Source organism: Phocoena sinus, chromosome 1 (genome assembly GCF_008692025.1).
Source record: "Phocoena sinus isolate mPhoSin1 chromosome 1, mPhoSin1.pri, whole genome shotgun sequence".
Taxonomy (NCBI): Eukaryota; Metazoa; Chordata; class Mammalia; order Artiodactyla; family Phocoenidae; genus Phocoena; species Phocoena sinus.
The window spans coordinates 92,425,480-92,569,658 of NC_045763.1; the positions used below are offsets into that span (position 1 = coordinate 92,425,480).

Consider the following 144,179-nt stretch of genomic DNA (forward strand, 5'->3'; position numbering starts at 1 on the left):
CTTTCTAGTGATTGGGACAAACAGATTTTAACTTTTAACTATTATTAACCTGTAATTCTAAAAGGCTTTTCATTTATCTGTTAATAGTGACCTCTACAGGTCAACCATAGCAACAACATAACATCCCAAGGTAGCTGCTCTGGAGTCCAAGGTTTATTCAATGAAGAACAGTGGTATAATTGCAATAATAAATTTAATATATCTTAGACCCTCAATGCCAATTTATATTTTAAATCTTTCAACCCCACAAAAATCAACTGGTCTCATACATATCTGTGGACTCTAATTAAAAACAAAGTAACACTGACAAAGTCTTAGCTGATTATTCAAAGAAAAATAAACTTTGCTTAGAAGCAGAAAAACTTAAAATGTATGTTAATGTAAATCTTCTCGTTATGAAAAATTAAGAAGAAAGCATTACATTATGGCTCTTTTCTCTAAAAGTGTGTGAACATGAAAGGTGTTATAAAAGAATAAATCCATCTTACCTCAGAACATTGACATTATGTTTTTCCTCATTCACCATGGACTTTTTTTTTAAACCAATAGTGCAAATGAGCACTTTTGAAACTTTATTTTCAGAAATAGATTGTATATTTTTATTTTATTAAAATGTTATTAATTTATTGGTTTTTACATGACACTATACTCTAAGTCTATAACAGAGAGAATATCCCTGTTTGCAGTTTCAAATTTGGGAATTCTATACAAATAAACAGGGAAGTATTTTAATATTGCTTAATTTACATTTACCATTTTGAACTTTCAAGGAAAAACTCTCTCTGACTCAAGTCAGCCAAAACTGTAATCAATCCAAACTTCTTAGTTTTAGTTATTTTTCTCTAGTTAAACTAGTTGTTCTAAGGAATTCCCTGGCAGTCCAGTGGTTAGGACTCTGTGCTTCCACTGTACGGGGCAAAGGTTTAATCCCTGGTCAGGGAACTAAAATCCCACAAGCCACGCTGCATAGCCAAAAAATAAATAAATAAATAAAAGAATTAGATGTTCTAGTGAACACCTGAAAACTATAAATTAATATATTGCAACTTTCTGACTCCAACCTCTTACCTTCCATCTACTTCCACTATCCCACTATCTCTTACTTCGCTGGGCCCTCAACTTTAAAGACATCTGTTTATTTTCCCTACCTACATCCCAACACTTCAAACACTCTCTTACCAACATCCTACACTCATTGCTCTATGCCATTTCAAGGCTAACATACACTAACCCTGTGTATGAATGACACCTATCTGTCTGCCTTCTGTAGGCCTTCTCTCAAGCAGCTTCGCAATTTAAGAACATGTTTATGATCTATAAATAGTCCCCAATAAAACTAGGCAGAATTTCTTGAAAATAATAAGATACGGTTTGTTGACAAAGAACTATTCCTTTGAAAAATAAGCTTCTGAAATCTAGGATAAAAAAGAATTATAAGAAAGTAGACTTTTTGTCCTAGCTGGAGATATCAGGCAATAAAATAAAGGCAAGGTTTCCAAATTGGAAAGGAAGAAGTAAAACTGTCACTATTTGCAGATGACATGATATCATATGCAGAAAACCCTAAAGACTCCACCAAAAAATACCTATTAGAACTAATAAACAAGTTCAGTAAAGCTGCAGAATACAAAATCAATATACAAAAATCAGCTGCATTTATATACCCTAATAATGTACTATCAAAAAGAGAAATTAAGAACACAATTCCAGGTACAATGTCTTCAAAAAGAATAAATGCCTAGGAATGAATTTAACCAAGGATATGAAAAACATATACACTGAAAACTATAAGACATTGATGAAAGAAATTGAAGAAGATACAAATAAATGAAAAGACATTCCATGTCTCATGGATTAGAAGAATTAATAGTGTTAAAATGCCCATAGTACCCAAAGCAATCCACAGATTCAGTGCAATCCCTATCAAAATTCCAGTGGTATTATTCACAGAAATAGAACAACAACAAAAAAAAAAACCCTAAAATTTGTATGAAACTAAAACAGACCCCAAAGAGCCAAAGCAATACGGAGAAAGAAGAACATAGCTGGAGGTATCACAGGTCCTGATTACAAACTATATTACAAAGCTATAGTAATCAAAACAGTATGGTATTGGCAAAAAATCAGACACATAGCTCAATGGAACCAAATAGAAAGCCCAGAAATAAACCTATGCATATATGCTCAATTAATTTATGACAAAGGAGCCAAGAATATACAGTGGAAAAGGACAGTCTCTTCAATAAATTGTGTTGAGAAAACTGGACGGTCACATGAAAAAAAAATAATGAAACTACACCACTGTCTACACCATGCACAAAAATTAACTCAAAATGGATTAAAGACTTAAATGCAAGACCTGAAACCATAAAACTACCAGAATAAAACATAAGAGATAAGTTCCTTGACATGGGTCTTGGCAATGATTTTTTTGGATCTGACCCCCCACCCCCACAAAAAAAAATGCAACAAAAGCAAAAATAAATAGGACATTCAAAAAGGTTTAACACCTATCCCTCTCAAACTATCCCAAAAAACTGAAGAAGATGAAATACTCCCAAATACATCCTGTGAGACCACCATTACCCTGAGACTAAAAACAGATAAAGAGACAACACAAAAAGAAAATTACAGGCCAATGTTTCTATGAATATTAGCAAGCCAAATCCAACAATATATAAAAAGGATCATACGCCATCATCAATTTGGATTTATTCCAGGGATGCAAGGATGGCTCAATATTTGCAAATCAATGTGTTACACCACATTAACAAAGGAAAGGATAATAGCTCATGCAACTCTATATCAAAAAAAACAACCCAATCAGAAAATGGGCAGAAGATCTAAATAGACATTTCTCTAAAGAAGACATACAGATGGCCAAAAGCACATGAAAAGATGCTCAACATCACTAATTATTAGAGAAATGCAAATCAAAACCATAATGAGGTATCACCTCACACTGGTCAGAATGGCCATCATCAAAAAGTCTACAAACAATAAATACTGGAGAGGGGGTGGAGAAAAGAGAACCCTCCTACACTACTGGTGGGAATGTAAATTGGTACAACCACTATGGAGAACAGTATGGAGGTTCCTTAAAAAACTAAAAATGGAACTACCATATGAGCCAGAAATCCACTCCTGGGCATATATCTGGAGAAAACCATAATTTGAAAAGATACATGCACCCACAATGTTCATTTCATTTACAATAACCACAACATGGAAGCACCCTAAATGTCCATCAACAGAGGAATGGATAAAAAAGATGTACTACATATATACAATGGAATATTATTTAGCCTTAAAAAATAATGAAATAATGCCATTCGCAACAACATGGATGGACTTAGAGTTTATCATATGAAGTGAAGTAAGTCAGACAGAGAAAGACAAATATCATATGATATCACTTATATGTGGAATCTAAAAAAAAATGATACAAATGAACTTATTTACAAAACAGAAAAAGATTCATAGACCTTGAAAACAAACTTATGGTTACCAAAGGGGAAACCTGTGGGGGAGGGATATGGAGGGATAAATTAGAAGATTGGGATTAACATTTACATACTACTATATATAAAATAGATGATCAGCAAGGACTTACTATATAGCACAGGGAACTCAATATTCTGTAATAACCTATATGGGAAAAGAATCTGAAAAATAATGGATATATGTATATGTTTGCTGTACACCTAAAACTAACATAACATTGTACATCAACTAGACTGCAATATAAAATAAAAATTAAATTTAAAAGGGAAGAATACAAATCACATGATCATCTCAATTGACACTGAAAAAACATTTGACAAAATTCAACACCCATTCATGATAAAAACTCTCATGAAAGTGGGTACAGAGGGAGCATATCTCCACATAATAAAGGTCATGTATGACAAACCCACAGCTAACATACCCACTGGTGAAAAGTTGTAAGCCTTTCCTCTAACTTCAGGAACAAGACAAGAATGCCCACTCTTCCCACTTCTATTTAACATAGTATTGGAAGTCCTAGCTACAGCAATCCTACAAGAAAAAGAAATAAAAGGTATTCAAATTGGAAGTGAAGAAGTAAAACTGTCACTATTGGCAGATGATATCATACTTTATATAGAAAACCCTAAAGTCTCCACCCAAAAACTTTTAGAACCAGTAAATGAATTCAGCAAAGTTGCAGGATACAAGATTAATATACAGAAATCTGTTGCTTTTCTACACACTAATAATGAACTATCACAAAGAGAAAGTTAAAAAAAAAACCTGTTTAAAATTGCATTAAAAATAATAAAACACCTAGGAATAAACTTAACCAAGGAGGTAAAAAACCTATACTCTGAAAACTATAAAACACTGATGAAGGAAATTGAAGATGATACAAAGAAGTGGAAAGATATCCCATGTTCTTGGACTGGAAGAATTAATATTGTTAAAATGGCCATATTACCCAAAGAAATATACATATTCAGTTTAATCCTTATCAAAATGCCCATGACATTTTTCACAGAACTAGAACAAATAATCCTGAAATTCATATGGAACCACAAAAGACACCAACTGGCCAAAGCAATCCTGATAAAAAAAGAACAAAGCTGGAGGTATGTCAGACTATACTACAAAACCACAGTAGTCAAAACAGCATGATGCACAGACATATAGATCAATGGAACAGAATAGAGAGCCCAGAAACAAACCACACACCTATGGTCAATTAATCTATGACAAAGGAGGCAAGAATATACATTGGAGAAAAGACAGTCTCTTCAATATGTGGTGCTAACATTTTGTTGAGAATTTTTGCATCTATATTCATCAACTCTCCACAACCAAATATCCAAATTCATCACTAACAGTTCTACTTTCCCTTCAATAGCAGAACACAATTTAGTCAAGTTTTCTGCCACTTTATAACAAAGATTTCCTTTCCTCTAATGTTCAATAACATGTTCATTATTTCTCTGAGTCCTCACCAAAATGGCCTTTAATGTCCATATTTCTACCAACACTCTCTTCAAGACAATCTAGATTTTTTTGATCATGCATTTCAAAACTCTTCCAGCTTCTACCTATTATCCAATTCCAAAACCACCCACAAATTTTTAGATATTTGTTAAAATAGCACCCTACTCTCAGTACCAAAATCTGCATTAGTCCCCTAGGGTTGTCATAACCAAGTATTATAAATAATTCCAGACATGATTTGGGGGGTGGGGGGTAACTATTCAACCAGGACAGTAAGTATTAAATTGCTAAGGCATTTCAGGTCTATTTTATAGACGCAAAACTGTGATCTAACTTTTTTAAAATGAAATGTTTATAATACAACAACAATTATATTATTTGCAATCCACTAAACTTTAAGCTTATAAAATATATAGAAGTCATCTTAAAAATATATACGATTAAATATAATTTTTCAAAATTATTTGGGAGTAGTAGCCCTTGGGATAAACACATTTCGTTTTTTATAGTGATAGAAGTTTCCAAAAAGAAAAGGTATTATTGAGCATTGGGTGATTTGACAATATTGAGATTTTTCTGTCTTCTATACAATTCAACACATATGAGTGGAATGGAATGGGGATAGAAACAGTCTAAAATAGACTTTGTTCACAATGTAATGAAACACAACCTACCTTCCATAACCAGTATTTTATTCTCAATCCATAGCACTACAGGGGACATTTGTTTGTTTATTTTAGCCATGGGGGCTTTCAGGGCTTATCATAAAGTTTGATTTAACCTAACTGTCCTATAAGGACACCTAGTATACCAGAAGATAGTTTTACTGCTGCTGGAGGAGCCATTTATGGAACACAAGAACGCATATCTGAGTCAGGTCTTAAAGGATGACTGAGTTTTCATGAAACAGTGGAAGTGGAGAAGGGTGTTGGAGGTATAGGAATGGAATAAGCAAAGGCATGGAGCCATGAGAAGGCAGAGTTTGTTGGAGAAAGATCAAATGGTATAGTATAGCTGAAATTTGGGATATTGTGGGAGAATATAGGGTCCAGATTGTAAAGATGAATTAGGGAGATGGCACAAGGGAGAGGGCAAAAGCAGACTGGGAGATCATTAGGAGGTCTGAAAATGGAAAATAGCTATTTAGAAAGATTTATTTTGAGTTATTAGGGAAGGATTTTGTGATGTGGAAATTAAATGAAAAAAGAGGTTCTAAAATGAACTCAAAGTGTATGTCTTGAGAAACCATTTGCCCCAATAACGATGAGGAAGGAAAAATTATCTTTAACATTTTCAGGTGATATGCTTGTGTGTGGGTGTGTGCATTTATGTTTATGTATATGAGGGAGACAGAAATGAGGTTGACCCATGTTTTGTATTATGAGCCAACAGGAATGTAGACATTCAGGGGAAAAGGTGGTTTGTAAGTGTCCCGATTTTTGACATTTATTATTAGAAATAAAAATCATCAAAACCCTTTTTATTGATAATCTTCAGAATAACAATAAAGTCATTAAGTAGGGTAAACATTTTAAAATGTGATACAAAGACACTGAAGCTTATTCATCTTCCTCCTTCCATACTTTGGTATTGAACAAAGAACACTGGGCTTAAAGTTATAAAATTTGACTTTCAATCAATAAATGACAGTTGTTAGTTTTCCAACCCTAAGTCCAAGACTCAGTTTTCATATGTATACTCTGAAGAATAGTCTAATCAATCTCTCTAAAAACTATATGATTTTAAGCTCTTTCCTTGTCTGTTTCCTGAACTAGAAAGTTTTGTCCACCCACATTTTTGTAATCTTACCCCATATTTTCCTGGATGAATTGGAACTAGCCATCTTTGACTATAATCCCTCACTTTACTCTTTCATTTTTCAACAGCTCAATAACTAGTAAAAAATAATGCATTATAATTTATTTTTGTACAATAATGTTCATAAAATCTTTTAAAGTTTTGTCGTCTATAAACTGTATTTGAACAGGTATATAAATTATATATACTTGGATTTTGCAATGCTGATAAAATTATAAATAAGTTAAATAATGCACATTTTTAACAAAATACAAAATTCTATAAAATATATTCATTATGCTCTAGCAGTAAACACATTTTTCTGACGGTTGTCATTCTTTAGAACTTCATTTTTTTAAGCCTCTAATGTAGTTCTTGTGCTAGGTTAAGGATTATAAATAGAGGATGACGAAGCTAGGGCTGTGAAAAACATTTAATTACCTGAATTAAGTTTGCAGTTTTGCCAAAAAACCCTGAAGGATTAATTCACGTTTAGTTCATCAGGATTTCCATTTATTTCTTGGTTTATGTAAAATTCTACTGAGGTTACATACTCAGGAGTTTCCATAAAAATCTTCATTTTTAATAAAACATTTCTTAAATCAAGTTGTCAAATGTTCTTATCAATTCCAATAGAGAACGTAAATTTTTGCAATAATAAAGGTAGAGACAAATGGAAAATAGAATCCATAAATAATTCAAAACCTTGTTTCAGCCAATGTTCTATTCTCTATCACACTACTTATGAGTACTAATAAGGAATATTAAAATTTCCTATATTAATAACTTTTTAAAGTTTTATGTCCTCTAACAAAGACTGGAAGAATTATAATGTCCAACATTCAGGAAAATTTATTTAAGGTGGTATAAGTTATTTCCAGCTATTATCAAAATTTGTGAACAAAATATTTAAATGTTGAGTGAATTTTTCAAGTTTTGTTCACAATGTTTGGACATCAGAGATAGAGAGCTGATTTAAATTCTTTGGACACTTTACTTGGTGTAGTAGATTTAAAAGATGGACAGTTCTTAAATCCTTTCCATCAAAAATTGGAGTGTACTTTTCCACCTCTTGAATCTGGGCATGTCTTATGACTTACTTTGACTAAAAGAACATGCCAAAAGTGCTGTTGAGCTGTTGAGTTCTAAGCATTGGCCTCAAGAAGCTTTGTATCTCCTTATCTTGCTCTTGAAATTCTGACACCAACATGTGATAAGCCTGACCTAGGTTGGTAAAGGATTGAGAGACTATATCAAAGGGATTCCAGTTTTCCTAGTCAATACCATTATAAGCAAACCAGCCCCAGCCAACCCACCAACTGATCATAGGCACATGAATGAATCTTGCCAAGATTAGTCAAGCCTGGTCCAGAACAGAACTGCCCAGTTGAGGCCAGCCCAGATTCATAAGCAAATAAATAGTTGCTGTCTTAAGCTGCTAACTTTAGGGTAGTTTACCAAGAAGTAAAAGCTAACTGATAAAGTTCAAAAAGCTTTCCTATATCCTAGAGATTTCACATAAACAAAATATCTGTTAGTACCTATAAATAGCACTTAAAGGACTCTTTCCTAATTGCATAATGAAGTGACTTTGGACATGATCTTTTAAATATATAGCTTTCATCCAATAACACTTATTTTCCTTTCTACCTTAAAAGACTCTATTGTCATTTGATCTTCAGGGATTTCCTAGACAGATTTTAGAATGCAGAACAATGCTACTTAATACTGTTAATATTTTTAAAAAAAAAACATGATTCACTAGCCTTATCTTCACCTTCTGTCAACAAAGGCAAATAAAAAAACAGTAAAGACTTGAAGACAGTACTTCAAAAGCAAATAGGTATAGAGAACACAGGTATGTATTATTAGCCACATTATGTCGGAAAGAGAAATGACATTCATCAACTTTAAGTAATGTATTCAAGGTTACCAGGGTATTGAAATCAAAGGTTAAACTCCAGCACCTGATTTATAAAATAAATGTTTTTCCCATTAAAAAACATAATAATACTATTCAAAACTAAGGGTCAGGAAAATTAGTCTTAAAATCACGTTTGTAAAGGGTCCCCCTCATTTTAAGGGGCCTTCTAAAATTCTCAGGATATTTATTTACTTATTTATTTAATATTTCTCTTATTTATTTTTTGGCTGCATTGGGTCTTAGTTGAGGCATACGGGATCTTCACTGAGGCATGCAGGATCTTCATTGAGGCATGCAGGATCTTCATTGAGGCATGCGGGATCTTTCACTGCAGCACGGTTCTTTGTCGTGGCCCGCTGGCTTCTCTCTAGTTGTGGCACGCAGGTTCCAGAGCACATGGGCTCTGTAGTTTGCAGCACGCAGGCTCTCTTGTTGAGGCATGCGAGCTCAGTAGTTGTGGCATGCAGGCTTAGTTGCCCCGCAGCATGTGGGATCTTAGTTCCCCGACTAGGGATCAAACCTGCATCCCCTGCATTGGAACACGGATTCTTTACCACTGGACCACCAGGGAAGTCCCAGGATACTTATTTAAATACGCTATTTTATAATATTAACAACCATACAATCTGCTTAGGAATATTGCAGGATCAAACTATCAATTGAACAATACAATTTCAAAAAGGGCTAGAAGAATGCCATCATAAAAAAAAAAAATCTGTAAATCTTTATCCATCCCCTACTTGTAGATATTGGCTGAATTCAATGTCAGTTATTGTGCTCTTGGAAATACAACATTTCCTTCTTGTATCCGTATGTACGCTTCCAGATATTGGGGGAAGATGTATAATGATAACCTTTAAAATATCCCAGAGTTGACACTGGTTTTCTTTCTCTGTAGAACGAAGTTAAGGACATAGATGTGTGGCGTGGAGGTCAGGAATGAATGTGGGAAAGCAGTTATATGGACTATAGACAAATTAAGCATATCTTTCCTAACTCTGTGATAATGGTCTCAAACCTCAGTTTTTCTTCTATTTCATGTGATGTGGATTATGAATCACGGGATGGAAATTCTCAAACTCTTTATCCAGGGCCAGAAAAAAAATTGCATATGCTGTGTGTAGTGTTTTTATAAGTCATTTCTAAGATGGTAGATTACTAAAAATCTTACAACATCTAGTGTAGTTAAAATTTTTTGATATTGAATTGTTCTCACAAACTGTTATGTGTTTAATACTACAGAAATTCCTTCAATAATTTCATCGGATAGTCTTTGGTGGGATAGGTACAACAGGGCCTTCAATGAGCATAACCTTTTATTTTTTATCTAAGTTAAATTTGCATACTTTGAATTATGAATGACTAATAATATATCTTCACATATATCTATTTCATATATCTTCACATACATACTTCATATATATCTATTATATAATAGTTTTGAAAATACTAAAATTAAATAAAATACTAAAAATTAAACAAAATAAAATTAAAATAATTTTAAAATACTAAAATTAAAATAATTAAAATACATTTAATTATCACAGAAATTCTGTTTTTCCCTTTAGAGATACCTTTCATTTTCTTTTGCCCATTAAAGGAAAAATGGTAAAGCACAGAGTCAAAATATTTAGTTTGTCAATTATACTAAATATGATGAAAATCAGCAGGAGATGCTGAAAGGTTGAAAACCAATTTGGAAAAAAATAAGGCAAATGTTAAACAAAGTAATGCTCACATAACTATAGTAATTATAAACTAAAAATTGCATTTAAGAATATAGATACAAAAAAAAAAAGAATATAGATACAGATATAGATATCTCCCTAGAGCTAAAGAAGGTCCATAAATGATGTTTTAATTTATCAAGATTACACAACACTTCTAAACTTTTATAGGTCCAAATATATATAAAAGTACTTTTAATAGAACTACATAAAATATCAAATTTATCATCATAGTGACAGATTTTATCACACATTGATGAAATACAACCATATACTGAGCCTTAAAGCTAGTCTTAAAAGTTCTGAAATATTAATAACATACATACCACACTACATGATCACAGTGAAATTAAGCTGAATAAATAACTAACCCACAAATAACTAAAAAATCATTATACGTTTGCAAATCAAGAAAAACTTCACATTGCTTCATGGGCCAAGGTAGAAATACTAATTATAATCAGAAAATATTTTTGAACTGATTAAAATTACTATATTAAAACTTGGATGCTATAGTCAAAGTCATATATAGAATAGTTACAGCCTTAAATGCATATAGTAAAAATGAGAAATCAATAATCATAATAATTTAGAAAAATAAAACAGCAAATTAGATACAAAAGTAGAAGGAAAGAAGTAATAAAGATAAAAACAAAAACTATGGAACAACAAAATAGAGAACAAATACAGAAAAAATCATTTTTCAAAAAAATTAATAGTCAATAAAATGTATAAAATTGATCAAGTGAAAAGAGGGAAGGCCCAAATAAAAAGGATTAGAAATGAAATGGGGACCTAACTGCACATACTGCTGGTGACCTTGCCTGAAACAATCCACTCCTTGCTAGAGCTTCCTTTTCCCACCCCTTATGCCTATAAAGATTTTCATTTTGTACAGCTCTTCAGAGCTCCTCTCTGTTTTCTAGATGGGATGCTGCCTGATACTTGAATTGTTGAATAAAGCCAATTAGATCTTTACTCAGTTGAATTTTGGAGGTTTTTTTGTTTGTTTGTTTTTTAACACCAGCATTAAATAAATAGTATTGGAAATGCAGAGGCAAAAAGACCAGTATTGTTCCAACAAAAATATGTTTTAAAGAGCCATGGCCTTGTGAAAAATAAGCATTGATATCTTATTCTTGTGGTGGGAGCTATGACGTTAGACAGGAATCACACCTTTGACAATAAAGAACGAAAAGAAATGGTTCCTAAACTTAAACAGGGGGGGATAGTGTCTGAATACTATGAAGAATCTTTATTTGCACTGATTGGCAATAAATAAATATGTATGTGCCTCTTCTTTAGCCGCTATTCTAAATCTTCATTAATATATCACTATGCGTCCTAAGGGCCCATGAATTTTGTAGTTTTTAAAGTCAATTTACTTATTTCTACAGTGAGACACATCAGAAGTATTTTCTTGGTGTCCCATACATCCTAGCAGTGGCCCTACTTTTTGAAAAAGCCTGGGGCAGAGGATGGGTGTAAGGAAACAGGAGAACAGTAAACAATTGTTTTCGAGTCTCTGTATTAGATATTTTATATTAATTTACTTTTTTAATCCTCACAACTGACCTATAAAATAGATATTTATTCAATGCTTACTAAGAAACAGAAACTCATAAAAGTTAAACAATTTCCTCAAAGTCATACAACTAGTAATTAACGGAACAAGGATTAAAATCCAGATCTGTGTCACTGTGTAATCTACCCTCTATGTTATAATATGATTCCCTAAAGCATGGGTAACTTTCAGGGCCAAAACAAATACTTGGTTCTATCAAGAAGAATTTATGACAACACAATTCTTGGAAAAAGAATACAACATTAAGTACATTTCAATAATAATCTCTATACCTATATGACCTGTTCTTGTGATTTTTCAGGTGTCCTTTTAAACTTTCTTAGCATTCTCACATTGGGGAAAAAAAAGCATTTAACAATATGAAGCAAACTTTAGAGTACTCATATCTAGTTCCAAAAGAGGGGAATATAACAATGACTTTAAATTTGTATTTGCTAACATCAATGAGAAAATACAAAGATCCACTGAGCACCAATTTAAAGAGTAGGGTTAATGTGGCTATAAGAAAACTCATTAAAAAAAATGCTGACCTTTAATCCTAATTTTTCAATTAAATAGAACAACTGGAAAAGAGCCATCTCACTTGGTATTCTGCTGACAATGAGTGTGTACAGATAGATTTTTCTGAGATCATCAGGCTGTTTCTTTCAGGGCAGATAATCCCCCTTCCGGCCAATCATAATATAAAGGAGATTGTATAATATTAGTTAACATTTAGATAATGCAAGTCATATACCAGACATTGTTCTAAATGCTTTACATATATTAACTTATTTATCCTTAAAACATCCTAATGAGGAAGATACTATTATTACTATTTTCATAACCATTTTGCAGAAGAGACAATTGAGACAGAGCGGTCAAGTCATTTTTCTAAAGTCACACAACTGGTTAGTGACAGAGTGGAATTTTAACCCAACCAATCAGTCTTCTGTGTCTATGCTTTAAACACTATGCAATATAACCTCCCTGCATAGGACAGAGGTGAAGAGCACAGACTCTGGAGCCAGATTGCCTGAATTTAAATACAGACTCCACTGCGTACTAAGTATTTGACGTTGAGCGTAATTTCTCTCAGCTTCAGTTTCCTCATTTGCATACTAGAATGGTGTATAGAATTATGTCTTGTTCAGATCTTTGTCAGGATTATATGAGGTAGCCCACAAAGAACACTCAGCTCAATAACTGGAGGTATTCAATCACTGTAAGCCATGATTATGATAATGTAGTCACTCTTCCTTTTCCTCTGTTATTAGACAAACAGGTGAGGAAGATTCAACAAGGGATAGCCTAATACTTCTGTAATACCAGATGGGCAAAAGGGATCAACCAATACATGGGCATTTTAATATTTAAATATTACATATCCTTAAATTTGGGCTTAAGACATTTTTAAAAAGTGCTTTAAAATACTATACTATTAGATCATGGAAGTTATAATAAATTATTGTATTAGAAGATGTCCCACTATCTTTTATGATACAGTATTAGCAAATGCTCCTAATGTAACCAAGCAGGACCCTATGAGGCCTTCCCCCATATCCTTTGCTTTAGCTCCTCTCTGAAGTATCTAGAGAACAGTATTTGATGCACATTTCCTGAATTGTTTTACAGATGTGAAAACCCCTGACCGAATGGAAGATGTTAACTACTTGATGATCATGAGCCTCCTGGAGCCTAAGGACTGATAACGTTAACCTTGTGACACCACCCTGTTCCCTCAACATCAGCCAGACAGAACATGCATGAGCAGATCACGTACCCTGCAACACACCCACACCCACCCAAGGCCCGCAACCTGGCTTTTAAAAATGCTTTGCCAAAACCCTTTGGGGAGCTCAGGGCTTTTTAGGATATGAGCCACCCATCTCCTTGCATGGCCCTGCAATAAACCTTTCTCTACTCCAAACTCCTGACGTTCCAATTTGTTTGGCCTCACTGTGCTTCGGGCACATGAACTTGCACTAACACTAGTTATAAATGCTCTTTCACTTCTAATTTTTATTGAAAACGTATCTATTTAGGTATAGATATTTAACATATATCACATGAGGAAAATGTTAGTTAAGGAAATTGGCTTGTTTATTCCTAAAAACTTCTTCATAAAATCTAACTCTACTATATTTTGTTTTTAATTTGGAGTCGTTGTTTTCCATGACTTTCAACACAATATTATTCTGTTTCATCAAATTTTGTGGGTGACGCAGCATTTCTTAAAAGACTCCTGTTTTGTTGTCTCCAAGATTTGTCTTTCAAGTTTCTGATATTCATTCTGAAAGTTGTGATGCTGATGCTTTTCTATTTGAAAGCTCATAGTTTTATTTTTTTCTCAGTTGAATTACATTTTGCTGGAAATTAAGCAGCTTCTGTTAAAAAACAACAAGGAGTTTTTAAACAAATTGATGTTTCAATACTTTATATCTTGTGTGATGCATGAATTTGGTCATTCTAGCCTGTCTTTACAATTTGTTTTATCTATTTCAACAGACTTGGTAATCTCTCCTGCTTCGGTTGCATAGTTTAAAGTGTAGTAACAATAGATATATTTCCAAAAACACACATAACTCAGTTAGGTGAATTAAATATAAATAGTTATGCCTAGTTTGCACATGTGCAGGCATTAACTAGTATACCACAACTGACACTTAGTTGACAGCCATTGTAAGATGCGTTCTAATTTTAGACATGCTAGTATTTGAAAAAAAAAATGCATCTTCAGTTGGATGAAATGTGATAACTTAATTTGCTACATTGCTCATCTAATCACATAAACATCTGTCACACTCTCACTGTCACTAACTTCACTATCCATAGCTTTCTCATCCTTCCTTTCTTTGCTTACCCAACAGGAACATTTTTAACTTCCCCTAAACTTCATGGTTTAGAATAGAGATAGCAATCCTCCAGGCACAGGCTTACCAACAGAAAGAGTCTAATAACTAGTCTGCAAAAACCAACCTACATCCCGCACCAAAGTTAATTATCCTGCATTTTGAAGAACTATAATGTACTACAAGAATGCCCCCAGTTCTGTCCAGATCTGTATGGCAAGTTAGACTCAAAGCAGAGGTTCAGGAATATTTTACAAATTTCAAAAGCTGTGATCATTTCATCATCAACCCTTTGCTCTTTTCTGTAAAAGCTGCTGAAAAGACTTGGGCAAAGTTTAGAATTAGATCTCAACTGCACCCTTGTATCTCCAGTGTAAAAGTAATTAACTATACTTTTGGGGGGAGAGACCACTAAGATCTTGACATTTATCCTTTTAAAATCTGTACTTTAATTTTTTTGCTCCAATTTTTAAAGTTCTACTTTAATACTATTTATTCTCTGAATAAACCACAGAGAAAGAACCAAAAGTCAATACAATTTTTTAAAGTAGCTAAACAACTTACAGATAATAGAGGCTAGAGATTAAAGAAAAGAACATTCTGATTAATACTTGAATCTCAAATTGAAATCTTTAACAATCTTCCTTAACAAACTAAGTCATCTCTGTTCTTAATAAACTAAAGGGGGGAAATATTCTACAGGAATATGGTCTCTAATTACATTTTTAAATACAATTGTTTTTAGTGATTTTATCTCTGGAATAATACTCTTCTGAGTATTTTACATATCAGAGATTCATGGTAAGTCCTCAATAAATGTCTATTATTATTATTTTCAATTCTTTTCCCACATACAAATTCTTCTCCTTTAACTCAGAATAACTAAGTCATACTAAAAGACTCTTAAAGAAAATAGTATTTATCCTATTTGCTTATGCCTCCCCTGAATAGGGTCTAGTACTGCTGATCTATAGTGGTTAATTTAAAAGATCTAATTGACCTAAATACAAATTTAGCTTTGTTTGAAATTTCTGCAATTCCATTGAACATATTATTGTCCATCTAGATGGTTAATTACTATAAATATAAAAAAAGATTATCTCACATTGCTATAACATATACATTTTATGACAAAGTAGGAGTTAAACATAATCTTTGATAGATAAAACATTGCATTTGTAAGGAGTACAAATATAAATATTATTTCATTTTCCACTCCCTGACATTTTGTAAGAATTAGGGGGAAAAAATGCCCAAACTAGCTTAAGTGGGTTAGATGAGATAGTGAAAAAAGAATTCATGAGAAAGTTTTCCCTATTAAATTGAATTTGCAATTGATAGCAGAGTATTAAAAATCTCCATTTACTTAAATGTTTATCTTGTTAAATATTATTGTCCTTGGAACTAGTGATTAAACAATTCTTCTAGGCAGTAGTTCAATATAAAAATTAGTGTAACTAACTATATCTTATTTTATTCTACTAAAAATACAGCATTATAAAGTTTTCACATTGTACTCTGCAATCACAACCATTGTCTCAGCATGCTACTAAATAGTGTATTCTAATTCAGAATGTGGCTCTAATTAGCTCTTAAATGAACTTACTTTAAAGAAACTGAATGCTATCCAAGAGTATTTGTTTGGTAAGCACAGCATTTGAGGGATATCATTAAATATAAGAGAACATGCATGGCAATCACTAAATGAAGAAACAGAATGGAATTTTTTTAAAAATTTGTATTGAGACATGTGATATATAACATTTTCAGGTGTACAAGATAATAATGCAATATATGTATATGTTGCAAAATGGTCACCACGATAAGACTAATTTAACATCTATCACCTTACAAAGTTTTTTTGTGTGTGTGTGATGAGAACTTTAAAGATCTACTCTCTTAGCAACTTTCAAATATACAATATAGTATTTTTATCTATAGTGACCACGCTCTACATTATATCCCCAAGACTTATGTTTTATAGCTGGAAGTTTGTACCTTTTGACCACCTTCACCCATTTCTCCCACCCTCACCCCTTGCCTCTGGCAACCACCAATTGGCAGAACTGAATTTTTTGAAGCTATAACAACTGTACAAAATTTTCAAACTTTAATGTTAAAGAACCAACTATGATACTTTAAAAGTGGCCTTACTATTCAACAAAATGGATAACAATTAATGTTGGGTAAAAGTAAAGAAAATCTGGGTATGTTGTCAACTTTTATGTTCTGTCATACCCTCTAGAAAAAGACCACAAGGAACATACCTATAGTTGAACAAGTTAGGTTTTACTGCTTGGTGCTATGAGAGAGAATGTATACTATGGAGAACTGTGGAAGTTTTCAGTAAGGGGATGTTAGAAATCACTTATAAGAGCTGGGCTATAGTTGGATGAGTTGGGGGAGGGTACAAGGGGTGAGGCCCTGAATTTGGTTCTGTCAGAAAATGGGACAATTTTACAATTGGGTATCTCAATAAATGTTATTTATAAGAAAGGTACACTAGAGTGAGGCTAAAGCTATAATTGGTAAAGAAGAAACAGTCACTTATATTAGCTAGAAGAGGGAAGTGTTTGCTACCTGTGGCTTCCACAATTATTGATGTTTTGTTTGCATTCAGACATGATTATTAAGTGGGCTTGTTTTTGTCTTGCTCTATCATGGTCACAGAGTGGCCCTCTCTGATGTTGGCATTCTATGAAATTATTCTATGTGCAAAAAGAGAACTCCATCATTTAGCTAGGAATGTCAGGGCAGTTAATAGGAACACTAAAGCCTGGTTGATAGTATCAGGCTAACTCCCAAATGTCAGGGGAGGCTTTTCTCTTTGTCATCATTCATTCATAAAGACAATTAGTTGATTTTTTTCTCTTCTTCGACAATTAGTTGATTTTAACTCAGTAAAAATGTACGTGGTGGCTTTGTTTTTACTCAATTCTGTACTATACCACCATGTGTATTTTTTTTAATGATTTTCTTCCAGTTTTACTGAGATATAATTGACATTCAGCACTGCGTAAGTTTAAGGTATACAGCATGATGATTTGACTTCCATACATCATGAAATGATTCCCATGATGTTTAATGAATATCCATCATCTCATATAGATATAAAATAAAAGAAAAAATTTTTCCTTGTGATAAGAATTCAGGATTTACTCTCTTAACAAGTTTTATATGTAATATACAGCTGTGTTAATTATATTAATCATGTATATTGTACATTACATCCCTAGTACTTATTTATCTTATAACTAGAAGATTGCAACTTTCGGCCACTTGTCATCATGTGTGGACACAAATGTGCTGCTGAATAAGCAATATGGGTGGAGTGACTCAATATTAATTTTACTAAGTTTAAGTTTTTACTATAACTAATGATGTGATCTTTTAAAAAATCCATTTTAATAATATTGGATGGACTTCCAATTTACATTATGGATTTACATAGGGGAAATTTTATCATTAAAACTAATAATCCAAAAAGATTTGAAAGTGAATATGGAGAAAATAAAGCTGAAGTAGGAAATGGATTGTTTTTGTTTACTTCAGAGAATAAAGGTTTACATAAAATAAAAATAATAAAGAGCAAATAGGATAGAAATAGTTAATGGCTAACATTTATTAGCTTATTAAATTGATAATATTAACTAACATTCTGAGTGCTTACTATGGGCCAAGTAACAGACATGCATTAATTCATTTACTCCTCGCAACAACGACATGAGATGAGTTCTAGCATTATTCCTATTTTACAGATGAGGAAAAAGAATTAGACAAGTTGCATAATTTACCTTAGGTCATCCAGGCTAATATGTAACAGAAACAGATATGTGGTATGAAACCATGTCTGTGTGACTTCAGAGCCAGCCCTCAATCTTTATGCTGTCACTTTATTTTCTGAGGAGTTTCCTCTAGAAAGGTCATCACTCATAGGGTTTAAGACTATGAGACATCAGAGTGGCCATCCAGTATGAGGACACAGAGAATATGATGCCAATCACTGATGAGGTCATTATTTTAGGCTAGATAACACAATTTAATACTAGTATAAAGATTGAGAAAGGTCATAAATAGTTTTCTGCTATAAAAAGCACAAGACCATTATCTATAGAGTGACCAACCTGAAACAATTCATCACATTATGCTCAGGCTATGTTAAGGCAATGATGTGAAGATAACTGATGCAAACAAATGTAATTATAACAGATATTTCACACAAAAAAAGATAGCTAGTACTTTTCATGACTCTGCCACTATTTCATAGAATGTATGTTTTTTAGTTGGATAAAGTACAATACTAGATCTCTCTCCTTGCAGCTGGAATTAAATTTTAACAAGACTCATATTCTCAGGACTATTATATTTCTTTAGTGCATCACTAGATCATGAGTACAAAGGATTAAAAGAAGCAGTGTTGTAAAATGATAAAATCCTTTCAGAAACTTGACAATAACTTGGCAAAATTCAAACGCATTAAAAGTTTTCATACCCAGCTTCCTTACTACATACCAAAAATCTACCAAAAAAAGGAAAAGAAAAAAAAAGATTAAAATCTAAAATGCAGAAAAAAAATTATGAACAAAGAATTTCATCAAAATATTTATAATGCTGGAAACATACTACATTTGCAATATCAGAGGAATATAGCTAAGTGAATCACATACCCAAATAATTTAATAAAATGCAGCCATTTATAATTTATCTTTTAATGTTTTTTAATGATGTAAGGAAATCTTTATGCTATATCCAGAATAACAAAACAAAAAAGTCTACACACATACATAAGGTCACAACTATATACATGCATAAACAGAGACTGGAGAGAAATATAGTATAATCTTCTTCATGAATATTTAAGAATAGTAATGATATATTATTTAAATATTCCTTAAAACTCTTCTTAACTTTCCAAATTTTTGACAAGTATAGTAGACATGTCTGTCACTTACTTTCCTAGACACTCATTTTCTAGAATCTACTGTAACCATAGACCCTTGAAAGGCAGACCTTACAACCTTTTCACTCACCTCCTCACGTCCAACCATGGATAATCATCTATCCCAAAGCCAGTCAAGGCACACTGGCAGCCCAACGCTAAATATTTCATGAAATGAACTGAGACAGAGAGATCAAAATCAATTACTAATAAGAATAGATGCTGAGCAGTCATAATTTAGAGTTGTCGCTGGTGGTTCTAATGGGCATTGAACAATAAGAGTAAGAAGGTGGTAAGAGATAAAGAGAAACTGAGTAGCACAACAGCAGATAGAAAGGTAGAAAGCAGATTTTAGAGTTCATAGGGCTTCTGAAAATAACAGAGTGGTCTCAGTTCCTGACATCCCAAATCCAAATTCCATGAAGCCCAACATTAATTATTTTCATTCTTTGGAATCCTGAGACATCTGTGGCTTTATAATAAACAACTTTTTACTTGACCTAGTTTAAGTTGGTTTCTGTACCTTGAAACCAAAAGAATTTGACAGAATAAATGAAAGAAAATGTAGCAGAACATCTTAATATACTTCCCTTCTTATGAAAAAATGGAATGGGAGTATCAACTGGAAAACTACAAGTTTCAATTGTGCCCCTGTGAATACAAAATTCAATTGTATTTTGCGTTCCAGAGTTAACATGTTTCCTTTTATATGACTAGTTGAAGTTTCATTTAAAAGCAGAAAAATGGGTAAGAGAGACTGACAGAAGGGGAAGTCCAAGAGATTCCAAGCATGAGAAGTATTCAAAACACTGATGCTGGTTCTGATATGTAGAAGAAAAAATTCCTCTACCTAATAGCTAATGTCAACCCCCAGCTGACAGGAAATGAAGACCTCTGCCCTGCAACCATAAGGAATTAGACTCTGCCAACAGCCTGAATGAGCTTGGAAGTGGATTCTCCCTAGAGCCTTCTCATAAGAACTCAGCTACCCAACACAGTGATTTTGTTCCTTATGAAATCCAGAGCAGAGAAACGAGCTGAGTAAATTTAGACTTCTGACCTATGGAATTGTGCGATAATAAATTTGTGTATTTTAGGCCTCTAAGTCTGTAGTAATTTATTATGGTAGCAATAGAAAACTAATATACTATCTTAGATCATCTGTACCCAGTTGAGCATTCAGATGACTACAGACACATAAGAATCACAGCTGAGCCTAGCTCAATTGCTGATCCACACAACTGTTTGATGTTTTAACCCACCAAATTTTCGGATGATTTGTTAGGTAGTAAATAATTGATATAGAAATAAGTACTGCTGTATTAAAAGTCAAAGCAAATGGCATTGACTTGGAGACTGGGTGAAGGGTGGAGCCTTGAAAAGTAGAGAGTAAATTGTTAGTAAAGGCTGAATATATGGTGATGAAACTGCAACAGGAAGCTAGAAGTAGAAATCAGGTGCCTGATAATATATTACAGTAAGAGTATGGATAGTGAGAAGAGCATAGTTAGATCCCTGGGAAACAGAAACACTTCAGGGATTCGGAGAAAAAGAGGCTATCAGTAAAGGAGATTGACAAGTAGTGTTTGAGGAAATAGGCAGAGGACCAGAAAAGAGTGATTCAAGCAAACTGATAATGATGGAGGGGCCAGAAAATTGTTTGTGTATATTAATGTGTGCGTGTGTATCAGAAAAAAAATCTATAAGTATATACAGTGAAATGGTAATGGTAATCATCTTTGAATAATAGAACTACTATTGATATTTTTCTCCTTTTAATTAACATTTTCTAATTTTCCTATTAAAAATATGTGTAAGCCAAGGGTTTTCTTTTTTTTCACTTTAACATTAATGAAGGTATCTTCCTCTACAAAGAGTGCTCAGAAATACTAAAATTCCACAGAGAAATAAATAAAAAGGAAAAAGAAGTGTTTACTTGATCTGGCTATTAATAGATTTTTCACAATTTAAAAACCATTTCATTTATCAACAGAGGAATGGATAAAGAAGATGTGGTACATATATACAATGGAACATTAGCCATAAAAAAGAATGAAATAATGCCATTTGCAGCAACATGGATGGACCTAGAGATTGTCACACTGAGTTAAGTCAGAATGATAAATATCATATGATATTGCTTATATGTGGAATCTAAAAAACAGGTACAAATGAACTTATCTACAAAAGAGCAATAGAGCTACAGATGTAGAAAACAATCTTATGGTTACCAGGGGGTAAGGGAGAGGAAGGACAAATTGCGAGATTGGGATTGACATATACACACTACTATATATAAAACAGATAACTAATAAGGACCTCCTGTATAGCACAGGGAACTCTACTCAATACTTTGTAATGGCCTATATGCGAAAAAAATCTGAAAAAGATTGGTTGTATACATATATGTATAACTGATTCACTTTGCTGAATCACCTGAAACTAATACAACATTGTAAATCCACTATACTTCAGTAAAAATTAAAAATAAAAATAGGAAGAAAAAAAAATTTTTTAAGTAAAAAAAACATTTCATTTGAATTTGGAAGATGAATGGAGGTTGAGGAATGAATGGGAGCATCCACTTCCCAGAGATATCATAAGCAATAAACAAGAAAAAGTGGGTAAAGAGCTTGCCCAGTGCCTTAAACATATTAACAGAGTAAGCACCCCATCAGTGAACACCAGTTAACAATTTTAGGGAAGGATGACAATACCTATATCATGGTGGACATGTTTTGGATATAGGTTACCTTCAGTAAATCCTTTGGCCTCTTTTAATCTCAGTTTCCTCATCTATAAATTGAAAATAGGGATATCTACATATATTTCCTCAGACAGTTAAGAATTTGATAACATGTGCAAAGTTCAAGCTCTAAGCTTTGGCTTAGAAATATTTCTGAATTACTGAATAAAGAGGTGGAGAGAGCAAGCCTGTAACAACCCTTGCAGGAAGTCTGGCTATGAAATAAAGGAGTGATTGTGATCAAGGTACACAGAGCTAAGGGAGAGTGTTTCAAGATAGGAGAAATTAAGTATATACATTTATTTTCAGAAGAGAAGGAAATAGTGAAGAGTGGTAAGATGAAGCTATGAAAAAAGAACTGATGATTAATTTGTAAAACAATATTTTTGAAGAAATGGGACTGGATGGGCTCTAAAGCATGGGAAAGGCATTTATCTCAGTGATCTTTTCTGTGACACAAAATGTAAGGATAGGTATCAATATGGAGAACCCAAATCTAGGAAAATATTTTTTTGGTGTGTCCCAGCATGAGTGGGCTTCCACCTGAAGCTTGGAGAATATTCATTTTTGACCCCACAAGTTTGAAAACAATAACAAAAATAATAATTTCCTTGTTTTCCTTGGTGTATTATAAAAGCATCCCTTCCCCCACAAAAAAAGGGAAATTTAGAAAGGTATTTTATTGAATAAAAAAATTGAGAGAAATATATTGACTTACTTGAGTAGTGCCTTATATAAACACCTTACCCAAAAATTATTGCTAGGTCCCAGATATCTTTATACAATTAAGCCTCAGTAATTTGAATTCCCACTTCATATACACACTGGTTAACACAAGGTACGTGCTTGTTCCCTTAGTACCCTGAATTAACAGCTTGAACACTTAATTTTGGGGGTTCTGTAAAAGGAATGTTTTTAAGGTATTTTTGGCAGGTGCTTTGGCTAGCTTCACTGAATCTATTCATTAGTACAAGGGAGCATTTTCCACTAGTTACAGACCAAACCTAAGGTAAAGCTTTACTGGGTAAACATTCCTGTTTACTTGTCATGGTAAATTATTTTATTTATGGTTGAACTAGTTTGCTATACACAATAGTTTTGTTTGATAAATTAATAAATAAAATATAGGGGCCAAGATAGATGGCTGGTAATATGTTAAGGACAATATAACACTGTGAGGTTTTAAATAAAGTGAATGATAATATAATTTGTATAGCTATATTGCAATTATCATCACCATCATCTTACTTTCATGTGGAGCTGAAGTTTCTCCTAGACAATGAATATGAACATAATTCATATTTAGTAACTATTTTGGTTATGCCTTTGTATTGTCCAGGGTTTTCCCTGAATATATGAAGAGATTTGTTTTAAGAAATCGGCTTACCTAATTATGGAGGTTAACAAGTCCAAAATATGCAGGGTGGGCCAGGAGGCTGGAGACTCAGGGAAGAGTCAATGCTGCAGTTCAAGTCGAAGGCAGAATTCCCTCTTACTTGGGGGAGGTCTGTCTTTTGTTCTATTCAAGCCTTCAGCTGACTGGATAAGACCCATCCACATTATGAAGGGTAATCTGTTTTACTCAAAGTTCACCAATTTAAATATTAATCTCATCTAAAAACACCCTCACAGAAACATCTAAAATAATATTTGACCACATATTTAGGCACCATAGCCCAGCCAAATTGACACATAAAATGAGTCACTTTGCCCATTCTTAATTGTAGTCAAGTTTAATGCAACTTTTAAAAATGAACTAGAAGGATACATGCCTGTCAGAAATAGAGTTGAGTGTAATAAATCACTACCAGGGAGAAAGCTGTCAGATGCCCATACTCACCTCAATCACTTCTGCTATTCCAGATAAATAAATTGTCCACAGTAAATTGACTGTCTTTGATCTCCACCCCTGCTTCCCAACCCCTACACCTACTGGAAGAGCCACCAATGTTAGTCTTACATCAGGCTTATTCAAAACGCAAGGAGGCAGTAAGTAGCCTGTTCTGTTTCTCCCCTCCTCTCACTCCCCGTCTCCTTTCCTCTGCTTCCCTCCTCTCCCCTCTTCTCTTTGGCAGCCTCTAAGCCCAGGGACTTGGGATCACTGGCTCTGGAGAGATATGTTTGACATGTAATACCTTACACAGAAAGGAATGCAGACATGACAACTGGCCCAGTCAGGCAAGGGCAATAATAGCACCAAACTCTTAAGATGGTCATTCCTAGACAGGAGAGTGCAGAGGGTAAAATTTCTGATTTCTTACTCAATGCACAAGCACATTAACATACATATATTTTGTAATTTTTAAAAATATGTAAAAATGTAGGCCATCTAATTGCAATAACTCAGATGAACAGGATATGCATATTTATGATACACATGTCAAATACAGTATTACCAATGGCACAAACAAGACAGAAATTTATTCTCACACAAGTTAAAGGCCCATGCTGGTATGGCAGTTGTACTATACAGATTAATCACAGGGTCAGCTTCCTTCTATCTTGTGGTTTGCCCACATATAGGTTCCTAGATGACTCACTACCACCTATACAAGAGTAAAGAGGAAAGAGGGAAGGAAAGATATTTCCCTTTTCTCTAAGGGTATTACTTACAGGAGGCAGAGATTATGTCTGTTTACATGCCATTGCCCAGTACACAAACATACCTTGCTTGAAGGGAGACTGGGAATCTTTAGTCTAGATGACCTTATCGGTACTATAAGAAGAAGGAAAATGGATAATAGGGCGTAAATAACCAGCAGTGTTGACCACATATCTAAACATTAGCTTAATTATATACATGTGTATATATATATATAATTATATATGTTATTTATATTATTTATATATAATTATATTATTTATATATATAATATATAATTATATATTTTATATTATATATAAATATATATAAATTATATATAAATATATAATATAAATTATATATATATATAATTAGGAGCTTTGCTTTAGCCTAATTATCCTTTTCACAATGGTCAAAAGATACAAGTAAAAAAATATATATATGCATGTGTGTATTTGTGCATATATACATATATACGTATCTAGAAGAAAAAATAGTATGATTCATAGCTTGATATTAATTAAAATTATAAATACTCATCTGCTATTATGGTGATATAATATAACTCTGTCAATAAGAATTTGCTTTATGTCATGAGGCATACTAGATTCATTTTGATTGATTTTGAAAATTTATAAGCACTAGAAAATTTCTCTGTGGGTATAAAATAAACTGTGAGGTTTATTCATTAACTATTCACATGAAAAAATCTCTTCATAAATAAGTACCAACCATTGCCACAATTGGGCTTGTAACAAACCATCCCACAACCCTGATCTACAAAATAACAATCATTTATTCTTGCTCACACATCTGTGTGCTGGCTGGAAGTTGGCTGACTTAAACTGAACTTGGCTCCAAGCTATAAGTTAGGTCCAAGTCCGCTCCATATGTCTTTCTTGGATCAGTGGGACTAGTGGGCTACCTGGGACATGTTCTTCATGTGACAATAACAGAAGCACAAGAGGGCAAACTCAACTGCTGCATTATTTTTTTAGGCCTCACTGTGTCATGTGTGCTTAACAGTTCATTGGCATTGCTAGTCAAGTGGTCATGACCAAAATTAAGGGCTGATGAAATACATTCTGCCCACCTTGAGACATGGCAAGGGTGTGGCTATATATTACTATTAATAGGAGGCAAAAATTGGGACCACTCAATCAATCTACCATAAGATGTTATTTTGTACCATTCCAAAGTGGATGTAATTTCACTTTGTGTATTAGACTTATTTCTATAAACTAATTTGTTTATTAAATCCTTACTTGACTGCTATTATATATGAGGCACAGACTTCTTTCAAAAACAATTGAAGATACATCTCCTGCTTTATAGAAAATCAGTCTGGTGAAATATTATAACAAAATCAACAGAATTATAGCATAATGTGGTAAGTTCAGTGATAAAGATATGGAGAGGATAATACACAAACATGAGGAGAGGCATCTCTTTCAGCCTAGAGAAAAGGGAAGAGTATTGAGAAGATTTCCTGGAAGAGATGTTTTAAAAAGCCCTGGGGAAAACAAGGGAATTAAATTCTATCAGTTATCTTTTGATGTATTAAAACTTCCCAGAAAACTCTCAGAGGAATTTTACTCACGTCTTTGGGTTTGCTGGGGTGGTTCTGCTTACGTATTCTCCATTCTCCGTTTGGAGCCAGTAGCTAGCCAGGGTATATTCTTCTCATGGTGATGGCAAAGAGCTAGAGAGACAGCATAAACACATGGTGTTCCACCTTCTAAAATTCCATTGTCGAAAGCAAGTCACATGAGTGAGCTCAACATCGAGGGGTAGGGAAGGAAGTGTACTCCTTTTTTGTGTGTGCTGGTAGAAATTGAGAGGTTGCAGGGCAAATGATTACAGGGAGGGGGGAAAGAACTGAAGCAAATAATTCAACCTACCAGACAAGTAAAAAACTCACCCCAAACCCAATTTCCTATAAATACTGACCTAGCTATCTAGCTATCTTACAATAAATAAGAAAATAAATATATAAAAGACATAAATACATAAAAATAGGTATTTAGTCCATATCATGTGATTTAGTCCATATGATGTGATAGGCACTATATGTTTGGACATTAATAAATATTTATTATTAATATGCACCACACTAATTCCTACAGCATTGGGAATTCTCATTGATTCCATGGTCCATGATGATAACAATGATAACATTGATTTAATATTTAGTTATAATTTTTATAACATTTTTCTATATTTTCACAGAATTAATTTGTAAGATAAATATATAGATACATCAATTAAAACTTTTATTAGGGCTTCCCAGATGGCGCAGTTGTTGAGAGTCCGCCTGCCGATGTAGGGGACACGGGTTCGTGCCCGGGTCCGGGAGGATCCCACATGACGCAGAGCATCTGGGCCCGTGAGCCACGGCTGCTGGGCCTGCGCGTCTGGAGCCTGTGCGGGAGAGGCCACAAGGGTGAGAGGCCTGCATACCGCGAAAAAAAAAATTATTAAATTCTCAGGACAAATTTTCATAGTGTTTTTTTTAAAATTTTGTTAAACATAGTATTCTAGGACTCAATTTTGTAAATTGGCTTTATTAAAGTGAAGTACAGTGACCATTAACAGCTAGCATGCATTGAGCTCTTACAGGCACTTTACATACATTAATTCATTAAATGCTCACAGAAATTCTTGAGCTTGATATTACAATTATTTTACAGATGAGGTTCAGAGAAGTGAAGTTCCTCACGATCACAAAACTAATAATAAAAGTTTTTCCTTACCCATTTATGCCTATCTGTAGTTTAATATCTTAAACATAAATCTGCTTTTCTTTAATTATCAAATATTTTTGGCAACAATAATCCAGATTTTTTCCTACTAAATTATAATGCCCTTAATTATTTTATTCATTTATTCATTAGATGTTAATTGAGCAGTTACAATGTGCAAGAAATTACCATAGGAATTGGGGACAAAGACATTAAAAGGATGATATAGTCCATTACCCTCATGAATCTTTTAGTCTAAAAGGTTTAACAAACATGCACTGACTGAATGGCTGACTAATGACAGTGGGCCTGCCCATCTTTCCCCTTCAAATTTTGGTTTCTCCACTATTTGCCTGAAAACCACAAAATGGAGATTTTTCAAATTGTTCATAAACTAAAGATATGTATCTGAAATAAGAACTAAATAAATCACCTATAAATAAACTAAATCAATCAGTTAGAATTCTTTTGATTGTGACAGGAAATGCAATAAAGTTGGAAGCTGCAAAAAAGGAGGGGATACTGGCTAACATACAGAAAAAACATACAGTGTTAGATCTATCTTCAGGTCAGAAACAAAACTGCACCAGGATCAATTCTCAGGCTTTACTCCCTTTGGAGGCCCTGATCTTATGCCATGCCCCTCCAATTAACAAAAATGCTTCGCTATTTCCAAGCCACTCATAATCATAACTAGTGTTGAAGAGAGGATCTGCTCTGGCATTCACAGCAAAAGTCTTGAAGTGTACTTTAATTGGACCAGTACTTCTGCTCACCCCTGAAATAAGCTCAGTGACTAGATCAGGATTGCTTCAAGCCAATAAGTTTAGCCCTGAAACAGAGAGGGGTAACTCAACTGAAACCTCATGTCTGAGAAATGCAAGTTCCCCATATGAGTGTTAAGAGACTTTTGCAAATATTTTTTGAGGGGTGGCTAAGCTTTATTTTACATAGAATAGGTTGCCAATTTGCTTCAGTTGAGGTATTACTGAATAATTCTACTGACCACAATCATTCATTTAGCAAATGTTGACTAAATGCCAGACTTCTATTAGTTAGGTATACCATAAAATTACCCAGAAGAGAATAAGATATTGGTTTTGATCTTAAAAAAAATATATTTTCTCTGACTTAATAAACTGTAATAAACAATCTAGATAAAACTATCTAAAAGTATCTATTGATAAAAATAAATAAATCTTTTTAAAACTTGATAGGATAGAAGCAGAAGAAATCTTTAAGTTAGCCTTTCCTTTTTTCTATAAGTGGAGAAAAATTACCTGGACTTTTGATTATAAAAATGTAAAGCAAAGGTTTTATTCCGGAATGAAAAGTTTAAAAAGAGGTGCTGTATTAATGTTTATTGTTTCCTTCATGAAAATGGACCTTTGCTAAACTTGGATTAAGACAATGTTTCTCTGAAAACTATTTGGGGAAGATGTGATATCCATGTGTCTGCCTATCCTTATTCAAACAGTTACTCATAAGGGATAGATAAAACCAAGACACTAGATAAAGGCAAGAAGGAAAAAATTGACCTCAAGCACATGGGGCAGGACCAGGAGTTCTGCAGTCCAACCTGGATAATTCACCTGTAACTTCCTCACATGTTATTATTCCACACTGGGAAACTTAACAATGTAGAATGATCATTGTCAGACAATGTTTTAGTTTGGGAGTGAGGCGTTAGGTTCATGGGTGTTCATTTTATTATTATTAGGCTGTAAAACATTTATGTCACATATATTCTTTCATATCCATCTAATACTGTATTTTAAGATACAATAAAGGCAAATAATAAAGAAATTGGTAAAATCAATGCATTGGGATCCTATAAAACATGATTTGAAGAACAATGTATAATCACACAAAAATAAGTCTGCAACACATTACTAAAAATTACAAACTCATATGAATCATAATATTCAAGTTTTACAAATACATGTGTATAATATAGGTAGATAAAGGAGTAGAGGGAATTATACAAAAATGCTAATATAAATTATTAATAGTTGGTGGGGTTACACGTTTTCTTTCTTTCATTTGCAAATCAGTATAGAGTTTCAACAATAAATATATACTACTTTTGGAAAATAGTAATATATTAATCTGAACTAAGTTATAGTTGTTTTTAAAATGTAAGTTCTTAGATTGACTAAATCTAAGATATTTATAAGACAATAATATATTTGGAAAATTTACTTGGAGGATGCCTTCTCACTAAAATAGGTCAACTCATAAATCCTCTCTTAAGTTGAATGTAAAACAGTTTTATGAGTCTGGTTTGCAAGAGAAGTTGGGAATGGGGTAGAGGGAATAGAGAGGAGGTCTAAGTCAACGCAAGACTTGGAATTTATACTGTTAAGTCTTCCCAAGGTATAGGAAATCACCATCACTGAATGTTTTTTTCCACTTTGAACCATTTAACCTGAGAAAGACTATCAGTATATCTGAACCTCTACCAACATTGCTAATTGTTGCTAACGAAGATCTGGGTTAACTTGGAAAAAAATGTTAACAATTAAATAATTTATATTCTTTTCATTTTAAGTCATTCTAGTCAAGTAGAGAATTAAGCAATAATTACCTTTCTTACTAAGTAGAGAGAAGGAAGGAAAAAATCTTTCCTTTAGCAGTTGAAAGAAAATTAACAAAATTTCTGTCTTTTGGCCAATAATATGTCACATAAAGGCACAAAGGGAAAATATTATAAAGAAATAAATTATTATTTATAATTATTATTTATAAGTTTTTACAAAAGTCAACTTTTTTCAGTAGTCAATTTTTTCAAAAAATAAACAAGAAAATAATATACTGTCTAAATATTACTATAATGAAAACTTTTTCTACTGTCTCAAAGTACTATTATTCATTTTTACATGTCCACATTTTTCATTTATTTTGGTAAATTTAATTTACCAAAGAATATGCATACATTTAATCAATTTAATTAATTGATATTTATAAAATTAATTTCCAGAATTCCCCCCAAAATTGATCGTTCAGAAGTTGACTATCTAATTTGTAGGCTTTCAATACTTTCTTTTCTACCAGGTCCTTATTGATAATTTTGCTTAACAAAGGTAAAGTTAGACAAGCATAATAGCATTGAACCTAACTTGTTCTTTCCCCAAGATGGTACACTAACTGGAAGAGATCAAAAATGGTATTGGGAAAACTAGACAGCTACATGCAAAAGAATCAAACTGGACTACTTTCTTGCACCATGTATAAAAAGAAACTCAAAATAGATTAAAGACTTAAACGTAAGACCAGAAATCATAAAACTCTTAGAAGAAAACATAGGTGGTATGTTCTTTGACATGTTTTAGCAATATTTTTTGGATATGTCTTCTCAGGCAAGGGCAACACAAGCAAAAATAAACAATGGAAATACATCAAACTAAAAATCTTTTGCACAGCGAAGGAAACTATCAACAAAATGAAAAGGTAACCTACTGAATGGGAGAAGATATTTGCAAACAATATATCTGATAAGAGGTTAATATACAAGATATAAAAAAAACTTATCAAAAAAAAAAACCCAATTAAAAAATGGGCAGAGGACCTGAGAAGACATGGAGATGACCAAGAGACATACGAAAAAATGTTCAACATCACTAATCATCAGGGAAATGCAAATCAAAGCCACAATGAGATATCACTTTGCACGTGTCAAAATGGTTATTACCAATAACAAGTGTTGGCCAGAATGTGGAGAAAAAGGAATCCTTGAAATTGATGGTGGGAATGCAAATTGGTGCAGGCACTATGGAAAACAGTATGAAGTTTCCTCAGAAAATTAAAAATAGAACTATTATACGATCCAGCAATTCTACTTCTGGGTATTTACCCAAAGAAAAAGAAAACACTAATGCAAAAAGATATATGCAAGCCTACGTTTACTGCATAATTATTCACAATAGCCAATATATGGCAGCAACCTAAGTCCCATCAACAGATGAAGGAAAAAAGAAGCTGTGATACACACACACACACACACACACACACACACACACAATGGAATATTACTGAGTCATAAAAGAATGAAATCTTGCCATTTGCAACACACGGATGTACCTAGAGGGCATTATGCTAAGTGAAATAAGCCAGACAGAGAAAGACAAACACTGTATAATTTTACTTACTGTGGATCCTAAAAAGCAAAACAAATAAACATAACAAAACAGAAACAGAGTCATAGATACAGAGGACAAATAGGTAGGTGCCAGAGGGGAGAGGGGTGGTGAGATGAATGAAATAGGTGAGGAAAATTAAGAGGTATAAAGTTCCAGTTACAAAATAAATGAGTCACAGGGATGAAAGGTAACATTGTGGGGAATATAGTCATAATAATATAACATCTTTGTATGGTGACAGATGGCAACTAGACTTATTGTGGTGATCATTTCGTAATGTATAGAAATATCGAATCACTGTGCTGTGCACCAGGAACTAACATGGTGTCGGATGTCAATTATACTTCAACAAAAGAACAAACTCATAGAAAAATGATCAGACTTTTGGTTACCAACAGCAGGGGGTTGAGGAAGGGGGAATTGAATGAAGGTGGTTAAAAGATACAAACTTCCAGTTATAAGATAAATAAGTGTACTAGGGATGTAACGTTCAACATGATGAATATAATTAACACTGATGTATGTTATATATGAAAGTTGCTAAGAGAGTAAATTCTAAGAGTTTTTATCACAAGAAAAAAAGTTTTTTTTCTTTTTCTTTTATTTTGTACCTATATGAGATGATGGATGGTCACTAAACTTATTGTGGTAATGATTTCATGAAGTATGTAATTCAATTCATTATGTTGTATACCTTAAACTTATACAGAACTGTACGTCAATTATATCTTAATAACACTCGGAGAAAAAAATAATAAATTTATATACTTAAAAAAGACATGTGCTTCCCATGAATGTTGAGTGACCAATAATCAGAAAAAAAATAAATAAATGAAAGACTTGTTCAAGAATGAGGACTAGAGGATATAAGATATAGAGAAACTTATGTCCCAGCCAAAATCATAAGATTTTGAAAACAGCAGGTAAAGGGTTTGAGGTTGAAAAAATTAGGGAACTCTTGTTAATAATGAATAGTATAAGAGACCTTTTTAAACATTGTTTTTAACAGAAATTATGACTATAATAAGAGGTCAGTGGAATGACAGAAATGCTAAAATGCATTATTATGCAAAAGATGAGCTAGTCAGAAGGGTTAGCTAGTCATGAAGCAGAATAAAAACAGGCAATTTTTATTTTATGCTTAAACTTTCATCTTCCTATATCATCTCACCAACCTAAGAAACACATATGTGACATTTCCCCCTACCTTGCACCCTCATTCTTCAGTTTGATGGTTTAACGCAAACACTTGCCTTGCCTAGGACAAGCTTGCCATCTAGTGACAATGACTTGTAACTACAGAATATGGGAACGCACTTAGTGCACACAAACATGCATGCTTTGCCTCAAAACTTCAACCATTCTTTTTTTCTCCCCAATAAACATTTATACAGCTCCTATTATGAGCTGGGATGTGGAGATACAATGATTGGAAAAAATTAATGTGGTTCCTAAAACTGTAGTGGGAAAGATAGAAATTATTCAAATAATCACCAATTAAATATAAAAATAACAAATATAACCACTTCTATAGCACCGACTCTGTGCAGAATAATTCATTTAATACTTATAACAATTCTATGATAAAGACATTATCTTCATTTTACATATCAGAAAACTGAAGAAGAGAGGTTAAGTAACTTCCCCTAGGTGTGAGAATAGAGCAGGATTATAAAACTTAAGACTGTTTCACTCCCAAATCTGTGCTTTTAATTGCCTCTGAATGTAAAACTGAAACTGTGATATATGCAAGCAAGATAATATTAGGACTGGACAACATTCAATCATTCAACAAATATTTACCAAACTCCTACAATGTACCAGATACTATGTTTGGCCTGTAGATAAAGAAGCAAATAAAACAAAGACAAGATAGACACTCTAATGTCATGGAGCTTATATTATTATTTTTTTTTTTTTTGGAGCTTATATTATAAACACATACAGGCATGCACACACAAACATAAGAATTAATATATAATTTCTAGGCTGTTATATGCCAAGAAATTAATAAGGCAAGTAAGTGATTAGTGATGGGTAGGTGAAGAGGCATGCTATTTCCAGAGCAGTGGCAAAGTCCTCTCTGAGGAAATCTGTAGTGAATCCACTACAGATTTCCTTAGAGAAGGGTATAAGCTTAGAAGTGAGATTAGTATTTTAATTGGACTGAATGATGATAAATAATGGTTTGTTTTTAAAATCAAAATGAGTAGGAAAGTTAAGGAACAGGTCAGGGAAGGGAGATCCAATAAAACATGTTTGAAGCTGTAAAATATACATATACTTGTTGCTGTGATTTATATTTTGAAGAAATTGAAGGTAAAATTTATTTAGAACTGTGTTATGTCACTGAACTGGGATTATGGTAGATTTACATGTTATGAGCAGATGTCAGTACCCACATATTCATAATACAAAGATAGATGATTATATCAGCCAAAGGTTTTGCAAAAATAGATCATTTTTTGTTTGTTTTTTGTTTTGCGGTACGCGGGCCTCTCACTGTTGTGGCCTCTCCCGTTGCGGAGCACAGGCTCCCGATGCGCAGGCTCAGCGGCCATGGCTCATGGACCAAGCCGCTCTGCGGCATGTGGGATCCTCCAGGACTGGGGCATGAACCCGTGTCCCCTGCATCGGCAGGTGGACTCTCAACCACTGCGCCACCAGGGAAGCCCTAAACAAATATTAAGGATTATTTTTCTGAAAGCTGATGACAAAAATTTCATGGCTATGTAAATTGTTTATTTTATACAGGGAGTAAATCTACAAATGACTATCCATGAGATCCACACATAATCATCACTCAATAAGTAACAGAGAATAATACTGACATTTTGCCTTTGACCAGTATGATAATTTTTCAGTGAACTCTTTAGCCTGGTTTCTTAAAGTCATCATGCAAATCACTGAGTATGCAATCGCTAGTTGCCAGCAGGATATATTTTAGTTTTTTGTGAGTAATATTAATTTACATGTTTTAACATTCAGTGACTACTAATCTACTTCTAAGGCACTATGTTAATCCTTGGAGGATACAGAGATGAATACAGCAATTCCTATCTCCAAGGAGCTTACCAGTAATAAGGAAACTATATACACACTCAAATTTATATATGATGATTTCTAGTATAAAAATAAATGTAACGAAGACATAAATTCTGCCTTGAGAAAAGGAAAAGTCTTTGATAGTGGTTGTATTAAACTACAAAGTTTTGGGGTGATTTGTTACACAGCAATAGACAACAAAAATAATGAAAAATCTAGTTTCCTATGTTTCAGCTGCTGCAACACAGAGAACAGAACAGAAGAGGCAGAGATGGTGTTGACTGACAACGAACAATTTAGTTAAAAGGTAACATTTGAGCACCTGAAGAAAGGGAGCCAGAACGCAGATATCTGTGGGAAAAGCATTTTTTCAAAGTTTTAGCAAGTACTACAAAGATCTGAGTCATGTGTCTGAAGAGTTCAAGAATAGCTAGATTAGTATGTCTATAGTGAAGTGTGAAGGAGGGGGAAAGAATAAATGAAGCCAAAAAAGTAATACATTGGCGGAGCCAGATCATATAAGCTCTTAGAAATCAAAGGAAGAATTTTAGCTTTTAGTCTAAGTGAGAGGAAAAGCCACTGGAGAGTTCTGAGGGTATAATAGAATCACTCTGGCTGTGATAATAAAAACATATTGAGGAATATATTATATATAGTATTACACATGTATAATAAACTAAAAATTTATAAATAAAAATAAATAACAATTACATTTTAATTTATGTATATAATTTTTATACATGAATAAATAAAAATAAAAGTATATTTAATATGTATTATATTTATATTTTATAAAAACAAAATATAAAATATTATATACTTATATGTTAAAATATCATATATTTATTTATACATGTATATATTATATTTATTTATATACTTATAAAGTATAAATATATATATATATAAATAAAAGGATATTTATCATGAGGAATTGGCTCATGTGATTATGGAGCCTGAAAAGTCCCATGACCTGCCATCTGCAAGCTGGAGATCCAGGAAAGCTGGTTGTGTAATTCAGCCTAAGTTTGAAAGCCTGAGAACCAAGGGGAATTCATGGTGTAGAACCCAGTCCGATTGTGGAAGATGAGATGAGATGTCTCAGCCTAATCAGTGAGGCAGGAAAAGAAGGGTGATTCTTCCTTTCTCTACCTTTTGTAGCATTCTGGCCCTCAATGGATATATGATGCCCACCCACATAGGAAAGGGCAATTTACTTTACTGAGTTCAACAGTTCAAATGCTAATCTCATCCAGAAACACTCTCAGAGACACACTCAGAAATAATGTTTAATCTGGGTACCTTGTGGCCAGTCAAATTGACACATAAAATGAACCATCAGAGTGTATTTTTACTGGTGAAAGAATGGGCTTTGCTATGGTAAAAAAATAAAATTAAAAAAATAAAAAGAATTAACCCTAAACTATCAGTGTATTTACATAATAGACGTTAATAAAAGTTATTTCTTACTTATGCAAGGTTTGGAGGGGGTCAAGCACTTTTGTAGGGAAGTTGTCATTGATGTGGTGACCAGGTATTCTATGCAGTGTTTACCTCACAGCTCTTTGACCTCAATATGTGGCCTCCAGGATCACTGCTTTCACACCCCCTCTTCTGTACTATAGTCTGGAATAGACACATGTTGTCTTCGTAACAGCCCACTGACCAGAATGAATCGCACGGTTGCACCTCACATGGGAGTTGGAAAAAGTAGAGGAATATATGGAATAATTGCTGAACCTTACTGAGTCAGCCCAGGTGGTAGTGCCTCTTAAAAATCAAGGGGTAACAGGAAACAAGGTGGCACCTAGGGATGCTATTAAAAAAATTACTGAGACAATAAGGGCACCAGGAGCTGAGAAAGTTTGGGAACCTCTGGGCTATACCAAGAAAAGGAAATGAGAAAAATGCAACTCAAAGCAGACCACACCCAATTCCACTTAAACATGGCAGAGATGAAAGCAAATTATGTCTTCTTCCTATCCCTCAGGTCAAGCCTTATATGAGGGGAGGGTAAAAAGCGTGACCTTATTAGAGTTTGAAGTTGACATTTCAAATCGACTTAGACTGTTAGTAACTGAAAATGACCAAGACATTATGAAATCTGCCTGAGCTATTGTCAAGAGAAGGATAAGGCGGATTTAATTGAGTACAACTAAAAGTAATTAAGAGAAAATAAAATTCTCTCATGTTCCTATTTCACTGAGCTGTGATATCTCAATTACAGTGAAGACCACTAAACTTATCTTGATGACCCATGTAGCAATTCTTGACCATAGGTGGCAGTGGTAATATTAAAGTTAATCCATTCATGCATTCATTCATTGAACAAATATTTATATATGTCTACTATATGCTAATCATACATAATAATAACTATAAGAGATGCAGGGAAAAGCCTGTAAAGGAGTGTTTAAAGTAGCATGCCCTCTCCAATCAGTTTATCCCTCTACCCTGGGTCTATTTTTGTCTTTTTTCCCTCAAAGCACTTATTTACTCTCCAAAAGGAACTCATTTACTTACTTATCTACATGTTTTAGTCTGTCTTTATTACTACAGTGTAAGTGCCAAGAGAAAAAGTATTACCTTGTTCTTCCTCCTCTCAATTTCTCAACACTGGCATGCCCCATGGATCAATACTGGTCCCCTCTCTCTCTACCTACACTCTTGTACCTTGGATATAAATATTATATGTGTTGATGTTACATATGTATCTAGTGTTGATGTTTCTCCAAAATGCCATAATTACACATCCAACTGCTTACTTGAAACATTGGATACTGAATAGATACTTTAAATTTAATGTGTTCCTTCCTCCCCTACAGTCTCTAATCTAGCTACACTTTAGTTAACTCTTCTCATGCTCAGTAAATAGCATCATCATCCACCTAGATGGTGGACAGTTGGGGTTCAAGCCAAAACCTCAAAATTTATCCTTAATTACTCTTCTTCATCTGCAAGTCTATCAATTCTACTTCCAAAATACATCTCAATTCCACTTCCAAAATACATCTCAATTCCACTTCCAAAATACATCTCAATTCCACTTCCAAAATACATCTCAATTCCTGTTCCTTTTCTCCATGTCTGCTGTTACCTAACTATTTCTAGCAGTGTCTTGCCTGGGCTACTGCAATAGCCCAACTGGTCTTCCTGCTTCTACTCCATTTTTCATACTGCAACCAGAGAAATTTTCATACCTAAAATTTAATCATTACATACATATACACATACACACAGACCTCTACTAAAAATTCTGTCAGTTTCCAATTGCTCTTTGGTTTAATCAAGACTTCAGACTAACCCACAGAGCCCTCATGGTCTGGCTCTGTATACATGACATTTTGTGGAGGGGTTCTCCATAGTTTTTCAAGTTTTTATTAATGTCTGTCCCTCCCTTGTTCCCCAACCCGTCTTCCATGGGAGCCAAACTTCGATATGTTGTTTACTGCGACACAGTTACCATCTAATCAAGTAGCAAATAAAAAGAGCAGTTAAGAGGTACCTTGGGCCTCCAGACTGTAGTAGCTGCACCTAAAATAATACCTCTATCCAGAATCCTCAATGCCCTCTTTGTATGGAATAAGGAAGACTTCTCTGCCTGGCTCCATTCAGAAACGAGTTAGAATAGTGTAAAGGCCAGTCACACTAGCAAGGTCAAATCCCAGTTCGGTCATTTAATAGCTGTGTGACTTACACCTCCCTGTATTGTACATCAGCGTGCTCAACTGTAAAATGGGGAGGAGTACCTACACCTTAGAGTTGTTGATGGGGTTTATATTAGGGCATCTCTTCCTAGAGGCCGCTAATTCCGTGAAAAGGAACCACGGCCAGACCGTTATCACGCTGCTGCTACGTGTCCGATGATTCAAGAAAACAAGTGTCTGTCTCAACTTTTTGTTCCTTAAAACTGAGCTCGCCTGCCTACGTGAAGGCTACTGAGCCAAAGAAAGAATGTGCAATCTTTAGGCATTATCATCCCGAATGTAGACACAGACCCGGTATTCCCACACCAAGTCCCAGCCAGCCAATCAGACGCACTTTGCAATCTGCCAGGATTAGAAACCCGGCTATAGCAACTCCAGACCTCCCTGGCGCCACGCCCAGACCCGCTCCCAGCTAGCACATGCGCAGCAGTGACTCCTTCTGTCCTTGGGGTTACTTCCTCTTTCGTGAACGCGGCTTAAGTCTCTCACGCGTTGACAGTTTTTTTTAAATCCTTACACCTATCTCGGGGGAATTTTTGTTTTTAATGCCGTCATCAACTACCTGGAATTTGAATCATTTTGCTTTCCCATCACCGTGGAACCTTGCCCTTCACTCTGAGGAACGTGTCTCCGAAGAGCTGGCCCCCGTCCGTGGTGCAGGTCTCGCGAGAAGGCGACATCTCTCGCGTTACTTCCTTGTTTCCAGAATCCTTAGCGCGAAGTGGGAAAACACTCATTTAGCTTAGCTTTTTATGATCACTGCGGTTTCTTCAGTGGCTTTTCTGTTGGTTCTCCGTGAGAAATGGCGGCTTCAGAACAGCCTCTGCCAATGTCGAGAGGATGTCAGAGCTCTGCTTCGCTTTCTCCGCCGCGGGGCGACCGAACCCTTCTAGTGAGGCACCTGCCAGCCGAGCTGACCGCTGAGGAGAAAGAGGACTTACTGAAGTATTTCGGGGCGCAGTCCGTGCGCGTCCTGTCCGATAAGGGGCGACTGGTAAGGGCGCGCCAGTCCCGAGCCTCCGGGGAAGGCCCTTGGCTGTTGACCTGGGGAGGGGAGTTCTGACAGAAGGAAGAAGACAGAAAAGAGTGAGGGAGATGCGCTTGTGTAGTGGGGGCTTACCAGTCTTTCCTCCTTCATATCAAAATAGTCCCAAGTCAGATTTTAATTGGCTCCAGCCTAGGTTAGTCGCCGCGCTGCGGAAAAGGGCAAGTGAGAAAGGCAAAGAAGAAAAAATGAAAAGAGAAGCTTAGTTATGTTCCATTTTCCCATCCTGGGAATCTCGAAATTCCGCTGAATTTGGAGGTATTTCTCTTAGGCTCAAGAGTACTCTCAGAAATATGTAACGAAGGACTGTTTAAAAATCTTGGTACTTATAAACCAGCGTTAAGACATTCATCAAAATAGAGGAGAAGCTACAGTAGTCGGTAACTTGAGTAAACTAGTTACAGGATTTCTAAGTTTTTGACGAGGATGTTATTCATAAAAAATTTCCAACGGAATCCTTCAGGGAGGAATATTTTAAGACTGTTCAAAGTCCAACACTGGGATGTACACAATTACTTTATTTTCCTTTATACCTGAAGATGTTTTAGATGAGTTCTCTCCATTAAAATAGCAGTGGTGATGTTAAGTTTCTGCCAGATGGCCTGTGATGGGGCAAACATCAGTGGTTAAAGTCTCCCCAGGTGTTTCTAATAATGCAGCCAGGGTTGAGAAGTAGTGAGTTAGGAGAAAGACCAATTTAAACTTTGCATTTGGCTATATAGATGCGTTATGCATGGAAGATATTTTATATTTTTGGATGGCTTAAGGGTGGTCCTCTGTGTATAGTAGGGGTTTTTAAACTTATGGACTGTCAAACTACTTGAAAATATATGTAAAACATGCTGTGTGTGTGTGCCCCTTTATATGAGAAAGTCTTTCATCTCAAAGAAGTTTGATCCTAAACTGATTCAAAAGCAGTGTACTGAATTTAGTAATCAGTTAAATGATCTGGATTTTCTGTCCTTTTCTGTGATTTTATTAATGTGTCAAATCACTGTCAGCTGGTAAAATATCAGACTTCCTTATGAGAAATTATATTTGAAATAATTTGTACCTTCTTTTTCAGAAACATACAGCTTTTGCTACTTTTCCTAATGAAAAAGCAGCTATAAAGGTATGACTTTTTCTTTTCTATTAACAATTTTCTGTTATCCAGTTTTAAAAAATGCAGCATAATGTTAAACTATAGTTTTTAAAAGCGAAAGGGTTTGTATTTTCAGAGTTTGCTCCATAGGCTACATTTGGTTTGTCATTTGGCAGATTTTGCCCAATCTTTGGACATAAGACTAGTAGATTAACTGGAACATGAATTAAAATTGAATTGTAATCTCATATGTAATTAAAAGTGACAAATTCAAAAGGATGCAAACATTGATAACTATCTCTGTAACTGTTGCAAGACAAGATGTTTTAAGCATTAAATGGAAAATATATATATTTAAAAAAATCCTAGGGGATCATTTGCAAAGGAGGTGACCTTTGAGGTAGACCTTTAATGATTAGTTAGATTTTGAGAAGAAAACAAAGGAAGTTGGACCTTCTAGGTTTAGAGAACACTAAATAAAGCTGTGGGGCATGGAAAGTTCTAAGTGGAGCAAAAACTAAGGGTTGAAATTGAAATAGGACTTGGAAGATAGGTTGAGTCTAAATTTGGGTGGAAGGGAGGGAGGGATTGAATTTTGTTTAGTAGTTATTCTTAAGGCACTTGATGTATTTGAGCTGACCAGTAATATGGTCAGATCTGTGAAAGACGTCCAGTAGAGTTCATGTAATGGATTGGATATGGAAAAAGATTAGAGTTAGAAAGACCAAATGGAAAGCAAAGACAAGAGAAATGTTACAATGGCTAAGGCAAGAGAAAGGATCTGAATAAGGCAGTAAGAAGACAAAGGAAGAAGTAGATACACATTTGGTAGAGATTGTGTTTTTTGGTCCTGTGATCCTTGTAGATGTAGTGGTTAAGAGAGAGGGAATACTTGGAAATTTTTGGACTGAGTTATTGGGTTATTAACATTAGTTGACAGGGGCAGGATTCAGAGGATGTTTGCAAAGGTAGGTAATGAATTCACATATTATCTATTAATTTTGTGGAGTCTGTGGGCTACTTCTGTGGAAATATTTTAAAAACAATTAAAAATATGGACCTAGAGCTGAGGCAGGGTTAAAAATGGAGTTTCCTCAACAAGGTAAATGGATATGGTTGCCCAAAGGGAGAAGAGCCAGCAAAGAAGACTGGGAGGGAGAAGTTAAAAAGCAAGTAGAACTAGAAAATAAATTCTCATGGATGCAAGAAGAGAGTTTTAAGAAGATAAGATCCTGTGATGACACAAGGTGAAGAACGAACACAGTCTATTAGTAAAGTATTTTTATTGTGAAACTATAGAAATGACCCAAATTCTTATCAATAAGAGGGAAGGATACTTTAAATTGTAGTATATCCATACACTGGACTACAACTCTCAGAGAATGAGCTCAAATGAATATGTATTAATAAGGAATGTAGCCCAGATAGAGTACATGAATAAAGTTGCAAAACATTATATAATATGTAACCTTGGAATTTTGGAAAACTAGTATCAATACTGTGTATGTTAGTTTATGCATAGAACAAAATGTAGCAGAGCTATACACCAAATTGAATAATAAATGTCTTTCTCCAAGGATGGGATTACAGAGGACTTTCACGTTATATGTATTAAAGTATAGGAAAAAATTTTTTCAGAAAAGACCTTTTGAAATATAGCATAAAAAGTGTTTAGTAAAATATGGTAATGAAAACCACCTTGTTTTAGAGTCAAGATTAACTTGGAGGAGAGGGCATGGAACCAGTCATTGTCTAACATTAAAACTTAAAAGCCATAACTTTGAAAAGAATGTGTGACATAGATTTTGAGAGGAAGAAACTTAAAGCAATTCAGCTGTATTTCAGATAATCAAAGGCTCATGGACAGTAAGAGGTCTAGGCTGATTTAAGGACTTGAAAATTATTGAAACGTATAGAAACTTGCTTTGTATAATGAAGTTGAATAAGGATGCATAAAGATGGTAGAATAAAATTATAGCCCCTGTTGGGCTTCCCTGGTGGAGCAGTGGTTGAGAGTCCGCCTGCCGATGCAGGGGACACGGATTCGTGCACCGGTCTGGGAAGGTCCCACATGCCGGGGAGCGGCTAGGCCTGTGAGCCATGTCCGCTGAGCCTGCGCGTCGGGAGCCTGTGCTCCACAACGGGAGAGGCCACAACAGTGAAACGCCTGCGTACCGCAAAAAAAAAAAAAAAAATTATAGTCCCTGTTAAGGCCTAACGTTCCATTTGTTCAAAAAATATTGAGTGCCTGCTATGTGCTAGATACTGCTTTAGGTCTTGGGATATATCAATGAATAAAACACAGATTTATGCCCTCATCGGAGCTCACATTCTCAAAGGGGAGACAGACCATAAATAATAAACTTAATGAGTTTAATATTTTAGAAAGTGATAAATACTATAAAAAAAGAACAGTAGGATCAGGAGTGCTGGGTTGGGAGGATTAAGCTACAGTTAAGGTAGTTATGGTCATATTTGAGCAACACTTTAAAGGAAGTGAAGGAAGTTAGCTAAGGGAATTTTGGGGAAGTGCATTCTAGTAAGAGGAATAGCTGGCATGCGCTAGCTTGTGGCTAAAGCAAAAAAAAAAATGAGGGGAGATATTGAATTTGAGATCAGAGAAGTAAGAGGTCCATATCATGTAGGTACTGTAAGGACCATAGATGTTACCCTGAGTAAAACTGGGAGCCATTGTAGTATTGTGAGCAAAGCAGTAACATAATTCACCTTATATTTAAAAGTATCACTTTGTGTTGAGAGTAGATGGAAGGCAGGGAAGAGTAGAAACAGGGAAATCTCTTAAAAGGTTACACTGTTAATTCGGTCCAGAGATGATGGTTGCTTGGACCATGATGGTAGCAATGGAAATGGTAGGAAATAGATTCTGGATATATTTTGTAGGTAGAAGCAAACACGATTTCTCAGTGGCTTGGATATGCAATGTGGGAAAGAGGTGTTAAGGATGGTTCCAAGATTTTTGACATGAGTAAATGAAAGAAGGGGCTTACCATCGGAAGGTTCCAGATGGAGACCATTTGAGGGGGGATGGGGAGAGAAGATTCAATTCCTGAAGTCTTAATTTTAAAATATTTAAAATTAAGAGAAGCTTTCCAGTAGTTTGGATATATGTTCCTGGATTTAAGGACAGAGGTTTGGGCTGAAATTATAAGTTGGGAAATCATCAGCATAGAGATGGTTTTTAAAATTAAGGTGCTGGATTAGATACAGAGGACCAATAATAGACCTCTGGAGCATGACAGCATTAAGAGTTTGAGACGGCATAAGCCACCGTGATTGAGGAGTAGAAACAAATGAGCTGGGAAGAAACCTGTAGGAAATTATAGTGTCTAGACACCAAGTGAAGAACATGTATGAAGGAGGGAGTGGAGCGATTGCGTTAAATGCAGTAAAATGAAGATTGAGAATTGACCATTGTTGTGGCAGTACAGAATTTGTTGTTTATGACAAGCAGTGTCAGTGGACTGATTAAGGCATGAACCTGATTGGAGTGAGTTTGAGACTGGATGGGCAGAGAGGAATTTTAGATAGAGGGCATAGATAATTCTTGAGTTTTACTGCAAGAGTAATTTAAAGCGGAGTGAGGGTGGGGGCGGGTGGGCAAGAGTGATAAGTTGGATCAACAGATGAAGAAAAAATATTTTTTAGGATGGGAGAAATCAGACTATGTTTGTATGCTGATGTCGATGATCCAGTAGAGGACAGAAAATTAGCAATGTAGGTAGGAACACACCCTGTACAGTTCCAGAGAGCAGAAGAGAGGCTGGGATTTAGTATACAAGTAAAACAACTAGATTTAAATAAAAACATGGATTGTTAACATGTGATAACAGATAGAAGATAGAATATGTGGATGCAGAAGCTGGTAGATGGGAACTTATGGTGGGAAATCTGAAGTTCTCATCTTGTTGGTTCAGTTTTCTCAAAGTAGGAAGCAGTATCCTAGGCTAAAAGAATGGGACAGGAGTATTGTGAGGTTGAGGAAGAAGGAAAGAGTACAAAATATTGTCTTAGAGATTAGTAGAAAAAATGAACTAATATATTTGACTGTTGCTTCTTTAAGGGTCACCCTCAGATTTGTGGTTGTGAATTTAAAGTGAGACTAGCCCAATTCATTATGTTTGTTTTTCTAACCATTTTCAGCTGCCTGGGTATAGGCAGCATTGTATTTAACCAGATCTTAGTTTTCCTAAGTGATTGGAAGCAGTTGCTTAATAAGTAATGAAGCCTTGGCAGCCTGAGATGAGAAATGGGTAAGAAATAGCCAAGGAAATGTTAAGAGCGTTAACAAAAAACATGTATAAATTATATATGGTCTCTAACAAATAATTTTGGTACAGTTATTAATTTTTTTTTACTCTTCCAACTGAAGGCATTGACAAGACTTCATCAGCTGAAGCTTTTAGGTCATACTTTAGTTGTTGAATTTGCAAAAGAGCAAGATCAGGTTCATTCACCATGTCCTTCTTCAAGCACTGAAAAAAAGAAAAGGTATGTAGATAGGTTTTCGTACATTTTAAAAGTGTTTTTTTTAACCCATTGTATTGCTCTTGGATTGTTTTCAGACTAGCAGGTAAATAATTTGAAACAGTAAATGGTTATATCTCTCTACTGAATCTAGTACATTAAAGCAATATATTTGTTCATTCCTAATTGTGCATTAGGAACCTGAGTATTGATTTAATATTAGGAATTAATCAATGTGAAGTGGGAAAAGAGTAGGGGGAAAAGCATTCAACTTTAAGTGGAGGGAAGGTAACTAGTATAAAGTCCTTGTGTTAGATATAGCAAGGTGTCATGAATAGGCGTGGCCTGGTATTCGGGTCCCAGCTGTAATTCTTTGTAGTTATATAACCTTTATAAATTTGCTTTACACCAGTGGCTCTCAAAGTATAATCCCTGTACCAGCTGCATCGTCTAGGATCTTGACTGAAAGAAAGATTCTTAGGCCTTAACCTAGTCCTACTGAATCAGAAATTTGGGGTATTGGGGGTGGGGAGGAGGATAGGCCCCAGCAGTCTGAGTTTTAACAGACCCTCATTGATGTACATTGAGGAAATTTGTGTGCCACTGATTTATACCATGTGAACTTCAGTTTTGGTGGGGCGGGTTTGTCAGTGAGATTTATCATACCTTCTTCATAGGGTTGCTGTGAAGAGTAAATGAAAATGTGCCATGCCTTCTATAATATCTGGAATAGATACTCTTTTTTATTGGTGTTTACTTAAGAAATAGTTGAAAGTTTTACTTATGGAACTGTTTTCATAATGCCCTGTTTGAAAAGATAATATGTCATTTTTGTATGCAATTTTTCATTCTATTTCTAAAGGTAAGATCAACTTTGATTCTGTATTTCTTAGGTCTGATGATACTGTGGAAGATGATAAAGAAAAGAAAGAACTTGATTGTTTAACCATAGAAAATGGAATTGCACCAAACCACGGGTTAGCATTTTTTGTTTGTATTTCATTGTTCTTTTGGTTTTGTTTTGGATAGGTGGTGTATGTGGTGGATGTGTGTCTATTGCAAATAAGATAATTTTTTAAAGAACATTTTATTATATATCGTGCATATTTTTAATGTGTTGATTAAACATACTGAGCTCTAAGAGTTTGTCACTGAATTTGGTTCCATTAAAATGTTCAAAGTTGTAAGATATTCTCTGATAAGAAATGCCGTATTCTTCTATAATGCAATCAGAAGGCAAGTTTCTTTTTAAATGTAATCAGTTGGATCTGTTAGGAACAGAGTACTCTTACTGAATCATTTGAGCAATTTGTATGTTATTAGGTTACCTAAAATGAGTTATTGATATGAAACTTACTAAAACACAATAAGCATTTTTAAATATGTTTTTTAGGCTGACTTTTCCTCTGAATTCATGCCTCAAGTATATGTACCCACCACCTTCAAGCACAATTCTAGCAAACATAGTAAATGCTTTGGCAAGTGTGCCTAAGTTCTACGTACAGGTAAGTAGAATAAAACGTTCCTCAAAGTAAGTACTTGTACAACCTTATATGTTACTTTTCATGCTAATTCTCAAACTTTTTTTTATAATAGTATTACACTAATTCCTGTAGGGACAATGATGTTTCAGTATTTTAAAGGTGTCTTAGTTTGTGCTGCTATAACTAAGTACCATAGCCTGGGTGGCTTTTAAATAATAAAAAATTATTTTTCACAGTCTAGAGGCTAGAAGTTGGAGATCAGTGTGCCAGCACGGTTAGGTTCTGGTGAGGGCCCTCTTCTGGGTTACAGACGGCCGTTTTCTCTTTGTATCCTCATGTAGCTGAAAGAGGGTGAGAGAGCTCTCTCTTGTGCTTTTTATAAGGGATGCTAATCCCATTTATGGGGGTTCTACCCTTATGACCTAATTACTTCCCAAAGGCCTTATGTCCTAATGCCATCCCATTGTGGATTAGGATTCAACATAAGAATTTTGGAGGGGGACACAAACATTCAGTCCATTGCAAAAGGTAATGAAAAATTACTACATTCAAGTAAAGGCTTTGATAAACTATAGCTTAAAAATACTAACATGTTTAGTATTAATAATACTAATAAACATAAGCTAATTTGGGAAATATAATTTCTGGTAATTCTTTGTTACTTTAGCATACACCTTTTCCTTTCTTAAAGGAAAGGACATAGAGGACCCCTCAGCAAATGCTTGAAAGTACTGACAATAAAACGTACTTTTAAGTACAAAATATAGATGATACTTATCTTCTTTGTTGTACTTCTCTGTGTTTCATGATTTCACAATAATCAAGGGAAAAAAACAGTTCAGTAAATTTTTACGTTGTAAGAACATGACATTTTTAATAATGAGAATAATTGTATTTGTAGAATTGACAAATATTTTAGGAAGGCCAGTCTTCTGAGATACACCAGTGCCTGAGATATACTAGTTTAGCCCTGTCCTGGGATTATAAAGGCAAGAGGTGGTCCTTCCTTTGCACTAAAGTAATGAATAGTGTTATTGCAAAGTTTTTAAGTACATAAAATATCAGATATGCGTTGAATCATCATTTTTCTATTTTATTTTAAATGTTTTACCACTTTCATTAAGGTGCTTCATCTTATGAATAAAATGAATTTGCCCACACCTTTTGGACCAATTACTGCAAGGCCTCCCATGGTAAGAAAGCTCTTAGAATTTTCAAGATTCAAAATTTCTCTTCTTGAGGTGAAATTATTGAGGCTAAATTTTACAAATGTTGTGCCAGTGACCTCTAATGTGTATTGAAAATGAACAAGTATAAAGTTAACATAATAATAGTCCAGTGGAGAATTGAAAGTGGGAGAAAGCCAGAACATTAAAGAGATGCTTTGGTAATAGAGGCCATCATTTCTGCCAGTGTTGTTGTTCAGGCCTTTGACCTAGGACGTTGTGCTATCCTATAGGATAGTTACATTTAACATACTGAATTGTCTAAAATTTCCATTTTTCTGGTTTTATTTAAAAGGTTGATAATTTTTTATTAGAATTTACTGTGCAGATCTATCAATAATTTCAATGGTAGGCTATGTCTGCTCTTGAATAATTTTAGTTATTATTGGGTTGGCCAAAAAGTGCCTTCAATTTTTAAGTAAAATAAAAGACACATTTTTCATTTTCACCAAGAACTTTATTGAACAGTGTATTTACCCTTTTGTTCCACTACCTTCTGCCATATTTCAGGCAACTTCATAATCCATCTTCCCAAAACTTTTTATCTTTTTGAGCAGAGAACTGTTTGTTCCAGATGCCTTTTACAGTCTTCCAGGGGATTGAAATTTTTTCCATTAAGAGAATTTTGTAAAGACCAAAATAAATGGAAATTGAAGGTGCAATGTCTGGTGAATACGGCAGATGAATCAGAACTTCCCAGCCAAGCTGTAATAGTTTTTGCCTGGTCATCAAAGAAACATGTGGTCTTGCGTTATCCTGATAGAAGGTTATGCATTTTCTGTTGACTAATTTCGGGTGCTTTTCGTCAAGTGCTGCTTTCAGTTGGTCTAACTGGGAGCAGTACTTGTTGGAATTAACCATTTGGTTTTCTGGAAGGAGCTCATGATAGAGGACTCCCTTCCAGTCCCACCATATATACAGCATCACCTTCTTTGGTTGAAAACCGGCCTTTGGTATGGTTGGTGGTGCTTCATTTTGCTTGCCCCACGATCTCTTTTGTTCCACATTATGGTACAGTATCCACTTTTCATTGCCCATCACAATTTGTTTTAAAAACGGAACGATTTCATTACGTTTAAGTAGAGAATCGCATGCGGAGATATGATCAAGAAGGATTTGGTCCACTGAACTTAGGTGGAACCCAAACATCAATGCGATTAACATAACCAAGCTGGTGCAGATGATTTTCATTGCTCGATTTGGATATTTGGGGTATGTCGGCTATTTCCCGCATGCTGTGACATTGATTGTTCTCAATTAATGTCTCGATTTGATTGCTGTCAACTTCAACTGGTCTATCCGACTATGGAGCATCGTCCAGCAAAACTTTGCGAACCACTTTTGACATGTTTGACCAGTCACAGCACCTTCTCCGTACATTGCACAAATCTTTTTTTGCATTTCAGTTGCGTTTTTACCTTTCTTGAAATAATAAAACATAATATGCTGAAAATGTTGCTGTTTTCTTCCATCGATATTAAAATGGCCACACAAAAAATTCACCAGTTTTGATAGTTTTTTTCTTTTAATGCACGTTGATATGACAAGCTGTCACAAACAAAATTGTTTCGAATGAAATTAAAGACAGCTAACCGCTAATAGAGCCATCTTATGGAAAAAAACGAACGAATCTTTTGGCCAACCCAATATTTTGCTATAGTGCTCTTAGTACTTTTTTATTTATTTATTTTTCTTTATTTATTTTTTATTAATTGGAATATATTTGATTTACAACGTTGTGTTAGTTTCAGGTGTATACAACAAAGTGAATCAGTTATACATACGCATATATCCACTCTTCTTTAGATTCTTTTCCCATATAGGCCATTACAGAGTATTAAGTTTCCTGTGCTATACAGTAGGTTCTTATTAGTTATCAATTTTATATATAGTAGTGTGTATATGTCAACCCCAATCTCCCAACTTATCACTTCCCCCCGTTGGTGATCATAAATTTGTTTTCTACATCTGTGACTCTTTCTGTTTTGTAAATAAATTCATTTCTACCATTTTTTTAGATTCCACTTATAAGTGATACCATATGATATTTATCTTTCTCTGACTTACATTCACTCAGTATGACAGTCTCTGGGTCCATCCATGTTGCTGCAAATGGCATTACACCGTTCTTTTTTAACGGCTGAGTAATATTCCATTATATATATATGTACCCTTAGTACTTTTTTTTTTTTTTTTTGTGGTACGCAGGCCTCTCACTGCTGTGGCCTCTCCCGTTGCGGAGCACAGGCTCCGGACGTGCAGGCTCAGCGGCCATGGCTCACGGGCCCAGCCGCTCCGCAGCATGTGGGATCCTCCCGGACCGGGGCACGAACCCGTGTCCCCTACATCGGCAGGCGGACTCTCAACCACTGCGCCACCAGGGAAGCCCGAGAGCTAACATTTAAATAGAAAATTTGCTTTTGTATTGTGTATTGGTTGCTTTTCTAATGTGTATACTATTAACTGCATAATTTTTCTTTATAACCCCAACACCTCAATTCCTGGCACATTGCAAAGATTATGCTAGCTACTATTAACAAATAAAACTCAAATCTTAGTAATTTAACACAATACAAGTTATTTTTTGCTCATGCCAAGTTCATTCCAAAAGTAGGGCAGAATGGTGTTCTCCTTTACTGAGTCACTTAAAAGATAAGTTATCTTCATTATTTGCATTCCCAAGTTGGTGAGGACATCACCATGCAGCCTGCAGATCAAGAAGAGAGAATTATATGTGTGGGAGTTTTTTTTTTTTTTTTTTTTTTTTTTTTTTTTTTTTTTTTTTGGCGGTATGCGGGCCTCTCACTGTTGGGGCCTCTCCCGTTGCGGGGCACAGGCCCCGGACGCGCAGGCTCAGCGGCCATAGCTCGTGGGCCCAGCCGCTCCACGGCATGTGGTATCCTCCCGGACCGGGGCACGAACCCATGTCCCCTGCATCGGCAGGCGGGCTTCCAACCACTGCGCCACCAGGGAAGCCCCATGTGTGGGAGTTTTTTATGCTAACATTTCATTGACTAAAATTCAGGGGAAATCTAACTGCAAAGGAGGTTTGGAAATTTAGTCCAGCTAAGTGCCAAGAAAGAAGAAACAAGTTTTGTGATTAGCTAAAGGCTGCTAAGACAAGTGTTTCATCAATATATGTTGAATGTGTAGAAGAAAATCATGAGGTAGAGAGATGTGAGAATCATGTATCTGATTGGAAATGGTTTTCTAAACATCATAGATTACCATAGTATTTTTGCTTTGTTCTTTTAATTAGTATGAGGACTATATGCCACTACATGCTCCTCTTCCACCTGCATCTCCTCAGCCACCGGAGGAACCTCCTTTGCCAGATGAGGATGAGGAATTATCTAGTAAAGAATCAGAATATGAAAGCAGTGATGATGAAGACCGTCAAAGGTTTGCAATGTCAAATAATATTTGTTTAGATTCTAAGAAACATAGAATATGGGAGAGAGATTCTCTTGCTCTTCTTAAGTTTTGAATACACTTCTTCATAATTCGGGGTCTTTAGAATTTGTCCATCCCCAACTTCCCATCATGCTATAGATTAAGACCTGAAACTAGATATCAAGACTTAAGGGAACATTTTTGTATTGTGAGTAATTTTTTGGATTGATGATTATGGTATACGGTTGATCCTCATTATTTGTTGATTCTGTATTTGCAAATTTGCCTACTTGTTACAATTTATTTATGATTTCAGTGTCAATAATTACAGTGCTTTTATGGTCTTCTGAAGACAGCATGTGCAGAATGGTGAAAAATTTGAGTCTCTTGACATGCACATTCCTAGATAAGGTAGAACAAGGTGACATTCTGCCTTCTTGCTTCAGCTCTCATACCGTAAACAAGTGTCTTTTTCACTGTCTACTTGTACCATGTTTTGCACATTTTTGTGCTGTTTGTTGTTGATTTTGCTGTTTAAAATGGTCTCCAAGCATAGTGTTGACGTGCTGTCTAGTGTTTCCAAGATCGAGAAGGTTGTGATGTGCTTTATGGAGAAAATGCTGTGTGTTAGATAAACTTTGTTCAGGCCTGAGTTATAGCACTATTGACTGTGAGTTCAATGTTAATGAATCAACAATATATATTAAATAAGGTGTTCTTAAACAGAAACACGCATAAAACTAGATATGTATTGATCAACTGATTGAGCACGTGCTTGCAGGAACATCACTGCCCTAGGGGCAGTGATCCATTATTTATTATTTCAGTGTTTGTGGAGACTTTACAGAACAAAATTAAGTTGTATTTCTGTTTTTGTCAGCTTATTCCCCTGGACTTTATTCACCTCAGAATAATTTCTAGAGCAATTCTATAGGATTTTATACAAAAACATTCACAAAAATTACTGCAAAGGGATTATTCTTTTATTGGTTGTTCTTGATGATCTACATATATTTTGTTTAAAGCTTCTGGCAAAGAGCAGTAAATTGTTAATAATGTTCAGGTATATAATCCACAGCATAGCCTAAAACAGGAATTGCTAAACATTTTCTATATAGAGCCAAAGAGTTCTGTTATAGTGGAAAGCAGCCACAGATGATACCTAAATAATTGGATGTTGCTGTCTTCCAATAAAACTTTTTGTTTAAGAAAAACAGACACTGACTAGATTTGTTCCTTTGGCTGTAATTTGTCAACCCCTAGCCTAAAAGACCTGTGTAGGCCAATGATGGGAATCTTAGGCAGATATGCACAGAAGCAACCAGATACAGGAGTGGTTGACAGGAGTCAAAATCCAAGCAGAGAATCTAAGCAACATATACACGTAATCAGCAGCAATTTGACTATTACTGAGGCAACATCCACTTGAGTAGTGGCTCCATGTATTTTCTCTTTCTTAAGGAAGGAGTTATGTTGGAACTACTAAAATAGGAGTGAATAGAGTATCTGTCTTGAATAGAGACAATAAGGAAGGCTGGCAGTTCTTCATAGACTAACTTGTTAAATTAAGAATGTAGAACATTGCAGTGGGCTAATTACTTAACCTGTAAATTTTATTTTCTTTATAAAAATAATGATAGTAATGAGAAATGCTTTAATAGGCTAGCTAAAACCATTTTTGTTTTTGTTTATTTATGTTTCCATTTAGGGATGTAGTGAGGAATTCTGCTAATTCATCTTAAGTCATGAGAACAAAGCCTTTGCATGAACTAACCTCTGGTTTCATGCTTCTCTGTTATCTTCTGGAAATATAAAATATGCCACTATGTATTTGTCAGCAGATGTCTATTGATTACTTACTTAACATATGCCTTGCACTGTGTAGAGCCTTAGTATACTTTGGGTGACATATATTTTGTATAACTGGATTTATTCATAAAATTTTTGGTAAACTGTGATTGTTAAGAGGCTTTAAAAATTTATAACATGTTTTCATTTTTCCTCACTTAAGGAAAAATGTTTAAAATTTATTTTAACCAAATTCTTCTTTACTTCATTTTACTATGCTTGTTTTGCTTTCAAATTTCACAAACTTAACTCTGGAGAAGTAGAGCTGTGACTAGTGGTGTTTGAACTTGCTCTGTGGAAGCACTATATCTGATCCTGTGGAAGAGCCAAGAAAGCCTAGACAAGATCTATTCTAAATATTATTCATAATCATAATGGAGATAAGCTATGTATAAGGTATCAGTTGTCACCCCTTGATTGTTTAAGCTACTTCAGAGTATAGTATTTGAAAACTGTTCTCAAGTATCTTTTTTATATAATGATGCTTTCCAACAATCATGCACAAAATATTTTTAAGTAAAAGTACTTAAGTCCAGGTTCTCTTTAATAATTAGAATATGAATCAAAATAATTTTACTACATTCGTAAGGTCTTTTGAATATTAGTCAAGAAAAGAGCAATAAAGTTACAAAGATTATATTTAGTGTATTTTGTTTAACTTGGAATCAAAGTTCAGTCATTTGGGCAACTAATAATTTTTTTAGTAAAACATATCTTTAAAAATTGCAATTAAGTAAATTCCAAATTCCTTCAAACAAAGGTGAAAGTTGAGCAAGGAGATTTGTAACTTGAGCTTTTGTCAGATTGATTATATCTTATTTGATGGCTTAGAGATTATACTTATGCCATATAAATCATTTTATAATTTATAAGCTCAATACAAATTTGTTTAACAAAAGCAGTTGTAGATAGCTATGCTTCTACACAAAGAAATCTTTTCTACTTTTCTTTCCTCCAATGTAGAATGACCAAACTAATGGAACTAGCAAATCTTCACCCCAAAAGACCAAAAACAATAAAGCAGCACCATGTGAGAAAAAAGAGAAAAATAAAGGATATGTTGAATATACCATCATCTGCTTCACACGGGTAATTTTGTTTTGGATTATAAGATAAGGGTTTTGTATGTACTTTGTCTGATTGCTTAACTCAAATCATACCTCACTCTGACTTTTATTTCATCAGTCCACTGGTTTACCAGTGACTGATTATTTGCCAAATTCACAAGTATCCTTAATTCTCAAAGTTGACCAGCATTTGATACTATTGACTACCCCAGGTTTCAAAATTGTCCACCCTTAATTTTACATTCTCTTTTATTTCTCATCTTACTTTCTCTCTTCCTTCCTACTTTTTTCTTTTGTGACTTTCTCTGACTCACTTGCTTTTTTTTAAAATACTGGATTCCATATACTCCTGTCCATTGTCATTTTCTGTTCATATATTTATACTCCTTGTTAATATCATTAATTTTTTTATGGTTCACCTGTTGCAGCTAATAGATTCCAAATCTCCATCTCTAGATTTAACCTCCTGAGATCTAAAGTCTTCATTTCCAGCTTCCTATTTGCATACTCAGAGTGTCTTGTAGGCACTTAAGACATTATCCAACACAAAATTCATTTACTTTCCTTTCATTATCTCTTTCTCCTCCTGCATTCACAGTTTTGATGATGGCATCCATCACCAGTGTGTTTATATGAAATTTTGTTAATTTCTCCTAACTCCACTACCTGATACCAAACATTTTTTTACTGCGAAGTACCCTACCTGGTATAAGTTCACATGGCTTAGCACACAGGACCCACCTTTAAATATTTATCAAATATGTGATAAGTTCTCTGCTAAATATTATGTGGTTTGGATCATTCTTCCAAAGCTCAATGCTATCTTTTCAAACAGTGAGTTAATAGTCTTATAGGTAAGTAAGCCATATGCACAGATGACTGTTGCATTAGCAGTTATAATAAATGACATAAGAAGAAGATGTAATTAAGAATGAAGTGTTATGAGGAAGGAGAGGTCACAGCCAGTCAAGAAATTGGAAAGACTTTAAGAGAGAGGAGACATTTGAGCTGGGCTTGAAGGATGAGAGGCAAAACTTAGGCAGGGAAGAGATATCCAGTGTGAATGAAAAAGTGAGTTTCCAGAGGTAGGAAAATTTGGTGCGTAGGAATAGAAATGATGAAAGGGAAAGCTGGAAGGATGTGGAGAGATCTGCCTTAAATGTTAAGTTATGGTGTTTGAATACATTGAGGGAGCCATTGTAACGCCACTGATATTAAAAACAATTAAGAATTTCTGTCAGACTTTGTCACCTTGTAATAAACTTTCCAGGAAAATTATGTAGATGTTGGGTGATGGTCAGGGCTATGGGTACGAAAGAATTTTATTAGGTATAAATTAACTTCCGACTATGTCTTAAACTTTCAGTTAGAGTAGAGAAATTGCCAGTGAAATAGTACTTATTACTGTGTATTTTTTTTGAAATATATTGTCCTTTTTTTCCTTTTTCACCGATTATCTGACATTTTGCTTAACAAATTTTCTTTGAAATTATGGCAGAAATTTTACTTGCCTTTTTGCCATGGAATTCTATGTATTTTAATATCTTAATCAGATGAAAATTACCATTAATTGCAATTTTAATTTTATTCAGCTTTTCTACAATGTAAATTTCCCTTGAACTTGTAAGTAACTTTATAAATAGAGGAAGAAGTTTGTTAAAATTATCTTTTTACATTTTTAAAGGAATGGGTCTTTGGGTTTTTTAAAATTATTATTTCATGTTAAGTATACATAATATGATGCATATTTCCCACCTATGTATGTTTTGACACCACAGTCCCATGCTTTTGATCTGTAGCAGCACCAAACAATTAAAAATTAATACAGTTGACCCTTCAACAGCACGGGTTTGAACTGTGTGGGTCCACTTATATGCAGACTTTTTCTCAATAAATACTACAGTACTACATGATTTGAGGTTGGTTGAATCCCTAGATATGGATCCACAGATATAGAGGAACCATGGATATGGAAGGCTGATGAAGTTATATACAGCTTTTCAACTGCTGCAGGGTTGGGGCCCTTAACCCCTAAGTTGTTCAAGGGTCAACTGTAATGTGAACCAATTAAATTTTCCAATAGCCACATTAAAAGATAAAATTAATTTTAATAATATATTTTATCCAACTGATTATATCTGAAATGTTAACATATAATTAATATAAAACATTATTAAAACGTTTTATATTTCTTTTTTCACACAAAGTTGTTAAACTCTGGTGTATATTTTGTACTTAGAGCATAAGTACAGCAACATTTCAAATGCTTATTAGCCACATGTGGCTTGTGGCTACTGCATTGACCTGCATAGGTTTATTATATATAGTATATAGAATACAGTGCATAAAATGCTTACATTAAACATAGAATGAACTTTTTTGCTTATTGGTAAATATCCTGAAGTTTAGAATCAATAGTCCTAAAGTCCTATTTCTGTCATTTACTGAGTGACTTTATGCAATTTCTTAACACCCTTTAGCCTCAAACTCCTTATCTGTCTAAACTAGGAATTTAATAATACCTATATGAGAACATTTGTTAGGATTTATTGAAGTTAAATGTAAGTTACTTTGTTCAATGCCTATAGTGTGTTTTATCAGTGTTAGCTTTTTAATTTTAAAGTAAATATGAAATGTTTTACTCAAAATTTTATTTGCAATTACAAAGTAATGCTGTGATTGTTTGTAAACAGCAGTTTACATCCAGTGTTGTTACCTTCGGATGTATTTGACCAACCACAACCTGTAGGTAATAAAAAAATTGAATTCCATATATCTACCGACATGTCAACTGCATTTAAGAAAGATTTAGAGAAAGAACAAAATTGTGAAGAACAAAATTGTGGTAAGCGTATTCTAGTTCTTTAACATGCTATGTAAAAATTCTTCTCAGTTTTTTTTGTATTAGAATTAAATTTTATATGTTTCTGTTTTTTTAGTATTTGTGAATATATTTAAAATATGCAATTAGGTCTTTGTTAGTGTCTTAGAATACAATCCATTTTAAACTTTTTTATATAACTAAAATTGGAGCTTAGTGGTAAGATTGTCACAGTTACCTTTTGCTAGTAATGAACTCTAGGGTGAGGTTTAGTTTCATTTTTGCTGATGTTTACACTAAAAATGTGATAAAAGAGTTTCTTGTATTGATCTGTTTTTTCATTGCTTGTTATATGTGATGCTCTGGTTTTATTAGTACAGTTGTATTATTGGTTAGGAAAACAAGCAGTGTGATTGTTTTTTGAGTTGTAGATTTCATGTAAAATTTTTTTTAATCCAAAAGACATGGAAGATTGTTTACAAGATACTATTTGTTAAGTTTGAAGATAATGTATTGAAATTACAGATTTTTTTCTGCTTATTTTAAACATTAATTTGATGTTATACTACAGTGGCATTTCCTTGTTCTTTAATTTTTAAATTTCAGGAATAATACCAGCTTATAGAAAATATAATCAAAACAGGAGCATATAAAGTTTTAAAAAGTTAACACCTCAAACCCCACTGTTCCCTATCCCAATACTTAGAGATAACCATTGTTAATAATTCGGTATGAAAATAGTCCTTCCAGATCTTATCCTATACTTGTGTATAAACATTTTATTTTCCCTTACTTCTTTTTTTAAGTAGCCATCATGGATTACTTTTTTATGGCTGCATAGCACTCCATAGTATAGTTATAACAATCTTTATTTAATTATACTCTATTGATAGAAGTTGAGGTTGTTTCCGTTTTCTTTATTATTACAGCAAATTCTGGAATATACATTCTTGTACATATATCTTTGAGCACTTGTGTGAATATAGGATAGAGTTCTAGTAAGTATTGCAAATGTACTGAGTGATAAACTGTAACTGGTTTTAATTCCTGTCTCTGATGGTTAGTGAGAATGCATTGCCTTTTCAGATAGCTCCTTTTTTGTTTGTTTCAGTATTTATATTTGTATTTTTGTAAGGTTTTCTATCTTATCTCATGACTAATCACCCCTTGACACAAAGTTTTATTTTATTTTTTTTTTTTATTTTTTTTTTTTTTTGCGGTACACAGGCCTCTCACCGCTGTGGCTTCGCCCGTTGCGGAGCACAGGCTCCGGACGCGCAGGCTCAGCGGCCATGGCTCACGGGCCCAGCCACTCTGCGGCATGTGGGATCTTCCCGTACCGGGGCACGAACCCGTGTCCCCTGCATCGGCAGGCGGACTCTCAACCACTGCGCCACCAGGGAAGCCCCAAAGTTTTATTTTTTTAAGTTTAATTTACTTAAGGACTTAGACCTTTGTGAGGGGGGGACAATTGTCCCATTCTGCATCAACGTAGAGTAATGCTGAATTAACAGTAAAAACAGTTTTAAAAGTTTTTTTTCTTACTAATGCCTTCAGGCCACAGGAGGTCTGTTGGTACGATGGCTTTCCTATGTTATGAGGAGACTTTTATAATCCTAAATATGGCATGTTATTTGCATCATTTTCACAGCTTTTTTAGGGTTTTGTTTGTTTTTTTAGGTAGTATAACTAGATTTTTTCTACTGAATGTTTAATCCTGTCCTTCCCAACCTTCTCCCCCAAGTCAGTTTAATTTTTGCTGACGCTAAGATTCATGTTTTCTGAATGCAATCCATTATGTTGCTGTGTTGTAAATTTAAAATGTATAATGGTTTTTAATTTTCCTAATTGAATAATTAGGTGTGCAAATATTCTTTTTCCTGACTTTGATTACGATTGGCTTTTTTTTTTTTTTTGGTGGGAAGTATAATGGATGTTTTTTAGTACCCTCAAATGGAAGTGTCTTCTTTTATGATTTTCATGTTCTAGTGGCAGAGTTGAGTAGTCATGATAGAAACCATATGGCCTGCAAAGCCTAAAGTATTTACTGTTTGAACCTTTATAGAAAAAGTTTGCTTATCCTTGTTTCAGAGTATTGAGAAAAACACCAAAGAGTTTTAGTGCTAGAATATATCTTAAAAATTAAAAATGGAAAAGAAAAACTGTTTTGAAGGGAGGGATTTTTAATGGCTGATGTCAATGTTAACTCTTAGACTTACCTGCTTCTGAAGTTGATGCATCCAATATAGGATTTGGAAAAATCTTCCCAAAACCAAATTTGAGCATCACAGAGGAGATTAAAGAAGACTCTGATGAAATGCCATCAGAATGTATTTCTAGAAGGGAGTTGGAAAAGGGCAGAATTTCTAGAGAAGGTAATTTTCATGAAATAAATGAGCATTTATTCCATTTTACATTTATTTGGCCCTTCAGAAGCAAAACAAATCTCTTCATGTTGTTTACTTTATTCAAAGCACATGCTTCAAAACATCTCTCCAGTTAATGATTTTTTTTTGTTTGTTTTTTTGTCTATACATGTATTTTTTATTTTTTTTTAACATCTTTATTGGGGTATAATTGCTTTACAATGGTGTGTTAGTTTCTGCTTTATAACAAAGTGCATCAGTTATACATATACATATGTTCCCATATCTCTTCCCTCTTGCATATTCCTCCCTCCCACCTTCCCTATCCCACCCCTCCAGATGGTCACAAAGCACCGAGCTGATATCACTGTGCTATGCGGCTGCTTCCCACTAGCCATCTACCTTATGTTTTGTAGTGTATATATGTCCATGCCTCTCTCTCGCTTTGTCACAGCTCACCCTTCCCCCTCCCCATATCCTCAAGTCCGTTCTCCAGTAGGTCTGTGTCTTTATTCCTGTTTTACCCTAGGTTCTTCATGACATTTTTTTTTCTTAAATTCCATATATATGTGTTAGCATACGGTATTTGTCTTTCTCTTTCTGACTTACTTCACTCTGTATGACAGACTCTAGGTCTATCCACCTCATTACAAATAGCTCAATTTCATTTCGTTTTATGGCTGAGTAATATTCCATTGTATATATGTGCCACATCTTCTTTATCCATTCATCCGATGATGGGCACTTAGGTTGTTTCCATCTCTGGGCTATTGTAAATAGAGCTGCAATGAACATTTTGGTACATGACTCTTTTTGAATTATGGTTTTCTCAGGGTATGTACCCAGTAGTGGGATTGCTGGGTCATATGGTAGTTCTATTTGTAGTATTTTAAGGAACCTCCATATTGTTCTCCATAGTGGCTGTACCAATTCACACTCCCACCAGCAGTGCAGGAGTGTTGCCTTTTCTCCACACCCTCTCCAGCATTTATTGTTTCTAGATTTTTTGATGATGGCCATTCTGACTGGTGTGAGATAATATCTCATGGTAGTTTTGATTTGCATTTCCCTAATGATTAATGATGTTGAGCATTGTTTCATGTGTTTGATGGAAGTCTGTATATCTTCTTTGGAGAAATGTCTATGTAGGTCTTCTGCCCATTTTTGCATTGGGTTGTTTGTTTGTTTGTTATTGAGCTGCATGAGCTGCTTGTAAATTTTGGAAATAAATCCTTTGTCAGTTGCTTCATTTGCAAATATTGTCTCCCATTCTGAGTGTTGTCTTTTGGTCTTGTTTATGGTTTCCTTTGCTGTGCAAAAGCTTTGAAGTTTCATTAGGTCCCATTTGTTTATTTTTGTTTTTATTTCCATTTCTCTAGGAGGTGGGTCAAAAAGGATCTTGCTGTGATTTATGTCATAGAGTGTTCTGCTTATGTTTTCCTCTAAGAGTTTGATAGTTTCTGGCCTTACATTTAGGTCTTTAATCCATTTTGAGCTTATTTTTGTGTATGGTGTTAGGGAGTGATCTAATCTCATACTTTTACATGTACCTGTCCAGTTTTCCCAGCACCACTAATTAAAGAGGCTGTCCTTTCTCCAGTGTACATTCCTGCCTCCTTTATCAAAGATAAGGTGACCATATGTACATGGGTTTATCTCTGGACTTTCTATCCTGTTCCATTGATCTATCTTTCTGTTTTTGTGCCAGTACCATACTGTCTTGATTATTGTATCTTTGTAGTATAGTCTGAAGTCAGGGACCCTGATTCCTCCAGCTCTGTTTTTCGTTCTCAAGATTCCTTTGGCTATTCGGGGTCTTTTGTGTTTCCATACAAATTGTGAAATTTTTTGTTCTACTTCTGTGGAAAATGCCAGTGGTAGTTTGATAGGGATTGCATTGAATCTGTAGATTGCTGTGGGTAGTAGAGTCATTTTCACAGTGTTGATTCTTCCAATCCAAGAACATGGTATATCTCTCCATCTATTTATATCATCTTTAATTTCTTTCATCAGTGTCGTATAATTTTCTGCATAGAGGTCTTTTGTCTCCTTAGGTAGGTTTATTCCTAGATATTTTATTCTTGTTGTTGCAATGGTAAATGGGACTGTTTTCTTGGTTTCACTTTCAGATTTTTCATCATTAGTGTATAGGAACGCAAGAGATTTCTATGCATTAATTTTGTATCCTGCAACTTTACCAAATTCATTGATTGGGTCTAGTAGTTTTCTGGTAGCATCTTTAGGATTCTCTATGTATACTGTCATGTCATCTGCAAACAGTGACAGCTTTACTTCTTCTTTTCTGATTTGGATTCCTTTTATTTCCTTTTCTTCTCTGATTGCTGTGGCTAAAACTTCCAAAACTATATTGAATAAGAGTGGTGAAACTGGGCAACATTGTCTTGTTCCTGATCTTAGTGGAAATGCTTTCAGTTTTTCACCATTGAGGATGATGTTGGCTGTGGGTTTGTCATATATGGCCTTTATTATGTTGAGGAAAGTTCCCTCTATGCCTACTTTCTGCAGGGTTTTTATCATAAATGGGTGTTGAATTTTGTCAAAAGCTTTCTCTGTATCTATTGAGATGATCATATGGTTTTTATTCTTCAGTTTGTTAATATGGTTTATCACATTGATTGATTTGCATATATTGAAGAATCCTTACATTCCTGGAATAAACCCCACTTGATCATGGTGTATGATCCTTTTAATGTGCTGTTGGATTCTGTTTGGTAGTATTTTGTTGAGGATTTTTGCATCTATGTTCATCAGTGATATTGGCCTGTAGTTTTCTTTCTTTGTGACATCAAGGTGATGGTGACCTCGTAGAATGAATTTGGGAGTGTCCCTCCCTCTGCTATATTTTGCAAGAGTTTGAGAAGGATAGGTGTTAGCTCTTCTCTAAATGTTTGATAGAATTCGCCTGTGAAGCCATCTGGTCGTGGGCTTTTGTTTGTTGGAAGATTTTTAACCACAGTTTCAATTTCAGTGCTTGTGATTGATCTGTTCATATTTTCTATTTCTTCCTGATTCAGTCTTGGCAGGTTGTGTATTTCTAAGAATTTGTCCATTTCTTCCAGGTTGTCCATTTTATTGGCATGGAGTTGCTTGTAGTAATCTCTCATGATCTTTTGTATTTCTGCAGTGTCTGTTGTTACTTCTCCTTTTTCATTTCTAATTCTATTGATTTGACTCTTCTCCCTTTTTTTCTTGATGAGTCTGGCTAATGATTTATCTATTTTGTTTACCTTCTCAAAGAACCAGCTTTTAGTTTTATTGATCTTTGCTATTGTTTCCTTCATTTCTTTTTCATTTATTTCTGATCTGATTTTTATGATTTCTCCTTCTGCTATCTTTGGGGTTTTTTTGTTCTTCTTTCTCTAATTGCTTTACTTGCAAGGCTAGGTTGTTTATTCGAGATGGTTCCTGTTTCTTAAGGTGGGCTTGTATTGCTATAAACTTCCCTCTTAGAACTGCTTTTGCTGCATCCCATAGGTTTTGGGTCATCGTGTCTCCATTGTCATTTGTTTCTAGGTACTTTTTATATAATATGAATATGAATATAATATGAATAATGAAGTGATCACTTCATTATTAAGTAGTGTATTGTTTAGCCTCCATGTGTTTGTATTTTTTACAGATCTTTTCCTGTAATTGATACCTAGTTTAGTGGCAGTGTGGTCGGGAAGGATACTTGATACAATTTCAGATTTCTTAAATTTGCCAAGGCTTGATTTGTGACCCAAGATATGATCTATCCTGGAGAATGTTCCATGAGCACTTGAGAAAAATGTGTATTCTGTTGTTTTTGGATGGAGTGTCCTATAAATATCAATTAAGTCCATCTTGTTTATTGTATCATTTAAAGCTTGTGTTTCCTTATTTATTTTCGTTTTGGATGATCTGTCCATTGGTGAAAGTGGGGTGTGAAAGTCCCCTACTGTGAATGTGTTACTGTCGATTTCCCCTTTTATGGCTGTTAGTATTTGCCTTATGTATTGAGGTGCTCCTATGTTGGGTGCATAAGTATTTACAATTGTTATATCTTCTTCTTGGATCGATCCCTTGATCATTATGTAGTGTCCTTCTTTGTCTCTTCTAATAATCTTTATTTTAAAGTCTGTTTTTTCTGGTATGAGAATTGCTACTCCAGCTTTCTTTTGGTTTCCATTTGCATGGAATATCTTTTTCCATCCCCTTACTTTCAGTCTGTATGTGTCTCTAGGTCTGAAGTGGGTCTCTTGTAGACAGCATATATATGGGTCTTGTTTTTGTATCCATTCAGCCAATCTGTGTCTTTTGGTGGGAGCATTTAGTCCCTTTACATTTAAGGTAATTATCGATATGTTTGTTTCTATTCCCATTTTCTAAATTGTTTTGAGTTCGTTATTGTAGGTGTTTTCCTTCTCTTGTGTTTCTTGTCTAGAGAAGTTCCTTTAGCATTTGTTGTAAATCTGGTTTGGTGGTGCTGAACTCTCTCAGCTTTTGCTTGTCTGTAAAGGTTTTAATTTCTCCATCAAATCTGAATGAGATCCTTGCTGGGTAGAGTAATCTTGGTCACAGGTTTTTCTCCTTCATCACTTTCAGTATGTCGTGCCACTCCCTTCTGGCTTGCAGTTTCTGCTGAGAGATCAGCTGTTAACCTTATGGGGATTCCCTTGTGTGTTATTTGTTGTTCTTCCCTTGCTGCTTTTAATATGCTTTCTTTATATTTAATTTTTGACAGTTTGATTAATATGTGTCTTGGCGTATTTCTCCTTGGATTTATCCTGTATGGGACTCTGTGTGCTTCCTGGACTTGACTAACTATTTCCTTTCCTATATTAGGGAAGTTTTCAACTATAATCTCTTCAAGTATTTTCTCAGTCCCTTTCTTTTTCTCTTCTTCTTCTGGAACCCCTATAATTCGAATGTTGGTGTGTTTAATGTTGTCCCAGAGGTCTCTGAGACTGTCCTCAGTTCTTTTCATTCTTTTTTCTGCTCTGCAGTAGTTATTTCCACTATTTTATCTTCCAGGTCACTTATCCGTTCTTCTGCCTCAGTTATTCTGCTATTGATCCCATCTAGAGTATTTTTCATTTCATTTATTGTGGTGTTCATCATTGTTTGTTTCATCTTTAGTTCTTCTAGGTCCTTGTTAAATGTTTCTTGCATTTTGTCTATTCTATTTCCAAGATTTTGGATCATCTTTACTATCATTTTTCTGAATTCTTTTTTTCAGGTAGACTGCCTATTGCCTCTTCATTTGTTAGGTCTGGTGCATTTTTAATCTTGTTCCTTCATCTGCTGTGTGTTCTTCTGACTTCTCATTTTGCTTATCTTACTGTGTTTGGGGTGTACTTTTTGCAGGCTGCATGTTCGTAGTTCCCGTTGTTTTTGATGTCTGTCCCCAGTGGCTAAGGTTGGTTCAGTGGGTTGTGTAGGCTTCCTGGAAGAGGGGACTAGTGCCTGTGTTCTGGTGGATGAGGCTGGATCATGTCTCTCTGGTGGGCAGGTCCATGTCTGGTGGTGTGTTTTGGGGTGTCTTTGGACTTATTATGATTTTAGGCAGCCTCTCTGCTAATGGGTGGGGTTGTGTTCCTGTTTTGCTAGTTGTTTGGCATAGGGTGTCCAGCACTGTAGCTTGCTGGTCGTTGAGTGAAGCTGGGTGCTGGTGTTGAGATGGAGATCTCTGGGAGATTTTCGCCTTTTGATATTATGTGGAGCTGGGAGGTCTCTTGTTGACCAGTGTCCTCAAGTTGGCTCTCCCACCTCAGAGGCACAGCACTGACTCCTGGCTGCAGCACCAAGAGCCTTTTATCCACACGGCTCAGAATAAAAGGGAGAAAAAGTAGAGAGAAAGAATTAGTAGTAGTAGGAAGAAAGAAAGAAAAAGAGAGAGAGAGAGAGAGAGGGAGGGAGGGAGGGAGGAAGGAAAGAAAGAGAGGGAGGGAGGGAGGAAGGAAAGAAAGAAAGGGAGGGAGGGAGGGACAGTGGGAGGAAGGAAGGAAGGAGGGAAGGAAGCAAAAAAGGAAGAAGATAAAGTAAAATTAAAGTAAAATATAATAAAGTTATTAAAGTAGAAAATAATTATTAAGTAAAAAAAAAAACGGACGGCTAGAACCTTAGGACAAATGGTGGAAGCAAAGCTATACAGACAAAATCTCACACAGAAGCATACACATACACACTCACAAAAAGAGGAAAAGGAAAGAATCATAAATCTTGCTCTTAAAGTCCACCTCCTCAATTTGGGATGATTCGTTGTCGGAAGGAAGGAAGGGAGGGAGGGAGGAAGGGAAAGAAAGAGGATAAAGTAAACTAAAATAAAGTTATAAAAATTAATTATTAAGAAAAAAATTAAAAAAAAAAAACAGATGGATAGAACCCTAGGACAAATGGTGGAAGCAAAGCTATACAGAAAAAATCTCACACAGAAGCATACAGATACACACTCACAAAAAGAGGAAAAGGGGAAAAAATCATAAATCTCAAAGTCCACCTCCTCAATTTGGGATGATTCGCTGTCTATTCATGTATCCCACAGATGCAGGGTACATCAAGTTGATTGTGGAGCTTTAATCCGCTGCTTCTGAGGCTGCTGGGAGAGATTTCCCTTTCTCTTCTTTGTTCTCACAGCTCCCAGGGGCTCAGCTTTGGATTTGGCCCCGCCTCTGCATGTAGGTCGCCGGAGGGCGTCTGTTCTTCGCTCAGACATGACGGGGTTAAAGGAGCCGCTGATTCGGGGGCTCTGGCTCACTCAGGCCAGGGGGAAGGAGGGGTGCGGATTGCGGGGTGAACCTGCGGCGCCAGAGGCCGGCATGACGTTGCACCAATCTGAGGCCTGCTGTGCATTCTTCCGGGGAAGTTGTCCCTGGATCCTGGGAACCTGGCCATGGCGGGCTGCACAGGCTCCCCGGAAGAGGGGTGTGGATAGACCTGTGCTCACACACAGGCCCCTTGGTGGCGGCAGCAGCAGCCTTAGCGTCTCCCGCCCGTCAGCCGTGGCTCTGTGGCGTTCCTTTAAGCAGCACTCGTAATCCCCTCTCCTCGTGCACCAGGAAACAAAGAAGGAAGAAAAAGTTTCTTGCCTCTTCGGCAGCTCCAGACCTTTTCCCGGACTCCCTCCCAGCTAGCCCCAGCTAGCCGTGGTGCACTAATTCCTTCAGGCTGTGTTCACACAGCCAACCCCAGTCCTCCCCTGGTGCTCTGACCAAAGCCCGAGCCTCAGCTCGCAGCCCCGCCCGCCCCGGCGGGTGAGCAGACAAGCCTCTCAGGCTGGTGAGTGCTGGTCGGCACCGATCCTCTGTGCGGGAATCTCCCCGCTTTGCCCTCCGCACCTCTGTTGCTGTGCTCTCCTCTCCCGTCCGCCACCCACAGTCTCCGCCCGTGAAGGGGCTTCCTAGTGTGTGGAAACCTTTCCTCCTTCACAGCTCCCTCCCACTGGTGCAGGTCCCGTCCCTATTCTTTTGTCTCTGTTTTTTCTTTTGCCCTACCCAGGTACGTGGGGAGTTTCTTGCCTTTTGGGAGGTCTGAGGTCTTCTGCCAGCATTCAGTAGGTGTTCTGTAGGAGTGTTCCACGTGTAGATGTATTTCTGGTGTATCTGTGGGGAGGAAGATGATCACCATGTCTTACTCTTCCACCATCTTCAGAACACCCTCCAGTTAATGTTTTTAATCACCACTTTTGGGTTTTAGTACTCATACTTTATAGGGAGGAAAAGTATCTCTCAGTATAATGTTTCCAGTCTATATTTGTTTGTAAGAATATTTTCATTCCTGAAACTTATATGACATGTTAAATCAGTGTGGCCCACAGTCTGGAATTCTGTATTCTGGTTACAGTTGACAGACCAACACAGTACTGTATCTGAGATGTATGCAGAGCAATTATTTGTCAAAAAAAAAAAAAATAGTTTTAATTATTTGGTGATTAAAAGCCTGTGTTTATGAATTTTATATCCTAATGTGATAGTTTTTTACTTCTTAACAGAGTTTTCTTGTTTTAGTATATTTTAGGAAAATATTTAGGGGTTTTAGATTGACATGTAACATATTATAATTTTTCCCATAATGGAAACAGGCTTCCAACTGACATATTTTTGCCTAGAACATCTAGTTGTCAGGAAAGATGGTTATTGTCACTAAATAGGAGTAGCTGTATAGAAATTCAGAAGCCACAGTTTCCCTGAAATACTTTATTATTACATTTGAGTACTTTATTTTTACATTTGAATATATTGGTGCTGGTAGTTTGGGAGATTGACTTTAAGCAAAATAATTACACAAATATTTGGTAGCATCTTTATTTGCTTTAATTTTTTTAATAAAGTAACTCATCTTAAAGTTAAGCTTTACAGAGTTTTAACAGAAATATCTTATTGGATAAATTTTAGTTATTCTAGATGCCTGAAAGTTTTAAACTTTTCTTCATATTACCACTTTAGATTTTCAATGGGTATTTTTATCCCATTAGTAACATTGCCATTAATTTGTATGGTTTTAACATTTTCTTAATGCTTATTTTGTCTACTTAACAGATATATTTGAATGTCATTTTACTTTTTCTTTGAAAAATTGATGAAACTGTCTTAATTTTATATCCTTGTTTTGTTTTTATATAAGAAATGGAAACACTTTCAGTTTTTAGAAGTTATGAACCTGGTGAACCAAACTGTAGAATTTATGTAAAGAATTTAGCTAAACAAGTTCAAGAAAAGGTAAGTTTAAATTTATAAATTGGTTTTATTATTTTACATGTGTTTCCCCTGGCTTTCCTTATTAGTCTTTTCCTTTTTGAAATTCTAGGACCTTAAATTTATTTTTGGAAGATACGTTGACTTTTCGTCAGAAACACAACGCATAATGTAAGTGTCATGTATATTCTCAAATTGTGTTTTGTTTTTAATCTGTTAGAAATTAGCCCTTTTTTAAACATCATTTCCCCTTTAGAGATTAAAATTATATGAAGAAATTGCTCTTATCTTTTAGACATCTAGAGCAAGAGTCAACAAACTTCTTTTTAAATTGACAGTAAAAATTTAATATTTTTATACTAAAATATTACGATGTCTGTTGCAACTACTCAGTTTTGTCTTTGTTGCATTAAAGCGGCTGTAAACAATACATAAATGAATATTAATGGCTGTGTTCCAGTAAAGCATTATTTATAGAAACAGGCCTCAATCCCTAGCTCTAAAGCAGTGGTTCTCAAACTTTAACCTGTGTAAGAGCTTATTAAAACCATGTCCTTGATCTATCCCTAGACAGTCTGATATTCCAGGTTGAGATAGGGCCCATGAATTTGTGTTTCTAAAATGTGTATGGATGATGACTAAGCTGCTGGTCCAAAGAATACATTTTGAAAACTAGCATTTTAATGACTCATCCAGGAATATATAGCAGTCAGGCAGAGTTTTTTAGATTCTTACCATGGCAATAACTTCTCTTCGTTCAGTTGGGAAGGCTTCCAGTTTTATGAGTGCAAAAGAGAGGATATGATTTGTAAATGATATAAAAGCTAATGTTTGGAGTTAGAATTTCATTCTTTAAAATTTTATAATTGGTTAACTCTAAAGTATGTAAGACCATGGCCATATAAATTAGAAGTAAAGAAAATTAGAAGAGGTAAGGAGAGAGACTTTTGAATGGAGGTAAATTAGAGAAATGACTAGTTAATTTTGCTTTAATCTTCATGTGAAACTAAATTTTTTTTTTTTTCTTGGCGGTACGTGGGCCTCTCACTGCCATGGCCTCTCCAATCGTGGAGCACAGGTTCCGGACGCACAGGCCCAGAGTCCATGGCTCACAGGCCCAGCTGCTCCGCGGCATGTGGGATCCTCCTGGACCGGGGCACGAACCCGTGTCCCCTGCATCAGCAGGCGGACTCCCAACCACTGCGCCACCAGGGAAGCCCGAAACTAATATTTTTAAAGTCTTATCTGGGCTATGTACCTTTTTATATAGGCATGCACAGTGAGCACCATGTCTTAAAAACCATGTCCATATTATATTCATTAGTGACAGATATATCTTATCAGGATACCAAAAGTTTATGTTGCTGGCCATGCAAAATACTGGCCCTTTTTCTTGTTGCCGCCTTTGAATCATGATTGTAAGGGGAAAAATTTTTTAAATAGATAATGTGTGTGTGTATATATATATATAAATATATGTATGTGTCACATAGATATATATATGTATCGTGTCTGTATATATATATATATATATATATATAAGTGCACACATATATATATATATATATATATATATCATGTATATACTTTCTATTTCCAGTATTGCCTGCCATTAGAATTTGAAGGGAAAAGAAAATTCTATATTGAGAAAGCTGTACACATCAAAATGATAAATTAATAATTGTCTCCTGTTGGACTAGTCATGTGAATTTGTTAAAAAAGAATTTACCTGCATTTTTTGATACTTTAAACATTCTTTATATGCTTTTGCTAGTCCCATAGACTAAATGGTAGGCAGTACTTTAGTTATAAGTTAGTCTGTTTTTTTAAGTAGTTTGAGTATAGTTTCCTCCCCCAAAATGTTGAAAAATGAATACAGTAGGAGAATAGAAGACTACACTTGGAATACGAATTCTGGTTTGTGTTTTTGGCTTTAACTTTAGCGATCGGTATGACCTTGAAGAAGTCACTCCGTCTCTACACATCATCTGTTAAATGGTGGGTTTTGACTACACGATCAGTGAAGTCCCTTCCTACTCTGAAATTCCGGGTTACTTTTCCATAGTTCCTGTCAGCCCTTTTATTCTTGGTCGTATAGTTGTTTTTTTTACTTGAGTAAATATCAGTAGCATTAAATTGGCTGAATAAAACTGTTTAAAAATAGAGATATGAAAGAAAAACTTTGCTTTTATAGTTGCTAGTAATACGATTTTTAAATCACATATATTTATAACAGCTAAAAAAAGATAAACACATCATCAAAATAATTCTGTAAGTATTACCTACTTACAGAATCAATTTTAGAACAGAATATAAAATATAATTTTAGAAAGCCTGAGTAATGTGCTAATCAGATAGTATAGTCATTTTTATTCTGAAAGCAAAATTTTAAATTGTTCAACGCATTCCCATTGACTTCATCAGAATTCTTTGACAATTCTTTGAGTCAAAACCATTTTTTCTTCTGTGACTTCTAGGTTTGATATACGCTTGATGAAAGAAGGTCGCATGAAAGGACAAGCTTTCATTGGACTTCCAAATGAAAAAGCAGCAACAAAAGCATTAAAGGAAGCTAATGGATACATTCTTTTTGGAAAACCTATGGTGGTTGTATCCTTCAAATCTGTCTGTTCCAAGACTTATGGATCAATAGTTTTTAGGAGTAAGGGTATAATTGAAACCAATTTTTATATTATCCTTCATCTCAACAGCTGGCATTCTAGCTTGAGAATACTCAGTTATAAATATACTTAGTTGAGTCAAATGACAATGTTATTTAAATTTTTATTGGAAAATAAGCATCGTGAGGTTATTAAAATCCAGCCAAGTCTAAACATTTTACTTAATACAGCTTAAAATATACATAATCATGCTAAGCCTAAGATACTATGGTATCCAGAAGTACATTTGGAATCGTTAAAGATATGATTTGTTGTAGTTTTATTATCTTATATTTTATTGTATTATAATTCATATTTATGTTTGAGAATTTTAACAACAAATTATATCATTGACTTACCATCCTGCTTTCAGTAGTTAATGCATTTTCAAACTAGAAATCAGTGGGATAAATGAAGGAGCAAAGGTCTAGGTGTAAAAAATGACTAAAAGAAAAGATACATTTTTTACTTCTTCCCCAGATCATGGACAGCTAGGAGGCAGTCAACAAATATTTGATGAATGACTGAGTAGGAAGACAAATATAGAGATAAATTAAAAACTGTACTCCTACCCTACATTAGGAAGTTCTTGACAATTCTTTAGAAAAGATTACTTTCATGTTTGTGAACAAAACCTTAATTTTTAAATATTAGCAGTTTGCTCGATCTGCTAGACCAAAACAAGATTCTAAAGAAGGAAAAAGAAAGTGTTAAAAATTATTAAAGGTAAGTGTGGAGATAACGTAATAAAAGGACAAGACTTTCTTGAGATTAAAATTAAGGAAGGATAAAAGCCTGAGAGAATAGTAATTTGTGTACCTTCTAACGTTTTTAAAGGATCCTCCCTCTGATTCTTTCTGTCTATGCAGTTAATTTCCATTAAACTTCACAATTAAAACTATGGAATAAAACTTATTTGTATGTAAAAATTAAATTTGGGGAATGAATTTCATAAGGGCATTGTATATTAGTCTTTATTTACTTTTTCTTCATAAAGTAAAGCAGTAGTTCTTAAATTTTAACATGTATTATAATCACCTAGAGGGCCTGATAAAACACAGATTACTGGGTTTCCCCTCACCCCCACCCAGAGTTTCTGATTCAGTCGGTCTGCAAGGGGTTTGGGCCTTAGGTAGTCAATCATCCCTAGTTTTCCTGTGAGTAAGGGGTTTTCCAGGATACTGGACTTTTTAATGCTAACACTGGGAAAGTGTCTGCCACACCAGGACAAGTTGGTTACCCTTGGTGGGACCTGACAATTTGCATTGCTAATTACTAATTGTACACCTCACAGAAATATGTACATATTTTTTTGGAATGAAGTATTTCATCTTTCAAATAAGTAATTTTAATTCATACTTAAGTAATTTAATGATTAAAAATGGTAGAATTAAGCATTTTATATTACATTGATTTAAGAAAGATGAGTAGAAATATATTCCTTTTGTTTTTTATTATTTTAAATCTTTCTGCCTTAGTATACTGGAAGAACATGAAGTAAGTGAGCCAGAATTACTGATGGTTACGCTGAAAAAATTATATAAAGAAAATTTTGCCTAATGTTTATTCCTTTTGGGAGGCACATTGAATATTTGAATTTTGTTGTAAAGTGTCTATACTAGTATAGCCAGAAGTCTTACAAATACCTTAGAAGAACAGATAAAAATAAACCATTTTCAGTGTATGTTTAAAAAAATCATTTTATTTGTAAATCTAACATGAAAAATAAGAAAAAAATTAAATTGCATTCTGCTGTTCTTCTTTAGAAGCATTCCTGCGTAAATACTGCTGTAATACTGTCATACAAAGTGTATCCTTTCTTGTCGTATCCTTTTTGGGGCAGTGTTTTTTTGATTTTCCTGCAAGTGTTTTGTCTCTCCCCAACCCATTGATCCAGTTTAAGCAGTAATTTTTTTACAATGTATTGAAATGAAGTATTTTAAAAATTACCTGTGTTGATTGAACAAATCTTTTATGTGGTTTTTAGATTTGTTGCTTAATTTTCTGTGCTGTCCTTTAGGTTATGTAGTTTTTCCAGGGAAAGTTAGTGAATCAGGTCAGCTTTTTACTTGGACAATGTATACATTTGCTTTAACACAAATTTTATTCTTGTTTCTTCTATTTTGTATTTTCTAAACCTAATTCAGTAACATATATGTTTTCTTTTTTATGATGTATCTGGTTTAGGTGTTCTGTATATATCATGTGTTGTAAAATTTGATTGAGTTTTTTTTCCTATTAAAAAGTACATTTGTTAAAAATTTAAATAACTGGATTTCAATGTAAATTCCAAATAAGAGTAGCAGACCTTACATCTGAGGTTTTATTATCGAGATAGCAAGTAGAAGTATCTTTTTTCCTCTTTATTTTTCTAAGCAAAGTAAAACAAAAGGAATAAGAAAAGGGTAACAGAGAGGAGAATACATAATGTTGACTCAGGGTAGCTCAATAAGTGGAAAGAAAAATTCTGGTAGGTATGTAAGAGCAGTGGTTTCCAGACTAGTTGATAACCAGAACCACCCGAACAGTGGTTCTCAGTTTTGGCTGCATACTGGAATGACTTGTGGAACTTTTTAAAAAAATACTGACAAAAGAAACTCTCCCCCAGAGTTTTGATTCAATGGTCTGGATTGCAGCATACATATTAGGATTTTCAGATTTCCCGAAGTATTGGTTCTAATGTGCAACCAAGGTTGAGAACTACTGAGGAAGGATTTTTACACATAAAGATTCCTGGACTCTGCCCTAGAGCTAATAAATCAGAATCTCTGGAATTGGGACCAAGAATCTAATTTAAAAAGGTCCCTTAGTAGTTCTAAGGACTGACCAGTTTGGATTCTACTTGTTAGATTAAAATGGCAAGGTGGATCCGAGATACCAACCTAACCATCTAAACTTTTATAAGTAGGAAAATAAAGCACTGGAGCCTTTACATTTCTTTCTTGCAAATCCTGCTATAAATAGTACTATGAAACCAATGAAAAATTCTGTTAATCATTGTCATTCTGAGTACAAAAAGAGATACTAAAATTGCTGTTACTTTTTTCTACTGGCACAGTTAAAATGTTTTATTTTTTAATGTTATAAATCAGTTTCTGTGTAAGCTGTTTATTTAGACAATTAAAATTTTGTACTGACATGATTCACTAATTTTCTAAATATAAATGTTTTAGCTTTTAGTTATTTTAAAACTAAACTGTTTTATAATCATGATTATTTTTAATGAATTTCTATGGTATTTTAGGTTCCATTTGAATTTTTCATATCTCTCAAGTGCTTTCCAACTTTGTGGAGATGAAATTGACCACCTGGACTATGGAACTGTGCGTAACAGCTTTTAAAGTGTATTTAAAAATTAAAACTATATACATTTAAATCAGTTTATTAGAGATATATCACATGTATTTTAATCATCTTCCTCATATATAATAAATTATTTTCTTTCCAATAAAATAATGATCTTAATTTTTCTTTATGTTTTATACATCAAAGAAAGTATAATTTGATAATTACATAAATTTTTTATTAAGTGGCTTTATATTAAATATAAATTTTCTTTTATGATTACAAATATTGCCCATTTTCATTCTTACCAGGATACTGATGCACTTAACATTTTTTTTATAGTAATCTTATTTCTTGTAATTATTCTAGGAGTGGTTTTGATTGGCTGTGAGTTTTGATGATTTTTTTTGTTGTTGTCGATTTTGTTTTTTTGTGTTTTTTTAGTTGTGGGGGATTTTTCAGTTTAGGGAATTTGTATCCTTGCCCTAACTTAGTCTTCCAGTTTTGTGTCCCCCAATCTATCAGAATGTCACTCAGTGGTGTAAATGTTTCTCATATAAAATTATTCTGTTCCCTTAGTGAAATTAATTTCAACTCTCTGTTAAGTATGAAACTTTGATATGTTTTATTTAATTTTCTCTGATTGATACTCTCCTGTGAGTATGTAATAACAGTTTTATCTTAGAGTCACGTCTTTGTTGGAATGATGTTGTGAATCATAGCTTCTTCCCTTTTACTCATAGCTTTGTGAAATAAGGCAAATGAGAAACTTAAAGGTAGGAATTAGAAGAATGAGAATGTGAACCCTGGAACATACTACTATTTAGATGTCAAGTGGTAAGAAAACATCAAAGAAGAATGACTAAGAATAGGTAGAGCCAAATGAAGAAAAAATCTCAACTAGGAAGGAATGATTAAACATGTCAGGTCTGTTAATGATGCAAGAAAGATGAGTTCTGAAGACAACTCTATTAAGTCTTGCTCTCTAGGGAAGTAGAGAAAGGGACTGTTAATATAGGGGGGTATGGTATCAAGGTTTTTGTTTTTATTTTATTTTATAAAGATTGAAGATATAGCAGATTTATGTGTTAATAGGACTAAGCTAGTAGAGAACATGATGGAAGAAGGAGAGGAATATTGCTGGAGCCATAGATATGGTGTACAAATAGAAGGGTTAGTTTTAAAGATGGGTGTGTAAACAGCTCATTAATAGTAGTAGAAGGAAGGACAGATTATATATGTCTAGGTATTTGCAGTTTAGTACATATAGTGGGAGCATATAAAAGTTTTGTTACATTTTGTCAGTGAAATAGGAAGCAAGGTCATGAAGTAGAGGGAAGAAGTGTTGGGGAAAAATGGATTGAGGAAAGAAAAGAAGATGTAAAATAGATGTTTAGGAAAGTGAGAGAATGAATAGACTGTTAGAAGAAGAAGAATTGCTAGACGTTACTTAAAATGCATACTTGAAGTCCATGGTTATTAATTTAAGTGAGATCAGTCAACATGGTTTTGTGTTTTTCTCCAGTTAAGTTTAGCCTTGGTCCTATCATTGAGTAGACACAGAGTCAAATGATTAAAGTTGGAATTTTCCCAGGTGAATACAACAAAAAGGGAGAAAGGGAAGGGTGTTGCTATAATCAAGAGAATGATGATGAAGGAGGGACATGGAAACTAATCTGGTAATGAGCAAATTAATAAAAGGAAGGAGTTTGAGGCACAGTGGAGAAATGGTATGATCCATTGAGATTGCAGTGTGGTTGAGGATGTGTTGTAGTTAATTTCTAGAGGTAGGAAATTTGGGAGTTTGAAATAAGAGAAAGGGACTGAAGTTGACAGTATTAGAGTACAGTAATTAGTGACTAAGTTCACATTCTAGAACGTGAACATGGTAGTTGAATGCAAGTGGGGTCATGGAAAGAGATGAAGAAATTGAGAAACTCAGGTATTGAAAGGATCACCTAAGTGGATTTTGAAATTATCAAAAATTACGACAGGAGTAGTGAATCAAAAGCTAAAAAAATTATTCCTTAGGACATTTAGATCTGTCAGGTATGCCAAAAAATATTTTTTAAAATCAACCTAAATAAAACTCTGGAGTCCCTATCCTTTCACAGTGACAGGAATTTCAGCCTAACTAATTTACTGAGAAATAGTTTTTACAGGTTTTACAGGTATAGGTTCTAAATTCAAATCTTGTGTGTATAGCTTAATTGCTTTATGCCGTTGGGCAAGTTCTGTACCTTTTTTTCAGTTTCCATGGGGATAGTAAAAATACCTACCTCAGGGTTGTTGTAAAGATGATCAGATGAATATAAAATACTTAAACCTGGTATATATATATATATATATTTATATATATATGTATTATATATATAATTTATATATATAATATATATATAAAATCTGGCATTTATATTTCATATATATATATATAAAATCTGGTATTTATATTTTATATATATATAATCAAGTTTTCAATAAACATTAACTGTCACGGCGGTGGTTGTGGTGGTTTTCAACTCACCTGGTCCTGAAGGTGATGTAAAAATTCCGAGGTCTTAGGTAAAACTTTAGTCATCTTTCCACCATGATTATCACTGAGATGCCCAGATTCTTCCTTGCCACACTTAGGGAGCATGAGACTATTTTGATAAGTTTAGGATCTTCGGCGTCTAGGAATTAACCTTTTTATGGATAACGCACATTCCAACCCCATGACTACTTCATAAACTGAGCATGTGCCTCAAATAAGTAAAATTAGAAAGATTTCTAGGACTTGTACAGAAACTGCCCCCAACCCATGAGTTTTTTAAAAAGTCGTCATGGAAATGGAAAATTACTAATAATTTGATCCCACAGCAAAAGCCCTAATAGCTAGTCTGTCATTGAATTTTTCAGTTACTTTAAACAATAAGTACCTTTTTCTTTTTGCTGGAGGGATTTGGCACACTGGCCAAGTGTGGGTCAAATATGTCACCTCTGAGGTGAGAAGTGAAGTTTCATATAAACCACATGAAAGGAGAGTTTGGGAATGGACTTGCTCTCTAAAGGAAAAGCAAAGCACTGTGAAATCAAAAGAGAAACTTAGGTATTAGGCAGGCAAAAGCAAATGTTTTACTACAATATACAGTATATAAAACTCTTATTGCCATGTGGTTGTTTTCCATTTATGCCTTTTACAAGGGCAGGGACTAGTGTATAGGGAGGGAGGCTCCTAGGGTGTAAAATTTAAGGAGGCATATGCTCTCAGAGTAACTTCACCCTAGTCATGAACAGAATCAGCATAATCCTGATTAGGTAAATCACCAAATAAAAAGTAGTAGCATACAAGTTGCTGTTTTAGATGATTTGGAACGTATTTGCTGTTCAAATGAGACTCCTTCAAAAATCAATGTCGAGAGATTAAGTCTTTGAAAGGAAGTAAGGGAAAGGAATCAATACCTATTAAGTATCCAAAATTCAAATAGCATAGTACTGAGTGCTTAGGTATAGTAATTTGATCTTTACTACCCTATAAGAAGAGAACACTTGCCTTTGTGAGTAATGGAGAAGTTTAATAAAATTAGTAAGATACTTTGTTACATTTAATTTCCTTTACTAATGCATGTAAAATGAAAAATAGAGACTTCAGTAGGACTCTTCGGTAGATGAGAGCTAACTACATGTGTTAGGCACATAAAAGATAGAATTGATGATTCTCAGAAATAGAATTCCCACCCCAAGAACTTAAACTACTATATATTCTACTCTGGCATTTCTTGAAAGCAAACTGTAGTAGAGATACAGCAGTCACACAAAGGCCAGTATAGGGAATCTAAAATAAACAACAAAGACTCACCGAATACGGAAAAAGTACCAGGAAAGAGAGATCCTTTACATACTAAGCATAAGCTTTAATGCCATGGGGAAAAACTGGGAGATCAAATGAGGTATCTATGATTTAATACACAAAGATTTAAAGCGATTATATTCTTTTAAAAATATATGTGTATATTTATACATATCAGAAATGAGTAAAAGGTATTTGACTACACAGGAAATTTTATTTTTTTAAGTTATGGTATAGTATCAATATACCACTTCTATACTGCTTATATATCAGGATCTTTGAAAATCTAAGAATTCCAGAAGAAAATCTGAGCAACTGATTAATTTCTTTATTGTTTAAACCTTTTCAGAGCTTAATAAGATACACAAAATATTATATATTATTTATGAAGACTATCTTGCTATGGAAGAAAAAGGTGGAAGGGAAAGAGATTGAAGTTTGGGTAGTTCTGTATATATTGGATTTTTCTTTAAAAAAGATATCTGAAGACTATTTTGTCTAAATGTTAACATCTGTTAAATCTGGGGCTTGGGCTATGGGGTCTGTTATATTTTTTTACTTTTCTGTATGACAAATACATCACATCTTAAATGAAAAATAAAATAGTCAAACACCTCTAATCTAGTGTTTCTTAGCCATTTTTTGCCCTCCCCCCATCCAGGAGGATTTTTAGACTTTTTTTTTTCCTAATCATCATTTATGAAATTGTAATACCACAATATGATGTTATGTCTCTTTTTGAGCTGTGTGTATCCATCCTTTTGTTTAAAAAAAGTAAGATTTTTCTTCCTACCCAACCCCAAGAACTAAACAACAGTGAATACTTTAGAAGACAAATGATTCAGTATAACAAAACATTAATAAGTTCAGAACTTTAAATCATACAATGTACATTCTCTAATTTTAGCTGAGTAAAACCAGATATTGGTAAAAGAAATATCTGAAAAAATGTTCAAGTTCCTAGATATTAAATAACATTTCTAAATTATATATGGATCAAAGCATACTTTTTTATAAGAGGAATTAGGAAATATTTGAATGTAAATGAAAATACAACAGAATTTGGGGGATACAGCTAAGAGGAGGGTTTAAAGAGAATTTGCCTATATTAGATATATTAGAAAAGAAGAAAAATAATAGGTTTAACCTTCTACCTTAAGGAACTAGAAAAAAGAGTAAGAACATAGCATGCAGAACAAGGAAATAATAAAAATAATCATAAATCAATGAACTTATAGACAGAAAACAGTTGAAAATATCATTGGAAACAGAACTAGTTCTTGAGAAGATGAATAAAGTGGAAAAAGTTCTAGCCTTACTGCCAAGGAAAACAACCCCTCCTCGCCCTCAAATTGTAAGAAGATGATATTGGAATATTTTTAACAAATTTATTTCCATAAATTTGACAACTTTGATGAAATGGGCCAATGAAAGTGTTAAACTACCAAACCTTTTTTAAGTAGGTAACCTGAACAATTCTATATCTAGTAAATTTACTTTGTAGTTAAAAATCTCCCTGGAGGGCTGAATAGCTTCACTGGTGAATTCTGCCAAACATTAAATGAAAAAGCCAACAATACTATACAACAGAACACTTCCAAATTCATATTAAGAGGCCTACATTATCCTGGTGGTAAAAAAAGTTACAGGAAAACTACATATTCCTATTTCTCATATAGATGCACAAGTCCTCAACAAAATATGAGCAAGTTGAATCAAGATATACATTAAAAGGATTTAAATCATGACCAAGAGAAGTTTATCTTAGAAAATGCAGGCTATTGAACCTTTGGAAATCAGTAAATGTAATTTATCCTATCAATAGACTAAAGAAGAAAAAGCATATGATCATCTTAATAAGTGAAAGAAAAGCATTTGACAAAATTAAATATCCATTCTTAATAAAAACTCAGTAAACTAGGAAAAGAGCTTCCTTAAGCTGAAAAGTGTTTGCACAGCCTCCAGCTATCCTGATACTCCATGGTTAAAGGCTAAATGTTTTTTCCCTAAGGAAAGGGGAAGCAAGGCAAGGAAGGGCACCCTCACTACTCCTATTCAAAATCTCACTGACAGCCAGTGCTTAAAATGAGAAAGAGAAGAGCTATGCAGACTGGAAATTAAATTATTCCTATACAGAGATGATATGATTGTTTATATAGAAAATCCCAAAGAATCAAAAAGCTCCTATAGTCAAGTTAAATAAGATTGTAAGATTAAAAGTAAATATGTAGAAATCAGTTATACTTCTGTACACTAGCAATGAGCAGTTAGACATTGAAATTTTTTTCTACAATTACCATTTGCAATAGTTTCAGAATGAAATAATTAGGTATAAATCTACCAAAATGTGTACAAGACCTGTATGCTGAAGACCCTCCACCAAATTTTGATAAAAAAATAAAGAAGACCTAAATAAACAGAGAGATACACTGTGTACATGTTTCGTAAGACTCACGATTATTTTGTCACCTCTTCTCAGATACATAGATTCATTTCAGATTGAAAATTCTAGCAGGATATTTGTGTTGATATGGCTAAGCTGACTTTCAAATTTCTTTGGAAAAGCAACAACTAGAATAGCCAGCACAATTTTGAAAAACAGTTGTATGACTTAGATTACATACTTCTAAGACTTATTATAAAGCTAGAATAAGTAACATAGTATTTGGCAGAAGGATAGACACATAGATCACTGGAACAGAAAAGTCCAGAAGTAGACCCACATGTATAGTAAATTAATTTTAGACAAAAATGAGAAGGCAGTTCAGTGGAGAAAGGTAGTCATTTAAATATAAGGTGCTAGAATAATTGGACACCTGTATGTGCCCCCACCCCGAAAAAAGTTGAACCTTAATACATTTCTTTCACAAAAATTTATTCAAAATAAATCATAGACCAAAATATAAAACTATAAAACTTCTAGCAAAATCATCTGTGTGACTTTGCTTACACAAGGAGTTCTTAAATACAACACCAGAAATTTGATCCATTAAAAAACTAAATAGGACTTTGTCCAATAAAAATCTTGTTTCTTTAGAAGACACTATGAAGAATGAAAAGGCAGGCACAAACTAGGAAAAGTCTTTGGGAAACACATATTTGACAAAGGAGTGTATCCAGAATATATAAAGAACTTTAAAAGCTCAGTAAGAACAAAACAAAAACAAAAATGAACAATAAATTTGAAGACACTTCACCAAAGATTTGCAGATGGCAAGCACATGAAATGATGCTAAACATGATTAGCCATTAGACAAATGCAAAATACAACCATAATAAGATGGGACCACGCACCTATTAGAAAGGCTTAAGATAAATTCTGATAGTACTAAGAGCAGTCAAGAATGTGGAGCAACTACAGCTCTCATACATTGCTGGTGGAAGTACAAAATGGTACACCTGCTTTGCAAAACAGTTTGGGGAAGTTTGTAATAAAGTTAACATACACTTACATGTGACATATCCACAACACTTCTAAGTATTTATCCAAGAAGAACAAAAAAAAAACCAAACCTATGTTCACATGAAAATCTATACCTAAGAGGTTTCTGGGAAGATGGTGGAGTGGGAAGTACCAGGATTCCATCTCCCCACGTAGACAGCTACACCAGCAGAATCTGCCTGATGTCACTATTTTGGAACTCTGGAGTCTATTAAAAGCTTGCAACTTCCAAGGGAAGCCTTGGACAATAAATTGTAGTTAATTTAGGTTAATTTCAGCCCATAGTAGCAGCTACCAATCCCCCAACCCCAACCATGTGGCAGGCAGCCATGTATGTATCCTGGAACACCTTGCATGCAGCTGGTAGGAGTCAGGGTAGGCAAAAGGACCCTGAACTCTAAATACTGGGGAATCTATGCTCTAATTGTTAATTGCTGCTTTTGATCACAGAGGTACAAAGAGGTTGGCAGCCATGGTTGTTGTACCTCCTCCCATTTTTGTAAGCTATCCCTTCTATCTGCTGCCCCATTGAAGTGACTTACAGGGGAATAGTAAGGCAGGCACCCCCTTTGCCCCTCCCTCTTTATTTTTCCTTTTCCCCTTTGGGGAGCCAGACATGCTTAAAGACTAGGATATTCAAAAACAGCTGCACATATGGGGAAAATTAGAAATTGCCCACTAATCCCAGGGAAAGGCTCAAAAGTCTGAGAAGACCTTGGGTTTTACACCTCAGGCTGGTCCTTAACACAGATACACCATACAATAATCAAAAAACCAAAAACAATAAAAAAAGAGCAAACCATGTGGAAGGGGGAGAATATGGATTTCAGTTACTGTAATGTTAAGTTCAAATGTCTAGTTTCTGGGCTTCCCTGGTGGTGCAGTGGTTGAGAGCCTGCCGATGCAGGGGACACGGGTTCATGCCCCAGTCCAAGAGGATCCCACATGCCGCGGAGCGGCTGGGCGCATGAGCCATGGCCGCTGAGCCTGCGTGTCCGGAGCCTGTGCTCCGCAACAGGAGAGGCCACAACAGTGAGAGGCCTGCATGCTGGGGAAAAAAAAAAAAAAAAAAAAGTCTAGTTTTCAACGAAAAAACTTACAAGACATACAAAGGAACAGGAAAATATGGGTGGTTCAAAGAGAAATAACTAAATGGACAGAAACTATCCCTGAAGAAGACCTGATGGAAGCTATACTTAGACAAAGACTAAAATAACTGTTCTAAAGATGCTCGAGGGACTAATAGAAGATGTGGAGAAAGTAAAAGCAAAACAACTTATGAATAAAATGGAAATATCAATTAATAGGAAATCTAAAATTAAACCAAAAATTTCTGGAGCTGGGAAAGTACAATAACTGAAATGAGAAATACACTAGAGGAATTCCAAGGAAGACTTGAGTATGCAGAAGGAATCAGTGGACATAGGACAATGAAAATAGGACAGTGGAAATTATCAAGTTTGAGGAACAGACAAAAGACTGAACAAAAATGAACATAGCATAAGAGTCCTATGGGAAACCATCAAGCAGACCAACATACACACTGTGGGAGTACCAGAAGAGAGGAGGAAAGAGAATATTTGAAGAAATAATAGCTGAGAACTTCCCATGTCTGATGAAAGTTGTGAATATAAATATCCAAGAAGTTCAACGAATTCCAAGTAAGATTGACTCAAAGATCCACATCAAGACATAATAAAACTTATTATAAAAACAAAGACAGAGAAGTGAATTTTCACATACAAGGGATTCTCAATAAGATTATGAGCAGATTTTTCATTAGGATCTTTGGAGGCCAGAAGGAGTGGACTGACATATACAAAGTGCTAAAGGAAGAAAAATTCAACCAGGAATCCTGTATCTGGCAAAACCGTTTTTCAACAGTGAGGGAGAAATTGACATTCCTAAATAAACAAAGCAGTAGAGTTTGTTACCACTAGACCTGCCTGTGAGAAATACTCAAGGGACTCTTTGAAGAGTCAAATGAAAGGACACTAGTCCATAACTAGAAGCCATATGGAGAAATACGGATCTTAACAAAGATCTTATACATGAACAATTATAAAAGCTAATATTATTGTAACAGTGGTTTGTTACTACACTGTTATCTACATGATTTAACAGACTAATACATTGAATAGACAATTGTTAGCCTATAAGCTAGTATTGATATTATTGTAACTGTGGTCTAATTCTACATGTTGTTTTCAACATAATTTAAGGGACAAATGCATTTAAAAATAGTTACGTTTAGGGGCATACAATGTATAAAGATGTAATTTGGGGGAGAAAGGGCTGGAGACAGAACTGTAAAGGCACTTCTTATATGTTACTGAAGTTAAGCTAGTATGAATTCAAATTAGACTGTTATAACTTTAGGATGGTAAATGTAAACCCCATGGTAACCACAAGGAAAAGAGCTACAGAATATACACAAAAGAAAGTGAGAAAGTATTTTAAACATTTTACCAAAAAAATCAACTAAACATAAAAGACAGTTAAGGTGGAAATGAGGGACCAAAAAAACAAAAACAAAAACCTATAAGGCATATAAAAAACAAGCAAAATGACAGAAGTAAGTCCCTCCTTTTCAGTAATTACTTTGAGTATAGATGAATTAAACCTCCAGGCCAAACACCAAGATTGAGAAAATGCATTAAAACACTTGATCCAACTGTATGCTATCTGCAAGAGTCACTTTGGATCCAAAGACCAAACAGATTGAAAGTGAAAGTGTTGAAAAAGATATTCAGTACAAATAATAACCAAAAGAGAGCAGGGGTGGCTATACTAATATCAGATAAAATAATACACTAAATCAAAAAAAGGTTAAAAGAGACAAAGAAAAATATATTAATGAAAGTTTCAATAGAGCAAAATGTTATAAAAGTTATAAACATTTACAAACCTAATGACACATCATCAAAATATATGAAGCAAAAACTGACAGAGTTCAAGGGAAAAATAGACAATTCTACAATAATAGTTGGAAACTTCAGGACCCTAATAACGATAATGGATAGTTCAGTCAAACAGAAGTAAGGAAATAGAGGACTTAATAACTATCTAACAGACATATACAGAGCACTGTAGCCAACAGTGGCATACATATTTATCTCAAGTGCACGAGAAACATTTTCCAGAATGGACCATATGTCAGGCCACAAATTAAGTTTCAGTGAAAAGAGATATACAAAGTATCTTCTCCAACCACAATGGGATTAAGTTAGAAATGAATAACAGAAGGAAAAGTGGAAAATTCACACTATTGTTGAAATTAAATGACACGCTTGAACAACCGGTGGGTCAAAGAAGTTACATGGGAAATTAGAAAAAAAAAATACTTAAAAAAAATAAAAACAAAAACACAACATACCAAAATGATGGGATGCATCAAATGTGGTCTAAGAGGAGAATTTATAGTTACAATCACTAACATTAACAAAGATTTCAAACCAGCAAGCTAGCTTTACAACTTTTAAAGAACTCAAAAAAGAAAAGCAAACTAAACCCAAAGCTAGCAGAGGAAGAAAATAACAAAGATTAGAGATAAATGAAATAGAGAATAAAAAATAGAGAAAATCAGTAAAATCAAAAGTTGATTGCGCAGAAAGACCAATAAAACTGACAAACCTATAGCTACAGGGACTAAGAAAAAGACTTAAATTACTAAAATCAGAAATAAAGGTGGGGACAAACTACAGACTCTACAGAAATAAAAAGGATTATAAGAGTACTGTAACAGTTCTCCATTAACAAATTGTATAACGAGATAAAATGGACAAATTCCTAGAAACACAAGCCTACTAAAGACTAAACTACAAAGAAATAGAAATTCTGAATAGACCTGTAACTAGTAAGGAGATTGAATCAGTGATCAGAATAGACAAGTCCTGAACCCAATAGCTTCACTATTGACTTCTAGCAAACATTTAAGGAAGAATTAAAACCAGTTTTTCTTAAACTTTTCACAGAAGTTGAAGAGGAAGGAAAACTTCCTGACTGATTCCTTGGGGCCAATATTACCCTCATATCAAAGCCAGACAAAGACACTGCAAGAAAAGAAGACTACAAGCCAATATCCCTTATGTTCAACACTGATACAAAACTCCTCAACAAAACACTAGCAAACCAAATTCAGGAGCATATTAAAAGGATTATACATCACGACCATGAGAGATCTATATTGGAATGCAACGATGGTTCAACATATGAAAATCTATCAAATCTAAATGAAGGACAAAGACTACACAATCATCTTAATTGACACAGAAAAGCACTTGACATAATTCAACATCCTTTCATGATGAAAACATTCAACAAACTGGGAACAGAAGGAAACTACATCAATATAATATTCTTATATGAAAAACTCACAGTGAACATCATACTCCATACTGAAAGGCTGAAAGCATTTCCTCTAAGATCAGCAACAACTCAGGGATGTCCACTTTTGCCACTTCTGTTCAACACAGTGCTGGAAGTTCTAACCAGAGCAATCAGGCAAGAAAAAAATAAAAAGCATTCAAATTGAAAAGGAAGAAGTAAAAGTATCTCTGTTCACAGATAATATGATTTTTTTCAGCTTTATTGAGATATAATTGACAAAATTCTAAGATAATGTATACAACATGGTGATTTGATATATATACACTGTGAAGGGAATTTCCACATTGATTTAATTAACACCCATCATATCACATTTTTTTGTTTTATCTTGTTTTGGTGAGAACATTTACATACTACTCTCTTAGCAAATTTCAATTATACAATACGATGTTACCAACTATAGTCATCATGTTATACATTATGTCCTCAGTCCTTATTCATTTTATAACTGAAAGTCTGTACTTTTTTTTACCAGTGTTTCTCTATTTCCCCCCCTCCATCCAGCCCCTGCAACCACTTTTCCTACTTTCTGCATATGAGTTCAACTTTTTTTTTTTTTTTGATATAGAAATTATATGGTGATACCATGCAGTATTTGGTCTTTTTCTGTCTGGTTTCTTTAATACCCCCAAGCTCATTCACACACCATGGAATATTATGTATGTGTATGTATGTGTGTGTGTGTGTTTATGCACATATATACATATATCACATTTTCTTGATCCATTAATTTTTTAATGGCCATTTTGGTTCTACTGCAATGAACATAGGAGTAGAGATACCTCTTCTAGATAATGGTTTTTTTTACTTTGAATACATAGCCAGAAGTGGGATTAGTAGACCATATAGTAGATGTATTTAATTTTTTGAGGAACTTTCATACTGTTCTTCATAGTGACTACCAGTTTACATTTCTACCTACAGTGTATGAGCCTTCTCTTTTCTTCACATTCTTGCTAGCATTTATTATCTTTTGCCTTTTTAATGATAGCCATTCTAACAGGTGTAAAGTGGGTGATCTCATTGAGGTTTTGATTTGCATTTTTCTGGTGATTAGTGATATTGAGCGCCTTTTCACGTACCTGTTGCCCATTTGTATGTCTTCTTTGAAAAAATGTCTCCTCAGGTCTTTTGCCTATTTTGAAATTGGGTTATCTGTTTTTTTCTATTAAGTTGTAGATATGATCTTACTTAGAAAACCCTAAAGATTTCACACACACACACACACACACACACACACACACACACAAAACTGTCAGAAGTAATAAATTTAGCAAAGTAGCAGGATAAAATAATCAACATACAAAAATCAGTTGCATTTTTTCTTACATCTTTATTGGAGTATAATTGCTTTACAATGTTGTGTTAGTTTCTGCTATACAACAAAGTGAACCAGCTCAGTTGCATTTCTATACACTAATAACGAACAATCTGAAAAGGAAATTATGAAAACAATTTAATTTAAAGTAGCATGAAAAGAATAAAATACTTAGGAATTAACAAAGGAGATGAGAGATTTGTACAATGATAACTACAAAACGTTGCTGAAAGAAATTAAAGAAGACATAAATAAATTGAAACACATCCCATGTTCATGGATTGGAAGATTTAATGGTGTTGAAATGTAAATTCTATGGAAAGTGATCTACAGACTCAATGCAATTCCTATCAAAATCCCAATTACTTTTTTTGAGAAATAGAAAAACCCATCCTAAAATTCATATGGAATCTTAAGGGACCTCAAATAGCCAAAACAATCTTTTGAAAGAAGAACAAAACTGGAGTACCCACACTTCCTGATTTCAAAACCTACTACAAACCTACAGTAATCAAAACAGTGTGGTAATGTCATACAAACAGACATATAAACCAATGAAATAAAATAGAGAGCCCAGAAATGAACGTGTTACATATATGGTGAAACGGTTTTTGACAAGGTTGCCAAGACCATTCAATGGGCAAATATTCTTTTTAACAAATGATGCTGGAAAATCTGGATAGCCACACATAAAAGAATGAATTTGGACACCTACCTAACACTATATACAAAAATTATATCAAAATGGATCAAAGACCTAAATTTAAGAGCTAAAACAATGAAACCTTAGAAGAAAATATAGGACAAAAACTTCACAATGTTTTTTTTTAGCAATGATTTCTTATATGTGACACCAAAGGCACAGGTAACAAAAAACAGGCAAATTGGACTTCATGAAAATGTTTGAAATTTGTACATCAAAAGATACTATCGATAGAGGAAAAATCCATCCACATAATGGGAGAAAATATTTGCAAGTCATGTATCTAATAAAGGATTAATATCCAAAATACATAGAGAACTACTAAAACTCAACAACAAACAGCAACCCAATTGAAAGATGGGTAAAGGATTAAATAGACTTTTCTCCAAAGAAGACAGCCCATAATTTATGCATGTGGAATGATGCTTAACATCACTAATCATTAGGAAAATGCAAATCAAAACAAGAATGAGATACCACCTCACACTAAGACGGCTACTATCAAAAAAACAGAAAACAGCAAGTGTCGATAAGGATGTGGAGAAATTGAACCTTGTGCTCTGCTGGTGGGAATCTAAAATGGTATAGCCATTGTGGAAAACAGTATGGCAGTTCCTAAAAAAAAATTTAAGTAGAATTATCATACCATCCAGCAATTCCATTTCTGTGTGAATATCCAAAAAATTGAAAGCAGGATCTCAAAGTGATATTTGTACACCCATGTTCATAGCAGCAATATAACTTCACAACAGCCAAAAGGTGGAAGAGGGCTTCCCTGGTGGCATAGTGGTTGAGAGTCCACCTGCCGATGCAGGGGAAACGGGTTCGTGCCCCGGTCCGGGAGGATCCCACATGCTGCAAAGCGGCTGGGCCTGTGAGCCATGGCCACTGAGCCTGCATGTCCAGAGCCTGTGCTCTGCAACGGGAGAGGCCACAACAGTGAGAGGCCTGCATATTGCAAAAAAAAAAAGGTGGAAGAAACACAATTGTCAATTGACAGATGAATGAATAAGAATCATATGGTATATACATGGAATATTATTCAGCCTTAAAAAGGGAGGAAATTCTGTGATATACTACAACAGAGATAAACCTTGCAGGGTAAACAATATGCTAAATGAAACAAGCCAGTCACAAAAAGGCAAGTGCCATATGATTCCATTTACATGAGGTGCCTGTAGTAATAAAAATCATAGAGACATAAAATAGAACAGTGATTGCCAGGGGCTGAGTGGAGAGAGGAATGGGGAGTTTAACTGGAACAGAATTTCACTTTTGCAAGACAAAAATAGCTATGGAGATCAATGGTGGTGATGGTTGTACAATATTATGTTTGTATTTAATACCATTGAACTGTATGCTTAGAAAATTAAGATGGTAAATTTTGATGTATGTGTAACAGTACAAAAATTTGAACAAAAAACCCTGCATGTAAACATTTACAGTGGCTTTATACATCATCCTCCAGAATGGAAACAACTCGAATGTTCTTCAACTTTTGTAGTACCTGTATACAAAATAGTGATGACTGATACATGGAACAGTATGGCTTTATCTCAGATGTATCATGTTCAATAAAAGAAGCCAGACTCAGAAAGTCACATACTTTGTGACTACATTTTTATAAAGTAATGTAAAAACAAAACTATAAGACAACTACCTGATGAATGAGGCCCAAGGGACCAGGTCTGGGTAGATGAATTGACTACAAAGAGATTCTGAGATGTGATAGAAATATTGCATATTGTAATCTTTTTTAAAATTCAATAAATCATTATTGAGCTCCCATGGGGTGTAACATAGGGGTATAATTTTATTGTTCTGAATGTGTTTATCCAGTTTTCCCAACACCAGTTATTGAAGAGACTCTCCTTTCCCCATGGGTGTTCTTTGCTCTCCTCTGGAATAGTAGTTGACTGTATATTCAGGGGGTTTAAATCTGGGCTTTCTATTCTGTTCCGTTGGTCCAAGTGTCTATTTTTGTTCCAGTCCCATACTGTTTTTATTACTATAGCTTTATAGTATAGTTTAAAATCAGGACGTGTGATATCTCTAGCTTTGTTCTATTTCCTCAGTATTGTTTTTGCTATTTAGGGTCTTTTGTGGTTCCACACAAATTTTAGGATTTTTTTTTTTTTCTATTTCTGTGAAGAATGCCATTGGTATTTGATGGGAATTGTGATGAATCTATAGATGGCTTTGGGTAGTATGGATATTTTAACAATATTAATTATTTTGATCCATGAACACAGGATATTTTCCATTTGTTTGTGTCTTCTTCAGTTTCTTTCAGCAAATTCTTATAGTTTTTGTTGTACAGATCTTTCACTTTCTTGGTTAAAATTACTCCTAAATATTTTGTTGTTTTTCATGCTATTTTGAATGGGATAGATTTCTTTCTTTGTTAGATGGTTCATCATTAGTGTATAGAAATACAGCTGATTTCTGTATGTTAATTTTGTATCCTGCAACTTTACTGAAATTGACTAGTTCCAATTTTTTTTTGGCTGAGTCTCTGGGATTTTCAATATACAAGGTCACATCACTTGCTAATCGCTACAGTTTCGCTTTTTCTTTTCAGATTTTATGTCTTTTATTTCTTTGTCTTATCTAATTGCTCTAGTTAGAACTTCTACTATTTGAATAAGAGTGATAAGAGTGGACATCTTTGTCTTGTTCTTGATCTTAAAGGAAAAGCTTTCAATTTTTCTCCATTGATTATGTTAGTTGTGTGTTTCTTCTGTATGACCTTTATTATGTTGAGGTATGTTCCTTCTGTGCCCAATCTGTAGAGTATTTTTATCGTGAAAGGATGTTGTATTTTGTCAAATGCTTTTTCTGCATCTATTGAGATGACTGTGATGTTTATCTTTCATTTTATTAGTGTGATATGTTACATTTATTGATTTGTATATGTTGAACCATTCTTGCATCCCAGGGATAAATCCCACTTGGTCATGAGGTATAATCATTTTAATGTGTTCTTGAATTCAGTTTGCTAATATTTTGTTGAGAATTTTTACATCTATATTCACCAGGGATATTGGCCTACAGTTTTCTTTTTTGTGTGTCCTTATCTGGCTTTGATGTCAGGATAATGCTGGCCTTATTATTTCCTTCCTTATGCTAACTTTGGGCTTACTTTGTTCTTTTTTCTTAGTTCCTTGAGATATTAAAGTTAGATTTTTTAATTTGTGATTTTTCTAATTTCTTAATATCTGCATTTATCACAATGAACTTTGCTCTCAGAACTGCTTTTGCTGCATACCATACATTTGGATATGTTGTATTTTCATTTTCATTTGTTTCAAGATAATTTTTTATTTCCCTTTTGATTTCTTCTTCAGCTCACTGGTTGTTCAGAAATGTGTTGTTTAGTTTCCACATATTTGTAGACTTTACAGCTTTTCTCTTGTTGATTTCTAGTTTCATACCATCGTGGTCAAAAAAGATAGTTGGTATGATTTCAGTGTTTTTAAATTTGCTAAGATTTGTTTTATGTCCTATTATATGATCTATCCTGGAGACTGTCCATGTACATTTGAGAAGAAAGTGTATTCTGCTGCTGTTGGGTGGAATGTTTTATAAATGTCTGTTAGGTCCATTTGTTCTAAAGTATGGTTCAATCCAATGTTTTCTTATTGGTTTTCTGTCTGGATGACCTATCCATTGCTGACAGTAGCATATTGAAGTCCCCTATTATTGTAGTGTTGTCTGTTTCTCACTTTAGATCTTTTAGTATTTGCTTAATATATTTTAGTGCTCTCATGTTGGGTGCACGTATATTTACAATTGTTATATCTTCTTGAAGTATTGACCCCTTTGTCATTATCTAATAACCTTCTTTGTCTCTTGTTACTGTTTTGGGCTTTAAGTCTATTTTGTCTGATATAAGTATAGCTAACCCCACTTTCTTTTGGTTTTCACTTATTTGGAATATTTTCTTCTATCCTTTGAGCCTATGTATGTCACTTTGACCCGAAATAAGTCTCCTGTAGGCAGCATATAGTTGTGTCTTGGTTTTCCCATCCCTCTCTGTGCCTTTTGATTGGTGAATTCAGTATGTTTACATTTACAATGATTATTGGTATGTAAGGACTTAACTACTGTCATCGTATTATTCATCTTCTGCTTGTTTTTCATCTCAATTTTTCTTTTTCTTCTGTTTCTGCCTACCTTTGTAAATTGGTGGTTTTCCCTAGTGATTTTTTCAATCCCTCCTTTTTATGTTTTGTGTCCCTATGGTAGATTTTTGCTTTTGGGTTACCATGAGGCTTACACAAAACATCTCATAGGAACAAAATAGTCCCTTTTATCCTGATAACAACTTCTCTTTTTTCATCTATAAAGTTTCCATCCTTTTACTTCTTTTATATTTTTGATGCCAAATTTTCCTATTGTTGTACTGTGAATTCATTACAAAATTGTAGTGGTTATAGTTATTTTAAATTATTCTTTCCTTTAACATTTGTACTATAATTAAATGGCTAACACACCATTCTAATATAGAGTTACAGTTTTCTAATTGTGATTGTCTATTTTTCACCTTTACTAAACTGTTGTGTATTTTCATACGTTTTTGTGTCACTAATTAGCATCCTTCCATGTCAGCTTGAAGAGTTTTTTTTAACATTTCTTATAAGTCAGGTCTAGTGGTGGTGAACTCCTTCACCTTTTGTTTGTATCTCCTTTATGTCTGAAGGATAACTTCGCCAGGTAAAGTATTCTTGGCTGGTAATTTTCAATCTTTCAACACTTTGAATATGTCATGTCACTCTCTCCTGCCCTGTAGAGTTTCTTCTGAGAAATCCCCTGATAGCCTAATGGGGATTCCTTTGTAGATTACTTTCATTTTTTTCCCTGGCTGCCTTTTGGATTCTTTCTTTGTCATTGATTTTTTTGACAGTTCCATTATAATGTGTCTTGTAAACAGACTTTTTGTATTGAGATAACATGGTGTTCTATTAGCTTCATGGACTTTTATGTCTAATTCCTTCCCCAGGTTTGGAAAGTTCTCAGCTATAATTTTTTAAATAAACTCCCCTTTTCCCTCTTTTCTCCATCTGGTACACCAGTTATTCTTATATTTGCTTTTCTGATCAAGTTCTTAGGGTTCACAGGGCTTCTTCATTTTTAAAAAATCTTAGTTCTTTTCTCCTAACTGAATCATTTCTAAATTCTTATCCTCCCAGTCACTTACTCTTTCTTCCATCTGATCTGTTCTGTTACCTTTGCTCTCTGATGAATTCTTTATTTCATTCATTGATTTATTCAGCTTCAGAATTTCTGTTTGGTTCCTAAAAAATTCAGTTTCTTTTGTAAAGAATCCTTTATGGTCATTAATTTTGTTCCTGAGTTCATTGACTTGCCTTTCTGAGTTTTCTTATAGTTTATTGAATTTCTTCATAACATCTACTTTGAATTCTTTATCAGATCTCAGTATACTGTGCCTTTGAGTTCCTGGGGAATTATCATTTTCTTTTTGTGATACCATATCCCTTGATTTTTCACAGTGTTTGACGATATGTGCCTCTACTTTCGCAGTTGAAGTAGCAAGCACTTTTCTTAGTTAAGGATTTGTTTGCTTTGGCTGTTACAGCTCATCAGGCTGGCAATTAGAAAACTTTCTTTTGTTTTCCAAAAGGTGGCACTGTAGCTCAAGTTTTAGGTTTCTCCTATAGAAGCTGGCTCTTGGGGCTGTGCTTGGGAGTTTTAAAAAGAGCTGGCATCAGAATGGGAGGAGGCTTGGGCTTAGGAACTGAAACTTTAGGGGTGCCATGGCCTGGTAGGGGGATCCTAGAGTGGGGTCTCCCAGAGTCCTGAAGCAGATAGCAGGAAACATGTTCCTTCAATGCCCTTTGATAGTCTTATCTGCCCCCTTTCCTTTCCTCTTCCTCCCCAACCCCCCAGTCATGGAGGTTCCCTCCTCAGAACTCCAGGTCTGCTGGAGAGAATTGGGACCCTCCAGCTGCAACTCACCTGCATCTGGGCAGTTTGACACTCACCACTTTTGCCTTCCTCCTCCTCTAACACAGAGGTAGCTACTTCCACTGCTAAAAGTCCAGTGTTGTTTAGGGTCACCTTGGAGAGGGGGGCTGCCTCAGCAGGTTCCTGCCTCTCCTCTGTCTCCAAACTTGTCTCAGTCCTGCTCTAGTGGCATGCTGGGTTCCCCCATCAGGCTGGCTGGACCTCCACAAATTCTCTGTCTCCTGTGAGGGTCCACCCAATTGTGTGTTCTCCAGGTTCCCTTTCTCCCAATTGGAGCAAGTGAGAGTAAAGCAGACTCATCCACTCCCTTGGATCTGCAGCCCCATCTGAGGTCCTATCTACCTACTTTGAATGCACAGGTGGGTAGAAATCTCCTAGTATCCTGGTATAAAATGCAGAGGACTTTTGTTTGGTTATGGATGTCCAATTAGTTGTAAATCAAAGGGGAGAGAAAAAAGGAACAATGCATACCACCATGATGCTGATGTCATGTTAGTTTTGTTACTTTTTAGAGTGGTTATTTCTCTAATGTAAATGCTAATTGTCTTGTTCTTTGGTCTTATTTTCTATATCAATAAAGCAAGATGATTATATTTAGATACGTGTTTTCAAATTACCAAAAAAAAGGGACATTACAATTAATCGCAGATTTTTTATAAAGCTACAATTTCATGACTATATATTAAAATATGTTTTTATACAATGTTTTGAAATTTTAGTTATTATTTTAAATCTGGAAACCACTGGACTAGTTTATTCCAATAGTCTCTCTCAAGGTTAACATTCTCTGATCTTACGGTTTATTCTTCCCTTGACTTCCTACATCCCAAGAGAAAGAAAATGTCATATAAGAATGTTTTATGAATCAAATATCTTAAGGGAACTTAATGGTTGTATCAATCAGGATAGAATAAGTTATGCTGCAGTAACAAAGAACTAAAAATTCTCAGTGCCTTACAATAGCAAAGTTTATTTCTCTTGTTCATCTCAGATCAACAAGGGATTATTCGTATCAGTCACTTTACATTCTGTCACAGAAAGATATTGACACATTTTTTACCATATAGAAGCCCCAAAGTAAAACATTACTTCTGTTTGCATCTCATTGCCAAAGCAAATCACAATAGCACTCCTGAATTCAATAGGACAGGGATATATATTTCACCTGCAGGGAGGAGCACTGAATATTTATAAACAACAATATATTCTGTGGGTGAATATGATATTAGGAATAAAAACTAACAGAAAAATGAATTTATTTAAAATGAAAATTAGAAAAACAGGAAATTTGAGAATAACTCTTACTACTTCTCCAATCTTCTGAGCATAGTGATATTAGCTAAACAGAAATTTCCAGATATCAGAATATCTTCACATACAATTTTTTTTTTTTATTTTTTAGAACAACCCAATGAGGGAGATTAAAAAGACTGAATTGTGGCTAAAGTCTCACTACAGAGTTAGATCGTTTGGTTTTGAATTTCAGTCTCAGCATTTACTAAAATATGTTCATGGACAAATTGCATTGCTTAATTTCTCAGTGCCTCAGTTTCCTTCTTTTAGGACTGAATATAATCGTAATTCTATCCTGAATTTATATATCTGTGAGGAGTCAAAAATAATAACACATGGAAATGGCACATAGTAACACTCAATGCATATTGCTAGTTGTTAATTATTTTTTGTATTTTTATCATTTATCAACAGTACTATGATTCCCATTTTCTAAATGAAAACCTAAATGCAATCTATAGACTTTAATGTTTCTCTAAGGTTCACATAGTAGATAGCAAAGCTTGGATTCAAAATTAGATTTTTGGTTTAGAGATTTTGTTTACATTCTAGTCACACTTATTTAACTAATTTGACACAATCATATTCTAATCTGTGTCTTTAAGGTTATTTTAGCAAAAGTGTGGTTTGTTTTTTTCCTATGGATTGATATAAATGGTTCAGGAAAAAAAGACTGGCTGAGATTGGGAGAGGATATTGAGAATAAGAAAGGAAGACAAAGAGAAAGCAAGCAACTGAGAAGGTACAGTGTAATTAGAGTAGGTGGCAGGGCAGCTGACTGAGCTGGCGGAGGGAAGTCAGTGGTTTGCTCAGGAAACAGGAGTGATAGTGGCCAATCTGGTGCTGTTGTGGAGCTCAGATTAGACTTTTTGTACAAATTGGATTTGGAGAATTAGAGCAGGATTGTAAGACCACCTACTGAAAGGAAGAGTATTATAGGAAATCTATAAAGTCCTAAATTCAGCATTTTTTTCCTAACTGAAGAGAAAGCAAAATCAGAACTGTGTGACTTTGTTGTTTTATAATTGAAATGACTGAACTGTGGATTTGAGAGACTGCTGACTTTAGGGAAGTCGATGTGGTAAGTTATTTTAATGGTTTTTGTGTATCATATAGTTCCCCCCTCCCTTTTTTCTTGAAATAGGTGGTTTCTGTCATATGCTTTGATATAGTTCAGAGTCTCACAATCTGTTTTAGGTTTGTTGACAACTCAAGTTTCAGTTTCCAGCAGCATATACTGTTTGTGTTTGAAATGCGTCTGAGGCTTGGCTCAAAATGTTTCTCTCATTTCAGAATGTGGTATGCAAACTTCATTATGTTTGCCTTCATTTCTCTAACCTTCACATGTGACTTATTATCCTGAGAATAAACCTTACGGGTAAGTCTGAGCTAACAATTTTTTTCTTCTTAACATTGGATATGTTTTATTGAAACTTCAAATATAAATTTTCAAATATAAATACTCCCTAAAAAGTACTGCTTTGTTGTTAAGCTATTACCAAATATCCTATTTAATATTATTTAGGAATTCCCAAGACATCTTATTTAGCACATTATAGTAACCATAAGAGCTTTAAAATAGAAAGAAATTTCCTCTATTTAGAGCAATCCAGAAAAAATGAGGTGTGGGCAACAGAGCATTGATATTAGTATCACTAATTATGAATAGCTTCTCTGAGGAGAACCATTTTAGGAAAACTATAATGGGAAGTAGACATAACAACTATTTCAAGTTCTTATTTTTTTGTTTTGTTTTGATGCCAAAGATGTCAAGAATTTGTTTGCATTGTTTACTTCCCATGATATAAATATACTTTAGTTGTTTTAATTCCTCTGCTGTGAAGTTTATAACTCTTTAGATTGACTGAGATGAAAATTAAGATTAAATGAGAAAACCTATGACAATGGCTGATCCTTGGTAGAAGCTTATTATATGTTTGCATATCTCCACCTATGCTAGGATGCTAATAAAGTCCCCCAAATTGTGTTTGCAAGTTGTCCTTTATTTTAATAATATTTTTAAATGCTTTATGAAAAACACTTATTTGTTACTTAAAGAACAGTTCAGAGATAACTAATGAGGCAATGAGGAAAAGTTGTTTCAAAACTAACATGTAGACTGCCAGAAGCTCTAAAGAGTTTTAAAAAAAGAGAAGAGAATGGGAAAAAAATTGCAGGTGGAAAACATTGCTCGTTCTTTCTTATCACCATCTGTTCCTCTGGGGGATAAAAATATGTCTGAGATGTAGAAAGTATTATTAGAATTTGGGAATAGTGGAATGGAAAGACAGAATGTCCAAGTAATGATAAGTGAAAGTGGGAAGAGAACATGAGTTTCTAGCAGTTTGAATAGTACCAGAAGTAAAAATAGCAATAAAATAATAACAATATTACAGCAACCAAATACATTGAGCTTTTACTGTATCCATCTACTGGGATAACAGCTTTATATGTGTTAATCCATTTAATCATCATAACAACTCTATGAGGTACATACTACTTTTTCTAGTTTACAGATAAATTTAGAGAGGTTACTTTCCAGGATCACACACCAGATAAATGGTAAGGTCAGGATTTAAACAATGCTTAGTCTAACTCCTAAGGTCCTAGTCTTAACCATTACATTTTAACATTTGGAACCTTGGGTCAAGTATGAAGTTCAAATGTTCTCTTCTCTAACTCTCAACTCTGTATCACCATCAGCCGTATGTCATCCACTATTTAGTCAGTCTTCTCTCCTATTCTGTTTCTAATATTCATGTACATTCAGTTAGTCTCTTGTCCTCCTTGCAAATTTTCCTTCCTATTTGTTTTTGAATACCTTTCTTTGGTAATTAAACTCCTCTCCCTATGTTGAAGGTAACTCTTTATATGTTCCCTACTACCTGCCCTATCATATAGACTGCAGAGTTATAACATTAGATTCAACATGTCTATTGGTACCTTGTCAACTTTTAAGGGTCCAGCTCTCTAGGCCTGATAATCCCACCAGAGTGAAATGGCCTACACATACTAGTTGCTTATGAATGGTATCTGTTCCGACTGGTTGGTGTCTGTGCTAAATTAGTTGTTAAATCTTTTGTGTGCCATTTCTGAAGCTATCATTTCTTTGTTGAAAGCTTCCAAGTCTCTCTTCTTCTTTCTTCATATCTAATTTTTTTTATAGCCCAAACTCAGTATATTCCATATTAGCTCTTCAGTTTCCCTAAATCAATCTGCCTCTAGGTTGCACTATGCATGATAATGCCATTGTCATTGTTCCACTCACTAAACTTTAAATCATAGAGTCCTCTTTGATTCTTCTTTTTCTCTATTCCCCTACATCTGATTAGCTACCATTTCTGTAGAATCATCTCCACCAAATCTATTGCATCTCTCCTCTCTATATCAATTCATTATTGCTGAATAACAATAATTTATTATGTCTCATATGTCTATGGTTCACTAAGTAGTTCTTCTGCTGATTTAGCTCTGGAACAATCATTCAACTAACAGTTAGCTGGTAGGTCAACTCACATGGTTAGAATGGCTAGGGCCAATTAGATCTCTCCATGTGGCCTTCCCAGTTATCATCACAACACAGTGGTCTCAGATTTTCAAGAGATGTGCAGATGCTAATCAAACTTCTGTTTGTGTTTGTGGCTTGTTTGCTGACATCCCTCTGGACAAAACAAATTATAAACCAATTCCATAATCTATTTAGGAAGAGATTCCACAAAAATATGGATACTGTCAAGTGTCATTCATTGGGTGGCACTTATTGTTACAGTTTACCACAGTCTCCTAATTTTCATTTTTACTGATGAAATCATAGTTCAGATTTTCATCACTACTCTGTTTTACTACTGCACAAGTTTTCGATTGTTTCTATCTCAGTTCTCTTTGCCTGCCAATCCATCTGCTATACTACAAAAGCTCCAGTCATGTTACTTTCCTTTTTAAAAATAAACAAATGAATAAAAACCTTCTATAACTTCTCATAGCTATCAGAAGAAAGTCTGCTTTCTTCTCTCTGACTTTGAGAGCCCCCCAATATAACTTTCCTAAGTCCTATGGCTCCCCCACTTCTAACTCAATGTTCTACAAAACTATATTAACTTCTTGCTATTGTCCTTGCCTAATTCCTACAATTGCTATATTTTTTTCTTGCTTAAAAGCCATTTCACCTTATCTCTTTTTTTTTTTTTTTTTTTTTTTTTTTTTTTTTGCGGTACGCGGGCCTCTCACTGTTGTGGCCTCTCCCGTTGCGGAGCACAGGCTCCGGACGCGCAGGCTCAGCCGCCATGGCTCACGGGCCCAGCGGCTCCGCGGCATGTGGGATCTTCCCGGACCAGGGCACGAACCCGTGTCCCCTGCATCGGCAGGCGGACTCTCAACGACTGCGCCACCAGGGAAGCCCCACCTTATCTCTTTTCATTAAAATCAAATCCATTCTTCAAGTCAATTTTACCTTCCCGTATTCCCATCAGTTACAAAGGATTTTCCTATTAGTGAAATCCTAAAGCACTTTACTCATCTCTCTCTTAAGATAGTGATCATATCCTTCATTTTATTATTGTTATTTGTATTTGTGCATGGACATGTCCTTTCTCAGACTTAGTATGAGAAAGGTGCTACAACAGTGTGGTCCAATAGAAATATAATGAAAACCACATATGTAATTTTAAAAAATTTAGTAGCCATATTAAAAGAGGTAAAAAGAAACTAGGAAATTTAATGTTAATAATAAACTTTATCTAGCCTAATGTATCACAAAATATTATCTCAGCATGTAAACAACATACTATTTAATTTTTTACATTGTTTTTCATGCTAACTTCAAAATCTGGAGTGTATTTTACATACATATCATATTTCTGTCCAGATAAATCATATTTCAAGGGTTCAATAGCAAAGTGTTGCTTTTGGCTACCATATTGGACATTACAACCTGAGAATTCTATGAGAAACATTGGTGTATTACAGAGAATGTTGACTCGTGGTAGGATGATTATCAGATTTTGGCCTTGTTACTTAGTATATGAGCCTGAACAATTTATTCAGTCTCTCTTAGCCTTAGTTCCTTTATGTATACAAAGTTTTTGCAAGGATTAGAGTTGACTGTATTACACAGTTTCTGACATGGTGTTCATTTACTTAAAAAAAACCAATGTGGACATGACCCAACCTACACCAATGTCTTGCAAAATACCTGGATTTTAGAGTCTGTATATTGTAACCATTTATTGATCACATAAGCCATTATGCTGTTTGTTTTGCAAGGAATATTAAATATGAAGTCTACCTTTAAGAAGATTGGTCCCAGAATGATGGCCATATAAATACTTATTTTTTACAATATAAATCAAATATCACTTAATAATACCATATAAGTTAAAAAGCTGTCTTACAGAGGAGTCATTAACTATTCCTGGGAATATCAAGGTAAGCTTCATACAGACGCTTTTTCAACTGCATCTGAAAGGAAGAAAAGTTACCAGATATTCAGGGGTGATGGAAGGGAACCATAGAAAGTTAAATAAAGTGCATGAAAGTCATGGAGGAATAAAATTCCTTGTAAAATATGAATAAATTTTAGTTTTGCAATGGATAAGTGTTAGGGACTTCATGTTTGTGTTCCACCCCACCAAAAATTCAAATGTTGATACCCCAACTCCCAATGGAATGGTATTAGTCTATGGGGCCTTTGAGAAGTAAATACGTTAAGGTGAAGTCATGGGAGTGAAGCCCCCCTGATGGGATTAGTGTCCTTGTAAGAAGGGAAAGAGACTGAGATTTTCTTTACTCTACACCATGTGAAGATGCAAGAAGAAGGTGGCCATCTGTGAACATGGAAGGGGGTTCTCACCAGACATTGGATCTTCTGATATTTTGGTCTTGGGTTTCCCAGACTCCAGAAATGTGAGAAATAAATATTTAATTATAAGCCATCCAGTCTATGGTATTCTTGTTATAGCAGCTTGAACTGAATAAGAAAATAGGACACAGAATATATTCATAAAGTAGGACACAGAGTATATTCATAAAGTGGGTGAATATGGACCCACTTTGGGTCCTAGAAAGGACCAAAGGAGAGCATTAGGATTCATAGAGTGCTCTTGGTACCCCCTCCAAAAAGCTAGTACTTCCTCATTTTTCATCATCTTAATAAATGGTATCACCAAATACCTATTTCTTTAATACTTCTCTTTCCCTCATTCTTCAGCTTGAATCTATGTATAAACCTATTGCCTTTCTACCTCTGAGATGTATTCTGTCAGTGCAGCACTCCAAGCCACTTACTACTTTCCAAGACCACTGAAAAAGCCTAACTGATCTCCTTGCCTTCACTGTTGTCTTCCTGTAATCCAGTTTCTTCACAGAAGAGGAAGAATGATTTTTTTTAAGTAAATCAGAATCTCTTACCTCCCCTTCTTTGAGCCCCAATGGCTTTCTCTTTCATTATGTTCCAAAGGGTGCTACATGATCTGGCCTACCTCTCTGACCTAATCTCGTTTTACTCTCCCCTTGATCACACATTATTTAGATGCACTGCCTTTATTTTATTTTAGTGTCACTGAGTATTCTAAGCTTTTTTCTACCTGGGCTTTTACTATTGCACTTTCTTCTATCTAGGTTGCTCTATCTTCAAATAACGGGCTCCTTCTAATCCTTCAAATTCTACCTAAAAATCACTTTCTCCGGGATACCTTCCCTGACTATTCTAGCTAAAATACCCTGATGGTGAAGTCATTTTCTATTTTATTACACTGTTATTTCATATTAGTTCTTACTGCCATCTTAAATTGTTTTATTATTATCATTATTTACTCATGTATTTTCTTTCCTTTCCATTAAAATATAAGCTGCTCGAGAATAAAATCTTGTCTGTCTTGTTCATCATTGTATCCTGAATATCATCCTTGTGCTTTAGCAAAAGGCAGACACTCAGTTAATGCTTGTTGAGTGAATGGATCTTTTTCCCCACATGTACTATATTCTCTCTAGTAGGATTTCATGTATTAAGAAGGAAAATGGATGTGAATATATTAATCTAGTGTTTTATCAGGTATAAGAGATATTTGGTTATAAGAGATAAGAGGGAAAAAAAGCCACACTCTATTGCTATAGCCAATGAATTAAGCAAAGGATTTGATAGAGGGGGCAGGGGGAAAGGTCTGTTTCCTCAATTCATGATCATTCATCTTCCAAATAGTTTCTTAAATCTTAATGTAGAAACTTCAGTAACTAAAAATATTGGTTGTGATACCAGAACTGAATTGAATATTGTTTCTTTTTGAAATCGAAACATTGCAAATGTTTGCAGTAGGTAGTTAAGGCAATATTTTGACTGTGAATTCAGTTGGCTCTAATTGTTATTTTCCTTCTATTAGTGTAGGACTTTAGAAATAAGATCTAATCCTGTTAAATAATAATTGCTTACAGACTTTTTATATGTATATATATAGATGTGTGTATATATATATATATATATATAATGCAAGATGTTTAAAAAGGTTAATATTCCCTCAATAAGGAAAACATTGTTATAAAATGTCATTTAGATCAGCTCTAATAAGTAACCAACTTGAAAAACTCAGAAATGCATAAAAAAACACGTATACTTAAATAATTATAATATCATTACAATCAACATTTTTTTATGTTTTAGAAGATTCTCATTAACCTTTTTGTCAAAGGCATTTCTAAGAACTCAGAAAAGCATATTGAAAAACATGTTTGTTGCCATTAACACCATTTGCCCAGCTATGCATCTCTAATATATGTCTGTATTTCTTACATATGGTGTTTCCAACAATTAGTTAGGGGTAGCTGATTTAATGATTATTCCCATACAAAGTCATAACACTTGGGTGCTTTTTACAATATAAAGGCCCTTTTATGTTTAATAAGTTAAAAACTAAAAGACATAAATTATGCAGTCTATAATAATTAATTATCTGGAGCTCACAGGAATCTTCTCCTACATTCCCTATATTCTTTTTTTCATTCTCTTTCCAATGGCTTTCACATGATGATGTTGTATGTCTTTGGTTTCCTCTCTTAACCCCTAATACAAATGGATGTTTATGTAGGGCTCTCATGACACCATTTACTCCGAGTTTTCTTCCTGATCCTCTAGCTATTCTCCTTCACCTTGACTGTAAATGTGGAATTTATTAACGCTTTCATCTAGGTCTTCTTATAAATTTCAGTTGTTTTATTTTAATGATTGAATAAGAAAATAGAAGCCATAACTTGGAAGCTCTCTCTTCTTTTCACCCACAAATCTATCTATACTTGCCCCTGTCATTTTCTTCTATCCTCCTGTTATGATGAACAAAGTGCACTTCATTTTACCAAAGTCCATTCCCTCCATTTTTACCTTTGTGAGGACTTTATTTCTTAAATTATCCTTTCTCTTCAGATTTAACAGTCTTTCTTTTTCTGACAGATTAGTCCCCTCAGATTACATATATCACATTAGAATCTTTCAACTAAAATATCCGTGACCCTCAGTTTTTCCCTACTTAGTCAAACTGCTGAGTTTTCATCACATAGTCTCAACATCCTCAACACTAGTCATTTTTCCTCTCCTTACTGTTCAGTTTCCATCATCACTTTATTTAATCTGTTCTTGTCAACATAAAATATTTGTTACTCATACAATGTACCTCTTTTATCCTCATCTTGCTCTACTTCACAATAGGATTCAATATGGAAAGACACTCTCACCTCCTCTCTTCCTTTGGCCTCTGTGATTGTACTCTCTCCTTGTTTTCCTTCTCTCTCACTAATTGCTCTTTTTCAGATTTTTTTTTATTGTTTTTGACCTAAGAACTCATTTGGATCTAATTCTCTTTCTTTTCAATCCTCTCTTTAAAGTGTTTGCCATCATTTCCACGGATTTAAAACACATACTTTGGCATGGAGGCCTGCATCTTGAAAGCAGATCTTATCATGGACTTCAGCCTCACATTTACTTTACAAGAGATGCTTCACATCTCTACTTCACTGTTTCACAGACATCTCCTACTTAACATATCCAAACTGTGACCTTCAATTTGTTTCTTCAGGAAGCTTTTTGGTATTCCCCACTGCTCTGTTTCACCACTTACTAAGATACCTGAGGTATTTCCTTGATTTTTTTCCCCCTTCTCTTAACAACTTGCCCTACTTCTTCATATAAACCTTAGCATGATCTATGAATATTTATCTTCAAACTATCTCTTAATTCCTTGCACTTTTTTCTTGTATCCTCTTCCACCTCTTCATCCAGGTCATCATTATGTCTTGCCTGTGTTCCAAAACAACTTTTCTCCTGGTTGTACTGTTTCACTTCCTCAATTGATTTTACTACAAACCACAAAATAATATTCATAGTATGTAAGTCAAATTACAAACTCACATGCCTTACACTACTACATTTTTATTGCATTTAGACTAAAATCTCAACTCCTCATGATAACCTACAATACTACACATTATCTGGCATGAACCTAGCCCTCAAACCTCAGCTTTGCTCTTTCCCTTAGCAATCCCATACCCTCAGTCATGATGGCCTTTCTTCATTTACTTGAATGGGCCATGTTATTTTTCACCTTGGAGATTTTTGGGGATGTTTACCCCCACTTATTTTGGAATGCTCCTAACCCAGGTTTTAGTATGGCTGGCTCCTATTCTTTATAAGTGGTCCCATAACTCAGTGACTGGCATCACCAGTCATTCAGTTCTGCAAGCAAGAAATCTGGTCTCATCGTTGAAACCCTCTTCTCATATGTCACTCAGACCATCATGCATTCAACATCACATTCCTAATTTCCCTTCTAAATATTTCTCGACTGAGTTCTTTTCTCTCTCCACTGCCACTATCTAGCCATGCTTTTGTTAAATGACTAAAATCTCTTATTTTGCCAACATTATTACAAAGAAAACACCACAGACTCACAATTTAAAACCAGACTTTACTGTTTGTAACAAATGCATTGCAGGATGGATGCAGGGAGTCCAAACACAAGCCATGGCCTGGGAACACCTCACAGCAGTTTTGTAACACATCAGAATTACATGCTTTCTTTTAGGTAAGATTGTATACAGAGAACCCTTTTAAGAATTTCCTGGTTGTTAACAGGGGAGTAGGGTAACCATGATAATCAGGTATGTACATCCGGGAAGGGAAGATGAACATTATGGACTTAAGGCTGCAAACTTCAAAAAGGATATTTGAAAGGGATTCAATGATGGGATAGCAGTATTTGTATAGGGAGCATATGTATATAGAGGTTAAAGAGCTTGCCCAGGAGAATAAAACATCAAGGACATCTATTGAAATTGTTACTATTAGCATATCAAACTGATAGAACTTCACATTCTGTTGACTATGGAGAGGCTCGCTTCAGCATCAGCATCTACCTTAGCCCTTCCTCTAATCATTCCATTGTCTACTGTGCATCCAGAATGGTCTTCTCAAATCAGAAAACCACCACCAGCACCACCACCTTTCCCAAACCCTGTCAATGGATTACCACTTACCTTAGAATAAAAGGCCAAAATTCTTAACAGGGCTATTAGAGTTTTCTGCATCTGAAGCCTCATCTCCCAAACTCTCCTCTTCAACTTTTTTTTTTTTTTTTCCTATAGCCATACTAATCTTTCAGTTACTCAGATTCACTGAACTCCTTTTATCTCCTCAAGTTCAACTCTGGGAAATTCTGCCTCTTCTTCTTGGAAGGATCTTTTCTCACCTCTTTCCCTAATTAACTGCTATTCATCATTCAATTCTTAGTTCAAAGGCCACTCCTATAAAGTCATTTATCCAGGATTAGGTCAAATTCCCCTACTATTGTCATGACTTTCTGTACTTTCCTTCTTACCACTCACCATAAATCTATAGGACAGTGTCTATTTTGGTCTTTATTGAATCCTCAGTCACAGGACAGGGTCTGGCAGATATTATTTAAGAACTCAATAATTATTTGTAAGATAAAGTGACATAATGAAAGAGAAGAAGAAAAGAAACATGTCAATTTTTGAGAAGTAGAAACTTAGTAAATATAAGGCCTTGGAATAGAGTTATTCCCCTCATCCTCAGTCTAATTCTTCCCACATTTCACCAGTTCCTGATTACCTTGATTTCTCAGGTCATAAATGTCCTGGGATCTCAATAGAAGCAGAAGAAGTATAGACATACCTCAGAGATATCGTAGGTTCAGTTCCAGATCACCATAATAATGTGAGTATCTTAATAAAGCCATTCACAGAATTTTTTTGGCTTCACCAGTGCATGTGGAAGTTATATTTATAGTGTAATCTGTTAAGTGTACAATAGCATTATATCTTTCAAAATGTACGTGCCTGTTTGAAAAAATACTTTATTGCTAAAAGAGGCTCTCATCTGAGGCTTTAGTGAGGCATAATAGTTTTACAGTAATAGCATCTAATATCACTGATCGCAGATCACTGTAATAAATATAATCATAATGAGAAAGTTTGAAATATTGCGAGAATTGCCAAATGTATGACAAAGTAACAAAGTGAGCAGATTCTGTTGGAAAATGATGGCTTTAAACTTCCTTTGTACATGGTTGCCACAGACCTTCAATTTGTAAAAAGTGCAATATCTGCAAAGCACAACAAAACAAGGAACGAGATATGCCTGTATTTGAAAAAAATTCAGCATTCTTCTGTCAACAAATGAAGTATAGAAGGAATGTACCTGAACATAATAAAAGTCGTACAGGACAAGCCCATGGACAACATCATACTGAAAGGTGAAAAGCTGAAAAATTTTCCTTTAATATCAGGAACCTCACCTCTCCTCATTTCTATTCAAAATAGTATGGGAACTTCTAGCCAGAACAATTGGGCAAGACAAAGACATAAAAGACATACAAATGAGAAAGGAAGAATAAACTTGTCTCTGTTTGCAGATGACATGATTTTATATATGGAAACTCTTGAAGGTTCCAGCAAAAATCTGTTAGAATTAGTCAAAAAATTCAGTAAATTTACAGAGGACAAGATCAACATGAAAAAATCAATACAATAACAACAAGCTATCAGAGAATGTAAGAAAGCAATCCCATTTACAACCGCACCAAAAATAATAAAATATTTAGGAATAATTTAACCAAGGGAGTGAAAGATCTGTATGCTGAAAACTGTAAGACATTGAGGAAAGAAATTGAAGAAGACATAAACCAGTGGAAAGATGTCCTATGTTCTTGGATTGGAAGAATTAGTATTGTTAAAATGTCCATACCACCCAAAGTGATCTATTATCAGCAGTGCAATCCCTGTCAATATTCCAATAGCATTTTTCACAGAAATAAAATTCAATCTTAAAATTCCCATATGGAATCACCAAAGACCTTGAATATCCAAAGTCATCTTGAGAACGACAAAGAAAGCTGGAGGCATCACACTTCCTTATTTCAAACTAAATTTCAAAACTACAATAATCAAAATAGTATGGTATTGGCCCAAAACTAGGCAACAGAACCCAGAAATAAACCCTCACATATGTGGTCAAAAGATGTCTGACAGGGGTGCCAATACCCATCAATGGGGAAAAGATAGACTCTTCAATAAATGGTGTTGGAAAATCTGGATATCCACATTCAAAATAATGAAACTGGTCACCTGTCTTACATCACTGAAACAATTTTATTTGAAATGAAAGATTAAATGTAGAACCTGACAGCATAAAACTAGAAGAGAACCGGAAAATGCTTCAGGATATTGGTCTCAGCAGTGATTTCATGTATATGACACCAAAAATCGCAGACAAAAGAACCCCAAAAATAAACAAGGAGAACAAGATCAAACTAAAGAGTGTCTGCATAGCAAAGAAAACAGTCAGTAAAATAAACAAGGCAATCTATGGAATGGGAGAAAATATTTGCACATGGTGTATCTGTTAAGGAGTTAATATTCAAAATAGATAAGGAACTCTTACAACTCAGTAGCAAAAAACCCAAATAACCCAATTTTAAAATAGGCAAAGGACTGAGTGGACATTTTTCAAAGAAGACATACAACTGGCCAGAGGTACATGAAAAGGTGCTCAACATCACTCATCATCAGGGAACTAGCAAATCAAAACCACAAGATATCACCTCACACGTGTTAGGATGTCTGTTATCAAAAAGACAAGAGATAACAAGTGTTGGCAAAGATGTGGAAAAAGGTAACCCAGGTATACTGTTGGTAGAAATGTAAATTGATACAACTATTATGGAAAACAGTATGAAGTTCCTCAAAAAATTAAACGTAGTACTACCATATGACCAAGCAATCCCACTCCTGCATATAGATTCGAAAGAAATGAAATCAATATCTCGAATTGTTATATGCACCCTCACGTTCAGTGCAGTATTACTCATAATAACCAAAACATGGAGACAACCTAAATGTCTATCAGCAGTGAATGGATAAAGATAATGTTATTTGTCAACTTGAAGGGCATTGTGCTGAGTGAAATAAGCCAGGCAGAGAAAGACAAATCTTGTATTGTATTACTTATGTGTGGTGCGTTAAAAAAAATTAGAATTGAACTCATAGAAAGAGAGTAGAAATGGTAGCTGTCAGGGCCTGGGGGCGGGGGAGGGGGCGGCAAATGGAGAGATATAGTCCACAGGGTACAAACCTTCAGTTATAAGGTGAATGAGGATCTACTGTACAGTGAGGTCACTATAGTTGATAATATGGGATTGTACACTTGAAATTCATTTAGAATAGATTTTAATAGTGCTTACCAAAAAATTTTTTTAAAAAAGGGAGTTAACTATGTGAGGTGATGGATGTGTGAATTAAATTGCTCTTGGCAATTACTTCATAGTGCTAATGTTATATCTAATCATCACATTGTACATTTTAAATATATAAAGTTTTATTTGTCAATTATTCTTCAATAAAGCTAGAAAAAAATCATGGGGAAGTCAAGTACCTTGAGAAAACCCCATCACGTTTCTAGGATTTTCAAACCATAAGAGCTGTCAACTCTTTGGTACGCTATACCCTTATTATGTCAACTAAATACTCCTAAACAGGCAAAATGATGCCACATGGTCTAGGTATAATACATTTGAAATCTGTTTTTTCTTTGTTCACAGTATTTTCTAATCCTTTTCTCATGTGTAATAACTTGTTAACAGTTTCTTCCTTTAGATATTTCATTTTATCTACAGAAGTAATTCTGCCTATGAATACTGAGTTATTTCTCTTCTCATGGAAGGGAAAGTAACTATTTGTGTTGAAGAATTATTATTTGTAATTAGACTTCCATTTGTAACTCAAAACTGAGCCAACAAACACCATCATAGAGTATGATGGATAACAGAATGATTGGAACATTAGCTCATGCCTTTGCAGAGTAATCTCAATATTATGATGATCAGGATCATTTTTTATTATCATTCAGCTTCCAAATAGAGTGCCTCTAGATGCTGAACCAATATGTGATATACGCTTCCAAAAAGACACTTATGTTCAATAAACCAAATCTCTAAAGAGATTACTTTCTGTGGTATGTAGAGATAAGTCAGATGGTTTTTGCAAAGGATAGAAAAGTCTTCACGTATTTAAACCAAAGTTTTTAGAACATTTGCATTTTGTTCTTATGGCTGTATCAAAGCAGTTTCCTTCCTTCCAATATGAAAGTGTGAAAAATATGAAAAAATTTCAGGGTCTTTATTCAGGGCTAGTTCAATTGACTTAATTTTTCTTCTCTTTTGTTTCCCACTGCAAGCCTCTTAAAAAAATAATAAGTCTAGAGATAAAGGGAAAAATATCTAGATCCCTCAGATGTAGCTTAGAATTTGTTGCAGAAAATTATAAAGTTTTAGAAGAAATCATTCAAGGGTTCCAATAAAAACAATACTTCAAAAAAAAAAAAAAACAGAATGGAAAGTGATAGATTAAAAGACCTTTAAAGGTCTTTCACAAGAAATTGAACAGATCAGATGGGCAGATGTGCAGTCTGTTTTCTCTTTTTGTCCTTGAACATAGACTCTGGGGAAAAAAAAGTGTGGGTAAGAGCCACTCACATAATTTGTTTTTAGGTAGAAATGGGTGTCTTGAAAGTGTTTAGGTACAAAGAGCACGATTTACACTAGAATAAAAGGTAAAATATGTATTATTTCCCTATAATAGCAAATCTGCAAAATACAACTGATATTTTGGAATACTTTTCAAGGTCTTATTTGTTATAAAATGATTATATGTGCATCAATTCAATGAATGGACATTTTGGAAACACTTCTTTGAAGCTCAGTTTCCTCACCTGTAAAATGAAAGGAATATCTATTGTTTTAGTCTGATGTATCAAATGAGAAATTGTATATAATATACTAATCATTATTTCTGCCTAAACGCATATTTCTTCATGTCCTCAATAAAGATGTGTTTCTTATTCTTTTTTTTAACTTTATTTATTTATTAAATTTATTTTTAAACTTATTTATTTATGGCTGTGTTGGGTCTTCGTTTCTGTGCGAGGGCTTTCTCTAGTTGTAGCAAGCGGGGGCCCCTCTTCATCGTGGTGTGCGGGCCTCTCACTATCGCTGCCTCTCTTGTTCTCTGCGGAGCACAGGCTCCAGACGCGCAGCCTCAGTAATTGTGGCTCACGGGCTCAGTTGCTCTGCGGCATGTGGGATCTTCCCAGACCAGGGCTCGAACCTGTGTCCCCTGCATTGGCAGGCAGATTCTCAACCACTGCACCACCAGGAAAGCCCTGTTTCTTATTCTTAGTGCTGAGGTCTGTCAGCCTAATACTCTCCTAAAATCTAACTCAAGGAAGAAAGAAAATCACAGAACATTGGAACTGGAGCAGAAAGTAACATTCAACTCTAACTTGAACTCTTGCCAGGGTCAGTCTGTGTGTGCTTACCTGTAAAAGTCAGTTGACAGAAAACCTCTCTGTCTTGAGTTTAGTACTTCTAATTCAGTTCTAGGTCATAGGATCTGTAGGAATGCCTCTATCAGAAATGTCAGCTTAGCTTTGTATATTATCTTCCATGTGTTCTAGGGCCGCAAGTAAAGATTAAGTAAATTCTGTAGCTTACAATGAAAGCACATATCAATCAATCCAACATACGTTTATTAAGTGCATAGGACTCTTTTAGGTACTTTGAAACATGTAACCCATGTTTAAGTAGGAGTCTAGTTGTGAGAGCAAAAGAAAACTATGTGATACATTAATAAAAATAGAGGAAAATATTGTAACAGTGTGCATAATGAAGTATGGGAGGAGGAAAATGATGCCTGAGAAAGCTTTGTGGAAAAGGAAGGGCTTGATATATAGATGAGGATTTGTAAGGAGGAGAAAAGAGGGAGGAGTATTCCAAGAAGAAAGGAAGTGACAGAGGCACAGAGGAATGAAAGAGACTGTGTGGTGGTACTAAATAGATTAGTTGATTAGTGAGGCTGGAGAGGGAGATTTATGGGATACGAGGGGAAAATAGATTGGATAGGTAGAAAGAGACTAATATCAGAAAAACACATTTCCTGTCAAGGCTTTCCTAATAGATTTGGTATATCAATACCAGCAATGGCATTACTGACTATGTAGAAGATTACTTTCTATGCAAGACCTTTAAATGTTTCTGTGGGGAAATTCTAGGAACTATCATTCCTTAAACTGATAGTAATACAGAGTTAGTTTATTAAGTTTTAGGTTACATTAATTTTGTGGTCTGCTTCACTCCTCCTACTAGCCCCAAGCTGTGTAGTTTAAATGAAACTGAATTCAACACTTGTAGTCCACTTGCACATAGGTCTGCCAATCTTTGAATCCTTTCAGATTTGTGTAAACCTACATCTGTCAATCCTCACTCCAGGCTACTATTGTCATGTGTTGAAATCACTGATTTTGAATGACAACCTACTTCCTGCTTACTATTTTTATATCACTGAGGATGGAAATAACAGAACTATCCCTTGATTTAACTGTCAGTCCAGTGACACCTCAAGCATACTATAACATTTTACAAAGCCCCTCAATCTGCCAGAAATGGATGGTTTTAGTAATATTGCTGGCTTTGTAGAAGATGAAAGTTTAGCTACGAAATGTTTTCCTGTACCAAAATGAGTATTAATACATTTTTAAAAATTAGAATAGAGACTTACATCCAGCAAAACCCTCCTCCAATGAGAATAAACTTAATTTTTTTTTTTCATTTGAGAAGGAAAGGCATTATTTGGTATAAGGATTTTCTGCTTTATAGTCTAACGATACCAAATTAAAGAAGAAATTGGTATTTATTTTTTGTTGTTAAAAAAAAACAAGGAAGAAAAATAAAAAGGACTAATATCTACACAGAAATTTTTCTGAGTAAAAGAAAATATTTTGTGTAAATACAGTTTCATGTTATAGAGGTTTAATTTTAGAGGTACTATATGGAAACATTTTCAGTGTGCAGGCTTAGAGGTGTTGCTACATAAGAGTCCGTCTTCCCAGATCCTGGGGTGAAACTTACTGAAAAAGCAAACAAAAATGTAAGGAAGACACAAATCAAAACGATTACCTTTATTTAAAAGCTAATAATGTAAGAGACTAGTTTTTATCAGCAGACGAGCATCATTCTTAATATTGAACCTAAGAATTAGATCAATGTTTACACTCAAGAGCCTGAACTGGAGCAGGGCTCCCCTGGACGGGGCAGAGCCTCCCTAGAAGAAAAAAGCAGAATACCTTTATCAACCGACAAGAGAAAGAGAAGGAGCCAGGCTACATGTGTGCAATATTTCCTTCCAAACTCATCAAAAAGACTTTACCCACTTCCTCTAGCGAGTGAAGTGGCAGAGAGACGCCAGAGTGTTCGGTACATGTAGCTATTCCTCAAAATAGAAAAAGAAGATGAATAGAGAAAAATAATCTCCTTCATACGTTTCGGTGTTTTGAAAGTACAATAAGTGTGTTGTGTTAAAGTCAATAGTTTTAAAGAAGGAAAAATAATATGAAAAAATAAAGAATCTCAATTATAGTTTCTATATCTTTTCACTGTTCCTTGCTAGTGACTCAGTAATAAATATTCAGAGCTCTCTCTAACAGTTCATTTGCTCTGGAATTCCTATCCATGCCCCATGATTGTCTTTGATTTTTCTCTCCGTTTTGGAGCCTTCCTACCCTTATGCAACATTTGGTCACGGAAAACTCACAAGAATAGCATCCCACAATTTTACAATTTTACTCTCACAAGTTCTTCCATTAAAACTTTTGTTGTTGTTGTTGTTGGGGCTTCCCTGGTGGCGCAGTGGTTGAGAGTCCACCTGCCGAGGCAGGGGACACGGGTTCGTGCCCTGGTCCAGGAAGATCCCACATGCCGCGGAGCAGCTAGGCTTGTGAACCATGGCCGCTGAGCCTGCGCGTCCGGAGCCTGTGCTCTGCAACAGGAGAGGCCACAACAGTGAAAGGCCCACGTACCGCAAATAAATAAATAAACTTTTTTTCTTTTTGTTAACTCATCTCAACTAGTAACATGTTTGTCTCTCGAAGGACATACTAACTTCATTACAGTAAACGTGAAAGAGGGTTTACTGGGGAATGTTACAAACACAACACATATAATGCTTCACAGTTTCATTAATCCACAAAGAGTGATGCTTTGGCTGGCACATCTGGACTGGGTGACCACAGAAAGTGCTCAGCAGACAGAGACCCCCACTTCCCCAATGCAATATAAATATGGGAGGGAGCAGCCAATAAGTGGCTTTGTTAGAAAATATGACTTCTGAGTCCAGCCTCTGGTATTCCCTGTTCTTCCATTGAGCTCACTTAGACCTGTGGAGTCAACCTTCTTAGTAAGCTATCAAAAGAAAAGAGGAAATGAGTCCTCAAAGAAAATAAAATTTATCCCTTCTTACTGCCTCAAAATCTTAGTAGGTGTTAATGGCTTAATATATTGATAGTTTATATTAACTGAATTAAATTTTAATGATTATTTTTAAAAATCTCCTGGAGATAATGTCTTAACTCAGAGGTGTGACTGCAGTGGTAGGAATATCTAACAGGGAGGATATGTAGGTAGACTCTGAGCAGTCTTCCAACTGCCAAATGTCAGTCACTGACTACCACGTCACTTCCCACTAGAGGGTAAAGAATACTCCGAGTGTCAGAATCTGCCATAATCTACTTACACGTCAGCTGAAAAGCTGCGTGGAAGTATGTTTGTTTTCTATTTAGCAGTAACATACATATTCCACAGATGTACTCATGAGTGCAAATGAGAGAATGTTTCATTTTCTCTCTCAAGGGTACACTTAACAAGGAGCTAAGATCTTTTCAATTGGCGACGTTTAACATGGGACATATTCTGGTAAAGGCATGGCTAAAGGAGTGATAAGAAGAATGCTTACTTTTTATAATGTGATTATTTAGGTTGTGGAGGAAAGGAATATTTCCTCTATGATGCATCATTTAGCATAATTATTGATTATTTTTTAGCTATTTATATGTGGATGTCATTTGGGTATACAGAAACAAATTACTTTTAGGAGTAAGGAGAAAATTTGTAATTTTCTACTAGGATGACTGTGTAGTCACATAGGTTACAAATGTGTTTTTTAACTTATCAGGACAATCCCCTCCCCCTGCCCCTTTTAAAATCAAAACCTCCTGTGGAAAATCAATGTATAAAACTCTAATAACGAGGCTCCTCTCTTTGGAATTGTGGTGGGATATTTGGGAGCTGGATTGCCCGCCCTCACCTCCTCCCTCCTTGTCCAGGAACACTTGAAAGCATCTATAGGGGCATGATATGTTGCTTTTAAACTTAAGTACAGGAAGAAATTTTGTAAATGCTATATTTTTGATTTTTAAATTCAATACCTTCTGTGGAAAATGTTTTTGAGACCTTTAAAAGTTACAGTGTTCGAAAGAATATTATGAAATAATCTGTAATATGTCAAAATGTTCTTACTATTTTTAACAGCAGCATTTTTATACAATATATTATGTTGAAAATAAGTGGAATGTAACTCACAGGGAGTGTGAAAAGCTGAATAGTTTTTAGCTGCAATAATGCTACATAATCAAGAAACTCAAAATCTTGGGAGCTTAAAACAACAAATGCTGAATTTTCCTGCTCCGAGGTCTGCAGGTTGTTTGAGACAGCTCAGCTTCATGATGTCGTTTACCTGGGCTTGACTTCAGGCTGTGAGTTAAAGTCATGTCTGATCCATTTTCTTCAGTCAGTGGCTGCTCAAGGTATGTTCTTTTCATGATGCAAACAGAAATACAGGGACCAAGTCTTGTCATGAAAGAACATTTAAAGCCTTTGCCTCAGTGTGAAAGTATTCCATTGATTAAAGCAAGACACATGGACAAGCCTAAGAGCTCTATTAGTGGCTTTGAGTAAGAAGTAATGCCATTTGAGTAAGCAGATATACTGTGTATACTTTAATAGGAAGAATTGCAAAGCCATATGGCAAAAGACATGCATGTATATTTCTTTAGCATTGACAAACTACAGAATTTGGAAGAATAACCCAGACCAAAATTATCAAAGGCAAGTACAGACAAAAACCAAACTCAACATTTATCATGGACACTTCAAGACAAATAGGGTATACTAAATCCACAATGTACTTATTAGACAACATACTTACAAGTACATGCACACTTTCCACTACCATAATTCTAAGATTATGTAGTTTCCTTTTATAGTTACTTATTATAGTTAGCAATAACTTTTAGTGATAATTCCTTCCAGGGTATTATCCACATGAGCCAGAAGATTCAAACATGTGCATGTGATGAGTATTTATTGTTCATCCCTGTCAAGCATCCCCTCCTCCTTTAGTGGTAACAGTACATAAGTTTTCTGGTAAGAAACCACACAGAGACCATGTTTCACCCATTCTGTTAAGGCACAGTTAGCCTTATTTCTCACCTGCAGGGGTAGGCATGTGATCTATGCTGGAACAATCAGGACATTCCATTCCCTTGTTGCATTGTTTGTTTCAGGGGTGGGTTTATATGCCGAGCCAGACCAATTAAGAGTCAGTCTTGACTCTTTGGCTTACATTGTTGGGAAAGAGGTGCTTACTTTTTTCTCTGAGTTTGCCACTCTGCTGGGATGTAAGCTTGACACTGCGTTTGACCAGTTTTGCCACTGTGTGGGAAAATCCTGCCTGAGAATGAAGCCAAGACACTGGAAAGCAGAGCCAAGAGATGGAGACAGAAAATGTCTTGAGGTTTCTTTGAGCTTTTAATTCCAGTCCGAAGCCATCTGTATCCCTTAACTTCCCAGTGACAAAGCTAACAAATTGTTCTTGATTGTTTTTGCCACTTGAAATCCAAAGCATTCATACTAAAACCTATGCTTCTTTTTGCTCTGTGGTCTCTCTCCAAAATTTTCTTTTTCTGGACTCACTTGTCATATCACTTTGCTAGCACACACATGACCCCTCATTTCAAGGGTCATGTACTCCATGTCATCTTAATGTTTCACTATATCCTGGACTCACACTTAATTCATTTGTTATTTCTCCTGAAAGTGCAGATTTGCTAAATAAAAGGGGTTCTTTAGCCAATAACTTTGTTTCCTCAGGTTTCATATCAACTCTCTGGTCTCAGTGAAGATGTGTCTGAAGATTCACGTTTCATTGTATGTCTCAAACTCTGACTCCACTCATTTCCTGTGGCACTGACAGCTTGCCCTCAAAGTCTTCCAGATTCTCTATCTGGAAGATGTGATGCCATATCTCAGACATGATTGTATTCTCCTGAACCGTGTGGCACCAGCCATCTTCCTCCTTTACATTGTGGCTTCCTTGATGCCTGCTAAGCTACCATGTGAAACTGTCTTTTGACTAATATAGACCACCAGCCCCTTCCATGCTGATGCAATTTCTCCTTGTGCAGAGACCATGCTGTTGAGGCCACACTTCCACGCCAAAGCCGCTATTAGAGCTCTTTAGTGCCAAAGTTTTTTTCTGTTTGGGAAGAATCTCTTTCCTGCAACACTATGTTGCATAAGTCTCAGATCAGTGTTGCCTTTTAATTCAAATGTATCACAAAGAATTTCAGTATATATGCATTTGTTCCTTCTCCAGACTTTAGCAATCAGTCTGTGGGAATTTGACCACAATCCATCTGAGAGACAGAGGCATTAGAGGACTCAGACTCCTCCCTCCTTTCCCTTAACCGTTTGATCAGGTTTTGCCTTTATTTCTTTATGAGTTCTTTCTTCAAGGTTTCCTGATTTCTTGGGAAAGAGAGAGGTCTTGTCTCTCTCAGTCCTTTTTTATTGGTTGAATTGTATCATTATTACAGCTTCTGATCATGTTGAGAATCCCTCCACTAAACATTTCTGACTGGATACACTGCGCTCATGGATTTTTATGTACATTAAATTTACAGTCTGAATTCTACGATACCACTCCATTATCTCTTCTTATCCTTAGAAAAACAACAAACAAATATATCACTGTAAATTAAGATCACAGAACCTCAACACTTAAATAGAATGGAGCATACCCTGTAGCCAGGCAGAAAAGCAGAAACACTTTAGAATTCTCAATGGTTCCATCATTCACTGTTAGAAATTAGAGCGCTGTTAGAATTATTTCAATCATCGGATGTATTCTTTGTTTCCTTTTTTGATTATAAGGAATTATCACTCTGGACTCACTTTGGCACCTAACCCTGCTGCAAACCTCCTGCCCAACCTACCTATAAATCATTCTACTGAGAATAGACTTGTTGCTTCGCTTAGTTAACCTAATGTATTTACAGGATTAGCAATACAACTTAAATGCATCAGTGCTTATATTTTGAAATATGCCTTATCTCAGTACTGTGATCATTAGCACTTAATACCTTACCGTATCATATCTGAACTCAAAGTCTTTCACAGTGACACTGCTTTTGATGGTAAAACCCAGTTTCCAAAACATCCAGGACATCAGGAAAGATGTTCTGGTACAACACCGTCACCTAGGGGTTTGCTCAGATGTTCTGTGGTGCAGTGGTGGACTGAATTAGTCTAAAGATCTTATGTCTGGTCAGATTTGGGTCCTGTGATTATGTCCTAATGGAAGAGAAGCCACAGAATTACCTTCTCTAAACTTAATGTCTTGATGTAGCTAATATTCTATGGTTGTACGTTTTATTAATATCTATCCACCTCAGAATAAAATGTCATACTGAAATTTCTTTTTTTATTTTTTCATTTTATTTATTTATTTGTTTGTTTGTTTACTTATTTATTTATTCATTGCTGCACCTGGGCTTTCTCTAGTTACGGCGAACAGGAGCTACTCTTTATTTATTTATCTATCTATTTATTTATTTATTTATTCATGTTTGGCTGCATTGGGTCTTCGTTGCTGTGCGTGAGCTTTCTCTAGTTGTTGCGAGCAGGGGCTACTCTTCCTTGATGTGCATGGGCTTCTCATTGCACTGGCTTCTCTGCTTGCAGAGCATGGGGTCTAGGCGCACGGGCTTCAGCAGTTGTGGCACGTGGACTCAGTAGTTGTAGCTCACGGGCTGTAGAACACAGGCTCAGTAGTTGTGGCTCATGGGCTTAGTTGCTCCGCGGCATGTGGGATCTTCCCAGACCAGGGCTCGAACCCGTGTCCTCTGCATTGGCAGGCGGATTCTTAACCACTGTGCCAGCAAGGAAGTCCTCATATTGAAATTTCTTAAGGGAGAAACTTAAATAACTAAAAACTTTGGTTGGGACTGAAACCAGAACTGAATTGAATATTCCGTTTCTGTTTGAAATCGAAACATTACAAATGCTTGCACTAGATAGTTAAGACAATATTTTGACTGTGAAATCAGTTGGCTCTAATTGTTATTTTCCTTCTATTAGTGAAGGACTTTAAAAAAAATCTAATCCTAGTTAAATAACACATGATTACAGACTTTGTAGATATATATAATGCCAGATGTTTAAAAAGGTTAATATTCCCTCAATAAGGAAAACATTGTTATAAAATGTCACTTAGATAGTATTGCTGGGAGATTTTATGGCTGTTCTTCACCTGTTTAACATTTTTACTGATAGTTCTTTTCAGATTACAAATAAACAGTTTGTGCTCTAAGTATGTATTCATTTTAAAATTTACTTTGTAAAATATGCTTCTTACAGGAATACAGTTTTACTTTACTCTCCCTTTTATCACACACTGTTTAGCTGTGCTGACTGTGTGTGTGTGTGTGTGTGTGTGTGTGTGTGTGTGTGTGAGAGAGAGAGAGAGAGAGAGAGAGAGAGAGAGAGAGAGAGAGAGAGAGACTTGAGTATTCTAAGCTTTTTCCTACCTTGGGCTTTTACTATTGCACTTTGTTCTGTCTAGATTTCTCTTTCTCTGATCTTCAAATAACTAGCTCCTTCTAGACCTCCAAATTCTAGTTGAAAATCACTTTCTTGAAGGTACCTTCCCAGATTATTCAGTCTAAAATACCGTGATGGTGAAGTCATTTTCTATTTCATTACACTGTTATTTCATATTAGTTCTTATTGCCATCTTATTATTATTATTAACTCATGTATTTTCTGTTTTTCCACTAGAATGTAAGCTGCTCAAGAATAAAATCTTGTCCATCTTCTACATCATTGTATCCTGAGTATCATCCATGTGCTTAGCAAAAAGCAGGCACTCAGTTAATGCTTGTTGAATGAATGGACTTCTTCCCGCCTGTACTATATTCTCTATATTAATGTACAGGATTTCGTGTACATTAAGAAGGAAAATGGATGCTAATTTATTAATGTAGTGTTTGATCAGGTAGAAGAGATATTTGGTTATAAGAAATAAGAGAGAGAGAGGAAAAAAAAAAGCCACACTCGACTGCTATAGCCAATGCATTAAGCACAGGATTTGATGGAGGGGGGAGGGGGGAGGGGAAAGGTCTGTTGCCTCAATGCATGGGCATCCATCTTCCAAATAGTTTCTTAAATCTTAATCCAGAAATTGAAATAACTACAAATTTTCTTTGAAGGTGAAACCAGAACTGAATTGAATATTCTGTTTCTTTTTGAAATTGAAACATTACAAATGTTTGCAATAGATAGTTGAGGCAAAATTTTCACTGTGAATTCAGTTGGCCCTAATTGTTAATCTCCTTCGTTTAGTGAAGGACTTCAGAAATATGATCGAATCCTAGTTAAATAATACATGATTACGGACGTTTTATATACATATAGATATATAGGAGCTTCCGGGAAGATATATAGGAGTAAGACGCGGAGATCACCTTCCTCCCCACAGATACACCAGAAATACATCTAAACGTGGAACAACTCCTACAGAACACCTACTGAACGCTGGCAGAAGACCTCAGACCCTCAAAAGGCAAGAAACCCCCCACGTACCTGGGTAGGGCAAAAGAAAAAAGAATAAACAGAGACAAAAGGATAGGGACGGGACCTGCACCAGTGAGAGGGAGCTGTGAAGGAGGAAAGGTTTCCATACACTAGGAAGCCCCTTCGCGGGCGGAGACTGCGGCTGGCGGAGGGGGAAAGCTTCGGAGCCGCGGAGTAGAGCGCAGCAACAGGGGTGCGGAGGGCAAAGTGGGGAGATTCCCGCACAGAGGATCAGGGCCGACAGCCACTCACCAGCCCGAGAGGCTTGTCTGCTCACCCGCCGGGGCGGGCGGGGCTGGGAGCTGAGGCTCGGGCTTCGTTCGGAGCGCAGGGAGAGGACTGGTGTTGGCGGCGTGAACACAGCCTGCAGGGGGTTAGTGGGCCACGGCTGGCCGGGAGGGAGTCCGGGTAAAAGTCTGGACCTGCCGAAGAGGCAAGAGACTTCTTCTTCCCTCTTTGTTTCCTGGTGCGCGAGGAGAGGGGATTAAGAGCGCTGCTTAAAGGAGCTCCAGAGACGGGCGCGAGCCGCGGCTAAAAGCGCGGACCCCAGAGACGAGCATGAGACGCTAAGGCTGCTGCTGCCGCCACCAAGAAGCCTGTGTGCGAGCACAGGTCACTATCCACACCCCCCTTCCGGGGAGCCTGTGCAGCCCGCCACTGCCAGGGTCCCGGGATCCAGGGACAACCCCCCCGGGAGAACACACGGCGCGCTTCAGGCTGGTGCAACGTCACGCCGGCCTCTGCCGCCGCAGGCTCGCCCCGCACTCCGTGCCCCTCCCTCACCCCGGCCTGAGTGAGCCAGAGCCCCCGAATCAGCGGCTCCTTTAACCCCATCCTGTCTGAGCGAAGAACAGACGCCCTCCGGTGACCTACACGCAGAGGCGGGGCCAAATCCAAAGCTGAGCCCCTGGGAGCTGTGAGAACAAAGAAGGGAAAGGGAAATCTCTCCCAGCAGCCTCAGAAGAGCGGATTAAAGCTCCACTATCAACTTGATGTACCCTGCATCTGTGGAATACATGAATAGACACCGAGTCATCCCAAATTGAGGACGTGGAATTTGAGAGCAAGATTTATGATTTTTTCCCCTTTTCCTCTTTTTGTGAGTGTGTATCTGTATGCTTCTGTGTGAGATATTTTCTGTATAGCTTTGCTTCCACCATTTGTCCTAGGGTTCTATCCGCCCTTTTTTTCTCTCTTAATTATTTTTTATTTTAATAACTTTATTATATTTTATCTTACTTTATTTTATTTTACTTTATCTTCTTTCTTTCATTTTTTCCTTACTTCCCTCCTTCCTTCCTTCCTTCCTTCTTCCCTCCCTCCCTCCTTTCTTTCCTTTCTTTCTTTCTTTCTTTCTACTTTTTCTCCCTTTTATTCTGAGCCGTGTGGATGAAAGGCTCTTGGTGCTGCAGCCAGGAGTCAGTGTTATGCCTCTGAGGTGGGAGAGCCAACTTCAGGACACTGGTCCACAAGAGACCTCCCAGCTCCACATAATATCAAAAGGTGAAAATCTCCCAGAGATCTCCATCTCAACACCAGCACCCAGCTTCACTCAACTCAACGACCAGCAAGCTACAGTGCTGGACATCCTATGCCAAACAACTAGCAAGACAGGAACACAACCCCACCCATTAGCAGAGAGGCTGCCTAAAATCATAATAAGTCCAAAGACACCCCAAAACACACCAACAGACGTGGACCTGCCCACCAGAAAGACAAGATCCAGCCTCATCCACCAGAACACAGGCACTAGTCCCCTCCCCCAGGAAGCCTACACAACCCACTGAACCAACCTTAGCCACTGTGGACAGACACCAAAAACAACGGGAACTACGAACGTGCAGCCTGCAAAAAGGAGACCCCAAACACAGTAAGATAAGCAAAATGAGAAGTCAGAAAAGCACACAGCAGATGAAGGAGCAAGATAAAAACCCACCAGACCTAACAAATCAAGAGGAAATAGGCAGTCTACCTGAAAAAGAATTCAGAATAATGATAGTAAAGATGATCCAAAATCTTGGAAATAGAATAGACAAAATGCAAGAAACATTTAACAAGGACCTAGAAGAACTAAAGATGAAACAAACAACGATGAACAACACAATAAATGAGATATATAAAATGCCAGATGTTTAAAAATGGTTAATATTCCCTCAAAAAGGAAAACATTGTTCTAAAAGGTCATTTAGGTGTTATTCCTGGGAGATTTTATGGCTGTTCTTCACCTGTTTAACATTATTATCGATAGTTCTTTTCAGATTATGAATAAATGGTTTGTGCTCTGTTTATTCATGTTAACATTTACATTGTAAAATATGCTTCTTACAGGAATATAAATAGTTGCTGGAAAGAACGCTGACAGCTTGAAAGCAAAATGAACCTCTTTCTATTGCTTTCAGCCATTGGATTCTGCTGGGCTCAGTATGTCCCAAATACTGAATCTGGACGGACATCTATTGTCCATCTGTTTGAGTGGCGCTGGGTTGATATTGCTCTTGAATGTGAGCGATACTTAGCTCCCAAAGGATTTGGAGGGGTTCAGGTGGGTATTGTTCACAGTATAAATTGCAGACTTCACTGTGCTTAGAGTAAATGGTATTATGCTCTGTGTCTGTGAAGCTGGGACAACATTTTACTTCACAAATAAGTACTCTAAGTAAAACAGTTTTCTGAGGAAGAAAAAAATGTGAAATTGTTGGCAACTTCATGTTTTATTTCTAATACAATATTTTTTTCAGCAGGACATTTCCAATGTGAAGTTAATATTTTCTAATGGTTGTTAAAGAATGTGGCTGCAAATACAAAGATTCATAAACAATTTTAAACTCTTGAGTCGTTTCTAGAACATTCAGTGATACAAAGTAAGCTGTAATTTGATACTTACTACTGTTGTTTTATTTGTAGGTTTCCCCACCCAATGAAAATGCGGTAATTAATAATCCTTCAAGACCTTGGTGGGAAAGGTACCAACCAGTTAGCTACAAGTTATGTACAAGATCAGGAAATGAGAATGAATTCAAAGACATGGTGACTAGATGTAACAACGTTGGTGTAAGTGAATTAAAGTTCCCTTTAAAAGTATTATATAGAAAAAGGATTTCTCTCTCTTGCCTCCTGTTCCTTTCAAGCAGAACAATTTTCATATATTTTAAAATTTTACTTCATGCTTTAGCCATAAATTAAAATGTAATTGTTGCCTTATGTTCAGCTTTTGTAAATATTTATTTATGCACTAAAGAAGATGTAAGAAAAAGTTTAAGGCCACGAACTTACTCATACACAAAATATCACCTTTTAACCCTCCTAGCTGCATATGTTTCTGAGGAACACTTTTCCAGTTAGGAATCGGAAATTCCAGTTACAGTATTGGCTGTTACTTTTATGTGACTTGTGTCTCCACCCCTAAGTCCCGGGTCTTTCTTCCCATAGGTTCTTTGATGGTAAATAATTATTTTCTCTTTGATGAGGAGCATAACAAGAGACAATACTTACTGATCCTAAATAGATAGTAGAGACTGGCTTTTTATTTCTTAGGATGACCCATGGAAATTACAAAAACTAATCATCTCTCCTGACTCATCTGATTCTTTTCTCCTGCCCCTCCCCATAAAAAAAAAAGGGTCTTTGCATTTTTTCACAGTTATGGTAGTTTTGGGTTCTCTTAATTTGTCATATATGTAAATATTCGACCAAGTGGCTAGAATGCATGTAGGGCTTTAGTTCCCAATTATTTCCTTTCACATTTGACTGTTGCTCTTCTAGGAAGGTAAGTTATAAAATAACAAAGAAATATTTTGGAGTGTTATTAATGTGCTGTAAACTCAAGTTAATACCATTATAAATTTCTACCTCTCTCTAAGTCTCATTGAAGTAGAAATTTGGCCTTTCAGGTCCGTATTTATGTGGATACTATAATTAATCATATGTGTGGAAATGGTGTGGCCGCAGGAACGAGCAGTACTTGTGGGAGTTACTTCAACCCTGGAACTGAGGATTTTCCAGCAGTCCCGTACTCTGGTTGGGATTTTAATGATGGTAAATGTAAAACTAGAAGTGGAGAAATTGAGACCTATAATGATGCTTCTCAGGTAATTAGCAAAAAGAGCTGTCTATGTCTTTTATTATCCACATGTAGCTTATTTATCTCATTTTAAATATTAGTTGAGATTCCTTAGAACAGGTTCTAAGCCTGACTGTTTAAACAAAGAATCTCAAATCGATATTTAAAACATTTTTCCCAATTAAATTTTTCACAATGAAAAAGCTCATCCACTATATTTCCGACATCCTCCATTTTTATACTAGAAAATGTTTCAAAGGTATGTCCATACTAGAATGTCAGTATCCCCAGAGACCAATGCAAAGAAGGCACTATAGAAATATCCAATAATGAATAAATGAATGAATAATCAAATGGATTCTCAGGCAAAGGTGATGCTTTACCTACCAATCACAACATTTTTTACCTCAATAGGTCCGAGATTGTCGTCTGGTTGGTCTTCTTGATCTTGCACTGGAGAAAGATTATGTGCGCTCCACAATTGCCGAATATCTGAACCGTCTCATTGACATTGGTGTAGCAGGGTTCAGAATTGATGCCGCTAAGCACATGTGGCCTGGAGACATGAAGGCAATTTTGGATAAACTGCATAACCTAAACACAAGATGGTTCCCTGAAGGAAGTAAACCTTTCATTTACCAGGAGGTACATCAATACATATATGTGCAGATAAAACAAAGATTCATCAGAAAATAAATGGCAGATTTCATTAAAAGTGCAATTTCTGTAGGTTAGTGGCTGACTCATGTATACGGAGGAATGTTCCTTAAACTCCTTTGATTCAGAGACAGCACGTCTGACTCTATCACAGGAGCTTTTTTATGCAAGTGCCGAGATTTTTTTAGGCTGCCAAAAGTCTCTGTGTCATGTATAATCTCCCCAGAGACTATTATAGAACACAGATAAGAATATAGTTGCTGTCTTGAGCCAGGCTATGTGACTTAAATTCTTGGCTGTAGTGCTGTTAGCTGTGTCTGTTTAGGCAAATTGATTAACCTCTCTGAGCAACAATTTTTTCAAAGTTTATCGAAAGGAATAATGATAATGGTTATGTCTTTGTTTTCTTTGGAGAACTAAAGAGGTAATATTTAGCAAGCACTTAGAAATATTGCCAGCTGGATATTAAGTGCTCTATAAGTGTGAGCTATTCTTATCATTTATGTGCAAGAGTAAATTAGGTCAGCATTCTCACAGGACAACAGGTTATTTTGTCATGTTACTTTTAATATTGTAGCATAGATTTTAACAAAGGAAAATAAGAATCTTAACATAAGCAAAAGGATTTGGGTCATTTCACATAACATAAATAGCATAAAGTTATTTTCTATATAATAGTAACTCGTTAGTTAAAATTCTTTTCAACTCTTATTTAAAATGATATTTTCTTCTTGATTTCTACTAGGTAATTGATCTGGGTGGTGAGCCAATTAAAAGCAGTGAGTACTTTGGAAATGGCCGTGTGACAGAATTTAAATATGGTGCAAAACTAGGCACAGTTCTGCGCAAGTGGAATGGAGAGAAGATGTCTTACTTAAGGTAAGTGAAATACAATTGATCTTTGAAGTATTTCACAGATTGATTTGTGATATTACCCAACATGAATTTTCCTCTTTAAGCCTTTTTATTTAGACAACATCCAAGGATTCATTTACTAATAGCAAGTGTCAGAGTTCCCCAAACGCCAATTGATCATCATTATTTAGAACATCAATCATGAGGAAGTAATTTTAGAGATCCAAAACATCACATAGAGATTTTAATCCTGGTATTATACATCTCTATTAGATTTGACTAATGTTTGCACATAATTTGTGCAGGCCAGGTTATTGTTAAAATGATTCTGTACTTTATGAAGTCCCTACAATGTGGCCATCCTGTAGAATTATTAATCAATTAATTAATTTCAAATATTAAAATATTTATATTATAACAATATAATACTGAAGCCTTATTTAAAAAGTTTGCCATTGTGTATAAAATGATAAGAATGTTGAAACTTCTACAGTCCATCTAAATTATAATTTAGTGAAACTTCTAAAATAACTTTTATAACAAAAATCTTATACCTGTAACATGAATGTAAGTCAAGTAATTCCTACATATATACATGCATGAAATGAATTTGTAGATAATATATCTATATAGTTTCTATTTTGAAAGCCCTACAGAATACTCATTTAATTAGAGAGAGAATTTCATTAGAGGGTGCTATTCTGAACGAAATACACATGTAGGTAACTCTAAAGCTATTGTAAAAGAATACATATAGGTGCTTTTAAGATTTTTTTTTTTCTTTTTAAATAGGAACTGGGGAGAAGGCTGGGGTTTCATGCCTTCTGACAGAGCACTTGTCTTTGTTGATAACCATGACAATCAGCGAGGGCATGGAGCTGGGGGAGCATCTATTCTTACATTCTGGGACCCTAGGTAAGAAACAAAGTTCCCCATTTTTTTTGTTGTTGTTGTTTTGTTTTTGTGGTATGCAGGCCCTCACTGTTGTGGCTTCTCCCGTTGCGGAGCACAGGCTCCGGACGCGCAGGCTCAGCGGACATGGCTCACGGGCCCAGCCGCTCCGCGGCATGTGGGATCTTCCCGGACCGGGACACGAACCCGTGTCCCCTGCATCGGCAGGCGGACTGTCAACCACTGTGCCACCAGGGAAGCCCAAGTTCCCTATTTTTAAACCTACATTTTAATGATATTAAAAAAATATTTTCTTCTATAATATTATAGACTGTACAAAATGGGAGTTGGATTTATGCTCGCTCATCCCTACGGATTTACACGAGTAATGTCAAGCTACCGTTGGCCAAGACATTTTGAAAACGGAAAAGTAAGTTTTGGTATTTTCCAAAATGTCTTTTCCTCAAGAAAAAGAGGTTAATTTTGTTTTAATTTCACATGATGCTATTACATTCGGTATTTTTTGTATCAAATATTTATTAAGTGTAGACCTGATGCAGGACTCTTTTAACAATTCAGTGACTATTAAAAAAAATAATGATCTCTATGGACAAAGAGTATGTAAGCTATTTCAAAATATGACAAAGGTAGCCCCTCACCAAAGAAAACAAAACACACTTAAAAATAGGATACAGGGCTTCGCTGGTGGCGCAGTGGTTGAGAGTCCGCCTGCCGATGTAGGGGACACGGGTTCGTGCCCCGGTCCGGGAAGATCCCACGTACCGCAGAGCGTCTGGGCCCGTGAGCCATGGCCGCTGAGCCTGCGCGTCTGGAGCCTGTGCTCCGCAAAGGGAGAGGCCACAGCAGTGAGGCCCACATACCGGAAAAAAAAAAAAAATAGGATACAGTGAGTAAAATATGTACTTCTCATAAGTACCTGCTTCATAGCGTTGATATGATTACAAATTAACACTTCAAAAAAATTAACACAGTACATGCACTACAGTACGAGCAATATAAATATTTGTTAAATACTTTTAAAAGAAGTTTTTTGGAAAGCAAAGAGATGATCCAATTAGACCTAGGTTCAATAGGGCAAGTATGGTATAACAGGAAGGAAAGTATATGTGTTAAAGAAGAGACATTTGCTCACTCTGCTGGGAATGTTAAAAGTGAAAAATATTTGGGTGGTATGGTAAAGACAATACTCTGAGTAATAATTTTAAAAAGACTGAGAAATAAGATTATTAAAGAATATATTTAGAAAGTTAGTGGACAGTTTTCAAACTGAAGATTTCAAATGCAGCATCATATAGCAACTTCATACCTGAAGTAGAAAATTCTCTTTGCTGCAAACCAGATAGATATTTATCTAGTTTCTAGTAGATTATTTTCAAATTGAGAAGTCCACTACTTTGTACAGCAACTCATTCTATTGTTAGATAGCCTTAATATTTAGAAGATGTCCTTTTATATTGAGTCAATTTCTTGTAATTCCCACTAACTGGTCTTATTTCTGATGGCTGGAGTCATGGCGTATGTCCATTTCCCCTTTTCCCATAACATTTCCAAGACTTCTCCAGGACTTGTGCATGCTAACAACTCTTAGTTTTGTCCACTATTCATCATACAACAGGATTTAAGACAGACCTTGATAAACTTCCTAGACATAATCTGTTTTTTCCTATGATTATCTTTGAAAGTACCAATCAGAAACCACAATATTAAAAATTTGGTCAATTTATTAAGGGATATTGTGATGCTTTGATTAGTACATTTATTTAACAAAGAAAAATGAAAGAAACTAATATTTATTTATCAATTATCATGTGGAAAGCATTTTTACATATCTCATTTAATTTTTATAGCCACTAAGTAATATCTTCACTTTACTGAAGAGGAAAATCAGGCACCGAAGTTTTGTATATTAACTAAGTTTTTTGTAGCTAGTACTATTAGAGCTTATCTTTTACTCCTGCTGTTTCTGACACTAAAGACCTTGCCATTTCAGTGACATTGCACTACCTAGAGTGATATTAAGAAGTCATTGCAATTCCTTGCAAAGAAAATGAGAGGGTAAGAGAATCATAGCCTTGTTTGAAATATGGCACTAGAGAATGGGAAGTTAGGGGGAAGATAAATTCAGTAAAAATATGGAACAAGTTGGATTCTCAATGAAGACACTACAGAGACACATAAGGGACAGATTGGGTTTGGTGGACTGAATAAGGACACATGTAATGTTAATAATGTGAGCTTTTAAAATGTATTAATATTTTTTTGTTAATTGAGGATGTTAATGATTGGATTGGGCCACCAAATAATAATGGAGTCATTAAAGAAGTTACTATTAATCCAGATACTACTTGTGGCAATGACTGGGTCTGTGAACATCGATGGCGTCAAATAAGGTAGGAATACTTATTTAGAGATATCCTCTAATAATAGTTTCTTAACATTTTGTTTTAAACTGTTGGCATATTCATCAGCATTTCCTATGCTATTTTGTGTTTAGGAACATGGTTGTGTTCCGCAATGTAGTTGATGGTCAACCTTTTACAAACTGGTGGGATAATGGTAGCAACCAAGTAGCTTTTGGAAGAGGAAACAGAGGATTCATTGTCTTTAACAATGATGACTGGTAAGTAGACATCAATTAGAAATAATATTTTGTACCAACATGTTCTTGGTTTATTCTTTTCCTGTTCATTTACTTCTTTCATATCTGAAAAATCCTTTAGTCAGCAGATTAAGAAAACTTAGTGATCAGCAGAAAAATGATGATGACTCATTATTTTGATCTCCTCTCTTTATAAGGGCTTTCTCTTCTAAGTAGAGTTATTTTTTGTACACTTGTGCATATCATGGGAAGATATGCACATATATATTGCTAACATATACATCTCACATAAAATTCACATAATATAAAGGTTGTGAAATCCCTAGAAGACTGTCTTCTAGGACTTTTAAAATAAATAATGAAAAAATACTGCCTCAGGACGGAAATATCTTTTTTTCTGTCTCTTTTTTTTCACCTACCCTGATATCTAGTTCTTTGGTCTTCTTTTTTCACTGTCCTGTCTTTCTGTGGCAAATAATACTTTTTAAAGCATACATACATACATACATATATATATATATATATATATATATATATATATGAAGAATATATATGTTATGGTCATTGATTGATGTCAGGAGGTTTTTTAGTTTTAGTTCTGAAACATCTCATTACTGGCTTTTCATTTGTGACACTTATATTCTCTGTCTCAAGTATACTGATTCCCTCACACAGAGAACTATAGCTGAGAAGACCTCTTTGCAAGCAGTTGAAATGCCTTTGTCCAAGGCTAACTTCCACTCATGCTTAGCTCACTCTAGCCCAAATTATATTTTACTGACAAAAAATAAATCAAGTGTATCTCTTTCTTCCCCAAGACTCCATTGTCAGTCCTTTAATTTCTGTCTTTTGTAGATGGGAGAATCAAAATAAATTTATGGGACAGCTTTGTATTTTAAAACCATATACTTCTTCATAGAAATGTGAGATTATTTTTATCTCCAGCCCAAATTTATTTGACCCTCTTGAAAAAAAAGAGGTTTTTGAAGAAATAATCATATTTAAATTCTTGACAGTAATCAGTATTTTCTTAAGTTCAGATGAAGACAAATTTAAAATGGGTGTGTTTACCACAGGAATCAATTTTCTCTAAGGGAGCCAATTCAACCAAATCTTCACTGATACTCTTCAACCTTATTATTATTTTTTTAATAATATTTACTCTTGACTAGGTTACGCCTAAGTCTTCTCTTGTATATGAATATTGTTGGCCCTAAGAAAACTACTTACAGCCACTGGAGAGGCCTTTGTATTTGGATTTTATTTTCATTGAGACCTTGGCTGCTTAGAGTTCTACAGCACAAAGTTAAACTCTTTGTTTTAGAGATAGTCTGTATTCTTGCTTTTAATTGTGGTGAAATCTTAAATTTTATTTTACAGGGCATTATCTTCAACTTTGCAAACTGGTCTTCCTGCTGGTACATATTGTGATGTCATTTCTGGAGATAAAATTGGTAACAATTGTACAGGAATTAAAATCTATGTTTCCGGTGATGGCAATGCTAACTTTTCTATTAGTAATTTTGCTGAAGATCCATTTATTGCGATTCATGCTGAATCTAAATTATAAAGTTTGAATTAAATATATACACACAGAGAAATAAAAGGTGTTTCTGTTCTTATATATATGTAATCTATAACTTCTCATAATTCATTAACTTTTGGTTAAAGCTCTTATAAGTAATCAACTTGAAAAACTCAGAAAGGCATAACAAAACACATATACTTAACTAATAATAATATCATTACAATCAACATTTTGTTGTGTTTTAGAAGATTTTCATTAACCTTTTTGTCAAAGGCATTTCTAAGAACTCAGAAAAGCATATTGAAAAACATGTTTGTTGCCATTAACACCACTTGCCCGACTGTGTATCTCCAATATACGTCTGTATTTCTTACATAGGGTGTTTCTAACAGTTAGGGGTAGCTGATTTAATGATGATTCCTATACAAAGTCATAACACTTCGGTGCTTTTCACAATATAAAGGCCCTTTCATGTTTAATAAGTTAAAATCTAAAAGAAACAAATTATGCAGTCTATAATAATTAATTATCTGGAGCTCACAGAAATCTCCTACATTCTCTATATTCTTTTTTTCATTCTCTTTCCAATGGCTTTCACATGATGATGTATGGCTTTGGTTTCCTCTCTTAACCAAATGATTCTGAGAGGGAGGAAAACTAAGTCAGGAAGGTTGTTCTGGTACAACACTGTCTCTGAGAGGCTTGCTCTATGCTCTGCCATGTAGTACTGGACTGAATGAGTCTAAAAATCTTATACCTGGTCAGATTTGGGTCCTGTTCTTATGTCTTAATAGAACAGAAGCTACAGTATTACCCTGTCTATATTTAGTGTCTTGATTTAGCTGATATTCTATGGTTGTACATATTATTATCTATTAACTTCAGAATAAAATGTCATACTGAAATTGAAGAGGGATGTTGGGACTTTGCTAAAGAAGATTCCTTGGTGCAGTTACAATGAGATATAAAATGAAACCTCTGTTTCCTAGTGGTAGATTTTGTAAGAATTGGGTGTTACTTTAGGAATTCTACCCAGTTCTATCTTAGGAATTTTTATTCTATCAATGTCAATACTCTCTGTAATTTAATTTGACTGAGACATATCTTTTTTTAAAAACATCTTTATTGGAGTATAATTGCCCCACAATGTTGTTCCAGTCTCCACTGAACAACAAAGTGAATCAGCCACATGTATACATATATCCCCATATCCCCTCCCTCTTGTGTCTCCCTCCCAACCTCCCTATCCCACCCCTCTAGGTGGTCACAAAGCACTGAGCTGATCTCCCTGTGCTGTGAAGCTGCTTCCTACTAGTTATCTGTTTTACATTTGGTAGTGTATATATGTCAATGCTACTCTCTCAATTCGTCCCAGTTTACCCTTCCTCCTTCCCGTGTCCTCAAGTTCATTCTCTACATCTGCATCTTTATTCCTGTCCTGCACCTAGGTTCTTCAGAACCTTTTTTTTTTTTTTTTTTAGATTCCATGTATATGTGTTAGCATACAGTATTTGTTTTTCTCTTTCTGACTTACTTCACTCTATATGACAGACTCTAGGTCCATCCACCTCACTACAAACAGTTGTTTCATTTCCTTTTATGACTGAGTAATATTCCATTGTATATATGTGCCACATCTTTATCCATTCATCTGTCGATGGACATTTAGGTTGTTTCCTTCTCCTGGCTATTGTAAATAGTGCTGCAGTGAACATTGTGGTACATGTCTCTTTTTGAATTATGGTTTTCTTAGGGTATATGCCCAGTAGTGGGATTGTTGGCTCATATGTTAGTTCGAATTTTAGTTTTTTAAGGAGCCTCCCTACTGTTCGTCATAGTGGCTGTATCAATTTACATTCCCACCCACAGTGCAAGAGGGTTCCCTTTTCTCCACACCCTCTCTAGCATTTATTGTTTGTAGATTTTTTGATGAGAGATATATCTTTTTTTTTGACAAGTGTTATTTTGCTGAAGATTTGCTATTCCCCTTCCAGTAGAGAATATTTTGTGCTCTTTTAACTCATTGAAAAGAATCTTTAGAGACGTTAGAAATAAATGATATGGTGCTTATGAAAAAAGTGCCAACATTTTTATTGACATACACTAATTAATTGGAAAAGTGGCAATAAAAGAATACTGTTTAAATATTTTCATCACATTATTGATAGAAGTAAAGGGTACACCCACTTGAAAACTAACTATTATAAGCAAGAATGAGAGGTAAAAAGATAAGGTGTGGCCTTTACTCTTTTGACCTATCATTTAGTGGAAACTGGTCAATAATTCCCTATACTGTCAGAGAATTTTGCATCTGATTCTCTTGTTTATTCAAAATATAAAAGGCTAATCCAAAATATAGAAAAAAGAAGCACCATAGAGTATAATTTCAATGTATTCTTTAAATTAATTAAATTCTTTATTGCTGCAGATAAAATTTGACACTCTAGATACTGATTTAAAGTAGTTGAAAGTGAGTCTAAATTTTAGTTCTGTTTTTCCTTTATTTACTCTTATATTCACCAGTATAAATTATATACTTTCAGAATCCAAAAGCAATTATCACAAAATTTAACCATTTGCTTTTCAAAAACTTTTTGTGTATTTTCAAAGTTTATATAGGATCCTCGTTAATTCTAGAATTTATAAAACTGATTCTTTCACAAAAAATCAAGCACATAAGTTTGAAGTAAATCTTGTTTTAGGAAACTTCTTCAAATCACAGACATTTTAGTTATAGCAGAAGAAGGTCTTTAAAAAAAGTTTCATTTTCTTATGTTTGAAGATTACAGAGCAAAGTTATCTCCATTCCAACCTCCTCCTTAATGAAAAGAGAAAATAACAAGAAAAAAACTATAGGGAATAATCCCCTTCATCTCTAATAAAACTGTGAGATTGTCAGCCCAAATAATAAACAATAAGGACCAGCATGAAAATTCAACAGAGTGGAATTTGGACCCTTCTAGAGAGGAAATAATACCAACAGACTTTGAGCATGGCCAAACCTCTTAGAAATACAGAGATCTCTGACCTTAAAGATCTAATCAAAGACTTATTTGAACCGTGAGCTACCAGGATGTGGTGAGCCTTGGAACTATACACAAACTCTAAAAGTCACAATGAAAACCAATACTTTCTGGAAGAAGTTAGTAAGAGTTGCAGGTATTAGCAAGGAACATATTTGATGATCAGCTTGATAGTTGTACAGAATCCTTTTGGGAGTGTAAAGAAGTAACTAAAGCAGTTAACCTGCAATCTATTCACTCTGTTTACCATCAGATGCCCTGAGAGAAAGAATAGAAGGTAGGTGACCTGGTCTAATCTCCTTGTCAGCTGGACTTCTGGGAAAAGGGACTACTGATATTTGCTGGGGGAATAAACTTTATCTCTGAAATGCCCTTTATAGAGTGTTCCTGGCTCAGGTTTACCTATAATAAATATAGCCTAGAATCTATGCGGTATGGTGTATATCTTGTAAGTTATACAATTCTCTGAGACATAATTGGAAATGTTTTATACCTTAACTGCTCTTGTTTTCTGAGGTAACCCCATTAACCTTATTTAGAAACCTGATCTATTGTTCTGAGCCAGATACTAATGACCAATGCAGGAAAATGGGACCTGAGGAGCTGCTGTTGATATCTCAGGCCTTTCTCTGTTTTGTCTGAACATCTTGATTGACTATATCCTTGAAATTATTATAAAAGTTTGATGCTGGAATAGGATCTCTGATTCACTTTTGTCTGATTTGATAATCCAATTCTACGTGTTAGCTTAGGGGAATAAAATACACTCTCTAATACCATAAAGGAAATCTATAACATAATAAGTTTCATAAGGAGCCATATAGATTTTCTGCTCATTCTGAAAAGATGTTGAGAAACAGACAGAGGTACTACAAAGAAAATAAATGATCTTAGAGCAGATGGATTGATGAAAAAATGTTCTGAGACAATATACACAAAATGAAGCTGTCCCAATTCACACAGCCACAAAACCCCAGCATAGACATACAAAGCTTTTGTTGGATTAAGAGACTTATTAATAATAAAATGATTAATAATCAAGAAGGAAACTATATATGGCCCATGCTAAGTCATTGTAAAAGAAGAAAATGAAGATAAATAAAAAACAGCAGTACAAAATCAATGGCATTCTTGAAAACCAAACATAACTAGAAAAAGTAATTTAAAAAACATAATTTACAACAACAGCAAAACTATAAGGTACCTAAGAATAAACCTAACAAAGGTGGAAATTGATACTATAAAAATTCTAGAATGTTATAGGACACATAAAAAAGAATGGAAATAGATTTATACACATGAATTGGATTCCTGAAAATAAAATATGCTAACTGCAATAAATATTCAATAGAAAAGTTGAAATGTAAAATTGAGGAAACCTTCCAGAAAATAGAAGAAAATGGCAAGAGACAAAAAATAAAATGGAATAGGTTAAAAAATTAGAGGATTATTCCCGGAATTTAAACATCAAATTATAAAGATTTTTTGAAGAGACTATATGGAAAACAGGAAAGAGGCAATTATGAGCTCAAGGATATGAGTATACAGATTAAAATTGGAAATGTTAAAAGCAATGCATATTGTAATATTTCAGAAAATCAAAGGGGAAAAAGTGATGCTAAAAACTTCCAGAGAAAGAGAATGACTAGTTTACATATGGTGGATCAAAATTAGATTAGCACCAGAGTGCCAGTACAAGAGAGTCAATAGAGTGTAGATTCAGATTTTGACTGTAAAATTTATTTGCTAAGTAACCTGAGATGAGCTTTTCAATTTCTTTCGACCTCAATTTCCTCAACTATCATTATGGATAATATTACTTTTTCATAACTTTGTTATGAGGAATAAATAGGCTAATATAGAACATGGTATATAGGAATTCCTAAATTAATGTTAGCTACTTTAGAAAACTTACTAACAGTAACCCTGAAAGCTTGAGCACAGTAGAACAATTCTTTAAAATCCTGAGGAAAATGATTTCCAACTTAGAATTTTGTAGCCAGCCATACCATCAGCCATGATTTGTGGGGGAGAATAGATACTTATCACATGCAAAAACCTAACAACGTCTAACTCCCATATACCTTTTTTCACAGAAAGGAGGAATTAAACCCAGAAAGAGGAAATTAAGATTTCTGATATAGAATCCTATACAGAAGAGAGACTAAGGGAATTCTCAATATAATAACAAAAAAAAGGGCTTCCCAGGTGGCGCAGTGGTTGGGAGTCCGCCTGCCGATGCAGGGGACGCGGGTTCGTGCCCCGGTCTGGGAGGATCCCGCATGCCGTGGGGCGGCTGGGCCTGTGAGCCATGGCCGCTGGGCCTGTGCGTCCGGAGCCTGTGCTCCACAATGGGAGGGGCCACAGCAGTGAGAGGCCCGCGTACCACAAAAAAAAAAAAAAAAAAAAAAAAAAAATAACAAAAAAAGTCCCAGGAGATTAGGGCTCCAGCATGCTATGGATAAACCAGTAAATATGAGGTTAGTTCATTGGTGGAATTTGTGAGAAAGGTCTTTTTAGAAAAATAAAATAAAATAAAGTTGAAGGGTTTGACCTCGTGAATCATTTTATTGAAAAGCATTTTAGAGAGTTGTTGGAAGTTTGGGAAGACATAAGTAGATATTTGAAGAATGCCAAGCAAATAAAAAAAATAAATAACTTTTAGAAAAGTAAAAACTCTTGTCTAAGAAAGGAAATAAAATGTCATAATGCTTGGCTCAGAATGAAAAATGTTTACATAGACATAATATTAACAACAGTAAATTTGGATTTAATTAATAAAACCATATGGGGAAGATGGGAAACAGAAAATGTGCATATATGAGGGATGCATTATAGTACTAAATTATAATCTTATAAATTTGGAAATCAAGGCATAATATCTATAACATAGAGAGGGAGAGAGACAGAGAGACAGACTTTCATAATAGATATCTCCTAGAAAAAATAAAAGAAACTTTACTTTTCATTTCACATTCATTTCTAAATATCAATGGTCACTCAAATGCCAAAGCCAGTGCTAGTTTCAAACTTTTAGAGTCACTAACTACTGAAGCCATTTGGAATCCACACTCTTTTGTAATAATAATTTTTAAAAAGAAGCAAAATTCTAAATTTTCTATAAATGAAAGAAATTCTAACAAAGTTCTGAGTTTTGAATTAGGATATTTCAATGTTTTTCTTTTTAAAGATATAAATACAAGTTTTTCCTGAATTTTTTTTTCCTATTTCCTATTTCTGAAGCCACAAGCATAAACTAATTTGCCTGATCCATCTCAGGTTAAAACCTAGGCAGTCCTGATGTAGTCTCCCCACAGTGTTAAACAGACTTTGGAAAATCCTGGGGAATCTGTGTCCCACTTCACTTTGGAAATATGGGAACACATATATTGTACAGCTTGACCAACATGGCAGGCAGAGTTGGATAATGAGTGTTACAGAATCTGCACTATGAAGAAATAGGCACTCCTAGAGAAGGGTAGACTTGAAGATGGGCTTAATCTTTGGCAATGACCTGTGTCCAGGCTATGTTTGACTCTAATCTCTCCCAACCTCCAGTGATGATTGACATATACACAGGAGGATAAAGGTTCAGGGCAGGAAAATGCAAGTAAGGCCAGTCCCCTTTCTTTCCACTTAAGAGGAAGGAGCAGCATTCTTTGAAAGAATTCTGGAAGATGACAAGCAAGAACATGAGTAGTGGCTTACCACAGAGTTAGAGGCACTGAGGATGAGTATATAGTGGGTCACCCAGGGATAGAGGTGAAACAACTCTTCTTTTTCCATACATACCATAAAGTGGTGACATTAATGTTTCAAGGTATGTTAGAATTATCCTTATAAGGATTTTGTATTCTCCCTTTCTCTCACATGTCTCAGATAATACCTTACATCATCTTGTCCTTGAAACAGAAGTAGGTGCACAGGCCAATATAGATTCCCTTGTATAGGTCTAGCCCATTCCCAAAACCAAGGATTTCTCTGAAATTTCCTAGTTTAGGTACAAATTAAAGTATGTCCAAGAAAGTGTCTGTTGCTCTTGATCTTCTATCTTCCACCAAATTAGATTGAAGTCATATTAGATTTTGGAACAGGTTTATATCATTTAGTTCATCCTTGTTAGATTATTAAAGTCAAATTTGGATTTTAATACATGTTTTAAACTTTAAAAATGGCAGGTTTAGTTTGAGAAGAAAAAAGATTTTTGTTGGGAGTATTGTATATTCATAGAGTTAAATCATCTGTGTTATACGAATGCTTTACATGCTGCTAAGTCAGGTATGTCCCTACTCTTATGCAATCAAGTCCATCATTACATGTAACCTAGAAAAAATGCTGACATATTTCCAATTAGGGTGAGCCTTCCTATCAAAAGCCTTCCTATCCTTTTTGATATCCTTCCTAAGCCTTCCAAAAGGCTTTTGATAGCCTTCTTATCAAAATCCTGTCCTAAATTTTGTTGCTTAAAGATGAATACTGTATGAGTATGAACCATTATGTTACGGACAGTCAAAAAAGCTAAGAAAATATGTTCAATATAATTGGGAAAGTGAGTCCATTTACAGGTCAGGCAAAGCTGCATTCTCATTATTCCAGAGATTTTGGAGGAAAAAATTTAAATGAGGAACTGGCAAGGATTCCAAGGGGGAAAATATCTCAAACAGCTTAGAAAAATATTTTCAAAATTTATTATTGCATTAATCGTATTTTATCTATTTTAATAAATATGTAATTTGAGAAAAGCTAATAAAATGTTAGGAGGAATAATCTTCATAATTATTCAAATACTTATTTACATCTAAGCATATATTAAACCTTTAGCACCAAACGTGCTGTCTGACATAAAATAGGCTTTAAATGAATTAACTGATGAGTGAGTAATTGAAAAAATATAGTTCTTCATTAGATATTAGCATGCAACCTCTGAAAAATAATCTACATACATATAGATATAGATAGTAAAATAATATTGATAATTGTGAATAAAGAATCAATTTTCACATCTGTAAAAATGTGGGTGTTAGTGTGAGATAGATTTGGGTATGAATTCAATTCCTACTACTTTATTGTGTGTCTGTGGGCAATTTACTTTCCACATGCACCTTCATGTTCCTAGCTAATAGTTGTAAATAACAGCTAACTCATAGAGAAGTTACAGAAACAGCATAATATATAGGGCATAGTGCCTGCCACAATGAATGTGCAACAAGTTTTACTTATTATCCCAATAAAACCTTATATTGACTACAAAAAAATAAATAAATAAGGCATTTGTATAAATTGAGTAGATACAAGTCAATTTAATTATTTCAATTCTCTCTACTTAAACATCTCTAATTTTTAAATTTTATAAAATTTAATTTAAATTTGCCTATAATCTGAGTTAAAATTGTAAATAAATAAAAATTGACTTCGCAGCAGTGATTAATTTAGTAATTGTATTACTACATGATATTTTGAACTATATGGCATATTTGAAAGAGCAATAAATTGTAAGAATATGTAATTGCTTTTCTAATGTAGAGTCACAAAGAATATCTGGTCCAGGAGTGGTTACTATCAATTTCAATATTCAAAGGAAAATAAAAATTTAAAATCTTCTCATTAAGTAATTTGAACGTTTCACATTTGATTAAATGAGAAAATTCTTTCAATAGGTTACCTATATAATGATTGCATTTATTTGGAATATCAGTGCAGTGTGGAGTGATAAGAAGGACACTGGAATGAGACTTCAGAGGCTCTAAGCTGCAGTATGGCTCTGATACTAAGTAGCAGTGTGATCTTGGGAAAGACATTTTCCTCTACATGTCTCAGGATACTGAAAAAGATGATATTTAATGTACTTGAACAGGCCTGCCTTCCATGGAGCCACTTTACAGCTAAGAAATAAATTCCCAAATCATAGAAGTTGAGTAATAAGACAGTTATTAGAAGGTGAAAATATATTATTTTAGTATCTGGCGTCTGAATTATCTCATAGGTAAAATCTTCCTCTTTAAGAAGATATCTTGAAAAACCACTGACAGAGTGAGATTCTGAGACAAGACCCCAAGAGTGTAAATGTGGTTTTCTAGGTCTGTACTAGAAAGAAGGAGATTTTTTTTTTCTAGGAAAGGACATAAAATTAGGAACTGATGAGGGAAAAGAGTTAGAGAAGCCAGTAAAACATTGTGAGATGACCATGGGGACATAAACTCATTCCCTCCCTACCATCCATCAACAGAAATCTTGACGGCTTTGGGTTTCCAAAGTAAGTGGGGATGGGAATATTATCAAGTCTTTCTAGCTCTCAAGGGGCAGGCAATCCCTAGATGACATCTGGCCCATATTTTGAGGGCCTATACAGGTTCATGTGAACTAAGGCTTTGGACCCCACTGCATATTGAATGAAATCACCACTCTCAAACTGAGCCAGCAGTAACAAAGTGTTGGGTACATGGAACAGAGTAGAATTGTGTTGATCCTTAAACAATGGAATAATTACCACAATTAAGTTAATTAACATATCTGTCACCTAATTTAGATAACTATTTTCTTTTGTGAGTGTGGTAAAATGATTAAGACTTACTCTCTTAAGAAAAAAAAAAGACTCTCAGCAAATTTCAAGTATACAGTACAGTATTATTAACTATAGACACTATGTGATACATTACAGCCCTAGAATTTATTCATCTTATAACTGAAAGTGTTATACCTTCTCGTTTCCCCCAGCACCCCCAGCCCCTGACAACCATCATTCTACTATCTGTTTCTACGAGCTCCATTTTTTTTTAAAGATTCCACATATAAGTGGGATCATACAGTTTTGTCTCTGTTTGTATGGCTTATTTCAATTAGTATAATGTCCTCCAGTTTCATTCATGTCATCACAGATGGCAGTATTTCTTTTTTTAATGGCTGAATAGTATTTCATTATATATAGATATACCATGTTTTCTTTATCCATTCTCCCACTGAGGAACACTTAGGTTATTTCTATACCTTGGCTATAGTAAGTAATGCAGCAATGAACATAAGAGTGCAGGTATCAATTCAAGATACTGACTCTCTTTCTTTCAGATATATACATAGAAGGATTGCTGGGTCATACGGTAGCTCTATTTTTAATTTTTGGGGAACTATTGTTTTCCATAATGGCTGTACCAATTTACATTCTTAACAGCAGTGTACAGGGTTCCCTTTTCTCCACATCGTTGTGAATATTTGTTATCTCTTGTCTTTTTGATAGTAGACACTCTAACTGGTGTTAAGTGATATCTCATTATGGTTTTGATTTGCATTTTTCTAATGATGTGTGGTGTTGAGCACCTTCTCATGTATCTATGGATTGTTTGTATGTCTTTTTGAAAAAATGTCTATTCCGGTCCTTTGCCCATTTTTAAATTGTGATATATATATATATATATATATATATATATATATATATATATGACTTGTAACTGTTCTTTATATATTTTTGGATATTAAACCCTTACCAGATACATAGTTTGCAAATATTTTCTCCCATTCTGTAGGTTGCCTTTTCTTTCTTTTTTTTTTAATGTTTCCTTTGTTATGCAGAAGGTTTTTAGCTCAATACAGTCCCACTTGTTTACTTTTGCTTTTTTTAGCTTGTACTTTTGGTGTCATGTCCATGAAATCTTTGACAAGACCAGTGTCACGAAACTTTTTCCCTGTTTTCTTCTAGGAGTTTTATGGTTTTGAATTCTACGTTTAAATCTTTAATTTATTTTGAATTAATTTTTTGAATGCTGTAAGGCAGGGGTCCAGTTTCATTATTTTGCATGTGGACATCCAATTTTCCTACCATCATTTCTTGAAAGGACTATGCCTTTCCCATTGCGTGTTCTTGGTGTCCTTCTCAAAGATCATTTGACCATATATGTGTGGGTTTATTTCTGGGTTTTCTATTCAGTTGCATTGGTCTATGTGCCTTTTTTTATGCCAGTACCATACTGTTTTAGTTACCATAACTTTGTAATGTAGTTTGAAATCAAGAAATGTGGTGCCTCCATCTTTGTTCTCTTTTCTCAAGATTGGTTTGACTATTTGGTGTGTTTATGGTTCCATACCATAACACTGGGTCAAAGAAGAAATCAAAAGAGTTATCAAAAATAACTTGAGGGGGATTCCCTGGTGGCACAGTGGTTAAAAATCTACCTGCCAATGCAGGGGACATGGGGTTTGATCCCTGTTCCGGGAAGATCACACATGCCACAGAGCAACTAAGCCTGTGCGCCACAACTACTGAGCTCGCTCTCTGGAGCCCGCAAGCCACAACTGCTGAGCCGGCATGCCACAACTACTGAAGCCTGTGAGCTTAGATCCCATGATCCACATAAGAGAAACCACTGCAATGAGAAGCCTGTGCACTATAACGAAGAATGGCCCCTGCTCACCACAGCTAGAGAAAGCCCGCATGCAGCAACCAAGACCCAATGCAGCCAAAGATAAAAAAATAAAAAATATAAATAAATACATAAATAACTTGAAACAAACACAAATGGAGTGTTATCAGAAGCATGGTGGGGAGAAAAGCTACCTTTTTCTCTCCTCTTCAATCTACAACCAATAAAATACCCACAACTCAACAGAGGTACCTCCACCCAAGACAAAAGGATGTAGCAGGATTCTACACATCTGTACATTTAAAGGTGAGTGGACTGGAACACATAGAAGAGGCAGAACTAAAGGAACAGAGGAGTTGGTACCTGCCATCCCAGCCCTCTGACCATGGTAGCTGAGCCCACAGCTTCAGAAACCTTAGCAACAGCAGGAGAAATGGTGCACAGGACTCCAGCCTCCAGACAACTCCAGTGCCTGTGGCCACAGGTAATTGGGCAGACATGGCAGTGGGGCCTGAAACCCCATTCCTCCAGCTGTTGAGGGGCCCATAAATTCTACACCTCCACACCCCCCCACTGGCTGTGGCAGAGGCCAGAAACCTTACAACACTGGACACAGTAGAGGTGCCTGTGTGACCCTGGTTTCCCCCCACAACTCTCACCCTCCCACCCCAGGGCAGAGCTTGTGTCTCAAGGGATTAGGGACAGGAGGAAGGAGCCCACCATCCCAGTGACGACAGGGGCTCTGGCGGAAGCAAGGCTGCAAGGAGCTCGGAGTCACAAGAAGCAACAACAAAGGCACAGAGCCATACCTCTTACACAGAAGATGGAGGCTGAAAAGTGCGAATTTCAAATATTTGTAACCAGAGGCAGCTCACTGTAGAGAAACCAAAAACTTGTGTCACAGCTCCACCTACTGGAAAATAAAGGACTCTAATTTCTAACGTCATTTAACTTTAAATGCATCGAAAGAGGAGCAATTTGTCAAGTAAAATGAACAATCACAAAATGAAAATGAAAGTTCTTCAGAAATCAGACCTAAACTCATGGAATATTGCTGTCTAACTGATAGAGAATTCAAAGTAACTGTCATGAAGAAGCTCAACAAGGTACAAGAAAACTCAGAAAGGCAGTTTAATGAGCTCAGGACTAAAATTAATGGACACGAGGAATATTTTACCAAATAGATTGAAGTTCTAAAAAGGAACGAAACATAAATTCTGGAGCTGAATAACTCAATAAATGAGGTGAATAATTCATTAGAACGCATTGAAATTAAAGCAGACCATATGGAAAAAGAGAATTAGTGAGCTCAAAGATAGAAGTCTAGAAGAGAGGAAAGAGAAACAGATATGAAAAATTCAACAAGAGCTATTCAACCCTTTTACGAAGGACAACATTAGGAAAATGGTTATCTCAGAAGGATAAGAAGGGAGAAAGGAAGCAGGGAGATAATTTAAAGAAATAATAGCTGAGAACTTCTCAGACTTTGGGAAGGACCTGGATATACAAGTCCATAAATCTAAGAGAACACCTAATTATTTTAATGTAAAGAAACCTTCTCCAAGACTCATAATATTAAATTGTCAAAAGTCAATGACAAAGAAAGAATTTTAAAGGCAGCCAGGGAAAAGGATGGTAACCTACAGAGGAGACTCCATTAGGCTATCATCAGATTTCTCAACAGAAACCCTACAGGCCAGGAGGGAATGCAATGGCATTCTCAAAATACTGAAAGATAATAGCTGTCACCTAAGAATATTCTATC

The 144,179-nt window shown here is 35.1% G+C and overlaps 2 protein-coding genes and 1 long non-coding RNA gene across 13 annotated transcripts; 2 read left to right on the top strand and 1 right to left on the bottom strand.

The window, feature by feature from the left end:
* Window positions 1-25,185: 25,185 nt before the first annotated feature.
* LOC116751173 lies at window positions 25,186-39,384 on the bottom strand. Its single transcript, XR_004349194.1, has 3 exons — window positions 39,299-39,384; window positions 26,705-26,806; window positions 25,186-25,236 (listed from the first exon to the last, which is right to left on the bottom strand). It is a non-coding gene; the product is annotated as an uncharacterized LOC116751173 (long non-coding RNA).
* RNPC3 (RNA binding region (RNP1, RRM) containing 3) lies at window positions 39,197-120,402 on the top strand. 11 transcript variants are annotated; one of them, XR_004349182.1, is made up of 18 exons: window positions 39,197-39,730; window positions 40,848-40,895; window positions 45,256-45,374; window positions 46,244-46,327; window positions 46,744-46,855; window positions 47,959-48,027; window positions 51,320-51,462; window positions 54,265-54,390; window positions 57,062-57,213; window positions 59,403-59,564; window positions 68,160-68,254; window positions 68,343-68,401; window positions 70,708-70,840; window positions 71,545-71,616; window positions 72,657-74,213; window positions 94,099-94,203; window positions 96,431-96,515; window positions 120,271-120,402. XR_004349182.1 is itself a non-coding variant. In XM_032626628.1 (15 exons), exons 1-14 carry the CDS (start codon window positions 39,539-39,541, stop codon window positions 71,602-71,604), a joined length of 1,551 nt encoding a protein of 516 aa, XP_032482519.1. In that variant the 5' UTR covers window positions 39,197-39,538; the 3' UTR covers window positions 71,605-71,616; window positions 74,135-74,343. The 11 variants fall into 11 exon arrangements, 5 of the variants coding, with proteins under 5 accessions (XP_032482519.1, XP_032482470.1, XP_032482501.1 ...); XR_004349183.1 differs by lacking the exon at window positions 120,271-120,402 and adding an exon at window positions 106,711-107,282; XR_004349181.1 differs by lacking the exon at window positions 120,271-120,402 and having other exon boundaries at window positions 96,431-97,124.
* A 2,311-nt stretch (window positions 120,403-122,713) lies between these two features.
* On the top strand, window positions 122,714-131,139 carry AMY2A (amylase alpha 2A). The gene is made up of 10 exons (XM_032626651.1): window positions 122,714-122,971; window positions 123,334-123,480; window positions 124,320-124,517; window positions 124,904-125,134; window positions 125,892-126,025; window positions 126,794-126,916; window positions 127,223-127,322; window positions 129,185-129,303; window positions 129,408-129,533; window positions 130,893-131,139. Exons 1-10 carry the CDS (start codon window positions 122,804-122,806, stop codon window positions 131,080-131,082), a joined length of 1,536 nt encoding a protein of 511 aa, XP_032482542.1. The 5' UTR covers window positions 122,714-122,803; the 3' UTR covers window positions 131,083-131,139.
* The last annotated feature ends 13,040 nt before the right edge of the window (window positions 131,140-144,179 follow it).

Bases quoted from the DNA above. Each gene is read 5' to 3' on its own strand.
- RNPC3 (XM_032626579.1), top strand. From the start codon at position 39,539: ATGGCGGCTTCAGAACAGCCTCTGCCAATGTCGAGAGGATGTCAGAGC. The intron at 46,856-47,958 runs GTAAGTAGAATA...ACTTTCATTAAG, and splicing joins TGCCTAAGTTCTACGTACAG to GTGCTTCATCTTATGAATAA. The intron at 68,255-68,342 runs GTAAGTTTAAAT...TTGAAATTCTAG, and splicing joins CTAAACAAGTTCAAGAAAAG to GACCTTAAATTTATTTTTGG.
- AMY2A (XM_032626651.1), top strand. From the start codon at position 122,804: ATGAACCTCTTTCTATTGCTTTCAGCCATTGGATTCTGCTGGGCTCAG. The intron at 124,518-124,903 runs GTAATTAGCAAA...TTACCTCAATAG, and splicing joins CCTATAATGATGCTTCTCAG to GTCCGAGATTGTCGTCTGGT. The intron at 125,135-125,891 runs GTACATCAATAC...GATTTCTACTAG, and splicing joins AACCTTTCATTTACCAGGAG to GTAATTGATCTGGGTGGTGA.